Below are 144,179 nucleotides of genomic sequence, written 5' to 3' on the forward strand. Positions count from 1 at the left end.
GAAACATTTTACATCAATAATATACAATTTCATTAACATACTAACAATCAAAGCTGTTTGTCCGAACATATAAAACATAAAATATTAATTCTTATTTAAGTCAATGTCTGGCAACATTTCATACAACATTGTTAAAAATCGAATTAATGCAAGAAACAGAGAAATGTTCTCATTCACCATACCTCTAATACATAGGCATACGCCTGCATGTGAAAATGTGACATCGGAATCTTTCCCTTCTATTTGTCTCCCCACATCCTTTCAGCCTTACTCGGCACGCAGAAAATTGACGGATGGTAGCAAGCATGAATAATACATGTCAAATATAGCAACACAAACACCTAGAAAAAAAACAAGGACTATCTTCCACAAGAACAAGAAGGTAACCATGATGTTGTGACTATGTTATCCAATAAAAATCACCAGTAAAGAAATAGAGGTGGTTTTGTGATAGGTGTCCATTTCTAGCACTTGCAATTGATGTGTGCCTAGTAGATGTGGGAGGAGGCCCTCAATGAGTATTCTCTCATGCCAATATATGGAGCATTAGCTGCTTGAATTTGAACCAACATGTTCCCCTAGCTACTCGATCCAAAAAAGTCATTTTCAACTTTTTGACCCCTTGATCGAGCTGGGTGCTCTGCCATAATGACGGGGAATTGACTGACTGCTGCAATCAAAGAAATCGGTCCTGAGGAAGATGACAGAAGAAAAGAAGTCATTGAAACCGGTCGACCCGAACTTTGTTAAGATGGCTCTGAATTAAGAGAGACACATGAATATAACATTGATGACAACTGACCAGAGCCTAAACAAGATAGGACATTAGGTTCATTTGGTACTCATCATGTCTCTTTGAATTACGATTCGAATAACCCAACTATCAGAACATCATGAGCATTTATAATTAGTTAATTACAATGCCCTGTCTCCCTAGAGAGCACTACTGAAAACGGCTACAGAGCGACAAAAACATATTTTTATTGTTTTACACAGTTACCATAACGGAAAGGACAAGCACACCTCTCGGAGGGTGAATAAAACAATACAGGTACTTTACCAGTTATAAGCAATTCCCACGTGAACTGCCTGTCCTATCCATCACACACACACGGGAAGCATTCTCTCTATTGTATTTTTATGAAATCTTACGCAATCATCCCATTGTAGTATCAGGGTGAGATGCTTTCTATCCCCTTTAAGATAGGCCTAACACCAGCCCTATCTAGGGCAAGTACACCACGGAGAGACAGAGTGTTCTTCCTATCAGGTGTAGCAAAAGGGAACAGCTGATCGCATACATTGAAATAAGGGTCCCTAGCCAGGAGGCTTAGTGCCCTTCCCCTGTGCTCACCTCCTTCAATTTAGAGGATCCCCTGCAGATCTGAGGATCAAAACCTCTTTGATGGCAAAGCCCTCCCAGGACAAAAGGCTCTTGCAGGGCCTGGCCTGAATGCCTGAATCAGTCTGATATGGGACTCCTGGTGACAGCAGCTCAGTTCGAACGGGCAGAAACCGTATTGCTGTGGTGTGTTAGATGCACTCTCCATCCTTTGCAATGAGTGGCCGAGCCACAGGGGACTTGGATGCTCCAGCCATTATACAATGAGCCTCCCAGAGTGTGGATGGAGCAAAATTCCTGGGGTTGTAACCCCTACGAGATGCAGTAGCTACAATTTCTCTAGGTAGACAAGGCTGCCTCAACCATGGCAGGAGAGCTACAAGCCCCAGCAGTTTGGGGCTTTGATGAAGCCAGATCACAAACTAAGGATTTCCCCAAACCACAAGCATTCTGAGAGAAGGAAGAGTGCCATCCATATCCATCAAGTGCAAATGTCACACCAGCTTTCCCTGCATAAGGTGACAACCGCCGGACAGCACAGAACTGTGAAAAGGCAGCCTAGAAACTACCGACCAATAGCCATACTCGATGCCCACAGCAAGGTCTTTGAGGTCTTGCTGTTGGATCATCTTGAGAAATGTGTGAGGAACTCATGGTGGCAACAAGTAAGACAGACACAAGTGTTCACAGTTCAAGGGTGTTCATTGAACAATGCATGCTGTATGCAGGTCAGAAAAACATCAAATGTAAACCTATATCTAAGATGGGAGCAAGCGTCGACAATCAAATGAAAAATAAGGCAGTCATAGTGGGGTTGTGTCAAAATAAAAAAAGGTCCTATACGTAGAAACCTATTGCCAAACCTCACAACTAATACAATATGGGGTGTGGGATAGTTCTCAAGAAAAGAAAGGAGTGTTCTCAAATAATATGTCAGGATGCGGTAGCCTGGGTCTCCCTTCCCCACGTTTTGGACACTGGGGTAAGATGGGAGTTGGAGAGCAGTACAGTCTCAGGCTTCTCCAGCATGAGACAACGGTTCTAATGGCAGCTCTCAAGACACACTCTCGAGCTTTCAACTATCGGGGCCGTTGATTGTCAAGTGTTTCACTTGAAAGTCTCTTGCCTTCGAAGACCTGACATGTTCAAATAACAAATGAAAAAGTTCCTTTAACAAATGAAACGTTTGTTTCCAATGTTCGCTGAGTGAAGGGTTCACCCCTGGGTCCCCCTCTTCTAGACGCTGACCCTTCTTTTATCGTATTCAACAAATCTTAATGTCTTTTTAAACAGTTCAAAACACTGCTTCTGGGGACTTTAGACTTTGCCCCATGTGGGATTTGCTTCCCGTATTTCTTCTCACTGCGGGCTTCACTTCCCTTTTCTTTCACTTAGTTTGTAGATCAAAGTGTTTCGTTTGTATGGGGATTTTACCAGACCTCCTGTATGACCTCTTTCGACGACTCTGCTACGACCATCTGGTTTCGCTCAGATGGGGATCGACCAGAGTCTCTTGAATTAGCATCCACTTGGTGCTGGTTTTCCCTCTGCAGCTGGTCTCCTCTTAACACTTTTTACAGTTCTTTCATAGCTCATCGAACTTGGTTCAAAACTTGCTGCTTTGCGATTCTCCCTCAACACAGCCCGGTTCTTATCGGTTCCCATTCGACTCACCGGCTGTGATGAATCGCTTTGCTTTTCTTCTTCATCTGAGTCAAGGTTGATACCACAGTAGCGGGAGCTGCCCTCGCTCCTGATTATCAGTGTAGGCTTGCGCTGTGTACCGTTGACATCTGCTACAAGACACTAGTGCCATTTTTCACGGTCTTAGGCACTCTTCCTTGAAGGTTCTGTGGGTCTAGGATGAAAAGGGTAAGGTCACTTCTCTCCTCGCCACCCTCTCGATTCCTGCCGTGTTTATCCTTCGCTTGAACTGCTGCGCTTGCTTAGCCGTTCACTCGAACTGCAGCGCCTGCTTAACCATCGCGCCTTGCAGTCTGCTGTGCTCGCCTTGCTTGTACTGTGCTCTCTGGCTCTACCTTTTATCCCTGTGGGGAATTGGAATGTGTGTTATTCTGATCAATTGCCTGACCTTGTCTGGACTTTGTATTGGGAAATGTCAGATAAATGGCTCTGGTGTTAGTCGGTTGACCTTTGTGTTGTGTGAAAGTGTTTGTGTTAGAAAAGGCGGGGTCAGTGGTTTGGAATGTCCTACAAAAGAGGATGGGGAAAAGGTGTTAAAGGAAGGGGGATGCCGTGTCTCACCCATCAGTGTCCCATTTCCACTCCCTGAGGACCCCCCATCCAGGTGATCCTCCCTCACTGGCCCACCCCCAGGAACTGGATCCAATAGCGATGGCCATGTCGTGGCCACCTGGATGACATATCCCTGGGGTCTAGCTAAGGAGACACTTTCACGTTTCCCACATACCCTTCCTCCATGCGATGTAACCACATTTGTTTCACAGGGGAACCAGGAAAGAAAATCCACGTTTCACTAGACTTTTCCTTTCCGCTGCTCCACCATGAAACAATAGGGTTGAAGGGCTAGAAACCATTGCATGACCCATGGGTTGGACTCTTTGTATTGGCTTACTCAGACTAAGGGGGAATGGTCGGTAACCAGAGTGAACTTTCTTACTAATAGATAGTGCCTGTGACGGATAAAGGCCCACTTGATGGCTAGGGCCTCTAGTTCCACCATGTAGTAGTTTTTCTCACTTAGGAATAACTTGTGAGTGGTGTATAGTATGGGTTGTTCCAGGCCGTTGCAAATTTGGGACAGGACGGCTCCTAACCCTTTAAGGGAGGCTTCCATCTGCAACACAAACTCCTTCGAGAAGTCGACTACCTTTAGGATTGGGTTTTGGCATAGGGTTTGCGCTAAGATGTTATAGCATACCTTGTTGTCCTCGCTCCACTGAAGTTTCTGGGGGCTCAGCAGTTTTAAGTTTATCTGTCAACCATGCCATTTTATCCAAATAGTTGGTAATAAACCTATGGTAATAACCTATTAAGCCAAGGAAAGCTCTATGGTCTCTCTTGGTCTTAGGAGTTAAAGTATCCAAGACGGCTTTTACTTTTTCATATTGGGGCTGTACAGTTCCATTCCCTATGAAGAAGCCAAGATATTTCACGGTGGATTGGGCTAATCTGCATTTAGCTGGATCTGTAGTTAGACCAGCATTCCTAAGGACTTTCATGATGGTATAATGATGGAAGAGATGGTCTTCACAGATCTTACTATAAATGACGATATCCTCAATGTAAACTCTACAAAAGTCTGAATAGGGTTGTAAGATGTTATCCATAAGATGTTGGAACGTAGCTGGTGCACCATGTAGGCCGAAAGGTAGGACTTTAAACTGGAATAACCCTTGGGTTGTTGAAAATGCAGTTTTCCCTTATCTGACCCATATACACTGACTTGCCAGTACCACTTTGTTAAATCTAGGGTACATAGATAGGCAGCTGTTCCTTTTTAATCAATTAGGTCATCGATGCGTGGCATGGGATAGGCATCGAAATCCGATATGGTATTAACTTGACGGAAGTCAATGCAAAATCTCTAGGACTGGCTCGGTTTAGTAAACAACATGATACGAGAGGACCATGGATTTGATATTAGCCTTCAATATTTGGTGACTTCCTCGATCACTACCTTTTTACACGCCTCTGGCAGATAAGGTTTTAGGTGAACTACTTTGCCTTTAAGTGTTTGAATAAAATGATATGTACCTTTTACTCTAACCAGTTTTTCTGAGAATACATCAGGGAATAGACTATTAAGTCAAAGTTATCTATGTCTTTGGGAACCAGGCAGGCTATAACTTTGGCATGGAGGCTGATGGTTTTTTTCCCACTCTTTTAGGAGGTTAATGTGATGTAAGAGGAATTTCTTTTATCGGTTTGGCTGGGCTATTTGCACGTGCCCATTCCCCTTCTTTCTATAATCCCATGAGGTCTGTGCCACTTGAAGACAAGTTTGTTTTTGAAGGTGGGTAAGAGGACTAGTACTTTCTATCCAATATTAAAAGATATTAAATGTACTTTTTTGCCGTAACTGGCCTTTTGCTGGTTTTGGGCCTTTCCCATGTGAGTCCAAACTAAGTCCCGGACTAATTTCATGTGCTCTCGCATTCTAGTGGTGGTTTGGGATATTGGAATGGGGGCTACCTTGCATTCTTCCCAGATTTCCCAGGACATCTCTCTGTTCTCTTCCATAGAGTAGCTCAAAAGAAAAGAAACCTATGGAAGCTTGTGGTTTTTTTCTCACTGCAAATAGTGCCCATTGTATCATTCGGTCCCAGTCCTTCCCGTCCGTGTCTACCAATTTTGTTTAGAATTAGTTTCAAGGTCTTATTGAATCTTTCTACTTGACCATCCATGTGGGATGGTACACAAAGGTGTGCAAGGGGTTAATATGGAGTAGCTCTTTGACTTCGACCATAAGCTTACTCATAAAACAAACCCTGATCTGTTAGTATTTCTTTGGGAAAGCCAACGCTAGAGAAATACAGTAGAAGATGGTTCAAGATTTGCTGAGCGTTATTATTTCGCATTGGGAATGCCTCATGATCACCAGGACATATTTGTTGCCCAATTTAGATGTTTCCAGAGGTGCTATTATGTCCATGCCAATTTGTGAAAAGGGGACTTCTATAATTGGCAATGGGTTCAGAGGGGCAGGTAATGGAACATGAGGGTTGGTCTTTTGACATAACTCGCATGTTTGTATGAAAGTTTTAATGTCAACGTAGATGCCTGGCCAGTAAAACTTTCCACTAATATGCGCTGGGATTTGAGCTTGGCCCAAATGTCCTCCTGTGAGATGGGAATGTGCGATCTTTAACACAACCTTTTGGTGATTTTTTGGTATTACCAGTTGGTTTTATATTAACCCTTAATGGGAGGTTTCTTTTCTGTAAAGTAACCCTAGTTTTGTTGTTTGCCCAGCACCGAGAGAAGTGAGACTGTAGAGAACAGTTGCAAGTTCCTATTGCAGCTAAAGTCACCCTCACAGAGGAAATTGTGTTTCCAGGCATCCCTGTTCGATGATAAGCATACCCAAGACTGAACGAGGAAGCCACAAATGCTACGTGTATGATGGAGAAGCGTACAGGTACTCTGCTATCTTAGCCACACTTTGGAACCAGAGCTCAGGATAGCATCACCTTGGATTAAGTAGTGCATGTACTGCACACATGCTTCTGGATGGAAATCCTGTGGGAATAGTTCCTTCTCATCATAGTGGACAAAAGATCACCAGTGCAACATTTATTTGCTCTTTGAGAAGCTGAGTGCTTTGAGCAGTCCATTTGGGCAAGCAAATTCATGCATTTCCAAATATGAATCAGTGTTCTAGATCTGATTCCAGGATAATCCACTTCTTTATATTTATTTAATGTAGTTCTGTTTTTTGCATGGACAAGGTATGCATAATTGTGCCAATTGACATGCATAGGGTGCTACACGAGGTACGTATCATTTTCCATTAAGGACAGAGTGATAGAAGAAGCAATACACTTCACACTATCTGTGAGATAGTGTCAAATGCCAAAAGCTGGCACCAGGTCCAGAACCTATTTCTTTTTCAGGACATGCAGATAAACAGTTCCTTGAAAGGGAGTATTGATGTACATTGTGATAGGGGACACACTTGTGTACATATTTGTTGCATACAAACTAAGTTTTCAAAGGTCTGACATTTCCAATCATGCAGCCACAGCAGATGGAGTATGGCCAGAGAAAGCCACAGTGTATTGGGAAATTCATTACTGAATCGATTTCTGAAAATACACATGCTTTCCTAGCCACAGAAATTATTACCCATAAATCACCCATCTGACTCTGGGATAAGACCACTTGCTGAATATTTCAACAAGACGATATGAAGCTTGAGTAGCCTGACGAGGCGTGGCATGACTCAGTGCAAGGACAATCATATACCATAAACTACATTTTGGTCTCAGTAGAACTTGCTTAAGAGCATTAACTGCAAGTTATCCTCCCATTATTTCCAAGTTCATGATCATTTCATTCTTTAAATTCACCCTCTGAGGAACTACTGTGGGTTGGCCAGCCTGATTCTTCCTGCATGATAACTAGGAAGTAGAGGATCCCTGGAGTGACTTCTGTCGGGTGCAGATGTCTTGAAGATAGAGGCGAGACTCTTCAGACACCACCCTGCGTGATGGATGATACTCCCAGAAAGAGTAGCGTCTTCAGTAGAGTGGCAATAACGGGACAAAACCTTTCCACAGGAATGAAAAACCTGAGCACTTAAATAGCTCTTTGTAAAGTTGTTAGTATCCAGATGACAGTCAGTCAATAATGCAGATCCTGGAAATGAGATCCAACTCAAATACAAAACAATTATCGAAATAAAAAGCAATGGCTTATCAGAAAAATGAAGAGCAAGGCTGGACTACTGCTACAGCCTCTTCCTCAATCTTCCTTTACACTCCCTTTGCCCCTTCAACTAATCCAGAATAAGACTGCAAGACGTATCCTTGGCCTCAAGCCCAGAGACTGCATTTCTCCAGCCCTAAAATCTCCCCACTGGTTCCTGGTTACATCCAACTCTCTCTCCCTAAATACCTTCCTGCTAGAGCCCTTTGTTCCTCTAGCTCCAACTCTCTGCAGGTCAGATGCTTCACTAAGCAGAGTGGGGAGTAGATCTCTCTCCTCTGCAGGAGCCTCCCTCTGGAATGTTCCCCCTGCCCCTTTCATGCTGGAGCTGGATCTCCTTAAGTTCTGCAAGCTCTTCAAGACCCTCCTTTTCTCTTATTCCTTCCCTCTCTCACCGTACCCTGCTAAGACCTCTGTCTGCTGCAGTGACTGGCTGCCTAGTTTCTTCTGAGTTCTACAGGGCACCAGCCCCCCCTGCTCAGTCCACCCCCTTGCTCACACTTAGCATGTGAACCCTCACCCCATGCAATCTGTGGCATTTGCCCACATGGCCTCCCCTTCGCATTCATCTAGCTGCTGTGGCCTTCTTCTCCCCCTCCTCTACCCACACTTTCACTTGCCCTCTCTCCTCTTAGCCCTTCACTTCCCTTCCCACCCTAGCACTTCGCATTTCGCGCAGACTGGCACTTCCCCCCCAGCCCCTCTCCCTTGCACTTCTTGTCACTGCACTTGCACAATCCGAAATGTCACAAGGCCTACTAGGACACTTATTGTTATCTTTCTCCCTTGTCCCTCCTTTGTTTTGCCTTGTGTCACCTTGAAATACCATTTGTTGTATAGGCATCTTACAAATATCCAATAAATGAATAAACATACTGCAAAGCAAAGGCAAGAAAAAGCTTTGATGCACTGAGCGAGGCAGGGTAAAACCACATACCAAGCATTGAGAAGCAAGGATGTGCTCTCTGTGAATTGTGTATTTTCTGAAAGCTGAAACTGATCCTTTTTCCAACACGGGAACACTAGAGCGAAAGAATAGGTCTCTCACGGTCACGCAGTCTGCCATATTGGAAGAAAAAATGGCACCCGCGACCCGTGGGCGTAATCTCCAAGAAGACCAGAGAGATCATGGCCTGTAAGTCATGGTAGCTACAGGATTGCATCTTGTTGTATAGTCCTCCCTCTCTGGCCTAATGCATAGAGTTACCTTAGCCTAAATAGTTTACTTATGCCGTGATGAGAAAGATATATAGCCTTTGCTTTCTAAGGCATAGACAATAGCTGTACTCAATTTCAACAAAATTGGACACTGTATGATTAAAGATAAGAGAAAAGAGCCCTGTCTATTACACCTTTTCCATAGTGGCTAGAATGTATGATGCATTTCAGGTCTGCAGTCTGGTTGATTTGAAATGGATGGTTGCAGTGAATCGTCCATTTTGTGTCATACATTTTCCATTTTGCATTTTAAATGACTGATATGAATCACATATGTATTCATGAATCACATATATCTTCTAAATTGTAGAAGACATTGAGGCAGCCTAGTACACATCAGAGAGCATCAATTTGCCATATTTAAAAGTCTAGGACCCATCCTGTTGTATTATCATCTAACCGTACATGTAAATTCAGCAATGCTCATGTGGCTCAAGCGTCATGTTTTCATGATGTCACACATAAGGAACGTATCTCGGCGTGTTATTGTCCTGCTGTGTGCTTTGGTACTCAGAGCTGAATTGCTTTTTCTACTTATGTATTTGGACACTTCACTAACATTGAAAATGTATGATTCTGCTTGCTCTTTGCAATTCATTGCTTAACTCTGGAAGAATCCCTTTGACCAAGAGCAAGATGCAGTCAATCAACTAGACAGTAAAGGAGCCAGGCACATTCCAGCCTCTCAAACCATTAGCAGATCCTACTGAAAATGGTAGGTGTTCAGAAGGCCTTATCTCTGTGATTTACAGTTGCTCAGGCCAACCTATATGCTGATGGAACTCTACTGCAGCAGTTGACCAGTCACACGTCATCCATAGGCTAAATATGCATACCCAGATGATGTTGCACAGAGTAGAGTCTAAAGATGGAAGCCACAACCATTGAAATCCAACAATTCAAATCCACTATACTTGAGAGGAGTAGCACAACTGATTCCATGCAATGCTTTAATAATTGAAGTGCATTCTAAAGTGAGACTCAGTGGTACATGTTGGGTCTGGGCAAAATATTGACTTTGCAGGAAGAAAGCAGATGAAAAAGAAGCATGGCCATGAAAGAGGGAAGTAACATACATGGTGCTAGAATGGAACAATGCATTTATCCACAAAGGTGCATGACCAGAGAGAGAATTTCAGAGCAACATCTCATCAAGCCTAGGTATTGAAAGGGAATATTTCATCTGAGAAAAATGCCAATGATTTTGGATATTTGGTACTATGGAATATGAGTTGCCATGAACCCTGACCTGGTTGTCTTTCAAGTGAAGCAGAAGGCATGGTAGGATACAGGGCTGATATTAGCAGTGAAATGCAGTAACACCGTTAACTTCAAGCAGTGTAAGCTGTATGATACATCCTTGTAATCAATCACAATAAATATTTTCCGCAATGAGACCAAGGGCGTCATTATGAGTTGGGTGGCAAGGGATACCGGGCACTGGTAAGGAGACCGGTGCCGGTAATCCCTTGCCGCTAAATTCTGAGGTCCCTTAGCGGGAACCGCAAAGGACGTGTGGTCGGACCACACATTCTTTACTGGTCCCGCTAAGGGACCAGGGCGCTAATTACGGGCCTGCTATTCGCGGGCCCGTAATTAGCGCCTTCCCCATTCCCATTGAGCCCTGTGGGAGCTCAAATGGGAATAGGTAATGGTTGGTTGAATGGGGATTTACCGGGTCCGCACAGGTCGGAATGCTCCGGTAAATCCCCATTCAATCACACCGGACCTGGACCCGGTTTTGGAGGCAGCCATGGCGCTAATTGCGCCATGCCTACCTCCAAACTCGGAATGAGGGCCCAAATCCTTTGATTTGGGAATATCTAGTGGAATGGCTATAGAAGCTGGGTGCCTTCAGGGGGTAGGGATTGTCACATGTGCTAATAATGTGCTAAAGCCCTTTTTACCAGCATACGCGCTCGCAGAAACTTTCAAAAAGTATTCCCCAACAAACGTAAACCAAAGCCCAATGAACAACCATCACGATTGGAAAAGGATGCTTTTCACAGTCAGAATTGCAGCTTTTCTACCCAAACACTCATTGCAGAAAGTGAAGTACCCAGACCCCAAAAGCTGCAAGCATGTGTGAGGACAAGCGTCCTCCTAATCCAAGGTACCTGGCAGTGCTCTTTTAGCTGTGGCCTGCTTGCAGCTTCAGGAAAAAATTAAATCATCTGTGATAAACAATCCTATTTAAAAGCGAGCCAATCCGCTACCACTGTTAAAACCCAGATCCAGGTGGAAGCACTTGAGGGAACCCCCCAGCCTAGGTGAGGAACTTGCAGCACATAACAACCTGACAGAGTGTGGGTGGAATAAGGTGAACATGGAGCTTGGAGTGAGTTGATGATGTTCAAAAGAGCAGTGGAGAGGAGGGAGCAGAGGAGAATGGTGGAGGGAGGAGGGAAGGAGGTGGAAACAAGGTGGTGACAGGAGGATAGAAGAAAGGGGCGGTAGGAACAGTACACTAACAGGTGGCAAGAAGAGTGCAACAGTAGGAGGTGCTTCTGCATGAATGCTTGCCTGGTAGACTGCCTGATGTAATGTTATGTCTGTGGAATGTTGTCGTGTGAGTGCCCCTGTAAGCTCCATGCATGTCAGTTGGAATGAAACTGCCTGTGAGCGTGGAGGCTGGTGGATGTCCCTTGTGTACCTTCCTACTTACTTAACGTTGGACTTACCTGAGGTATATACCTTGTCACTGGAACTTAGTAAAGAAGTTACCTTACCTGAGTATCAGATCTTTCATTTCACCCCACTACACTGAACACGAGCTGGCTTGAGGGAAGGTCCAGGAACCCACAGCTGTCCAGAGTAAGCATCACCTCGAAGAATGGAAGGAAGTCCAGAGTAAGCAGTGCCTGAAGGAAGAAAGGAAGCAGTGAAACAGAGGAGGGGACATCCACGCCCCATCTCCAAAAGGGTGAGCTGAACCGCTGCGCATAGCGTAGCAACAAACAAGAGGCAGGCAAGGGGCAGCTGGGGGCAGGAGCGCAACTACAAGGGGCAGTCATAGGGCCTTGAGTACCCTGAGGCTTCTGGGACAACCTGCTTCTCAGCCTGGAAGTGACAATTCTGGCTGCCATTTGGGCATGTGTGAGCGCAGCAGCTGATATGAGATTTGCCGGCCTGTGTTGGCAGGATCTTGCAGTTTAAGACTGTAGGAAAAGACTGTGTCAGCCTCTTTTCCACAGCTGGAGTGCAAGGATATGGTGACTGTAAATAAAAGGAAAAGGAAAAAGGATCACAAGAGATTGGGCTGCTTGTCGGAGCCGTTGTCTTCCTATGGACGGGGAAGAACAGATTTCCCCATGAAGCCAGGTGTGTTGGTGGTGCTGGTTAGCAAGCACGTTTGCCGGGAATTACATCAAATAGGAATATAGACTTTGAACATCCCGGGAAACCCTGCACACACCTGTTGCATGGCTCGGAACTATTGACGCCGGAACTCCTGTCCCTGCGGCTCCTGGGTGGAAATGATGATGTCGCAGATGGATCCTGCGGACATGGCGATTGCTGGGAGAGTTTCCGAATCAGGAACGTTGACGTGCAAAATGCTCTTCAACGGTGGCGCTGCTTGGCGTGCGCTGCAGAAATTTGAGGAAAGGACCTGTTCTGGTCTTGTCAGCATGAGGATGTTGCTGACTTGCATTGCTTACAAAGCGGGAGTCAACTGGGTATTGTTTTCTGTTGCTGTAGAGAGTGTATAATAGTTGCACCGGGTTGAAGCACATGGCCTGCAAGGATGGGCAGCAAGCCAGGCGCTCTAATTGGAAGTAGTTTGGTATAATTTAAGTGATTCTTGCACTGCTGCGGTGAAGGCCTTACTAGGATGCTTGAGACAGTTTCCAACGCAGCATGGCATACAGCACTGATTTCGTTTTGGAGGCTAAGGTGATGGCCTGCATGCTCGGTATGTGAGGGACGTTCTGCTGTCAATAGCAGCGATTTGTTTCAACATTTTAGAGACGCTCTGCTGACCATTGGTTGTTTTATCAGATGAAGCGAATATATAAAGTTCAGCAGATGACACCCTGAATATGGTGTTATGCACAGTATTAGATGTTGTGTGAGGCCTGTTTTTGGAAAAGTAATGATTATTGAAGTGGGTGTGGTTGTGTTAAGGTGGATTTGTGGTATAATGAATGTGGTATGTGAACTATATGTGATTGACATGGCCTCTATTTCTAGTGAAATGATGTGTGACATGACAGGAATGCAATTTGTAACAGTGATATACCTGGCACTGATGTTTCTTCCACTGGACCAACTTGTACTTTAGGACTTTTATTCAAAATGTTTCGAGTTTCAGTATTTGCAATATATCACCTTGTTTGTGGTTGAGGGTGATGAGCGTTGGGAGAATTGAGGTTTTTGGCTTGGTAACAATTTATGAGGTTTGGATCCCCGGCACAAGTTTTATAGGCGTTCTATGCCACATATTTTGGGGGTTTGGAATTGGCACACATTTTATAGGGGTGTTCTGCCACCCATGCTACAGTTTCTGGGTGTTTGGAACCCTGCGCATGTTTCATAGGGGTGTTCTGCCACCTGTGCCACAGATTTTGGGGTTTGGAACCCAACACTACTTTTATAAGGGTGTTCTGCCACCCGTGACACAGATATTGGGGTTTGAAACCTGGCACAATTTTCATAGGGGTGTTCTGTCACCCGTGCCATAAATATTGGGGTGGTGGACACCGCACTTGAGGGGGTTTCCTGCCCGTGTCTTGGGGAATTGGACGCTGTTACCTTAAGGGGTGATCCTCTACGCCTGCCGTGCACAGAGTGGGTGCATTTTGAGCTTTGATTATTTGTTCTGGTAGTATACTAGAATATGAAGGGTGTGCTCTGTTTCAGTGCACCTTAGTTGTTGGCAGCAGGATGAATGGGGCTGTTGTTTTGGGATCATGTGGCAATGCTGGTGTGTTGAGAGTTAAGGCTAGCTCCTAGGTCTGAGTGTGTATGGTAGGCCGGTACAGACTCTGAGTGTATTGGCCACTTTGCAGGTTGTTGAAGGGACTATGTTGGTGGGAGCATGAGGCATGTCTCCTTGTTCTTCGGAATGGAGTGAGTGGGATTTGGATTGCAGTTTTGAAGTTTGGTGTGGAGGTGGCCAGAGTGTTGTTGTTTCATACTTTGGTTGCATTACCCCATGTATTTTCCCTCACACTTTTTTCCATACTCTTATCTTGGTTTCTTTTGAGGAGGGAGATGTGTTGTGTCTTGTGTGCCCTGCCTTGGTCCTGCATGAATGCTTGCCTGAGAGAATGCCTGAAGGAATGTTATGTCTGTGGAATGTTGTGGTGTGAGTTCCCCTGTAAGCTCCATGAATGTCAGTTGGAGTGAAGCTGCTTGTGAGAGTGGAGGCTGGTGGATTTCTCCCCTGTACCTTTCTACTTACTTACCCTCAGACGTACCTGATGTATATACCTTGTCATTGGAACTTAGTAAAGAAGTTCACTTCCCTTACCTAAGTATCGGATCTTTCATTTCACACCGCAACAAGGTGGCAGAAGAAGAAATGAAGGTGGTGGCAGGAGGATCGAAGAAAGTGATTGCAGGAGGACAGCAGTACCAGGTGGCAGGATGAGAAGTGAATTTAGTGGCGGGAGGAGTAAAAAAAGTGGTGGCAGGAGGAGAATAACATTGAGTGGAAGTAGGAGAAAAATAGTAAGTGGTTGCAGTGCGAACTGAGCTACTGGCAGGAGGGAGTGAGCAATGATCAGAGAGAAAGATCTAGGACTGATAAGATAAAATATGAAGGAACAACAGGGAAAGCAACACCTTAGGATGATTGCAGTGGTGAGGAACAGATCTCAAGGTGTAAGTTCATAGTTTAAGGAGGAACGAGCATGCAGCATAACGTTGAGAAGTGCCAGGCTCAGAGGACACCAAGGGATGAGCTGCAGTGGCTAGAGATAGGACCGTAGGAAGGGGGTGGTAGGTCATTTGGAAGCCCGTTAGTGCACACTAGGACTGTGCAGGCTAACTGACTCTCCCCAGCATTTGAAGAGGACATCCAGCTGTTGTTGCAACTGGTGATGCTGACAGAACCACATCTAGGGACATGGCGCAGTGAGCCAGAGTTCACCACATCAAAGAGAATCATCAACAAGAGATCCATGTAAGACAATGCCCTTCAGATCAGCAAAGAAGGGACTGTGAGCACTGAGAGGTGTCCCCAATGATTTTATAGAACAAAAGGAAATTACATGCCCATGTTGGGCCCCATAGGCGAGCGGTTGTGTGACCCGGTATTCTTACTTGGTCTTATGCTTGTGTTGTAATTATAAGTCTGGGTGTCTCCAGACTTGTCACAGCCAGCTCCTTTTGAATTGGATATATATATATTTTTCTAAAAATTGACTTTGACTTCATATTCATTCGAACATTTTGAATTTTTTTTAACCTTAGTGGTGCCCACTCTCATTTCCTTTTGCTCTTTTCTCCCCCCTTTGCGAGACACAAAGCATTGGAGGCACACCATTTTTATTTATTTTTCCATTTTTCACCCAAAGATTTACTACACTAATATGTCGTTTGAAGACATAGAAGGTCTCTCATCGAAATGTGCTGAAACCTTAGGGTTTGCTTCAGAGGAAGCAACCGCAATCCTTGATTTGATCAGTGAAACAACAATAGGTGCACATGGGACCACACCAAAAGATCCAGCCAAACGTATCAAACAATTGGAGTACTTGGTTCGCAAAGAGATAAATAGGAAGCTTCACGCAATCACTCTGGGACGTTACTTTAAAAACCAACACATCCCAAGAGGGCTCCGAATACAATTACGCCCAACCCTTTGTAAAGAAAGCAAGGAATTCGTCCGGAAGTGGGAGGCTATCTTAAACAAATGCTCGTTCGACCTGATCCTACTTACCATCCAGGAACTTGCAAAAAACCTAGTTACTTTGAGCACAGAAATCCAAGAGATTGAGAAGGAACTAGTGGAATCATTGGGTAAGGAGGAATACGATTCGATCCTTCTGGATATCAATACTAAACTTGAAGAATACAAAACTGAGCTTGAACAAAAGCAAGTTAAGAAATTCAAGCGCGACACATACGACTACATCAATGATGAAGTTTACACGTGGATGGAGAAGTATGGTCCAGTAGCACCAAAAAAGCTCTTCAAATACCCATCCAACAAACAATCATCCGATAATACCTCTAGTTCAGACTCAGAAATTACAAGGGATTCAGAAACAATAACTGAGCAAGCAACCGATAACCTCAACAACACAGTGAGCTCCCCAGCACAAAGATCCACTACCGCAGTTTTTTTAGGCGCACGGCCAAAAGAACCCACAGGGGGAGGAGGAAGCCTAAGACCCAAACCTCAAACGCGTCTACAATTAAGGAAAACTTAGTGATTAATATCTCGAACAGAACCCTCACTAAACAGGAAGAAGACACATTACAAAAAGGACTCCGTTTTGTTCCTACCTATGGTACAACACTGTTTAACAGTAAGATTGAACTTTACAAATTTGTGAGAAAGCTTAAATTGAAAGTGTTTTTTGAAGAATTGGAAACACATGATAAACCTCCCGACATGCCTGACTTCCAAGAATTTAGGGCCAAAAGTGGGTTTATACCACCTATCAATGTCCCCTCTATCGATATTTTTCAAAAACTGGTCACTCGAGATCTTGAACGGATCAATTACCGAACTCCGCCTCACAAGAACCTAAAACCTCATGAAATGGGACTCATTAGAGATCTTTACAGTGACACCAAAATCACAATTTGCCCTGCAGACAAAGGAGGTGCTCTCGTCATTCTTAACACCACAGACTATGATTCGGAATGCAATAGACAACTGCAGGATCAGACCACATATGCCACCTTAGATCATGATCCAACTATCTCCATCAAACATAATTTAACTATCCTGCTGGACAAAGCACTCGAACTCGATTGGATGAATGAACACACACCCAAGTTTCTGCTCAATGATCACCCCAGAATTCCTCATTTTTACACTCTGCCAAAAATCCACAAGGACTCCACCAAATCACCTGGCAGACCAATTGTCGCAGGGATGGACAGTATAAATCAGCCACTTGGCGTCTACATCGATTTTTTCCTGCAACCCCTGATTCAAAAAACCTCCACCTATACCCGAGACACAACTCATTTTTTACAGAAGCTTCACAATATCACTTTTGAACAGGATCATCTCATGTTTACTATAGACGTTAAAAGTCTATACACCTCAATAACACATGACCTTGGTACTGAAGCAGTCGAGTGGCTTTTACTTCAATCACCGGATATTCGAGCACAAAAGGAATTCATTCTCAACCCCCATGCAATTCATTGCCGAAAATTCCTATTTCCAATACCGTAACCAGTTTTTCCTTCAAATCTCTGGTACATCAATGGGCGCGACCATGGCGGCGTCATACGCCAACTGTTTTATGCATACATTCGAGTTAGACCACATTTTGAACAAAGCTGAATGGAAAAAAAACATTTATATGTGGACTCGTTACATAGACGACATTTTTGGTATCTGGACAGATACAGCATTTGATGATTTTTTTGAGGACTTGAAGAACATTGACCAACGAGTTCAATTCACCAGGGAATCATCTCGGGACAAGATCACTTTTCTCGATGTACAGATAATGAAGAAAGAGACTAGTCATAGTACCACCCTGTTACCGTAAGCCAACCGATCGCAACAATCTGTTACACTGCCTCAGCTTCCATCAGCCTAGCTTACTGAGGAATCTACCATTCAGGTAACTTCTACGAGTTAAAAAGATTGTGAGTGACCCTGAGGATTGTATTTTACAACAATTGGCTATGAAAGAGAAATTTCATGAAAGAGGATACCATCAAGAAGAACTTGATTCTGCAGTTGAAAGGGTTAACAGTCTGGACCGTGAAAGTTTACTATCTGCCCCTAAGAAACCAATAAGGGATCTAAAATCACCAGTGTATGTATCCAAGTTCTCCATTCAGAGCAACAAAATCAAAAAAACTATTAAGAAACATTGGAATATTCTCAAAAACGACACCAGAGTACAAAATTTGTTTAATGAATTACCGGTGTTTGCATATCAGAGGAGTAGGAATCTCAGGGATGAACTTGCGCATACAAGACCTCCATTGAAGAAAACTATCACACAGCGTACTGGTACATTTCCCTGCCTACATTGCATTAATTGCAATTCAGTCATTAAAGGCAACGTAATCTTCCATCCACGTACAGGTAAGAAAATCATCCTCAAGACATTTGGCACATGCGACAGCACCAACACCATATATGGCGTTAAATGTCCTTGCGGAAAATATTACGTCGGCCAGTCAACCAGAGCAGCCAAAATCAGATGGAATGAACATCGGTCATGCATCCGCAATTCCAACCCAAATTTGGCCGTGGCCCACCACTGGGCCTTGAACCATCACAATCTTTCACAAATTAAGTTTCTGATTTTGGAAGTTCTTACAAGAAACAACCCTCATGAAGATTTAGGTCTGCGCCTCAATCACAGAGAGACATTTTGGATTGCTAAACTCTGCAGTCTGGTCCCGGGTGGTCTGAACGAGGAAATTAATTATCACTGCTATGTTTGAAATATGTTATTATTGTTTTTCCCATGACAACGGTGTATGCTATAGCATGTTTTCAAACACAGGGGTCTCTTTGCCCTGGGATTTAATTGCAAATTTGTATTACTTTTTTTATTACATCTGTTACATCACATGATGCCCAGAGTTATCTGCGTATGATGTTCTGCACATCTAGATACCAATCTTGCTGCATGCCCTGAACGGTGTCTGTGATCCAAGGCACCGCCCCATGGTGACACCTATTTCCCCCAAGTCGAACTTCACCTTTGTTACGATGATTGAATCACCCCACCTCATGGGGTCTCCTCTTGTGCATCATTTAGGATTGTATTGCTGTTTGTTATTTGCCAGTTCACATTGTGTTTAACTATGTTTGAAGTACCCGAATAACAGCCCGAGTGCATGTCCCGGACAGTGTCTGGGACCCAAGGTGCCGCCCTATGGCGACACCTGTCGCACTGAGGCTGTACCTCACTGATTCAGTAACGTTTGAGTAGCTCTACCCCATTAGGTCCACAGGAGTTCTTCCCATACTGTCTCTTACTGTTTATTATGCCTTCAGAGCCTGCATAAAAATACCTTTGTTTAATTTTATCACGACATGCTGTCCTGTCATATGTAGGACTAGTGACAGTATTCTTTCTATTTTTATTTAATGTAATTTTATTTTTCATTTTGTCACTAAAATTATGGGCATCCAATGGTGATGTCCCTAAAATATCTTGTTTGTGGATTTGCACAATCCAAGGCCGCATTTACATCACGACATGCTGTCCTGTCAGTCATAGGACTAGTGACAGTATTTTTTCTATTTTCATTTAATGTAATTTTATTTTTCATTTTGTCACCACAATTACAGGCACCCATTGGCAATGTCCCAAAAATATCTTTTTGGTGTATTTATAAAGGCCTAGGCCGCATTTACATCACTTTTAGTGACCGCATGTATCTCACAGATACGAGGCAGTCACGTGCTTAACAAAAGAATCGTCTCCTAAGTAACGGCTTCACACGGCAGTCAGTGTCACTGCCCTGCAGCTGCACGGTGGAGGATCGGCCCGCTCCGTGTACTGCGAGGTAAGTGCCTGACTTCAACGTTTCTCATTTACAATACATGAATACATTTGAAGGCACGGTATGTAACTGGATCTTTTGTGATCCACAGATTGTTTACCTTTGAAACACGAGTGGATTTTCTCCATTCCTCCGTGCAACACGTTATCTGCAACCCACTTCTGAGTGGGTGCGAACGCTGGGCGTTCATTTTTCACCTTTGGCCACACAATAGAGGTAAAGTCATGCCTGATATAACTTAGTTTCACTTATTCATCTTTCAAATTACTCATTCTCTGTCTTTCTCTTTTCGTTTTTAATGTTTACCCATCTTGAAACAACTATTGATTGGTATGTTGTTTTCATTATTCTTGCCATTAATGTATTTTTTCTTTAATGTGTGTTTTGTTTTAATTTCTGCCATGATGTGAATTCATTTCGTTACAAATTTGCATTATTACTCATACAGTTAGACTTGCCCTGATGAAGGAAAAGTGTTCCAAAATGCATTGTATTATTTAGTCTACTACATATTAATTGTGGCAACTGCTTCCTCACTAAGGATTATTAGTGATAGCTTTACTTTTGAATCACTATGGATAAATCAATCTGATATGAATCAAACAGACTCATTTTTCTATTTCTATTTTTAAAGAAGTATGGTACATTATGGATACCTGAGCATATTGTCTTGAACCAGAAAGAATTACATGCCCATGTTGGGCCCCATAGGCGAGCGGTTGTGTGACCCGGTATTCTTACTTGGTCTTATGCTTGTGTAATGATTTTATAGAGACCTTGTTGAACTGAAATGGGAAGGTCTAGTGAAACTGATATTATATAGAGTTGTCCAAGCCTAGGGGAATTGATACTGCTGGAGAAGAGAGACTGCAATCAAACTTGATTTGGCTTAAATTCTCTGAGAACCTGGTGAGTTGAGAAGAAGCCTCTAATAACTGCTTCACGAAATGTTTGCTTTATTTGTGCAATTCTTCCCTTTTAAGTACCCCAGAATGAAGGTGAAAGACTTCCATGGTTCAGTCAAAAGCAAAGGAGGGAAATCCATGGATTGGGGCTCCCCCCTTAGTGACTTTTGTGAAGTGTTTAAGTTTGAGAACAGTGAAGCAGACAAATAAAAGCTCACAAAGTTGGCCCCTGCTGTGGTTCAGTCCATTGAGCATGTGCTTGGGAGGGCAGCATATAATTAGGCATACAAGAGGTAGTGAATTCATAACTTGAGCGCTTTCTACATCAATTTACATGACCAAAGGCGAGCATGTTCTGGGATATAGCTGCAGAATGATATGCTCACTTTCAACAGGACCTTAGCAAAGTTGATCTTTTCCATCTCCTGGGGGAAATGTTGAGTATATGTCATCACCTCTGAACTTTGCAGTGCACATAGGATGTACATAAGCATGCTGCATGTGAGAAATAGGTCTTGATGCAACAATATAACCACAAACGCTTAACATCTGTGGGTTACATTTTCAAAATACACTGACACTGAAAGTGTTAAATAACTGAGTGGCAGTAACATTTATAAAATAGATCTTTCCAGGGGACAGTGGGACATATTTAGCATTTGAAGGCTATCGCTTGTGGTCTTGTAGGTCAAACAAAATAATGCAATGTCCCTCATTACGGGGTTGCCGTAAAACCAGCCAGTTGGCAGCAGTTTCCGGCAACCCTGTAACAGCCGTACTGCCACCTGATAACCGGGTGCGACCAGGATATCACAAGTGGTGGTAGTAACGTTACTCCCCATATCTCTCATTTGACTCCATGAAAATGGGGACACGGAAGCACCAGCACTGTTGCTAATGTGACAACCATGCTGGTAGTGGCCTGAAAACCTACCAGGTCAGGCCTGTCAGGTGATCTGTGGCCCCTACCGTCATCGTTGTAGTATGGCATTCCAGAAAGAGTTCTGGTACGCTGCTACCGCCACCCTTATTTCCAATGCTTGTAATGAGGGCCAATGTTTTTGTACGTTTTTGTTTTGGTTGGGAACACACACCTTTGATCTTTTTGTGTGGAACATAACACACCCTCTGTAATAGAAAAAGCTATCCCTTAATTTTTCATTAAAATCAAATGACTTGGTTCTAAATATGCAAAAAATGCAGAATCATGTGCAGGCTGTGCTAAATAAGCTATCACATGCTCGGACTTATGGTCCCACTGGATTTACTGTAAGGAAGGTGGTGGTCATTTATGAAAATGATTGTCTTTTATAGCATTAGTATTTAGGAATCCGAGCTTTCTCTGGTACATTTGTGAAAAGGCACTGTCTAGTGAACAATATTTTGTGATACATAAACATTGCTCCAAGGGACTATGATGTCTGGGCACTTCCGGTGTGCGCTGCCTTATTGCCATCAGAACATGATTCATTTGAAAGTAAAACAAAGTAATGGCATGCTGCAAAGCTCTAAAGTGAAACCTTTTCTGAGGAATTAATGTTTTTTTGTGGGAATCCAGAGTTTACTAAACCTGCTTTTTAGACAGACATGTTTGGTAGCTAGGTTTCACAATATGATTTGTATTCATATAAAGCAAGGGATGTTTGGGAATTCATAAAGTATGGTAAAATGATCCCTTCAATATAGATAGGTGTATGACTCGTGTAAGTCCTTTTTAAAACAAACTCTTTGTTAAGGTAAAAAGCATTGCTTGAATGTAGAGAATGCATCTAAGAAAAAAGCAATGGGATTCATTGAAAGGACGTTATTGCGCATAAATACTCTAAAGTCAACTATACAACAGCCATATTTAAAAAGCCCCATTACTTTTCTGATGTCCTAATAAATGATATCACAGATGGAAGTTGTCTAGTATCTTAGGAATCTCAGCCTCTGGTGGCGTGACGTTTTTCGTGATACAATCTTCTTCCAGTTGTACATCGGTTCCACTTTCCAATGGTATATGTCCCATTAACCTTCCGGGAGGCTTTACATATATGTCATAAAATGAGGTGGGGTAGGGATATCTCTGCCACACGTTCTAGGGACATGAAGCAAACATTTTCTTTTTGGCCACAGTGCTCTGGCTTCCCAGGGAGGGAGGTCACTTACAGGGTTAAATTAAGCCTTTTACTGATCTCTGGGCCGATTAAGATAATTCCGTAAATAGGATAGTAATCTATACGTTTTTACTATTGCCATTTATTGATCTTAGTGCTATGTTCCACACACAGCAGGAAACTCCTGTAATGATGTTATTATTTTTTGAATCACACTAGAAATACATATTAGATGACCGATTCAAATCATTAATGTCAGGCAGCAATTGGATAACCACCCTCGCTTCCCACTGGCTCAACATCATCAACTGCTGTCTCTCACATGTTAACCTTTGCACTCAAAACTAGACAAATCGCACCCCTCCAAAAAAGACCATCTCTCGGCCCATTCTCCCCAATATTTACTGACCCATCAATATACTGCCATACCTATCCAGAATCACGGAATGCTTTGTCACTTCCCAACTACAACAACAACACATCACCACAAAAAATGTACTCAACCACTCAACACCTTCAAATCTGGTTTACGACCTGGACACCGCAATGAGACTGCTACACCTCACATCCTTGATGACCTCCACATCACAGACAGCACACACAGCACTACTCGTACTCCTTGACCTTTCTGCAATCTGTGACACCAACAACCATTCCCAACATCCTATCCCACGGGATGTTACTCTCAGGCACTTTCCTTAACTGGTTCACCTTCTTCCTTTCTAGCAGGACACACCTGGTCTTTATGCCCCCTTTTTGATCCGACACCACAAGTGTGGGTCGCACAATGCTCCTCACTGCCATCACTCCTCTTCAACCCATATGTTGAATCCCTTGGACAGGCCCTTAGCAAATACAACCCATCCATTTCAATCAATATGCAGATGACACACAAATATGCTTCCACACATCCCCCTCACAACTCCACACCCTCAAAAACTCTCTCTCCGTCATCAACACCTGGATGGCCACCCACTTTCTGAAGCTCAACCCTTCCAAAATGGACTATATCCTCATCTGTTCACAAATCAAACCTAAACTCACCCCCTGGATCAAAGAACTCACCACTGACAACCCACACATATCCCTCCCTATCCATGTCAAATCCCTTTGGAATTCCTGCAAAATTCAAGACCTAAAACCCCACATTTCTACTCACTCCCTAAAATACACAAAAATCTTGACAATCCGCCCGGAAGACCAATTGTCGCAGCAACAGGAGGGATTCTACAACCTTTGGGAACTTACATTGACTATTTCCTGCAACCCATCATACAGAAAACCTCCACATATGTTAAGGACAGTAACCACTTTTTGAACATTCTGGAACAGATTCACCTTGAAGAAGAAGACATCCTGTTCACTATTGACATGAACAGTCTCTACATGAGCATACCCCACGCTTTAGGACAGGCAGCAGTGGAATGGCTTTTGCTAAAGGAAGATAACATAGGAGCACACAAAGAATTCATTTTAACATGACTGACCTTCATTTCTATGAATTCTTACTTCACGTATGATAAAGAATACTACCTACAGACATCAGGAACTGCCATGGGAGCCACAATGGCACCAGCGTATGCCAACGCATTTATGCATCTGTTTGAAACCACGCATATTTTGGACATACACAAATGGAATGATCATCTAAAAGTGTGGGTGAGATAGATAGATGATATTTTCGAGATATGGAAGGGATCTATGGATACATTAAAAGAATTTTTGACATATCAGAATCAGATTGATCCGCGAATACAGTTCACAGAAGAAATAGGGGATCCTAAGATCCATTACCTTGACGTTGAAGTGAAAGTAAATCAACAACAGATAACGACTTCACTGTACACCAAGCCCACCGACAGGAACAACTTGCTACATCGAATGAGTTTTCATCCCCAGAATACGTTACGGAATCTACCCTATGGGCAGATGCTACGACTGAAAAGGATCATCAGTGACCCAGAGGAACTTCACCATGAGTTACAGAAATTAGACAATAAGTTATCATGTCGAGGATACCATCGAGAGGAGTTGGACGAAGCATCATCTAAAGTGACAGCCAGAACCAGAGCTAGCACATTGGAAGAGAAACCCAAAAGAGAAACCCCAACAATAGTATATGTGTCTAAATTTTCGACTCAGAGTGCACGCATAAAGAAATGTATCACTAAACACTGGGCAATACTCACCAGCGATGAACGGACAACAGCTTTATTCCCAACAAAACCAGTATTTGCATATCAACGCTCGAACAACTTATGAGATTTACTTGTCAACACAAGAGACACTGCAGATAATAAACAAAAACAGAAAAGACAAGGCACCTACCCATGCTTGAACTGCAATAATTGCAATAGCATCATAAAAGGAAGTACAGTATCACATCCTCATACAGGAGAAAAAATCCCTTTTAGAGATTTTGGGACATGCGACTCTGAGAACTGCATATACTGCATACGTTGTCCTTGTGGCTTATGTTACGTGGGAGAAACAGGAAGGAAGCTTAAAACTAGGATGAGCGAACACAAGTCATGCATACGTAACAAGAATCCAAACTCAGCCGTGGCAAGACACTTCAATCAAAAACAGCATACAGCGGCTCAGTTAAGGTTCCAAGTATTGGAAGTACTGAGTAACCAACTACCAGGCATAGACCCACGAAAGAGACGCCAACAAAGAGAGGCGTACTGGATAGATCGGCTGGACAGCTTATCACCCAGGGGAATGAACGAAGAGTTCGATTTGAATTGCTTTCTATGAACTGTTCCCTATGAGTTGATCGAAGTAACCAACGGTTCTCTATGTACTGTTTTTTATGAGTTTATTGGTTCAATACACAATTTAAAAGAAAGGGGTTTGGTTGACCTCACCAGCGCATGTTGTGCATTATGACTGTGTTGAAAGATATCCTGCGGTTGTTATTCCATTTTTTGATCACTATTACTATCTTTATTCTTATTCGAACAGTGCATTGCCACATTGCATAGCATTGCTCAAATGACCAAGTCAAAGTAGTGTATTATTATTTTCATTATTTTCTTTGAGATGTATTGTTTACGATTGTTATGATTTTGCATTTAGTTATGTAATGCATTTTTTATTGTCCTTGTTTTGACTGTCACAGTGAACTCTCTCTTTGTTTTCACTTGAAGTATATTTTTAGGGAAGACCGTTTCTAGAATCATACACGGTCAAATAAGTGAACGACTGAAGTATGCACAATACACAATCAATTTGTACCTAGCACAGTCATACTACACATAGCTGCATTAGCTAGACAGAATGATAGTAAAAAGAGTAGCAGCAGATGAGCTGAAAAAACTCAGTGGACAGGAAAAGGATGTCCCATTCCCCTGCATGTCAGTTATTCAATGTAATCATGTTTAGTGTTGACACAAAGATCCTGAAAAGATACTTTGATACACATATGTCTGCACTATTATTGTTAATAAACTTAAACGCTGATGATATCATTCTATATTATTCGAACTTCTGCAATATGACAAAAGAAGGTTACAGGATATTAAGATATTTCATTTTAATGCATAACTATCATATAAATGAGAGTACAACAAAAACCAGAGGATCGAGTAACAAACAACTGTGTAATGCAATCCCATGGCACTCTGAGAGAAATAACACTATTTCAAGATTGCTCTTTTCTGCAGCTGGAGGGTCTCACTCATCACTGCCTTTCCTTGACTTGCCCTGGCTTTAGACGCAGCCGTCTCTATAGTAGACAGCAAGGCCATTGATCCATAGTTCAAGTGACCGCTGGACAATCAGCCTCTGCATAGTGTCGTCTTTGCCTCCATTTGACCCTTGCCAGATCCCATTCCCCCCGAATCTATGCTGTGCACACATCGGCTGCAAGATTACTCTATTCCAGGCCTGGATAGCCTCTGTCTTTGTCTGCTTGACCCCATCCAAATATTCAGCCATTCTTACTACCAACAGCAAGGCCAATGGCCACATCAGCCACATGCCTCTGGGCCTATCAGCCTCTATGCACCTGTTCTCTTTTCCTTCATCTGACATTCACCAGACCCAGTCATCCAGGACCCTGCTGGACTACTGCACTATTTATACTTCCTGAGCTGAAGGGCCCTCCTTATCACTGCCTTGCCCTACCTGGCCCAGGCCTAATAAGCATACATGGTTAGGCTAGGCAACAAGGACATTTGTCACTCATCTTAGCAATTTATCGTACATAAGTGGCTGCCTGGTGTCACTGTAAAGCTTGGGAAATGTCAATTTAACACTGTTCAATGAATGGCTCCTCCCTGACACTTAGGTCCACTCACCCTCCACTTCCCACCCTACCTGAGACTGGGTGATCTGCTCCCCACTTTATCCTCCCCTGATTGCTTGTAGATCCCTTGTACCACACTGCCCACCCTCCCTCACCTTGTTAGCTCCTTGCTTCTTTGTTTCCCTGATTATCTCACCATGTTCTCCCCATCATTTTAAAGTGCTCTGTTGCTTCCCGAAGCTAGGTCTGCACTCAATAAATACCCTAATAATAATAATAATAATGTAAGCTACCAGGGCCCTTATCCCCTGTCCCTTTGTCTGAAATTCCCCATATTAAACTCTTACCACCTCCCTGCTGCTTCAAACCTACCCAGCCTCCTGCATCAACTCTGAATAAGAAACATACCTCATTGTGAGTGTGGCCTGTCACTACAATTCTTGCTGCACCCATTGCGTAATCATTGTTGGTCGCTACCACCCTTGCTGCATCTCATTTTAAGTATTGTTGGTTGCTACTGACATTGGTGCCTTTCAATTTGATGAATTGTTGGTCACTAGCAGCCTTGTTATTTTTGCTTAATGATGACCTTACTGCATCTAAATATTTTAAGTATTGCGTGCCACTACTGTTCCTGCTGTTCTAACCTTTTAATTATTTTTGGTCACTACCAGACTTGCTGCATCTGAATTTTAATTATTGTTGACCAACCAGCTGTTTAATCGAACCCCAGGGAAACCATCACCTTTGTCCACTCCATCACACCCCCTTCCCTAAGACACTGGTGCTGCTCTCACCTCACATTGCTCTTGGCTAGCTCACTTCCTTTCCCAAGTGTCCTCTCTCTTTACTGGGCCCATGTTCTTCCCCACCACACATCTCCATCTCCCTGTATTTTAACCCATCCCCATTAAACACTCTCCTTTAAACCATACCAGACTTCTCTCCTCCCTCACACACTAATCACTTAATCCTCATCTGCTCTGCCAGTTGTGTTCTATCTCCTTGAAGTGTCTGTTGTGCTAGATGGAGTTACAATAATAGATCTTAGGCCAAATAATCAGACAGACTCAAAAAGTATGGCAAAGTAATACTTTATTCTCAGTTTAATAAAACAGGGAGACCTGACAGACATCGGACTGATGCTTGCCCACTCACACAGCAGCTTGATTACATGGAGGTCTTATAGTCCAATATGCGTCATCTATGACGTCATTATATGTGGCAAAATACAAAACCTATTGAGGAAAGGGATTGGTGAAGGGAACATATCTATTTATAGAATATACAAGGATCAGTGCTTCATTGGCTACTCCTTGTCTGTAGGGCACACCTTGAACTACCTCTAAACACATAATAGTACTGCTTATAGAGAACAAAACATCAGTGGATTGGCTCCTGCAACTTTGTATGTTAGGTTGTCCCACAAATCCACTGATTGGTTGGCATGCTATCCCAAACCTGGAATGTTTGCTCCTTAGCAGCACGTGCGTGAAATGAAATCTAGGTTTTTTAATCCTGTCAGACTACTCTGCATTTTCCCAGTCCATCACCTGTCATCAGTTGGCCATCAGCCAAAGTCTTCCGCTTGTAGTTGACCTGGTTGCTGCTCACTGTTCTGGAACATTCAAAGGATTGTGAGCACACTATTATTTTAGCTTAAGGCTCTAATGAATAGCCTTTGTCTTTGACTTCTAAGTCACGTGTAAAAAGACCACCAATTTGTCAATTTCAGCCTTCCATTTACTGCTATTTGAATTAATTATGCTAGGTGCTGTTGCTCCTCTTGGCCTCTAGACACTTGCTCACTCTCTCATATGAACCGTATACACTTTTAATTAACCAGCAGATGTTTTCATCTTCTTCCATCTATAAAGAATGTGCCACATTCAGAGCTTATCCATGTACTCCCTTTGTGCTTTGCGCTTATCCCCCAAAATAGCATCTTTATTCTGGGCCACTTTTGATTAATCATCGGGTCTGCTCCCCGGGCTGTTTTCCTGCATCTTCTGATTCTTACAGCCCTGGCCTGTCTCTGAGGTAGCTTGGTTAAATTCGATGTGAGCTGTCGTCCATTTTCCTAATATGACCACCCTTGTCACATTATATATTCATCTATAGCAAGCTTCTATATGTTGTCTTTCTACCTTGCATTACTGTATATTTACAGTTATTGGTCAGTAAATTACTTCTTTCTCTTTAGATCCATGATTACTTCAGTTTTAAGTTCCTCTTAATGCTTCAGTTATGTTGTTACTTAATATTTTCATGTCGTTTCAACATAGGTTCATATATCTTCTTCATGACATAATTTTGTCCTTGTCAGATTTTATTTAACGTCCGTCCATGATGTTCACAGATGCTTTCTGACATTTTGGCAGGCGACATCCTTCCATGTAACTTTCTTTCATGCAACATCCTTCCACACTTTCATGCGACATCCTTCCACACTTTCAGTGTGAGGGTACATTCTGTATGGCTGTCTGAGTGCATAACGGCTGTCTTACACTAGATGAAGTATAGGAATGATACAGGGGGTCAAATCTATGGCTTTTCCTTGACTGTTCCAATATGATGGTGGTGAGAACTCGCAAGAAAACATTTACCTGCTCCTCTACCCTGCCTTTCCTCAACTACTCCCTCGCCTATTTCTTTGCCCCTGTCCCTTCTACCATCCGTACTCTGGGCCTCTGGAATACACAATCACTATGCAGTAAAACTTTGTTCCTCACTGAACACTTTGATTCCCATTACCAAATGCTCTGTGATGTTCATCAGAGACATCAGGATTTCCCCCATTACACAACAACTCATGCTGCCCTCTATAATGACCTTGCTACTTTTCCCTCACCCCAATTGACTTACTAAAAAAGGTTTTGATGTCCTTTTGATTAACAAGAACACATCATTAGTCCCTCTTCCACCATTTGACCCATTCCTCTTTTGAGCATACCCAACTCGTCCGACTCCTAGCTTCTGCCCTCTCATAATCCTCATCTACCAACCACCTGGCACATGTAATCTCTTCTTCTCACATCTAGACCTACTACTTGCATCTATCCAACAAAGGGTCACAAACAATAGCTTGACCCAAGTTCCTCTGACCAATACCTGGTCAACCCTTATAAAAACATCAGTAGAACTTACCTAGACCTCATATTCCTATCCTCATACTCAAATCCTCTGCTCTCGCTCTATCAACCCATCTCCCTCTTATCACTCACTTATTCACTTACACTTTTCGGTTCCACTTTTCTATCATCCCTCCTTCATTTATTGCCAAAAGGAAGTTTAAACCTGGCGCCATTGCCCTGTAAAAGGACCAGGTCAAGTGCTCCTTTCAAGCCCTCTTGCCTCTGCTTGCCCACTTCATTGACCTTGCCTTTGGCAATTTCAGTAATGAACTTGCTAGCTCCTTTGACTGCCACTATCCTGATGGCTCCTTCACAACCTCTGATTCCTGCTTTCAACAATGTGGCTCTCAAGGCATCTAGCAGCTAGCAGCTGAGGACTATCATGCTTCTTCAATTGATGGATGTATTGCTTTCTTTCACTTATCAGTGCCTCTTTGCCTTCACTTCTGCTCTTGACGCTGCCTAATTATTTTGCTATATGAACCCTATATCCTCATTCTGCTCACATGCTTGTATACCTTAAATGACCAGGCTATACTTTCCACCCAAAAGATCTCTTTGGTTTACTTCTCTCTCCACTGACACATTTGCCTCCAATTTGTCCAAGATCACAAAAATATGCAACACCCTGTACCCTTACAATAGTTTGTTTCATGCACCTCTTCACAGGGCTGTGGAAAGCTCTCCCTAACAGAAACAATGCCAAATAACAATGGCCCATTTTGTCTCCAGAAGTAATGTCCACAACAAATACACCTATTGCTTCTTGGGTTACCCCTGAAGTCCCTCCCTTTCCCTTCATTCTTTGCACCTCCTTATGTTACCCAACCCTCTCCACTTTGTCTCACTTTGTTGCCACCTTCCCCCCTAAGATCCTGCCCATTCTCTGCTCAGCTATGCCATCCTGTGCTCCCATGGACCCCATTTGCATTGCAAATCATTAAAGCTTATCCACCTCTAATCTCTCCTCCCTCTTCAATCTCTCCTCCCTCTTCAATCTCTCCTCCCTCATACTTAACAGCCTGGCTTTCTATACAGTAGTCACTGTCATCGCCATACTTAATAAACCTACCTCTCGCTGATCTGATATCGCTCTCAAACTCTTTGATCCTCCCTTCTCAACGTCTCCATCCCCCAGCCCTCATATGCCTCCTATGGTTTCGGCTTCTCTCTACTCCACCTCCACTGGGATGCATCCCCTCAGACATTAAACCCAACCCATCAGTAGAAATGTTTAAGAAAAGACGTGTCATTCCCCTCACTGGCTCTCTCAAGCTGACTCTAGCATAATCCTGCTGAATATGTCCTAGATGCATATAAGACATGTAATAGGTGTATCGATTACATCTAAAAGCATGTTGCCACCATTGTTTTTTTTCTATATATTTCTGCTTCCACTTTCTGTCTCTGGTTGTCTGTCTATCATACCCTGAAATCCATGGGTTTACACGCATTCCCTATTGTACAGGCACTGCACCAGGGGGTTGCCACTGTTCACTGTATTGCTTTCCATATACATTATTTCTGTTTGAAATCATATCCATATTGCTCAATTAGTATAAACAGAATATATGTCAACATGAATTACAAAGCAGCCCAAGAAATATGTTCAGGAATGCATCCGAACACTGCTGAATAAAACAGGACAGTTACTTATGTCATGCCAAGATCATTCTTATCTAACCATTAAAGGTAGAAGGTGTGTAATCAAAATGACAATGGTATCCAAGTTTAGCTTTCTATTTGATTCCCACATGTTGTAGATATGTGCAATGCTAAGGTTAATTTAGGCAGCAAATATACATTGCTTGAGTGGTAAAAAAACCGACATGATCATTGAGGAAAGTAGTATGAACCATGTCTGATACATGGATATACTGGGATGCTCTGTTCACAAAAAAATAACACAGCATTCCTGCCTGTTTAGTATTATGTGGCTGTAAATCTGCATGGCTCCATTGCTCTTGTCGTTGAGAAAAGAACAAAGAGCTTGAAGCAATTCATCAAAAAGCCCAATGAACAATAGAACACATAAAAGGTGCACCTCGCTTTCAAATAACATGCATCCAACCATGTCAATGGCCACAAGGACAAGTGGGAAAACATGACTAGTCACAACTGGTAATGGTTTACAATTATCAGTTTTTTTGCCATTTCACAACCATGGTCAGCATCGACGTAGGTGCTCATGGCCTAGACACGTCTTTTCTCAAATTAGCAAACCCCAGGCATACCACTCTCTCCCAAACCTCTGATTCAGGATCTCCATCAAGCCCTGGTTGATGTATGCTAGATATGTAACACAGAAAAAGGTCGCTCTCAGCTTCCCTTCAGAGAGATGAATGAGTGTGGGCTTCAAGAATATGTCTGAGCCCAGTTCCTAGCACGCTGGAGCTATTTTCCATAACTGCAAGAGAAACCTTTAAGTGCTGCATATTGAAATAAGAACAGTTATAAATTAATCATTTCATTGCAAAAGGCTAGGGAATGACAATTACCCTTAGAAACACACCAGCTCGGAAAATGGAGTTGATTTGTCATGGCAGACACTGAGGCTATGATGTGGTGTGGAAGGGTAGTGTGGTGAGTCAGAAGGAAGACACAGACTCTAAGGTGAAATTGTCAGGATCATTTAATAAAGTAAGAATTTTTAATGCGTAACTTTCCCTATCAATATGGGCATTCCCTACCTAACTTACTAACTAATGTGCTCCTTAGTCATTCGTGGAAGTCCAAATAAAGAGGTCTGCTCTCCAAAAATACCCTAACTGAGCCACCAATATGTTAACTGCATTCGTCTTTTCCCAAGGTATTATTGTCACTGGATTTTCTCTATCTTCCTTCAGCTTTTTAATATCTTGTACCTTCGAGTGGTCACACTTTGTATTCACTTTGGATTCTGTACCCTTTTCCCAGGGTATGGTTTGTGCTTTCAAGCTATCAGACTTTCCATTCACTTTAGATTCTTTACCCTTTTCCTAGGGTATGGCTTGTGCTTTCAGTTTACATAGACAGATGTAGTAGTGACTGTGACTGATGACTGAAAGGCCCTGACCAGTTGCTATCTTAAACTTACAGTTAACTGTAAAGCAAGTTACATGTTTGCTTCCTGATCACACTTGTCAAAGGTTCTCATGTGCTCCTCAGTGCTAAGATACCCATTAAGGTTCAGGGCCTTTTACAGTACACTGCCACCCCCTAAGGTCATTGGGCACCTTTAAAGTGCACAGCCACCCCTAAAGATCTCAGGCTCCTTTGCAGGCACAGCCACCCACAAAGATTCTTGGACTCCTTCACAGGCCGCAACCACACACAAATGTTCTTGGCTCTTTCATAAGGTGCCGCCACCCACTAGAGTTCTCCAGATCTTTCTAGAATGCAGTCAACAAATAGGTTTCTCAAGCACTCACACTGGGCATTTCGTAAAATTATCCAGCTCTCCCACAGACCAGTGCCACTGTTGCATAGTCTCCCTTCAGACCCAGTCCCTCCCCCATGACTGTCTCATTCCTCTGTTCCTGGACAACCCTCTACAGGAGGCAAGGGGGTGGAGTTCCATATTCCTCCACGGGTTGCCTGCATGATCCCATACCCCCAGCTAATGGACTGTCTATAATACATGGAGTAGGTCCCTCAATGTATCATTATGTAGTTCAGAGGTCCTGCTCAAAGGTCGGTGATGACGGTGGTGCACTGGACCCAGCTACGTCTTGGGGCCATGCTGGCAACAGAGGGTTGATTCTGTCCACATTTGCCTGTGACACTGGCACTGTTTGGGCAGACTGGACGGATGCAGGTGTTTGGGCACAGCATGCCCAAAGTCACGACATGCTTCTTGCTGGAAGTAGAATGTGCTATAACCCTCTCCCTTCTCCTCACTGTGAATGGAGCGAGTGGTGGGGGATGAATCTTCACTTAGCAGCCTCTGGTAAGACAGAGGACTTGTGCACCTTGCACATGTACCTGTGCCACCAGCGCACAAGGTTCCTAGTGGCTTTTATTCCTAGGTCAGAGATCTTGCCTCTTCCCTTCAATCCCTTCTCAACAGCCCCCCATTGTGCATAAGACCTCAGGATCCAACCTTGATGGTCTTCCTTGGCAGCAGGGCAAAATAGTCCTACACCTGGGATCCCTGTAGTGGGGATTTCAGTCTCCACTGCCTGGGTCTCCACCTTTGTATGGCTGTCCCCATTTGCCATGGTACAACCAGAAATAGGCTCCTCCCTCTTCCTCGCCCTAAGGTAGGTCCATCACCTGCTGTGCAACTCCTGCAGGTTTGTCCTCCCACTGATCCTCCTCCTGATTGACCTTCCCCTTGTCCTCAGCAGCACCTTCACCATGCTGTAAGGCGACCAATTCCTCCTCTTCCCCCCCCCCATCATGCAGGAGCTGTCCGAAACCCTTCCTCCAGGGTACTTTCGGTGGCCGCCCCCTCCTCCCACATGAAGAAACAGCACGCCTGTTCCTCTATTGTTTCTGTAGGGGTGCCCACATGAGGCCATGTGTCACCCTTCCTCTGCGAAGGCATTCAAATAAGGTGCTGCCTCCCCTGCTTCTGTGCTTTTTATGGTTGGTAGGACCCGTTCTAATAGTCCTCCCTCATCTCCCAATCCTGAGGCTACTCCCAACAATGCAGCATCGCTGATCCTTCACGTTGATGGGTGGTCCAGGCCAGCTTACCAGATGCCCACAGAGAACATGAGGTTCCTCTCTCCTCATCCATCGTGGGGGAATCGTCCTCCTCCTACGAGTAAAAATGTTTCTCTTCCTCCTCCTGCCCTCTTCTGTCAGCGTCAGAGGTGCACAAATGGCAATGCTGAGAACCATATGCACACATGAGCTCAAAGCTGTGTATGAATGGAACCAGAGAGAAAACAAGCCCAACTCCAAGTGAAGAAATAATCCTACTGCTGAACCCACTACTAAAACTAAAACAGTACTCAACTACAATGCTAGTCTAATCAAAATAGTACACGAAACAAGTGAGAGGAAAAGTGTAAACATTACTCTTTGGAATTTTTGGGGGATAATAATAAGTGTAGGAATTGTTTTTTGACTTCTTTAAATGTGTATATGAGGACACAAAAAGGGAAAGACCCAGAAGGAAAAGACAACGTTTTCTTTTTCTTTATAACGGAAACTAACAAAGCACACGATCACACTTTGAAGAAACATTGACGCAAATGGGCTCAAAAACCTTCTAATAAACACACTAAATGCAGAGAAACTACACAAAAGAGCAACACCAGATACAACTCCTTCAAAATCCTTAAACACTGTCCAAAAGATGCAAAATCCCTCCAAACATGTTCAATGTGTGAGCCTGCCGTGCCAAAGATTTACTCGGACAGCCTAGCAAAACCCACAAAGGAACAGGAATTAAGCATGCCATTGTGGAAGCATATGACTTCTTTTATAAGAATCATGGGACCTGATTGGTATAACAAACTCAACTGAGCTCAACACACTATCAGAGAGGGCTCCAACTGAATAGATGAACCCAAAAAATAAATCCATTTTTCATTACGAGAAACACAGCTTCTGATTGGACGATGAATCCCAGACGCTTGTCTCAAGTTCTTAAGGAATTTGTCTGCACAAAAACGTTTGCATTCTTGTGATAGGGACAAATCTTCACAAAACATTTGTCCGTTGTACTGTGTCCATCTTTGGGGAGTTCACCCAGGCCTCTTTGTCTATATGTCCTGAAATAAGGGTGGAACCATGACTGCCTGAAGAGATTCCTGTTTCTATGTTTGTATTATTGGACAGAAAATTTGAGAGCAAATGATATGTCCAAGAAATTGCCACCACAGTCTAACATCATGATATCTTCTCTCTCATGAATCGTAATTTAAGCATGAAGGACTATGTACTCTGTATGTACTACTGCATTATCAAGTGATTGTGAACCGGTAGAAGCCATACCAAATACAAGTTTGGGAATATAGGCACAAGCCTTGTTATTTCCAACAAACTTTTCTTACTTTCATACACTTTCCCACACATAATGATGTTGCTCACATTAGTAAGTAATTGCTTTTACATCTTTCTTCATGTTGTCACATTTCAACTTTACACCCTGATAAACATTGCTCAACTTGCGAAATTAGAATCAGGAACGGTAGTGGGTTCATGAAGTACTGGAGGTGGAGCGTCTTTCAAATAATCTTGTACTCCCTTTTAGAATAAGGATGCATTTTTTTTGCAAGTCACCTTGTCTCGGTGGCAAAATCTTTCAAAAAGCAATACATAGAACTTTTATTATTTAATAGGGCAAGGTCACTAGCATAACTCTTGCATCAACATTCTGTGGCAAGTTGTCTTTTATAGCCTCAACATCATAAAGCAGATGGTCATTGCTTTCCAACAGAAGATTTGCCCATGATACTGTTAACCCACCTAAATGGGTTAAGAAAACAATGATTGAGTGGATGCATTTGGAAATACGGTTATATGTGATCTTACTGACGGAAAATTCAGAGTGGTACATTTCATTGCAACCAAAATACTAAAAATACTTTTCAATTTCTTTTTAAAATGTGGGCCCCCCCCCAATCCCCACGATTTTCCATCCTTATAACATCACCCCAAACCCATCCTGACCCATTTTAACAACTTACCCCACTACCCTGGTTATATTTATTTAATATTTTCGGTATTTTTCGATATTATGGTTTTCGGTAAATTGACTGGGTACCTGGAAATACCTGTGGTCTACATAGAAAATGCAGGGTGCAATTGTTAACTAAGGCCCGTGTTAATCCTCAATCACCATAAAAAAACTCTGATGCTGCAATAACAATCCTGCTGAAAAAGCAGATAGATTTGTTGCGAAGACTACATCCGCAGACAAAGATGGTCCAGTGTGATTAGACATAGATTCTGTTAGGGAGACTACTTCACAGCTCTCTGGCGAGGTGTGCAAAACGATCTGTTTTAAGGGTACACAGGGTTCCAACCAAAAGACAGAACCAACTCTTTTATCAGTAGCTATGGCAGTGCAGTCAGGCTTCACTGATGGGACGTCTGAAGGCAATTGGATGGGTAGAGTTAATGTCAACTAGACACCCCAAAAGTAAACACTACACAGGTTACTGAATAAATGTTCTTAAAGTACAATCAATAGTTCACATACATATTTTGAGTTCAATAGAACTCGTAGTAAAACACAGTGCATGTAATGAAAACGGAAAGGCGAAAGGCAGAGCCCTTTCCCTTCCAAACTGAAGGCATGACTATTACCTTGTGGTAATCTCAGTACCTGAAAGAATATAGGTTGGGAAGAAATAAATGGACCCCTAGACATTGATAAAATACTATTGCAGTCATATTCATGTCTCAAAATGCCAATGAATGGACAGCCACTGTACTGCCCACCACCTGTAGTGCATAGTAACATTTTAATACACTTGGACCATATAAACCATACAGTACATAGTGGGGGTAACAGAGGCTTAACAAGTAGCCGACAATACCCTAAAGGTCAAACAGAATTTACAATAGGCTTACATTTACACTACCAAACTAGTACAGTCTCATTCTCCTCCTATTCAGGGATGGATATAATGTAAAGCCAGTTAGATACAGTATCCCAATACAGTTCTATAGCGGGAGAACAGTGCAGCAATCTAATACAATTAACTTGGCAGTAATGGTTAAAGTTCCAATCTTTGACAGAAAACTCCAGGGACCCGTGGGAACCCAGAAAATATGTCAGTGTTCAGGTGAGTACCTTCAAGAGTCCGTGTTTTAGTGGAATGTCAAAGTTGTAGAAAATTTCTCCATAGGAATACATGGGAAAAGTGTTTGTATGCATAGCCACATTTAGTAAGTACTTGTTCTACCCCCGGGCATGGGCAAAGGGGCAATCAAGCCCAGCGGACACCAGAGTAGACCCCCTTGTAGAGCTCCAGTCCCAAATGTAAGACCCAGATAAGCAGAAAAGGAAGGAAGCAGAGCTGAATTGGGCCAACTGAAATCAATCACGAGCTGCAGTCGGGGGACGGGGGGGTGCAACACCCCACCACTCTAGGACACTGGGGGGGGGGCTGATGGGGAATGCGACAAATAACACAGGACCCCAAGACATGGAGGCAAGTACTCACAGCACCAGATACAGAGAGTTTGGCTCAGAAATGGTGAAATGACCTGTAGCATACCAGGTTTCTTTCAGAGTAAAATATTCTGGTTCTGTTATCCAGGGGCTTCCACCACAGATCAGCGAGGACTGAAGTGACAACAAAGAAGACGAATATGCCTTTAAAATGCTCAACCAGCTAGAAGCAGCAGCAATGATGAGAAAGGTGCCTGTAAGATGGAGGAAAATGACCATCCAGATATAGATGCATAAGCGGCAAAACAGGGCAGCCAGCCAGAAGAAAATGGTCCCATGATGGAGGAGAGTGGAGACACCCCACAAAGGCCCAGAGGAAGAGCAGAGATGCAGTAGCGGTGACCCACCACTATTTTAAATGATAGAGACTACCTACATCCAGGCGATAGGCCCACAAGGGTATGACAGGGAGGCACCACAAGATCAGCCTAGAAACACTCCCAACACAGGAAATGCAGTCCAGCTCACAAGCAGGACCAGGAGGAAGAGGAGGAGCAGCCCCTGAAGTGTGCCTAGCAGCCAAAAGCACAACTCAGATTTAAGGTGCAGGACACAGAGCCCAGCCACTATTACCAAACATGGTCTTAGAAATTCAGCAGCACTGCTTCATGGAAAATCAGTCTGCAATTCAGGTAAGAATTCACTGATCCATCTGAGGAATGCCCAGAGTCTCATCTACATAAGCACATTCGCTCGTGCTGGCACTAGGCCAGCACTCCAATCACAAACAAGGCAGACACAGAAAAGGGTTGCTGGTCAAACAATCAGGGTGACCTGGAAAACTAGTAAACACTCAGGTACACCCTCAAAGAATGTATAATGGGCTGTTTGAGGCAGCTGCCCAGTCCAACTCAGCCAAACTACTCTAGGTGGTGCATGGCTGGATTTAGAGTGAACCCATGTTTGCACAATGGCCATATTAGGCCTGCCTAATGGCTCCAACAAAGAGATGGCCCAAAACAAAAAGGGTAATAGTAGGACTTAATAAATACATTAGTACCCCAATCACTACTTGGTATATTGTGATACTAATGCAGTAACATCTGCTACACCCTTGATGAAGCCAAAAATAAATGTTAGCTGCCACCATCCTACTTCACAGCATCGGTGTAGGGGAAAAACATCACCCTTGGGCCAAAATTACCAGGTTACTCACCGTAGTGACCACCTTACTCCTAGTCCATAGTCCCCTTTCCTCCATAATTGTGGGACATCTCTCCGTCCTGTGGGACGGGACCGGAGCACTTTGTAAAAAGCATCACAGTTTTTTTTCAAAAATGTGTCCCTCCTCTCTTTCCTGTGCGGGGCCCGGCACGCGGCCGTAACCCCGCCCACATTGGCTCCGCCCCGCGCAACGCCCATCAGTCCTTTTCTATCGCCAGGTCGAAGACCCATTAGCAATAACAGAGGAACCTTATTAGAGGGGACGGCGGGTGGGCGTATGGAGGAAAGGAGACTATGGACTAGGAGTAAGGTGGTCACTACGGTGAGTAACCTGGTAATACTCCTACATCCTTTGTGGGAGATTCCCAAGCACTCCTTACAGGAACTACGGGTGGATGGAAATACCCCTTACTGAAACAGGTTCTTCAGCACAGCCTGACCAAACTGAGCGTCAGATCTTGAGCTCATGTCGAGACAGTAATGTTTACAGAAAGCAGATGGGGAAGCCCAAGTAGCTGCCCTAGCGATGGACTCCCAGGGGACATATTTCTGAAAAGCAACCGGGGCTGCCTTGCTCCGCACCAGGTGTGCATGGATACCCTTAGGAGGTTTCAGCCCTTTGACGGTGAAAGACTCCTTGATGCAGTCAGCGATCCACCTAGAAATAGTTGCCTTAGACGCCGGCTTGCCCTGAGGGTTACCGAAGGTCACAAAAAGTTGTGAAGAACTCCTAAGCTCAGAAGTCCTGTCCAGGTAGAACTTAAGAGCTCTTCGGACATCAAGACAGTGTAGAACCCTTTCAGCCTCTGAGGCAGGGTTCGGAAAAAAGACTGGAAAGGAGATTGACTGATTCAGATGGAATTCGGTCACCACCTTCGGTAGAAAAGCCGGGTTTGTCCGAAGGACTACCTTGTCCTTGTGAAAGACCAAGAAAGGATGCACCACCGACAATGCATGGAGCTCACTCACTCTCCTTGCTGACGTAACGGCGACCAGAAAGGACACTTTCCAAGACAAGTACTTGAGGTCCACCGTAGCCATTGGTTCAAAGGGTTTATGGCACAGCGCCGTCAGGACTACATTTAGGTCCCATGGCGGGTGCGGATTATGAACCGGAGGGTAGAGGCGCGTCAAGCCAGCAAAATGCCTCTTCACCACTGGGTTAGTTAGAGAATAAGAACACAGGTCTGTAGAAAGGTAAGCGGAAACCGCTAAGAGATAAGTCCTGCATGACAGGACATGAACCCCTGACTCTGCTAGGGAGGACACGAAGGACAGCACTGTGTCAATGGTGGCCACCCTCGGATCCAACTTCTTCTCCAAACACCAATGACAGAACCTGAGCCATTTACTCTTGTATTGAGATCTGGTTGAGGGTTTCCCTGGATAATGCGCATGTTATCCGCAGACAAACTCAGATGCTCTAAAGACTTGAACTCAGGCACCATGCCACCAAGCTGAGCGATTGTGGGGAGGGGTGCCACATCTGTTATTCCCCTTGGTGAAGAAGATTGGGAGTTACTGGTAACCTGATCGGCGGATACACCGACAGGTGTTGAAGTTCTGAGAAGCAAAACCTGGCCAGCCACCACGAGGCTATGAGTAGAAGGGAACAGTTTGCCGAGTTCTTCAACTTCCAAATTGCACAGTGAACTAGAGGCAGAGGCGGGTAGGCGTAAGCTCTCATGTTGTGCCATGGAATCTCGAGAGCATCCCCCAGAGAGGAGGCTCCCAGCCCCCCTCTGGAGACATACTGAGAAAGCTTCTTGTTCGCCGCCGTAGCGAAGAGGTCCACCTCCGGTGTGCTCCGGCGTGAGAAAATCCATGAGAGGACCTCCGCCTTCAATTCCCACTCGTAGTTGACCACTGTCCGCCGGCTGAGGGCATCCGCTGTGACATTCAGCTGGCCCGGGATGTGCACTGCAAGCAGCCAGACACCATGAAGCACGGCCCACTCCCAAATCTGGATGGACAGGTCCACGAGGGGGGGAGACTTTGTTCCCCCTTTTTGTTTATGTAATACATTGACACCACATTGTCCGTTCTTATGCGGACAACCACCTTGTTGACAATGAGCGGTCTGAACGCCCTGAGCACTAGGAAGATCGCCAGAAGCTCCAAATGATTTATGTGCAGGAGCTTGTCCTGAGGCGACCAGAGGTCCGAAACCTGAAGAAGATCTATTGTCGCACCCCACCTGGAAAGGGAGGAGTCCGTCGTGATCGTCACCATGAAGGCCGGGTCCTGAAACCCCGCGCCCCCAGACAGATTGCTGAGAGATGACTACCAATCCAGGTCCACTCTCATGGAATCCGGAATCATTATCCGCATGGAATCCGGATCCACTGCCTGACTCCATGAACTCCGAAGAGCCATCTGGGTCAGTCTCATTTTGAGACGAGCAAGAGGAAGAGCCAGTTCACACGAGGCCATGAGACCCAGAAGCCTCGGAACCACCAGGCCGACATGCTCTCCGACTGCACAAACATCTGACACGTGGCTAAAAGATCTGCCATTCTGTCCTCAGTCAGATACACTCTGCAGTCAATCGTGTTCCAACGAAAACCCAGGAAGATCAGGTCCTTGTCAGACCATCATAGAGGATTTCCGCCAGTTCACAGACAGCCCAAGATAGAACAGGAGCTGAAGGAGAGACTGGAGGTTGCCCGCTGCTGCCAGCGGACAAGGGCTGCGTAAGAGCCAGTCGTCTAAATAAAGATACACATGGATACCCTGGAGACGAAGATAGGCCGCAATCACCGACATCATCTTCGTGAAGACACGCAGCGCCGAGCTGAGGCCAAAAGGAAGCACCCGAAACTGGAAGTGCTCCTCTCCCAAAGAGAAGCGGAGATATCTCCTGTGTGGATTCCAAATCAGGATATGCATATACGCATCCTGAAGATCCACAACACTGAGCCAATCGCCCATCTGTAAGGAGGAGCGTATCTGGCTGGGCGTGATCATCTTGAATTTCTCTTGGGGTAGGAAAAGATTGAACTGGGAAAGGTCTAGAATCGTGCGCAGGCCAGCCTGGTTGGGTTTGGGCACCGTAAACAGCCGGGAGTAGAAGCCCTCCCCTCACTCCCCAAGGGGAACGGGTTCCGCAGCTCTGAGGTCCAGAAGTTTCTGAACTTCGGCCTTGAGGAAGGGTGAGCCCGACAGCTGAAAAGGAGGGTTGAGGGGTGGGGTAAGGGGTAAAGGTAAGCGGAAGCCCGCTCGAGCGACTGACAAGACCCATCTGTCTTCTGTGATGGTCTGCCACGCCTCCCAATGAGACGCAATGCATCCTCCCACCGGGGTCTCGTGCGAGCGTGGAAAACCCTCATTTGGCAGGTTTATCGGTGGCGGTGCCACCTGAACCTGATGAGGAGGCTGAGGAGCGGGAGAAAAACCGCGTGCGTTGTTGTCTACGGCGGATATTCCCCGCAGGAGTATCCATTCTGCGAGATTTGCAGTTGAGGAAGCCCCTAAAACCAGAGGAAGGTTGACTTTGCGACAACGGTCTCTGGGATTTGAAAGGAGCTTTGACCAAAACAGACAATGATTTAGCCGTCTGAGTGCTATCCTTCGTCTTGGTGAGCTCTACATCAGTAGTAGAATGAAAAAGCTCCTTACCATCGAATGGGAGGTCCAACACCTTGTCCTGCACTTCCTTAGAAAATTTAGTGGCATGCAGCCACGCCTGCCATGAGGTATCAACCCCAAGCATCAGGCCCCGAGCCGAGGTGTCTACGTGGTGAGCCGTAGCCTCCAGGAGATCCTGGGCCAAGACCCTGGCATCGGAAAGGCCTCCTTTGAAGTCTTCCAACTTCTCGACCGGGATGTGCTCCTCAAACTCTGACAGACCTTTCCACATCCGCATGTTAGCTCCCGCCAATATCAGCTCAGCGTTGGCCTGCCTGAGCTGCAAGGCTGAGTTGGCAAAGATTTTCCTCCCTAGGGAGTCCAGGAGCTTGTCCTCCTTTCCCAACACCTGAGTAGCCGTCGTGGAAAAGGATGCTGCAGGTCTGGATTGCAACATAGCCGCAGCCACCACTGTGGAGGAGGGAGGCGGACAAGACGACAGGGCCACCTCTTCCGAAGAATGCAGCCTGTACCTCGCGTCAATCTTCTTATTGACAAAAAGTCCAGAGTGTGGCTTTTCCCAGACTCTTCGGACCTCGGCCAGAATGTCCTTCTGCAGGAACAGGCCGGTACGCTCCAAGGGAGACAGGGTGAACGCCCCAGAAAGCACGCCCTCCTCAAAGAAACTCATCATGTCCAGTACCCGGTCATGAAAGGCTCTAATAGAGCGGGGAAGGTCCTCGTTGTCCTGATCACCTTGAGGGTCATCTGACAGGTCAGGATCCTGCTGAGCCGTGTCAGGCACTGCCTTGTCCACTGGGGACAATGGAGGCACAGGCGGAAGAGCCGGGGGAGGCATCACGGGGAAGGGAGGCGCCGGCCGAACCACCGGAGGAACGGGTGGAGCCAGAGGCGCAGGTGGACATATCTCCTTGAAAAGCCCTTTGAAATGTTCCCTCATGGGGTCGGTGCTCATAAGCGCTTGAAAAGTACCGGAAAAAAGCATCCGCAGGAGATTGCTTCGGAACCTGAGGAGGCCTCTCATGAGGTGGACAAATCCAGGGATGTAACGGGGAAGGGTGCCACGCTGGCCCCTCCACTGACGTATCCACATAAATCAAAAGAGCCGCCCCCGCGGGCAACAAAACATTGTGCGGAAGAGGCATCTGGGCGTTCCAATCATAAACCGGCCGGTATGAATGCGCACAAGGGACCTTAGGTTCACCCAAGGGACTGCGCCCTACACCAGAGGCCGATGGCGTAGTTGTAGGGGTAGCACCTAAAATGGCCGCCGTGGCGGGAACGGGCGCCATTTTGTCCTCATCTGAGGGGAACTGCGGCATGTGAGGAAGTGAGGCAGGGGTCCCTGTCGATGGATCAGGGGTCTTAATCTTAGCCTTAACATAAGGAACCTCGGCCGAGCCGGTACTATGAGACCTGGAATGTTTTTGTGACATACCAACCGCCAAATTAGCCTTCGAAGGAAGGACCTCGGCACTGCCGGTAAAAGAAGAACTTTGCTTCTTTGCCCCCTCAACAGATGTGGTATCACCACAAGAGCGGGAACGGTGAGCAACCGCTTTCACCGACAAAGCCTCGTCCGGCCTCTCAGAACTGTTGGGAGCTTTAGCCTCTGAATGAGGGACCTCGGACCCAGGCCCGGTAACAGCCTTATCTGCACGGGCCTCGAACATCCGTCCTGTAACAACCAGCCCAGCCAAGGCCTCGGGGCGCACCCCGGTCTTGTTTTCGAGGGAAGCCGACAGCGAGCTCCGGTACCCCACGATTCAGTAGAACTGGGTCTACAAACAACCCCCACAGGAGGGGCCTCGGAGCGTACTCCGGTGTTCACAGGCCCCTTACGGAGACCCTCGGAGAAAACTCTGGTAGACTTATTAGGCCCAATGGGCACCTCAAGGCGAACCCCGGTGACAGAGCGATCAACGCCCCTCCTGGACCGAGAGGAACCCGGAAAGGTATCCCCCGGCCGGGGTGCTCTGAAAAGTAAAGAATTTACCGGGCGTTTCTTCTTCTCGTCGATGTACGCCTGAAAATGCAAAGGAGGAGTTCGTCGGAACACCTCCTCCCACCGCTCCAACCGACGTTGAAGTGCCTGGACCAAAAGGGAGTCACCGTAAAAACAAGAGTCCCAACGGTGTTCCGGACCCAAACACTCTAAACAAAGAGGATGGGGATCCGCCCTCGTGAAGCGACGGTGACACGATGAACAATCTGGAAAGTCTAATTTGAAAGACATAGACAGACTAGTAAACGAACGCCAGCGAGAGCCAGAGAGGAAAAAAGGGAAGAAAATCTTCAGAGGATGCAAGTGCGTCTGGCCCCGATCGAGCGGAGAAAAGGACTAATGGGTGATGCGCAGGGCGGAGCCAAGGTGGGCGGGGTTACGGCCGCGTGCCGGGCCCCGTGCAGGAAAGAGAGGAGGGACACATTTTTTGAAAAAAATGTGGATGCTTTTTACAAAGTGCTCCGGTCCCGTTCCACAGGACGGAGAGATGTCCCACAAGTATGGAGGAAAGGGGACGGGACGTAGGAGTATGGTCTTGTACACTAGGTCCCCAACCGGCCCATAGAGCTGGGGGTTTCCCAATAGCACTTTAAGATGAGGCAGCAGCACACTAGGTCCCCAACCGGCCCATAGAGGTGGGGGTTTCGCAATAGCACTTTAAGATGAGGCAGCAGCACCCGTGAGATGGATGGGGATGCAGATTAATACTCTAGCATCAAATCAATAATGACAACTCAACGGTTTGGCAATGGGAGTCTGTTTAATGGCAAGTACTAAAAACGGGGAGGTCATGAATATTAGCAATCGCTCGATCTTTCCTTCTCGCTTCAACAACTCCAACGAACTTCATAAAAAACACATTATTTATACTAAAAACTCATCATCACTGACGTGTAACGCTTAAAATGTTGCATGCAATTCTACTGGTTCTAGGAAGGTAACTTTAATATAGGTACTATATGTGTATATGGTAACGGAGTGAGGGGATTGTCCAAACACTGTCAGGCGTGGCATCTAACCCTACCTTCAAAATGGCTACTGTAAACATCACTAAAAGTACGAGGTCTCATTGGTTGTAATAACTATAGGACCCTTGATTACTTAGTCTGCTATGATTGGGTTGGCAACAACCCCACTCATACTTTTCCACTTGCTTAGCAGCATGCAGAATAGCCAGGCAGGGAGCTTGTCTGCAACCCCAGATTTCCCTCCAATTACTATTATAATGAATCATCACCTCAGTGGTCATGTGTCTATTATTTCTTTGTGGTTGGCTTCGAGACTGCTTCTTGGTCTGGAAAAATTAAGATATCTGTGCATGGAACGAGGCCATGCGTGGGTGTGAAAGTTTCATCCCTTCTCGCTTGGCTGGTCACGTGAGTCTAATTCAGCCGATACGACCTTGGCTTCTTTGCCTGATTTGCCCTCGTCCGAGTTTCTTTCTGTCTTTAATTCTCGGTTTGGGTTGCTGCAGAGCTCTCCTCTTGAGACCTTCAGTAACCTTTGGTTGATTCTGCACTTGTTCATAGTGGAAGTATACTTATATACAGTGCTCCTTTAGAGGTAGATATGTATAGGTGGCGCTTGCCGCAATCTATTTTACTACTAAGCATAAGCAAGCTTCACGATTCTTTGCTTCTTGCGGTTCCATGCATATTTACACGTGTAAACTTAACTGGATATCTTCATCATGCTCATGGCATTCTTTCTGATATCTTTGACATTCATTGTTTCACATTAGGCTCAGGATGTCACTTATCCATGGTGTTTCATCTATTTTCATCATTCGCAGGTCGTCATATCTTCTATATGTGAAGCCTGCCCCAAGCTCCGCTACCCTGCACTGGTGTGCATCCACAGTGCTTGGGCAGAGGACTCCATTGCCTAACACGAGGCAGGAAGCATTTTAAAGATGGCCGCCCACCGCACCACATTGCCTTTTTCCACCTAACCTAGTCCCAGGCTCCCCCACACTGCATCGATTGGCTCTGGAAGCCGGCCCACGTCAGCAAGCCCCGGGGAGACAAGGCTAGCACCTGTCATCAGCCTGTTACCAGCCGTCATGCCATCTGCCAGAACCCCTGCATGAGCTGGATCAACCTGTGCTGCATAACACTAAGGTAACTTTCCTCTGACCTGTGCTCAGCCGCTGACTTTGCCTTCATTGGTTTTCAAACTTGACTATCCGGACTGTGCTCCCGCTCCCTAGTGGATTCTTTCGTGAGTCTACTACCACGCCCCGCGCTCGTCCATGCGCTGCATACTGGCAGTGTTAACTGTGAACATGTTTGATAAACAGTGTAGCTTGTGTAGCCCATACTTAACATGTGTAGCCCTGCATCGTCTACACCTAGCCATTGTGTTGCCCATAATTAGCCACTTTGTTGCCCATACTTAGCCATTGTGTTGCTTATACCTAGCCACTGCGTAGCCTTTACTTAGCCATTGTGTTGCCCATACTTAGCCATTGTGTTGCCCATACTTAGCCATTGTGTTGTTTATACCTAGCCACTGAGTAGCCTTTACTTAGCCTTGGTGTTGCCCATACTTAGCCATGGTGTTGCCCATACTTAGCCATTGTGTTGCTTATACCTAGCCACTGTGTTGCCCATACTTAGCATGTATAGCCCTGAGTCACCTACACCTAACCATTGTGTTGCCCATACTTAGCCATTGTGTTGCCCATACTTAGCCACTGTGTTACCTACACCTAGCCACTGTGTTGCCTACACCTAGCCATTGTTGCCCATACTTAGCCATTGTGTTGCCCATACTTAGCCATTGTGTCACCCATACTTAGCCACAGTGTTGCCTACACCTAGCCACTGTGTTGCCTATACCTGGCCATTGTGTTGCCTACACCTAGCCATTGTGTTGCTTACACCTAGCCACTGCAGAGCCTATACTTAGCCGATGTGTTGCATACACCTAGCCACTGTGTTGCCTACTTTTAGCATTTGCAGCTACTGTCTCTAACTCGAACCTAGCAACTGCTATCCACGTGCACCCTGCGAATACTTAGGAATACAACCAAAACCCAGCCTGCCATTCATTATGTGCCGGTCCCTCCTACCATATAACACCACCTGGCTTCTTCCTCTACTCACCACCATAGCCATCACCAGCGTATGCAGCCCCGCACCCAACACATACCTGGAAAGACACCCTTGCTCGTCATGGCACACCCTGCCATCACGCCGACTCATCCCCCACATAATCACTATTTGAACTCACCTGCGCTATAGCTGGAACACTTCACCACTAGGCCAACGCCCAACCAACCCTGCTCAACGACCCTCAGGAATGCAAGACTAGGTTCAAGATTACCGCGCCACACCTGTGCTCCCCAGAGGCTCTCTCGTCCCCCTCAGAGCCCTCCATCTACACAATCTCCCCGCAGCAACACCACTTCACATTCACCAACACCGAACAACCCACCCAAAGCACCTCCAATCAAAGGTGCCTTGATCAATGCCAGGTCACTCCCTGTGCACGCCCTAGACATTGCTGATCTCATCACAACCCATGACCTTGATTTCGTGGCCATAACCGAAACCTGGCTACATAGCACCTCAGAACCTCTACTTGCACTCGCCATTCCCACCGGTTACACTATTATCAGATGCGACCGCAATACCAACCAAACTAAAGGCGGTGGTGTCGCATTCATCCATAAAATCCCCATCGGTATCAGAAGCATTAACAGTGAACAAATCCCGTCCGCAGAACTCCTCACGGTCAAACTCCCCATCTCCCCCAATCAAACGGCCACACTCCACCTCATATATCGACCTCCTGAACCCATATCCACCTTCTCAGATGACATCATGTCCATCATAGCAGATAAAGCCTACTCTCCCTCACCCTCCCACTCTTAAAAAAAAAATTGCCCTCACATGCATGGATCCCACAGTACTAGTTCACACATACAACCAGTCCATGCTTAAAGCCCTGAACGCCATTGCCCCCATCAAATTGAGGAGACCCAAACCCTGAGCCCACCTTAACTCATGGTTCCCCCCTCACCTAAGAGAACTCCGCAAAGCCAAACACTCTGCTGAATCTCGATGGGAAATTCATCCGCTGACACCAGCAAAGACCACCTAACCATTGCCTCACTTAACTACAAAGAAGCCATCTTCCAGGCAAAGAAAGACACATGCAACAGCCGCATCATGGAAGCCAAATCCAACACTAAAGAGCTCTTCAAGATCCTCAAGGAACTTGAATCTCCCGCAACCCCCCCAGATACATATATCAAAAATAGTTTGTGGTGTATAAACATTCAAGATGCCCTACTGGGTAAAATCATTGCGCTCCAAGCCAAAATTAACGCCAAACAATTGTGCCTCAAAACCGACACCCAACACCATCCCACTCTCATCACCTCCCCCGGCTCTACTAACAAACCTTTCAGCTTCACAGCTCTCAGTACACCTGAAGTTGAAAACATCATCAACAAGCTTAAGCCAACCAACTGCCAAGGTGACCTTTGTCCCGCCTCAACCATCAAGGATGCGGCACACGAACTAGCCCAATTCATCACCACCTTCATCAACACATCATTTAAAACTGGCATCGTCCCTAACAATCTAAAAGATGCATGGGTCATACCCGTACTTAAAAAACCCACTCTCGACCCCTTCTTGCTTAAAATCCTTGATCGGGCCGCTTACCTTCAGATCCAGGAATACCTCAAATCCAATAAACTCCTCAGCCTCAGGCAATCAGGTTTCAGACCCAGGCACGGGACTGAAATGGCCCTCATTGATCTGAAAACAAAAATTGAGGACCTCAAAGACTAAGTGAAACTCACAGTGCTGCTACTATAAGACCTATCCGCAGCCTTCGACCTTGTTAACCACCGCATCCTATTTCAGCACCTCTCATCAACCGCCAACTTGTCAGATGCTGCCACCTCCTGGATCAGATCATTCCTTGACAATAGATCCATGCGAGTCTTCTCCACGTCAGCGGCCGCTGAACCGTCACCTGTCGCCTGCGGCGTGCCTCAGGGCTCCTGCGTATCCCCTACACTATACAACGTGTTCACCAAACCTCTTTTTGATATTCTTGACTATCTGGGCGTCACCTACACAAATTATGCCGATGACACCCAGATACTCATGCCTATCACTGGAGACTACTTGGTTGACACCAAATCACTGAATGACATCTACCTGGTCATACAAGCCTGGATGGCTCAACATGAGCTATGTCTTAATGATGATAATACAGAGCTCCTCATCCTCGGCTCACACCACCATCTCAGTAAACTGGATCCTGCTTTCAAGTCTTTCACCATTGACAGCAACATCATTAAGGTCTCCAAAGACACAAAAGCCCTTGGGATCTACCTTGACTCCACCCTGTCCCTTTCCAGACAAGCCAACTCATTAACATCTGCCTCCGCCTACATGTGCAAACTGATCACCGCATGCCGCCCCTTTCTCTCCATGGCTAACTGCATCATCTTAGCCAGAACCCTTGCCATGTCCAAGATCGATTACTGTAACGCGCTCTACCTGGGTACCAGCCAAAGGAACCTGAATAAGCTGCAAGTCACCCAGAACAACGTCATCAGAGCAGCTCTCAACATTCCTAGAAACAGCCACATCTCAGCCACCAGACGCAACATGGGTTAGCTCTCAGTAACCCAAAGAATCTTCCTCAAAACCCTGACACTCACCCACAAGTGCCTCTCCAACCAGGCTCCAACATATCTCTCCAATCGATTTGCACATCGCACCTCCATTCGACCGCAGAGATCTGCACAAACCAATTGTCTGACCCTCCCCAAATTCAAGCGTCAGAAAGCGGGCAGCTGCAGCTTCCCGGTTCTAGCAACCAAACTATGGAACACACTGCCTCCCATGCTCAGGTCTGAACCCTCCCCTTATGCCTTCAAACGCAATACCAAGTTGTGGCTCCAGAACAGCGACAACTAGCACCGTGCCCTGTTCCATCTCTGCACCGATGAGTTAGCCACCCTACATATAATGTGTATATACTGACCTCTTTAAATATTGTAAATAGAGACTATACTTTACTCTATATGATGTAATTAAAGCCGCCATTATATGTCTGCTGTAACCACAAAATATGCGCCCAGATGCCCAAGGGCAAGGCACGCTTTACAAATAAAGAAACTAAACTCAGTCCGGGTTCTTGTGACGTCACCATTCGTCTTCCTTCAGCATCTTTTAAGCTTCTTCAGGGACTGCATTCTGACAATCTTCATTCTGTTTCATTTGTCGACATGGTTTTCCCAATGGGTACCTTACTGTCCAGGTTTTCTTAGCTGGCGGTACTTCACCAGGTGCTCTTCATCTGATAGGAACATGGACAGAGCCCAATTGCGGCTCTCTGCTGGTTTTTTTGCTCATCATACGTCACATATTTCGGCGTGAACGTTCCTGGTACTTCCAAAATGGATGGTTGGAATGTGGGTCGTGTTTGGGACGTCCTCTACAGTCTCCTTAAAACTCTTGTGTAAAGACTGGAGGGGGTATCTGTACTACTACCCACTACATGGTTTGGGTAGAGGCCCAGAGGAACCCCAGCCAAGGCTCTCAATTGGTAGCAATGGATGAGCAGCCATGGCTGTGACTCAAGGGAGGTGATACAGGATGGTTCTTAGGTACAGTGAATCCCCAAGCACCCCACAATGGATTGCCTACACCGTATGTTATTTGCTAAAACAGTTCTTTTATTAAAAGATAAACAGTCAGGTGGATATATGCAAATGAATAAGACTCACTTTGTTCTTAGACATGTAATCAAATGGTTAACTCAATGTATACAGCTCTATGTGGTACCACAGTTACCCTTAGATTAATTTACAAATGCACCAACTGCTGACAATTACTAAAAAGCATTAGAATTATTAGGCACTGTTTAACTCCATAGACATTAAAGTAGAATGCAGGTAATACTTAGAACATTGTCAGAATGCTTTCTTTGGTACTAAAAATGCAATATTGTGTGATGATCCCCCCACTTGGCAACCTGTAAGAAAAGGGTCAGTTGCTTTTAAAACAATGCACAGTCCTTGTATGTCAGTAATGATCTGTTTTTGTTTCTACAAATCCCACCACCCCCAAAGTACTTGGGAAGCCACAGGAAAACAGGATCCAAGATGAATCTGGGAATCTTGGATGAACGCTGTCGACGGAAGGTGCTATTCCTCCTCACAGTACCTTGGCTGCCTTGGGCAGTGAAGTGGTGAAATAACTTGGTTTTACTCAATGATGCCCCTTGAGGATGGACCTCCTCTGGAAGAAGGAGTCACTGAGACATCAGTGACAAGCAGGAGAAGGGAACCAGTCAGTGTCAGAAAGGCAGTAGTTAAGGTCTGTCTCAGTGGTCTCGTTGGTCGGGTTGCTATGCCGGCTGTAGTTATCCCACGTAGCTGAGACTCACTGTGGACCTTGACATGGCTCTTGAGATTAGGATGAGTCCTTTGGTTTTCATCAGTGACCTTCAGTGGCAACGGGCGCAGTGACAGAAGTAGGCGTTGGGTTTCAGTATTTCACGGGTGGCCGTGGTTCAGTTCTTTGGTGCTGCAGCCCCAGCACGGATGACAGGATGACTTCTGGTGAATTGAACTAGAGCACTTGACTGCTCTGCGGGCCACCAGCAAGTTTGGACCCTCAGGACTCAATATTAAGTTTGGAATGGCGGGAAACCCAGCGACAGGCACTTCTCTGCAGGTGGCGACACTGGACTTCCTTACACATGGAAAAGTGGACAGATGTTGTGTTTGCAGTACCCCTTGAAAATGTCTTCAGTTAGTTTGAACTTGGCAACCTCTGAGCATCAGGCAGCACTATGCCAGGATACCCACCTCTTCTGCGTGATACACAGCAATCTGGCTTTCTTTTGATCAAAGACAGACTGCAGCCATGGATGATGCTGGTGTACTCCTTTGGTTCAAGATATCCAGTTGATCTTCCTCTGGACCTGAAAAGATACCTCTGCAGGATGACAGGCACACAGGACTGACTTCCAGGACACTTCAGGTGAATAATAGCAGTTGCACATTGTCACCTCATAGCTACGGGAAAAGGTTGCCTGTGAGGTCCACTCTTGATCAGTCCTTGAATCAGCACAGCAGCCTTTGCATCGTCTGAAGAGTTTCAGCAGCAGACCTTACTCCAGCTGGATTCAGGACATGCCTCCAGGAAACATCAGGCTTCTAACACAAGAGGATTCCAAGATTCTGGCTTCAGCTTCTGAAACAGAAGTAAGTGAGGGGTCTCTTAATATACAAGAAACTCCCCATTCACTCTGGCTGAGCTAGGCTCAGTCAGCCAATCACACACTAGTGCATTCATCAGGCAGCATCCAATCAGACTCACAGGCATTCAGGCCATTCACCCAAAACCAGACACCCAAAACAGTGAATGTGTATTGGAGGCATATCACAGCCTTTCAGAGCACACACTGCATTCATTCCAGTTTCAGTCAGGACTGGCTCAGACACTCCGCAGGCATTGTGACACAGAACCAAACCCACGCACCCACAACACAGGATGTGATTTGACTCTTCTTTCCATTCATTCAGGTCCCACCTCTTGGGTGTACCAAAAACAAGCAGTTCCTGGGAAGAATCCTACCATTCTAGCAGCGGTAGCCCCAGAGCCATGTATAGTCCTCCCTCCCAAGATACAATCAGGGAAAGGGAGACAAAGCCACAGCTTCTGAGGCCTTTCAGAAATATGAAGGGAAGGCACTGGCCATCTTACCTTTGTTTAGGAATCCACTGATTCCTATATCAGGGCGTGGGTGTCCCAAACGGGGGAAGATACAGAGCACCTGTGAAATCAGCAAGTAGTTGCCCCAAGCCCATACCCTGCTCTGTGGGGCAACACACAGGTGCCCACAAACACACACTAGGGGTACCAAGGTGTACCCTCTATCAATGGCCGCCATATGGGTATCCCATGGATCTTGTTCCCCAACACAAACACATGAAGAGCTGCATTGCCAGGAGTCCAAACTGGACTCCTGTGCAGAAAAGAGACAGAAAATGCAGACTAGGGGAGTAGCGGGAGAAGGACGCGGGAGCCATGAACCTCCAAAGCATTTACAGCATCACACCTTGTCCTTGGAGACATATGTGATAATAATAGGAAAGCACATCAAAAAAGAGTCACAGTGGAAGAGGAATGTCAGTAGAGGTCCCTCTCACCACAAAAATACAATCAAACGGTACTGCAAAACATCATGAATTCAGACAGCAGAAGCCTCAAAAATGGACTTCTGCCCTAACAGCTTCATTAACATGTAATAGATTCTCCTGAGTGTCAATCAGCCCACTTAACTCAGCAATAGATGTCACCACTTCCGTACCAACTCAGCTATGGGCTGTATCCAGATTGATGCAAGTTCAGTTCTGATGCTCGTATTGGTGATGTACAGGGGGGCGAGGACCCTTTGGATACCACAAACTGTCAGATAGTCCCATGCCTACACCTCTTCGGACATTAACAATGCAGAATTAAACCCACCAAGATTTGGGTAAAAGGTGGGAGGATAGCAGGTGTGACGATTCATCAGATGTGGTCACTTTTCTCTGAGGGAGAGAACCTTTGCATAATGTCAGGGAGGTGAGGCCACTACCCGATAGTCCACCTGTGGGTGCTACTATGTTATGTTATGTGAATTTATATAGCGCAGTTTCACTCGAGGGCATCATGGCGCTCACCAGACAAAAAGATATAGTAGGATACAGCAGGGAAGATTCAGAACAGAAAATTCTTCAAAGCCCTGCGAAAAGGAAGATGGTCAGGTGTGGCACGCAAGGACGGGGGAGTGAATTCCAAGCATTGGCCGCTGCTACCGAAAAGGCATGGCCACCCATATGCAAGAGTCTAACCAGAGGATCCCGTTGGGAGGGACTCCCCCCTGAGAAGGATGAACACCTCGGTAGAATTAGGCACGACATCCCCAACCTAACCTTCCCAAACCTTTATTCAACCTCCACTTGCCAGCCATTCCATTTGCTATTGTGGCATTAGACCATTTACTGACTCCAATACTAAGACAAAGAAGAATACCTGGGAGGCAGGTACTGACATGAAGAGGATACACGGATCCAGGAAGAACATTTCCGTGAACTCAGAGAAGCATTGTAGCTTTCCAAAAAGAAGCATACCTCTATGGACTTTAAAAACAGAAGAAGGACTTGACACGATGTCAAGCCGTCCCCGGAGCAACAGCATTCGTGGAAGTTTCTTGGTGCAGAAATTTGAAAGGGCTGTAGACTAGGACGCCATCGGAGGAGACACGTCCCTAAGAGGTTTGACATGAGACCCTGCAAGAAGCTGGGGAGGCAGCAGCACAACCTCCAGGAGGAGGTGGACCACGCAGTCCATAGCATGTGCTAATACTACAAGGAGCCAAAGGCTACAGAGCCGGCGCAGCATCGCAGAAGCCATCAGAAGCTGCGGAAGACTGAGACAAAGCCCATGCAGACCTCAAGGGAGTCTGGAGTCCAGTGGGATAATCCCAGAAGGTATGGGACAGAAGGGGCTGACCAGTGGTGGCACAAGAGGGTCCTGGCAACCGAGTAATGGCACATGGGGAAACAGGGGTAGGCACCAGTTCCCTATTTTGAAAGGAAGTTTGAGGGAACTTTTCATTAGAGGAAATCTTCCTTGTTTCAATGATAGTATCAAAACCACTGACCACCAGAGAAGGGTCGCAGACCCCAATGTGAGAGAGTGTGACATTTGTATCAGAGGATGTCTTCCTCGGTTTGGTGGTAGCCCAAGGCCGCTAGCTGTCAGTAAAGGGTTGAGGACCCCAAAGATAAAGAGCAAGATACAGATATGATTCATCTTCCTTGGGGCAGTACTTGGCAGGGTAGAGAACCAAGCAAGCTAATTCAAAGAAGAGGCAGATGAGAAACCAGGGATTGGGACCAATACCAGAAAGAGATACAATTTATCTTTCTTGTGGCAGTACTTGGCAGGGAAGTGAACCAAGTAGGCCACATCAAACAAGAGGTGAAACCAGAATTGGGAGTTATAGGTGTGAAGCCTGATGAAAAGAAGACCAGGGGATTGGATTCATTCTCCCTGGTTGGGATGAACTGAGAGCAAGATACGAGGAGAAGGGGATCATTCTCCTGGTAGCGAGGAGTGGCAGTAAAGTTCAAGAAAGCTTGTTGAAGGAAGTCATTCCTCTAGGCTGTCTGAAAGTGTACGTCAGGAAAAGGGAGACATTTTCCTGACGCCTCCAAGAAGGAGTACCTGAGTGTTTGGGACTCTAGTATCAGGGGAAGGGAGCCATTCCCCTGATAACACGTGAGAAGTATTGTTGGGAACATTACTATCAGGGAGTGGGAGCTATTCCCCCTGACAACATGTGAGACATAAGACTGTTTTGAACTGAATAGAACTGTTGCAACAAACTAGGAAATTGAACCCAGGAGAAGAGAGACATTGGGCCTCATTACAACAGTGGCAGTAAGGCAACAACAGCGCCGGTTGTGCTACCGGCGCCGTTGTTGTCATGCCACCACATTACGGGTTCTGATCGTGGGGACCGCTCTGCACACCTGGTCAGACCAGGCATGCAGAGCGGGACCCACGAGCAGAACAGGATGGTAGCAACGGTACCGTTATGAAAGGTACCGCTGCTACCATCCTCCCCATTCCCATTGAGCCCTATGGGGGCTCAAATGGGAATGAGGACGTACCGGCTCCGGGTCCTGTGAAAGGGAAATTACCGGGCCCGCAGAGGTCAGAATGGCCCGGTAATTCCCCTTTAGTGGGACCCGGAGCCGGACCCGAGTTTGGGGGTAGCTCCAAACTTGTAATGAGGCCCATTCTTTTGGGATTGGCAAGAATGACACTACTTTAGGTATTGTTTCTAGTGTGAGGGACAGAAGCAAGGCTATCATAGCACAGAACGGTGGGCATTTTGAGTTGACAGACATCCTGACAGTCATCTTAGATCTTTCAGTTGAGGCAGGGAAACCCCAACCCCCTCACTGAGACAGGGAAAGGTGTGTTTTCCTTTTTCGCTGAATAAAAGTCTTTGCCCACAAATATGCCACCTTTGTGTCAGTGTCCTTCTTCTGCACCCTTACACAGGGCAGATAACTGGATGCAGTTCCGAGATAAAGGAAAGCATACTGGAAAACTAGCTTATGGAATGCAGTCAGGCACTGCAATGTTACTTTGTCATAAATGAGCACATATACACCTAACACCTAGATTATTGTAGGAAGAAGCCAGAAGACCTGATAAGGGAGATAAAGATTCAAAAGGGTAATTTGAGAACCCGCCGGCATGGAAACAATGAGTCCCATTAAGACACATCAGCAGAGAGACAGCCCCCGTAAAATCCGGCCAGTACACAGGCTCCAACAAAACTGAATGATATTAAGTTCAGTTCAGAATCCTGAGGAAATCCAGGTGAAGAATTCCACTACAAAAATTGGGTGATTAGAAGTATGGGAAGAACTCCACAACCAAGAATCCAGGGAGAGACAGAAGTTGAAATTCAGAGGAAATTTAGTCGAAGGGCCTGATCACGAGTTGGGCGATATCTCAGATGGGATACTGCCCATCTTTATTAGTGTTAGCGCCCACCCGTCCGGTGGTATTAGCGCCAGGTCACGGGTTGGACGCTAACTGTAAGTCCCCATTCCCCATTGGGTCTTGCTGGACCCAATGGGGAATTTTCGTCCCAATTACTGTGCGATAATACTGCTGGCTGTAATTGCGCTGAGAAATTTGCATTTTCTCTGCGTGTTTAACCCCAGCTCTGAGCTTGGGTAAACACACCAGACTCGTGATAGGGTCAGCCCTTAAATGCAGCGCTAACACTATTACCGCCGCATTTAAGGGCTAACGCCCAACTCGTGACCGGGCCCAAAATCAGGAATCGGCAACAAGAAAATAACGCTGCATGGAGAGGTGAACACTGCTGAGTAGAATCTGGTTCCATGCTAATTCATTCTAGAAAACCTATGAAATAAAGATGCCCCCTGCCATACAGAGAAAGGAAAAGAAATGTGTTTAAGGGTATTTCTGAATTGCAAGCAAAACATGGCCGATGAGCATGCCCAATAGCATGGAGCATGCCATAATAGTAGGTCAACTTCCTGTATTTCTCGGGCTATGCCTCCAGAGGCCAATGGGGTCAAAACAACATTTGGAGTGAGATAGGATGACTGGCCCCATTGTGCTGAGTAAGAGGTACAAACACAACTCTTCGCCCATGCACAGGGCCCACACGCGAGCGCAGCAGCAGCAGCCTCCCAAGAAGAGTCCCTCTCGGGGTGCATGCAAGGGCAATGAGAATAATCTGGCACGCTTTAAAGCGCTCATCCTGGCGGTTTCAACCTACCCTTTCTAAAACGCTATGCTGACCATGGAAAGACCTTTTTAATCAATTACGCCTTAACATTTATTTATCTTTTTAAGCAAAGGCCTTAGTATAAAAAGGGCAAATGCTCAAAATGGGCCCTATTATCATGTATGATGCTCAGATTCAAATCTCATACCTTTTGCACATTTGCGCAAACCCGGAGAATACTGCACATGATGTTCTTCAAAACGACCACCAAACAAAGACATTCCTCTGCGTCCGTTTGGAAGAGGGGCCTGATTATGGAACAGCAGCGGCATGAACTTCTGCAGTTGCACTTAAATTTCTTCAACAAGGATAGAAATGCTATTTTCCATTATGACACATTTCACAATGAGAGGCCCAAGTGGGTGTGGGAGCCTTTCATGCATTAGTGTTGGGACCGTGTCCCTGATACAAATCTTTGCAAGGGGGCTGGTGACCTCCTCTTTTGCTTGGCTGCACAGAACCCCTGAAATGTACCAAAACTACTGCAGATAAAAAAACGCATCTTCTGCACATTTTTTACTCACAGTAGTTTGTGAGAATCTGGTCATAAGAGGGAATACGGCTTTCTTATTTTTGCAATGCAAACTAGTTCCACACAAATCAGTTTTCCCATATTTCTGGGGTATTTGATTTCGGCCCCCTCACCAAACCAGTTGATGAATCATGCCAAAAAAGTGTAATCATGTGGGACCTACAGGCTATTTCATGCCCCCATCTCCTGTATTAACAGGAAGTTTCATTGTGATACATATGACTTCTTGAACGACAAAGTATACACGTAGATGGACAGATACCAACTACAACTTCCGAGACCTAACAGCTCATCCTCAGACAATAGTAGTTCTGACAATGACTCAAACAGAGGAAAAGCCAACCCTGCGACATCAGCTCAGGACGCAGAAACATCAATCCTAGGGACAGGACCATCAACACCGATGCAGCAGGAAGCACGAAGCAATATTTTTTAGGGGGAGGCCAAAAGGGCAAAGAGCCAGGATGGGAAAAGGAAAAAAGTCAAGGAATGGCGATGAGGTTCCAGTCACATCGGACCTAGTTGTCAACTAGGTCCTGAATCTCACAGGGCAAGAAAATAAAACATTGCAGAAAGGACTGAAATTTGTGTTGACACATCGCACCAGTATGTTCAATACCAAAGTAGAGCTGCATAAGCTGGTACGCAAACTCAAATTCAAGGTCTTTTTTGCGGAAACTTCCACCACAAGACAGCAGAAGCAGCACACTGTCCGAATTCATCAAATTCAGACCTAAAAGTACGATTTTTGCTCCAATTAATGTACCTGCGAGTGATATATTTGAGAAAATGGTACTGGCTGACCTTAACAAAATACACTTTGCCAAACCCAAGAACAGTAACTTAAGTAGAGGTGAATGTCCATTATCAGAACACTATGCACAGATGAAGAGTATCATTATCAGACCTGCCAACAGTGGAGGTGCCCTTGTCCTGCTCAACTCAGAAGACTATAGAAGAGAATGCAAAAGACAACTAGATGACAACACAGTATACACTAAGATCGATCATGATCCTACCTACGGTCTCGGGAGGATATCTCAGAGGCAACGTGCTCGCCTTGGAAGCAAGACGACACAGAGCAACACAGGTTCGATCCCGGGGTCCGCACTTAGAAACCTCTGGGTATTAAGCGCGTTATAAATAACCTGTCATATCATATCATATCATACCAGTGAAATTGTAAAAAATTTGGAGGAGGTGCTAACAAGAGCATAAGAAATGGAATTCATCACGCAGAAGACAAAAGCGTATCTACAAACTAAACAAACGCAAGTCCCACACTTGTATCTTCTTCCGAAAAATCCACAAGAGCATAATAAAACCACAAGGAAGACCAATTGTAGCGGCAACAGGAAGCATTCTGCAGCCGCTACGGACATGTATCGATTATTTCTTACAACCTATCATTCAGAGAACAACCACTTATGTCAAGGAGAGCGCCCACTTCCGAAACATGCTTGAACACATCACTCTGACCAATGATGACATCTTATTCACTACTGACGTAAGCAATCTCTACACCAGTATACTGCATGATTTAGCACAGGAAGCTGTTGAATGGTTATTACTCCAAGAAGGAGACATCGGAGCTGCAAAGGAGTTCATTCTTAAACTACTAGCATTCATCTCAGTCAACTCCTACTTCCAATATAACAGGTTTTATTTACAAATCTCAGGAACAGCTATGGGAGCCACCACAGCTCCATTGTATGCAAACTGCTTTATGCATCAATTTGAGAAGAGACATATTCTTGAGAACCCTCTATGGAAAAACAATATCAGAACCTGGGTCAGATACATCGATGATATTTTTGGAAATTTGGCATGGAGACAAAGAACCATTAACACCATTTCTCACATGCATCAACACTATAGATCAAAGGATTCAGTTTACCACAGAGATAGGTGACCCAGGGATCCACTATCTCAATGTCACAGTCAATGTTAATAATTCACATATTACAACATCGTTATTCACCAAACCCACAGATAGAAATAACTTATTGCACAGAATGAGTTTTCACCCTCAGACCACCTTGCACAATTTGCCTTATGGACAAATGTTGAGACTGAAAATTATTATCAGCGACCCAGAAAAGTGTACTACTGAATTAGAGAAATTGCACTAAAAACTTCAGGGGAGAAGATATCTGGAGGAGGACCTACAGAAAGCAGCTGAGAAAGTGACCACGCGGTCACGAGAAAACCTTCTAAAGACCACAACAAATCCTGCAGCACCTACAGTAGTTTATGTCTCTCGCTTCTCAACTCAAAGTGCTCAACTCAAAAAATGTATCACTAAACACTGGAGGATTTTGAAAAGCGACAATTGTACAAAAGAACTATTTGCAACACAACCAGTCTTTGCTTATCAAAGAAGCAGCAACTTTCAGTGTCTCAACTGTGGCAACTGCCACAATATAATCAAAGGAACCGGAGTTTCACATCCTCGGACAGGGGAGAAAATAAAACTTAGACATTTCGCTACATGCAATACAGAGACCACAGCATACTGCATAAAATGCCCATACTGTATTTATTACGTTGGAGAAACTTGAAGGAAAATCAGAATCTGTATGAACAAGCATAAATCATGCATTAAAAATAAAAATATGGCATTGTCAGTAGCAAGACATTTCACTGAGAAAAACCACAATGTGGCACAAGTAAAATTTCAGGTGCTAGCAGAAGATATGTGGGATGTTTTAACCCACTTCTGCTCTGCTATGCTGCAGCACTGTGTTATGAGGGTGCCAGAAATAGCAAAACGGCAGCGAAACCCTTGTGCGCGCCAAAACCTCTGAAAATCGCTCTTTGCAAAGCACAAAAAGATGGCTGCCCAATCTGCCACGCATGTTGTCAGTGGTGGAACAGAGATCTCACTCCTGGATTATGTCACTGGGCTCCACAACCAGTGAAAAAGGAGTACAGAAGGAAAAAGAAGTGCTCTGCTAATGAAACCCCAAAATCTTGCTTTAAATCCCCTTTTTTTGGATGCTGAAACTGCAGAATGCTGGTACAAAACACCCTCAAACATCCAAAATTATTTCTGGGTGCTACAATTCACTTAGTTAAGAAATAATTGTGAATTTACGAAGTCCTGAAAAGCTGAAAGCATAAAGGGATTTCCACAGCAAAAGTGGCCTGTCTGTGGATGAAAAGAAATCTCTGTGCAGAAGAGGACTGCAGGGATGACAGCTATCAGGAGCCTGCCTGATTAAACTTTAAACATGTATAAACTGAAATCAAATGTTTGCAATCTAAGAGGCCTGTTACTGAGAGTAACCATCTTGTAATTGTTTTGATTCCATGGTTTAAAATCTTGAATCAGAATTCTAGCTGCTATTTGAAATCACAAGTTTGTATTAAGCTAAGGAAAACTGCAACAGAATTAACAATTAAATCAAGCCTGACTAAAAGCTACCAAGCTGGAAAATCAGGTTTCCTCACAGAAGGAAGGCCTTTCCTTCCAGCAGGAAATCTCACCAAAGCGATAATTATAGGGTTTGGAAAGAACTTGATCTACAGATGCAAAAGGGAACAATGAACAGCTGCTACTAAGGAAATGCGAGGTGTGAGGACAGTCGTAAATGGCCTCTGTAAGGAGCAAACTTGGGGGATGGCTCCTGGGCTACCAGGGAGAGACCAAGGGGTGGAGCTAAAGCAATCATTTGTTGCTTAACAAGGACAAAGAACACATTTTAAAAAGACGGATAACTTAATGTTTAAAATTGTGAAAAATATGAAAATAACAGATTTGTGAATCTAAATGTTGGCTGCACGTTTCAAGAGGCGGCAAAATCATGTGACATGATCTGGAAAGAAATTACAAGAAATGTGGTTTTACACAAATGTATTTCTGCTAGAAGTATGAAACGGTATACACTTATGCCCATGTTAAATGCGCACACTTGTAGAAATTTGCTTAAGAATTGGACATTGTGTTTCTGATAAAAAGGACAAAATTCTGTGAAATGCCGAGACAAGGTCCCACAGCTACGGGGGTTTGAGGGATAGCTGCCATATAAAATATTTAATTTGTATATGTGATTGCCATGGAGGTTGCACATGTGTAAATATGGATGGTGCCAAAAGTCGATTTTTTGTTGAAGGGGCTAGGTGTGGATTCTCTGCCTCATAAAATCACACCATAAAGGTGACACACTGTTTCTCTCCTCCTATCCAGGCAGAGAGGATACTCTGACCCAATCACCTGTCAAAGGGGTGACCTCAGTCTAAACCAGCCCACACCCCCCTTTATCATAGCATAAATAGAGACAGCTCACCACTCAGAAAAACAGACAGATTCACTCACTATCCTGATACTGGCGGAGCACCGTACTGCTAAATTCTACATCTTCATTGCTCCAGACTCCAGAAACTTGGCAAAGCAGAAACCCATTGCATAACCTGAACCATTTTCAACTAGGCCTCAAATTCCAGAACCAGAACCCCACAAACCTAAGGGGAAGCATCAAAATACAGCCGGGCTGCGCTGTACTGCTTGCACCTAAAAGAATTATGATCAGAACCAAGAAGGGCAGGTCCAATACAGTCCTGTGCTGTGCTGTGACCAGAGTGCATTGCAGATCCAGTCCAGTCCTGTGCTGTGCTGTGACCAGAGTGCCTTGCTGATTGCAGATCCAATGCGATGTGTCCAGCTGTCTGTCCTAGAACCAGATCCAATTCGCTGACCAGAATCCTGACGGTTCTGTTTAAAAACATATCTAGTGAGTATCTATAGAAATGTGCCACTAGCATATGTACTGTCCATAGTCAATCCCTATCTTAAACCCATCTTTCTTGTATCCAGAACCTGCATTGTTAGGAATATTTTAGAATTGTCTGAACTCTCTATCCAAACCGTCCTATCTTCCTCTCTACTAGTATTGCTAAAACTATCTTTGTGCTGATCTTTTCTCATCTGAAGAAGGCGAGTTTCCTCCGCAGGCAGTCATTCTGATCAAGTGGCTATGTTCCTGTGTGGCATTCATTTTGTTCATAGTCATCCTCTTGTGTAAGAAACCCATTTGTCATTTTAAAATTGCATTTCTGTTTTCCATTCTTGTGCCTATCCCGAAAAAACGACCTCCACTAAAACGCCCATAATGCCTTCTGCTTGTAGCTAACATCCACAGCTTTAAATCGCATCTAAAACCGCATTCCAAATCCATACGGTTCTCCAGTTATCACGATTATCGTGCAGTGAAAAGTCTGCCCTGAATTTTCATTTAGGGAAATTCTGACACGTGTAAAACAGCTTTTGATTGCTTCTGACTTGAATTTTAAGATTGTAAATTGTTTCTTGGTATTAAATCATTAATTGTGTTTGTGTGCAACTATCCAAAGTGGCTCCCATAAGAATTTATAACAATTTCAGCAATTTAGATCATATTTAGTGGTTTGCCCAATCCATTCTCAAGATAACTTTAAAAGCCATTCAGACAGCTTAACAGTCAATTCCGTTTTCTCTTGTGTTTACTGGGGGAAAGTGGGATTTATATACTGTTGAATTCTGCCATTCCTGAATACCTGCCCTCTCCTCCTATCTCTTTACATTGCTTCTTGGGGGTTGAGGGGTGTTCAGGGGTAACCTTTAACCACAGTTCTATTTGATCTGAACATACACACAAAAGTATTATTTCTGTATTAAAACTTAATTGTTTTGCTCACTATTACTCCTTGTGTATTAAAGAGATTATTCTGTGTTACATCACCCCATTGGTGATTATTGTGTACCCATAAAAACATAGTGTGATTAGATTGTAAAAACATAAATAAATATTTTAACTTTGCAAACCAGCCTGATTCCTGGTTCAGTGTGACCGGGAGGTGTGGGGGGTTCCAGGAGAGGGGCGTGATATGAGTGGTATATCGTTCAGAATAAAGAACTTTTAGACAAAAATAAAAAGGATTTCAGTTGTGCACTACACGCTAGGCGTTGACTTGGGTGTGTGCCAGATTAAAAACACTTACAGATGAGAAACATGCGCATTTTGAAAACATGAAGAAAAGGAGAAAACAACGCAAGGGCTTTTGGACACACCAACTAAACACAATGGTACCAAATGGCATGAACAAGGAATGGGACCTCAACTGTTTTCTGTAATCTTCCTGCAAAGAACAATAGCTCAACCAGCTGTTTCTACAAACATTTCCGCCTGGCACTGGTAACATTAGGGCACACATACCGGAGTGGCCACATAACTGGACAGCTTAGATACTCACCTTGAATACCCCTTGAAATCTGCCCCTTGTAATCTGCACTTTGGTAAAAAGTGACCAGACCAATGAGGGTTTACATTGTCTTTTGAGGTGCTAAATGTAACTTGACCATTCACTGAATGTGCACATCATCAGTGACCACAATTTCATTGGATACCCCTTGTGTTATGCACTGGGGTGCAAAGTGACCAGACGTATGATATTTATATTGTCTTTTGAGGTGCAATGGGTAACTAGAGCATTTTCAGAGCGCACACATCATTAGCGACAACATCTCTCATTGCTGGGCCGACAACACACTGCAACTTTATTCGCCGATTAGCAGGACTACATTCTGCCATACCTAGTCAGAGCTAGGACATTATACATAATTTACTTTATGGCGTATTCACCCTGGGTATATTTTCACCAAGTAGATTTAGTTTGGAATTAGAATAGTGCATTAGATAGACAGAGCCAGGATGTGACATTAGAATCAATAATAATAGCCAGAATCAACTTTAGTTTAAATCCATCCGGATGCAGATAAGAATGTGTCTATAATGCACATACACGTGTATGCAATAAGCTTAGAGTGCACACCATCTTAAGATGTCCCCCGTTGTCCCATTGGCACGGCCATCTTGTCGGGCAGTTTGTTAAACAATTTCCATGACAACGAAGTCGCACAAATCGGACAGGCACGACAGAATCGGTTTCTGCTGTTGCCGTGCCCGCTCGCTACTCTGATCGTACACAGAGGTAAGGAACTGTTTCTGTGCACCTACTAGCAATACAAATTAGACCATTGATACACCATGCTTAGTAACTATGTTACTTTTTATATTGAGATGCATGGAGCAGTGCACAGCCAGTAGTTTGTACTACTCGACGGCAGGTCAGTCATGTTTATGCTGGATTGTAAACGGACTTATTTTGACCGGCGGCACATATGGTCATGGAGAAGGGACAGCACAATTTATACACTTTATAGACCTTAATAATACCTTGCACATTTAAGCACAGCAGGATATACTCCATGCCATGTAGTCTCACCGAGCCATGGGAGATTATTTTTCTACGTCGAACGTACTCACAATTAGCAACAAATTCACAGTAACAAGTTGTTATGGTCACACATTAATAAGAGTGTCATCTGCCCAACCAGTAAGTTTTCCCAACACCTGTTCACACGGCAATCAATACACGTGTTGTATGCACTGAAATTGTTAATAATGTGGTTTAGCACCTCAGAACATGATTATCTTTTTATGTAAGCAATCATTAATACTGAGTATTTGAAATGTTTTTCTCTTTATTTCTCTTTATATCTCTTTTCATACACACTCTGTTAATGTTTATCCTGTGTTGTCTTGTGGGCGCCCTGCAATTGTACATTGTTTAAACGCTCACACAAATGTGACAAGAACATGTTACTGTGAACAAAATGGATTCTCGTTCGTCACGTGGCAACATGATCTAATTTTTTGGTTAACCTAGATATTTTAGTCTTTGATTGTTTTCAATGGTTACTGTGGTTGTTCTCACTATGTGGACAATTCAAGGATAATTTGCATCAAGCAAGGGTATAGGTCCCTGACAAAGGATGTATGGTCTGAAATGCATAGGCCTAATCTCGTGGTTAACACTATTTTTACTCTTTACCTTATTGAATTAAGCTTTTGTTTTACATACTACTGAATGGATAAGTCAATTGAAGTTTTGATAAAATTGTGGATAATATGAACAATAAACTACTGCTGAAGTGAACACACCCTTCGTGGGTCATAGAGTGTGCGGCCCACACCGATGGCTAACTAGCCTTGGTCTCTCTTTTTCTGCAGGTGAATATGTCATTCATAGCTACTGCCCCTCTGCCACCCCAGTATCGCACAGGTGAGAAGCGTTACTCACTAAGGCAAACATATTGTCCTTATCCAGGTAAAGCAGGAAATGGACCTGATGTAACTAAAGATGGCAAGATCAAGCAAACGCACAGTGAAATAACACATGTGCATACAATAGACATGCCCTCAGCATGAAGAAACATGAACACTAGGTCAAATATGCATTTATACATGAAGAATATCGATTGCATCCATTTAGACATGAAGAATATTAACATAAGCAATGTATACGCTAAATGCAACAAGAAGTACACACATACATAGCTTCCTAGCCTAGAAAGGCGACAGTGATGGGCAGCCATCTTTTCCAAAATTGAAGCCTCAGCACGCATTTAAGTGGAAGAACGGACATGAGACTCCACAAAGATTCAAACTGCTGAATTCACTGAAATACAGATTGTACAGTGCACATACAGTAGCAATGCAGCCCATGCCAAGGTTAATGAGAAATTAAGGAGTATCTGGGCGTCTTAGAGAGAACATGAGATAATAATTCCCAAGGCATAAACCATATTTGTCTAAGATTAATTAGAGAACAACCAGTCTTTGAAGGCCAGGTGCAGGATAATTATAAGCTAAAAACGTCATAAACAACAGATCATGCAAGACGCCTAATGTTCGAGAAAGTAATAACGTGCACTTTTATATTAGCTAAATTCCCAATAAATGCAGGGTGAAATTATTTCAAAACGCTATCTCATCACATATGACCCAACTTGAAGAGCAACATCCATTCATTAGTACCGAACAGAGATAGGACACGTGCCTTACCCCCATGCATATTTCCAGACATGAGGCACCTTGCAAGGTTAACTACATAGAAGTTGCTTTGTCATGGCCTAGTAATAAGTGATAGTATATTTTTTTATTAAAAGGAAAGCAGTTTGCGGACCTCTCTCCTCCTACTCCCATTCTGGCTCATGTGTTGACGACCTGTCAGTTGCTCAAGGTTGGTCAGTAGAATGTATTTATTTATTTATTTGTTTTGACATTTATAGAGCGTACCAGACCCAAGGGCAACTGGGTGCTGGTTACAACAGAGCAAGAACATTTTTTATACAGAGCTTGCATATAAACACGAATGAGGCACAGTTACGATACATAGGTTGACATTATTACATGATTACGTGCCGAAACAATTAATTTGGTCATAGCAGAGTGAGGTTGGGTTACATCAGAGGCTAAGAGATCTTGCTTGAATAGTCAGGTTTTAATGCCTTTGTGGAAGGACCAGAAGGTTGGTTCAGATCTTAGTGAGACAGAGTTTTCAGTGTTTCGCAGCCACCACTGAGAAGCTGCAGCCCCTTGCCTTTTGCAGTTTGACTTTTGGGATGGAGAGCAGGTTTGAGTAGGCGTACCAGGTAGGCGTATTGGATTGTAATTTGGTGAATGTTCTAGATAGGTATTTGGAGACAGAGTTTGACAGGAATTTGTGTGTTCATGAAAAAGCTTTGAATGCAATGCGATCGCTTACAGGTAGACAGTGGACTTTCCATCTAGCGGAAGAGATATGCACTGTTTAGGGTTGCTCTAAGTATGTTATTTTGTATAATCTGACATTTTTTTAATGTTGCGAGATGGTGAGCCTGTGAAGAGGGAGTTGCAATAGTATATTCTGGAGACAATTAGGGCTCTGGCGATAGTGATGCCATTTTCGGGGATAGGAAGGGTCTGCAGATGTTGATGAGTTTAGATGGGTAAGCTGCTGCAGAGGCAAAGGCGTTCATCTGTCTAGTTAGTGTAAGCGAGCAGTCCAGGTAGACCCACAGAGATTTTACTTCTTTTGATACTGGGTTAGAGTTTCCATCGATGATGAAAGATTTGTAATCATTGTTAAGTTTATTAAGTGTGTTTGTTTCCTGACAAGGAGCAGCTCAGTTTTCTCATCATGTAAGCATTGGGCATGTTGAGCTATCCAGGCCTGGATGATCTGATCATTTTTGTTCTGAGCGTTGGAGTTGGTGATGTAATTGCCGGAGATGGAAAGGAGGATCTGGGTATAGTCTACATAATTGGTGTGAGTGATACCCCAGTCATCAAGGAGGTTGAATAGTTGTTTAGTAAATATATTATAAAGCATCAGGGAGACGCAGGAGCTTTGGGGAACTCCGCAAGTGATGGGGGCTGGAGGGGCAGCTGCTGAGGTGGAGAAGACTCTCATTGTACAGTTGGATAGGAAGGACTCAATCCAGGCTATGGCTTTGATAGAAAAGTGCTCTGCTGTTGGCATAGGAATTTGTGGTCCACTAGATCAAAGGCTGCTGAGAGATCTAATTTGAGGAGGGCCAGATTAGCATTGTCTATGATTTCATCCATTTGGATTTTTAGATCCAGGAGAGCTGATTCTGTTCCGTGGCTGTGTCAGAATCCAGATTGACGCAGACCTAAGAGGTTGTTTGTTTCGAGATATTTTTGGATTTGCAGCTAAGATGCTCTGTGCAGTATTTTGACTAGGAAGGGAACTGTGGTGATATTGCAGTAGTTGGTAGGGGTATTTGGGTCTAACGTGAGCTTTTTCAGGAGTGGAGGACACAAGCATCTTTTAGATTGGAAGGTATATTGCCAGAGGAGAAGGGGTTATTGATTTGAGCGAGTTCTGCAGCACAGTCTTTTATAAATGGCACTGGACAGATGTCCCCTTGGCATCTGGAGGGCTTCAGACCTTTGATGATTTTTGTGACTTCTATGATGGAGACTGGTGTAAAGTCAAATGGGAATATAGATTGGGAAGGCGGGCCGGGGAAGCGGCGGGTCCCTTTGTTAGTGGACCTTTTCTCCCCATCAATTTTCATCTGGATCATCGCAATTTTGTCCAGTAGGGCTTTTTGAATGTTGGTGCACCAGGTGATGTCTTTTAGGCCACTGTCTGCAGGGGAGATAGGAGACTCAAGTTCTCGCAAGATAGCGAAGAGCTCTTTCGAGCTAGTATTGGCCTTCTCTATTCGCTGGTTATAAGTTGAGCTTTTTGTCTAGAGTATGGCTTGTTTGTAGGATTTGGCAAGAGAAGTACAGTGATTTTTGTGTTCTGCTGACCGAACCATTTTCCACAGACTCTCGGACACTCGCTTGATGGAGCGTAATGCTTTGAGACAGGAGTGTACAATGAGTTCAGGTGAGCTATTGGTTTAGGTTTGCATTTACTCATGGGGGCTACCTTATTGATAGCTAGTTAGAGTGTTTGGATGTAGAGTTCTGTCATGGAACTAGGATCATTAGTCAAGTGTTGGTAATTCATCGAGATTGCAGTAATGGGAGCATGTTAGCTTGGGTGATGTTATGCGCATTTCCTCGAGTGCAAGGCTGTTGCTGCTTGGAGTATGGCACATGTTTTATTGTTCTTGGGGATAGTGAAAGAGATGTTATTGTGGTCAGACCAGGGGAAAGGAGTATTGGATGTGATATTAGTGTTGCAGTTGGCATCTGCCAGCTAATCTAGTGTGCAACCTTTGGCGTGAGTGGGGGATGTGATGCGATGGGTGAGTTCCAAGGCTTCGATGGAGTTGGCTATGGTGAGAGCATTGAAATCGGTAGGAATGTTCACACCTATATTTACATCTCCCAAGAGGATGATTCTGGAAGATAGCTTAGTGTTTCTAGATATAAGAAGTGCAATGACTTTCTCGAAAGATAGTAAGAGGCCAGGAGGTCTTTAGATGAGGTGGAGGGTTAGTGGGGTTGTGTCATAAAGGGATAGTTTGATTGAGAGCAGTTCCCTTGACATGAATGCTTGGTTGGATATTTCTCTGATGGCAAGGTGATCCTTAGCTATGAAAGCCACCCCCCTCCTTTGGAGAGTGCACGGTCATTTCTGACATTGGAATAGTTATCCAGGATGGCCAGGGACAAAGATGGTCCAGTGGCTGCTTGTAGTCAAGTTTCTGTGATCGCTCTTAGACCGAGGTTATTAAGGGTGATGAGATTGATACCTTGAGGGTGTCAGCAAGGAGGGATCTAGTATTGATAAGGGCTCCCTTGAGATGTGTGGTTGTGGCGTTTGTATAGGCATCAGTGCCCTTAGCAGTGGGAAGAGTAGGCATACTAGATGGGTGATTTTCCGGCTGGCTTAGGTCCTTGGTAGGGGCAGTTGAGGAGTAGATAGCAGTTTTAACGGTGGGTACAGGGGTTACAGAGGTTGCAGGCTTGTGAATGCCCGGTGCGTTAACAGTTTTGAGGTAGGAAATGTGGTATCAGCAATTACTGGGGCAATAGACTCCACAATACCTGTGTCAGCAGTAGTTGCAGGGGCAACAGGCTCCAAGATACATGCGGCAACAGCAGTTACAGGTGCAATAGGCCTAAAGATAAAAGTGGCAACAGCAGTTACAGGGGCAACAGTCTTCAGGATATAGTTGCAGGGGCAACAGGCTCCAGAATGCGTGTGGTAACAGCAGTTTCAGGGGCAACATGCTTAAGGATAAAGGTGGCAGCAGCAGTTACAGAGGCAACATGCTCCATGAAACATGTGGCAACACTAGTTATAGGGGCAACAGGCTCCAGGATACATGTGGCAGCAGATGTTGCAGGGGCAACATGATTATAGGTACATGTGGCAACAGCAATCACAGGGACAATGGGCTCCAGGTGACATGTGGCAACAGTAGTTACAGGGGGAGCAAACTCCAGGATACATGTGGCAGAAGATGTTACAACAGGATTAAAGGTACATGTGGCAACAGCAATCACAGGGACAACAGGCTCCAGGAAACACATGGCAACAGTAGTAACAGGGACAACAGGCTTAAAGGTGCATGTGACACCAGTACTTTCAAAGGCAGCAGGCTTCAAGGTACATGTGGTAACAGTAGCTTCTGGGGCAACAGGCTCTGGGATATATATGGCAACATTTATTGCAGAGGCTTCAGAATGTATAGACCATCAGAAAATGAGAAAGCAGCAGGCTTGGATGTGCTAGTCGCAGTAGTGGTGGTCGGAGCAGTATACTTCGAAGTATGTGAGGTAGTGACAATGTCAGGGGCAGTAGGCTCCTGAAAGTCTGTGGCATCAATTAGAATAGGGGAGGTAACAATGCTCAGGGCAACCTTAACACTAGAGGTGGTGTGCGGGCAACTGAGTATGGCAGAGGCTTCCCCCTGTAAGCAAGGAGCTAAGACGATTAGGACCGGGCAACCAGTGCAAACAGGGAGTGCTTGAAGTTCATTATGGCGATGTCACCGAGGGAGGCTGAGGCAGTACTTGGATGATGGATCTTGCACCTAGGTGCTTGATTGTTGTGTGAGGGGTATGGAGAGTAGCCGGAGGGTGAGGAAGTTTAGTGGATATGTGCTTCGTGAGACGCAGGTCCCTGTATTTTCTGGAGCAGGGAATGGAAGCCTAGGGGGCACTTTTAGGCAGTGGGGCTACAATCTTTCTAGGAGTAGGTCGGTGGGGCAAGGCATTTGACAGAAAGTAGGTGGGAGATACATTAGCAGAATTTTGCCAGATGAGCAACATTATTAGCATGAATGGACGTTTAGTTCCACATACCTGGTGCGGTACGTGCTGTGTGAGGTGGTATGGCGTATGACTTCCAATGGCCTGACAGGGCCAGGAAGGACTCAGAATTGTCCTTATAGTGGGTCCTTTGAGGTGGGACAACAACGCCTGCCGGCTCCTTAAGCCAATGTTAAATGAGGCCGGAAGCAGACAATCAGGTCGTGCATAGGGCGGAAAAAGGGGCTGCAGGGTCCTGTTTCCTTCGTTGCCGCAGCGGTGGCCATCTTATCGCAGAGCCAATGCTCCGTTTCACAGCATCTGTCTCTGGCTTCAGCATCTTGTTGGAGGCTGGAAGGGCACTCTTCTGACAGCAGAATGCCAACCAATCAGGACCCTCAGTGCTAGACCGCCACGTACATGTTGTATTAACCAAACATATATTTTAGAGATGACATGTATTCACTATTATCAATTTAGAGGTGGTCTCAGGTGGAGCCATCCGATATGTAATATCCAATTAGAAGACCAACCCATATTTGTTGTGTATCTGGTCAATTCCCCTAACCTATCCCCTCGTCCCATAGGTTTTTTAGTTCATGTCACCATCATGACGTGTTTTTGGTTTATAATCTGTTGTTTTGTATGAGAACTTCAGATTTTTGCTTGTATTCTGTCCCTACTTTATGTTGGCTAATAAAGCAGGTTTTGCTTTTTACTTTGACTATTTCCGTCTTTGAGTCTAAGTTTTACTGGCTCCACACATTTTACATAATCGCAGATTTTACAGGCCATTTTTACACCTGCAAGGCACTAACTAATAAGTAAAAAGCTCTACTTATTTCTTTTATTATTAAAAATAAAAAGTACCCTTCTTCCCTGCAAGCGAGTGTGCAGTTCTTCATAGTCCCGTTTCAGAAATAGAAAAATACCATGTCTGCCCTAGCATATGTGGCCGAGTTTAAAAGAAAAACAATGCGTTGGACGAATACATGAGTGGAGTCAAGTGCTTTGTGAAATCTACAACCATTTACAGGGTTCCCATACTGAGCAGTTTCTGGGTGGCAGTGGAGAAGTGGACTGCGAAATTAGAAAGTTCACTTGGGTATAAGGGCAGAAATGTTGGTATTGATTTAGCAAGAAGTTTTTTTTTAAAGTGTAGCAGAAGTATCAGGCAAAAATGACTCACATGCAAGATGAGTTAGCAGAAATACATTGAACCCAGTGGCGTACCAAGCAGAGGAGCGCAGAGAGCAGCTGCCCCCCCCCCCAGTGGCTCTTTCTGAGCACATCCAGGACATTTGGCAGTGGGACACCTTTCCCGTAGGAGGGTGCTGAGTGAGGAAGGTAGTATCCCTCTAGCAGGACAAGGAGGGTCCTGACCATGATGTTCCTGCTCAGCACCCTCCTTGTCAAGTGGGACATGACTGAGGCTAACCTTCAAAATGCTGTCACGGTCTGGTGCAGGCTAATATTCACAATTCTAACTGAGTGCAGCATTTCCGATATTCATAATCTTGTCTGGGTCCGGCGCATGCTAATGTTCGCAATTCTAACTAAGTGCGGTATTGCTATCATTCACAATCTAGTAGGGGTATGGGCAGGCTAATGTACACATTTCTCTCTAAAAGACGGACAGCTTAACCATCACAGTCCTGTTTGGGTCTGGCAAAGGCTAATGTTCACAATTCTCTCTAAATGATGGACAGCTTAACATTCGCATTGCTGACTTGGTCTGGCGCAGGCTAATGTTCACACTGTGACCAAGTGTGGCATTGATAACATTCATAATCCTGTCTGGGTCTGGTGCAGGCTAATGTTCACAAATCATGCTAAGTGAGGCATTGCTAATATTCAGAATCCTGTCTGTGTCTGGCGCAGGCTAATGTTCACAATTCTCTCTAGGTGCGGCATTGCTAACATTCACAATCCTGTCTGGGTGTGCCGCAGGCTAATGTTCACAATTCTCGCTAGGTGCGGCATTGCTAACATTCACAATCCTATCTAGATGCAACGCAGGCTGATGTTCACAATTCTCTCGAGGTGCAGCATTGCTAACATTCACAATCCTGTCTGGGTCTGGCGCAGGCTAATGTTCACAACTCTAACTAAGTGCAGCATTGTTGACGTTCACAATCCTGTCTGGTGCAGGCTAATGTTCACAATTCTCTCTAGGTGCGGCATTGCTAATATTCATAATCCTGTCCGGGTCCGGAACAGGCTAAAATTCACATTTAGGAGGTAAGGTAATGTTGAGTGGCAGGGATTTCCGGAGTAGAGTAATTGCTCTATTCCCCACCCGTGCCACACTTACTTTGGGAGCTGCTGCTGGTTGACGGCTGGCCACTGGCTTACCCTGCTGACACCTGCAGACACAATCTGGAGCCGCCTCTGTGGGAGCCGCCATTTGCCTTGGGGCCCTTAGCCACAGGGGCTGCCGGGCAGAGGGCTGCCCTGGGAAGGTCAGTTATGACCTGTTGGAAGTACCAATCGGGGGGATGGGGGTGAGCAGGCGGGTGGGAGGGTGGGACTGGGGAAAGGCCAGACACAAACAAAGGACTACAACCCACGGACGGCACACTCTGGATGCAGGCCAGCACAGAAAAACAGGGTCAAAGCCCACAAAAACTCTAGACAAACCCACCAGATTAGCACACAGTGTTCACCAAAAACGATTGAAAAGTACATAAAGCAGGCCCACTCACCACTCCAATAGAGTACATAAAGCAGTCCAAAACGGATTACAATCATTGTGAAACTACTCACTCAGCATCAACCAGCCCCTAAAGCTGCTTCCAAACTGGTTCCCTGCCACATCCTTCCTCATGGCAGTCCACAAAGCAAGTGGAAAATGGTTGCTGGAGCCAAAGCACAAACACACCTGACTTTTCCAACCAATTTCAAAAGGGGAGGGTGGGACTGGGAAAAGGCCAGACACAAACAAAGGACTACAACCAACGGACTTCACCCTTTGGATGCAGGCAAGCACAGAAAAACAGGGTTAAAGGCCCCAAAAACACTAGACAAACTCACCAGATTAGCACACAGTGTTCACCAAAAGCGATTGAAAAAACACTCACGCCACTCCAATAGAGTACATAAAGCAGGCCAAAAACGGATTACAATCATTGTGAAACTACTCAAACAGCATCAACCAGCCCCTACATCTGCTTCCAAACTGGTTCCCCTGCCACATCCTTCCTCATGGCAGTCCAGAAAGGAAGTGGGAAATGGCTGCTGGAGCCAAAGCACAAACACACCTGACTTTTCCAACCAATTGCAAGAGGGAGGGTGGGACTGGGAAAAGGCCAGACACAAACAAAGGACTACAACCTACGTACTGCACCCTCTGGAGGCAGGACAGCACAGACAAACAGGGTCAAAAGGCCACAAAAACCCTAGACACACCAACCAGATTAGCACACAGTGCTCACCAAAAACGATTGAAAAAACACTCACACCACTCAATAAAGTACATAAAGCAGGCCAAAAATGGATTGCAATCATTGCGACACTACTCACTCAGCATCAACCAGCCCCTAAAGCTGCTTCCAAACTGGTTCCCCTGCCACATCCTTCCTCATGGCAGTCCGCAGAGCAAGTGGAAAATGGCTGCTGGAGCCAAAGCACAAACACACCTGACTTTTCCAACCAATTGCAAGAGGGAAGGGTGGGACTGGGAAAAGGACAGACACAAATAAAAGGACTACAACCCACGGACTGCACCCTCAGAATGCAGGTCAGCACAGAGAAACAGGGTGAAAGGCCACAAACACACTAGACAAACCCACCAGATTAGCACACAGTGCTCACCAAACGGGTTCCCCTGCCACATCCTTCCTCATGGCAGTCCACAATGCAAGTAGAACATGGCTGCTGGAGCCAAAGCACAAACACACCTGACTAAGGGGAGTGTGGGACTGGGAAAAGGCCAGACACAAACAAAGGACTACAACCCATAGACTGCATCTTCTGGATGCAGACCAGCACAGAGAAACAGGGTCAAAGGGCCACAAAAACCCTAGACAAACCAACCAGATTAGCACACAGTGCTCACCAAAAACGATTGAAAAAATACTCACACCACTCCAATAGAGTACATAAAGCAGGCCAAAATCATTGTGAAACTTCTCACTCAGCATCAACCAGCCGCTCAAGCTGCTTACAAACTGGTTCCGATGTCACATCCTTCCTCATGGCAGTCCACAAAGCAAGCAGAGAGTGGGGGGCAGGTCTCTCTCTTTGGCTGGTGCCTCTCTGGAACAGCCTCCCTACCTCTTTCCCCTTCACTGCTAATCACCCCACTGCCGCTGAGACTGGGGGCCTGCTCCTTCATGAATCCCACCCGTTACCAGGCCCTCTAACCAGTCAACACTAGCACTCTCCCCTCCCTCAACACTCCCCTTGCGGGCCCCCTCCTTGTTGGCTGTGCACCCCACCCTCTGTGGGCCATTTGTTTATTGTTTTGGTAGGATTTTGATATGGCATCAAGCCAAAGTCCCATCCAAGATTGTTAGCCAGTTGCAAGAGGATGCTAATGGTGGAGGAATATGCAGGATTTTGCATCACAATGGATGCTACCTGTCCAACGGCTCCTATGCTTCTTCACTTGGTCATGCGGGCAAGGTTTCCTGGTGTACTAGAACCCTGCCATTGTATCTTTTGCTCAGTTCTGCAGTTCTGGATTGATTTTCTAGAAATGCAGTGGCCTAAGAAGGATGTTGGTGTTCAACTCCTCCTATTAAGAGATGCAGTCAGTGGGCAAATTCTGGAAGCAGCTTGTTGGTTCGTGTGGGGTGGCAAAGCTGTTTCAACCAGCATCTGTTGGACAGGCCAGAGGCATTGCACAGAACATATCTCCTTTGTAAATTGCCCCTTTAGTAAAAACGCTCAGGCACTTTGGAAAAAAGGTCCTGCAAGCATTTGCACTTAGAGGATAATCCTTGACAATCAGAATCCCAAACAAAGCCTCTGGTCTGTGATTAGGTGAAAGGTCAACTTTCGCTTGTAGGCCAATCTGTATTCCCTGCTGACAATGCAGTGGTAAACATTCATTGCAACTTTATCTATGTGAGGTCATGGGAGCAGACACTGGCACCAATCTTTTGCAAACATTTACAACAGGAAGATTCACTGACTGTTTTATTAGAACCTCTGTTCTTGTTATTGCAAGTGGAAATGGAGTCACAGAATTGGAGGCTCTCTCTCCTAATCAACCTTTTTTTCTTTTTTTAAATCACCTATTTCACGTTCCCAGAAGTCTTCCAAAAAAAGGCTGTGCTGTGTGGTTAGAAATGTCACACCCAAGAGTTTGTTTTTCAGAAGGTAAAGGTAGACTTGTGCTGTGCTCACAACTAAGTAATACATCATGCAAAATGTTATTGTTAATCTTCCTCAATATTTATTACGTAGACTAGGTAATTCATCTATTTCATCAACGGGCGCCCAGGACCACACTAGGTTCTAATCATGAGGCCACCTCTCATTCCCTGGTTACCTGGGCAGCTCAGATACCACACATTCTCCTTCCCCAAAACCTTAAAACATGACATTAAAAACAAAAAAAACAAGATGAAAGCTTGAACGTTTGAAAAGAGCAAGTGGATGAAACAAATATCCATCCATGCATCTAAGAATCCTCCAGTTTAGCTGCGAACCTCTGTGACCTTGCAGTGCACTTTCCTGGCTGACCTCCAGCCCTACCTCCAATGCTGGAGCCCAGAGGTGGTCCCAGGTCAAGAGACTTGGGGTCGGCCCCAAGTCTCGGGCACCTTCGTAAACCAATTTCCCCACATCACCCCTAGAATCAGCTCTCACATGTTCCCCAGTTTGCAGGGCAGGTTGCCCTCCCTTGCTTGATCGTGCCGATCTGGCATCCTGACTCCATCCCCACACTGCTCATCAACTTCGCCTGGCTGTTTCTCTTTGCCCGATTTGTCAACCTCTGTCCAAACCACACAGTTGAGGTTCTGCACAGTACCCCTGTCAACAGGTTTGGAGAACGTAAACTGTCCCTTTGCTACACTTTGCCTGACTTGATTTTGACCCAGTCCCCCAGGCTAAGTTCTTATCTCGTAAGCGTTCCCCCTTTGTCACCCTAATCTAGTGCAGGTCCTGGTCTTTCACCTTCCTTCTATTCGCCCAAATCATACTGAGTTCATTCTTTACCTACCTGCCTCTCCCTCATTAGCCTGATGGATTTCACAGATGTGGTGCTTTTGTGGTGGTCTGAATGTTCAATATTACCTTCTTAAGCAAAGGCCTGTTGTTCAACACATTGGCAGTAGTGTGCTGCATGATCCCTCCTAAGTCTGGTTTGCAGGTGGTACAGGAACGAGTTTTCCCATGCAATCCCTTATTTCGATAAATATTCCTTTACCTCCTTACAGCAAAACCTTAAAGTACAACATCTGGGTAACCTCCTCTTCTGAACACATCCTCCAAAACCTCAACTACAACCTCCCCTGTGGCCTGTTTCACTATCTTTGATTTGGCTGAGATAGCCAAAATGAAAATAAGTAGAAAGAACCCTTTTTTGAAAACTTCTACATAACGAAAATCACTGAGAAAGTGCCTTGCACATCAAAATAAGCTTTGAAAGCTGCCTATAAGAACTCACTAAAAACCGCATGCTCAACCACCCTAACTCACCACAGGCTCACCTACCAAGCCAACACAAACATCTAGATAAAACGATCTCCCCACACCAAACAAGTAAGAAGGCTACACAGTCTCGAAACAACTAGCAGACCAGTACCCAAGGGCCAAAACATCCTAAAAATTCAGACACTTCAGATCTTCCAATCTGGAAATAAATGCATTGAGTGCACAAATCACTATCTACCTACAAAATACACTCACCAGATACCTGTTGCTCCTGGTTTTACATGCACCAATAGTAAAGCACAACACCCTGTCCTTCATTATGAGCTTGGCAGTAAGTGGTAAAACTGGCGGTAAATCTGTTACCAACTCTTTTACCACTGTGCTGAATTACAGGACACCGAAAATGGATTCCCCAGTGGAATTACCACCATCAGAAATTCTGCCAATAATTGGCAGAATTACCTCAGGTAGAATTACCCCCAGTGGAATTACCGCAAGAAACACAAATGCTAATTCTGCCATATTACAAGTGATATTACTGCCGAAATTCTGCCAAACATTGGTGGTAATTCTGCCAAAAATGCAGTGCAGTTACCTCCACACAAAAGGTGGAGGTAAAAGCATCCAGGTGATGGGAATCAAGCATAGGTGCCAAAAATAGCCTTTTAAAGAGTATTTAAATCCCACACCCTCCCCAAACACACTTCCAAGGAACATTCAGCAACAACTGGAAGTGAATTACAACATCCACAGCCTGCTGCTGTTCCGTCATCTCCAGCAGCATGCAGGGCAACCGCATGGAAGGGTACATTCTGCACAAAGACAGGGGAGATGTGTGTTCAGGAAGCGCCCGTAGCACATGTCCATCCATCCCCCTGGACTCTGACTGATGGCCAATTGATCTCACAAGATCACTTCGATGGAAGCACCATAGGAGAGCTGCTGAGCCTCATAGAGGCAGAACTGTGCACTCCCACCACTGCACAGGCTGGTGCCTGTCCTCCACTTCTGTGCTACAGGTACATTCCCCCTCGCCACATCTTGCTGCCCACCACCCAGGCCCAGGTGCATGCAGCAAAGGGAAGATTCTATGCCATTGCCCGTTTCCCTAATGTTATGGCAGCACTTGACCGCACACATGTGGCATTGGTGCCCCCTCACCCCCAGGCAGTGGAGCTTGCATACAGGAATTACAAACAGTACCATTCCATGAACATCCATATGACGGACCATCAGCCACTGCTGCTCACGATTGCCAGGTTCCCTAAATGAGTCCATGGTCCTAAGGAGCAGCACCCTCCCTGCTTGTATGGACACACACTGAGAGCAGCACACCTGGCTCTTTGATAAATATGGCATCTGATGATGAGGCCAAGCAGAGGCACACAAGTAAACAGGCATGATATCAAATGTGAGGAAACTACAAATCCCATGAACCATATACCATATGGCACTCAGTAGCCATGGCCCATATTCCAACTAACACTGGGCAAAGGGACACCTGAGAACATACTGCATACTACTGCATGTGCCCACACAAAGCCACTACAACCCCTCCATACCACCCATGGAGTACAGGGAGTCAGTCCTGCATGCTTTTGAGAACACAAAGGCCACCAGGACAATAGTGAATGCAGCATGCAGAAGTAAAATGTTAATATTTACCACTCTTCCAATCTGCTGTACTGTGATTTTTTACACCAGTGAGGAACCCTGGTACACCGCAGGAGACAGCCTACAATGAGGCATACATTAGGACCAGGACATGCATGGACCGCTCATTTGGACTACTCAAGGGAAGGTTCAGGTGCATCCACTAAACAGGTGGGCCACTGATGTACACTCCTGAAAAAGTGGGTAATATTATTGTCACTTGCGCTATGTTTCACAACATGTGCGTATGCCGGAGTATACCTATGCCTCCAGATGAGGATCTTGCTTGCCTAAACTCATATGGTGAAGAAGATGTGGGTGATGACAGGGCACCTCACAATAGATTTGTGGAATTAAGGGAAAGGCGTATTGTGTGGCAGGACATCATTGACAACTATTTCTGAAAACATATATAGACACCTGTCACTGTACATTTAACTGCTACTGTATTCACATGTATTACTCTAATGAAATGAGCACTGGATCCAATGGCTATAGTACCAAGTGATTTATTGTACAACTGTGCACCTTATCCTCACCAATATGACCCTCCCTGTGCCCTCATCCCCAGCACCATGATCCTCTCCACAGCCTCATCCCCAACACGATGACCCTCCCCAACACCATGATCCGCCCCACACCCTCATCCCCAACACCATGATTCTCCCTGCACCCTAATCCCCAACACCATGATCCTCCCCACACCCTCATTCCCCACACCCTCATCCCCAACACCATCACCCTTCCCACATCCTCATCCCAACCAACACCATGACCCTCTATCACCTTCAAGCCCTACACCATGACCCTCACCAGACCCTCAACCACAGCACCATGACCCTCCCTAAATCCTCAACCGCACCAATATGACCCTTCCCACACCCTCCTCCCCAACACCATGAACGTCCCCAACACCATGACCCTCCCTACAATCTCATCCCAACAACATCACCCTCCCTACAGCCTCATCCCCAACACCATCACCCTCCCCACAAGGTCATCCACAACACCATTACCCTCCCCAAACCGCTGTGGTCTCCAGTCTGTCTCTTTAAAGTGTTCACTACCTCCTCCTCTGGTCCCCTTTTTTGTTGCCGTGGTCACACAACTGGTGCTGCGGTGGGAGCACCTTCATGGTGTGCTTGCCACTGATCCCACAGTGGAGGTTTCTGACATAGAACTTTCAGGTTCACTGCCCTGCAGGTGCTACATCATGAGGGTGATGGCCCTGGATATTGTCACATGTGTGGCAGACATGTGCTCAGCCAACTCCGGTACCCTTTGACTCATTAGGGTGTTGCTGGCAGTGGTGTCTGCCGCACTCCAACATAGACAGTCCAGGTAAGTCGCTAGCCACCTGGAGTCACCCAGCACAGCATCTTGCATTGCCTGGAGTGTCCCAGTTGCCCCTGGGTTATCGGCTGCATTGTCTTCAGGCGCTGCTCGATCTGGGTGTGCCTCTCATAGATGGCACTGAGGGGGACCTGCACTGAGCTGGAAGATGGATGGGGGTGCCTTGCCTCAATGCCAGATGCCTGGTCTGTTGGTTCCTCATCATCCTGAGTTTGAGAATCTGTATACTTGGGACAGTGATAATAAGGGGCATGGTGAGGTGACATGTGGGAGGGTGTGGACTGCACGGGTGACATGCTGCAGAGGTTGAGGCAGTTGTGGCAGACACAGCTGCCTGTGTGTCAGTGGGTGCAGTGGGTTGGTCCATGCCTTCATGTCATTAGCACTTGGGTGGGTGGGTTTTTTATCAGACTTCCCAGCAGTGGTGGGAGGTCCTGCAGTCTCTGTAATGGTCAGAGTTGGTGGCATGACTGTGCCAGGTTGTCCTGTGCCCCCAGAGCTGGCAGCAGCAGTGCCTTTGGGCAGAGGCATTTTGGAGGTCTTGTGGACACTCCCCTTCCTTAGTACAGCATTTCATGTACCCGTGTTGCCACTTCCTGGGGTAGTTGTTTGAGAGGTGTTGCTGTCTTCAGTGGGATCCTGGGCGTCTTGTGTTCCTGTTGGGAGATAGGAAATAATGCATAAATACCTTGATGGAATTACATAGGGTGTGCTCTCATGTAGTGTTCTACATACTATGGGGTCACAGGGTGCTATAGCCCCATGTGGGCCTTCTTCATGTCGTAGACAGTATGATTGGTCGGGACTGTGTGCCTTGCTTGGACTGTGGTGTCATATGCTTCACATATGTTCAAGATTATGTGTGTCCATGTTGGCCTGCCACAATGTTGCTTGCGCATCCTGTTGTACTCTAAACTGAGGGATGCCCTGATAGCTATATAGTGGAGTGAGTACAAAATTAGGTGGCAGACAATCTTCATGGAAGCCTTCCAGCTACTGGTCCATTTCACTAGTAAGTTTGAACCACACGTCTAGAGGTGTTGGTTAAGTGCCATATGTTGTGTGTCTGCCAGTCGTTTGGCTGATGTGTCTGTACATGGGTGCTTGGCATGCTGGCAAGGGGTGGTGGCAATGTGACATGTTATTGGGTGACTTTCCATTATACTTGTTTCATGGTAGTTGTATGTGTCCTACATCATGGTCTTTTCCCTCTACATGGTGAGTATTTATGGGGGTTCACACGTTCCATGCTTCCTAATGTACTGTCCTGTGGTGCCACATTGCTTGCGTATTGTCTGAGTTGGCAGTATGTGTATGTCATCATGCTATTGGTGTTGTTCACTTTGGTCTTCCTGGCTGTGAGCTCCGACCTCTGGCAATCCACAACCTCCAGGACTGCTATGTGGAGGATGCTTTTCACAGTCTTCTCCCAGTTCCTCCACCAGTGGCAGCTGTCTCCCGATGGTGGTTGGAGATGAGGGTGGGGACTCAGTCTTTGAGGTCATTCCACCTCTTGCACATGTCCTCACTGTACTGTGGGACATGTCCTGCGGCCACCACCTCGTCCCTGATTTCAGCCCAGATGGCGTTTGTAACAAAGTGGTATTGTCATCAACACACCTGAGCCAGCAGGTAAGTTATATGGGTTTATTAGTTATGTAGTAAAGCAGAAACACCGGCATGTCCTTGCCAGCCAGCTCTCTTTCTCCAACTGCTCCCCATGGAACACATATTCAGATCACAACACTCCAAGCACAGTGACATCACTGCATTCCCACTGACATCACCACACCAGGGGAGGTAAATGGAATGGAGGGGAGACACACATTATAACACTTCTCCCTCCCTTCATTTCCGATAATAGGAAAACTCCAACCATTGGTACAATTTTAGTACATCCCAACACACAGTACCATCATACACTATACAGATACAAATGCACATGGCCACCACATACCTGCCCCATCAACACCCAAGCTAAGATGAACACGAGACCCACCCCAGGAAATGGTTCAAATGAAGCCCATACACACACCAAGGCCAACAATAGAGCATAAACACTCTACACTACCATAAAGGCACAAAAGTGCACTGAAAACACACTGAGACCTCGCTACACACTAATAAAACCCTGAAGCACTAAGTAGATGGAAACAAAACCGTGCTCAACAAAGACATCACATTAGGAACACAGATTATGCAACAACTCATAAACTCCACTCTGTTCACTAATACACTCTCACAAAAGAGGAACCCATCTAAATGTAGAAAGGGCTGCAACTCCCTTCAATTGAACTGGAAATACAACTCGAGGAACAAAAACAATAAAACAAGCACTCCACCAGTTTCAAGCTGCCCCTTGAAACCTAGGGCCTGCCACACCCCAGCATCCCCAAAACGGATTTACTACCTAACAATCACAATCCTTCAGTGCACCTACGTCCTTTCACCCTGGTCTGCACCCCAGGGCACCAGGGCTGGCACCCCCGGGCACTAACCCAACTCAAAAGAGTAACAACAAGCACAACTAACTACCTCAGTTCCCAAAACACTCTAAATAAGGAAACACATTAACTATGACCTCTTCCAAACCTTCATGTTGTAAGCGATATTCAATCAACACTACAGCCAAGTCAATGCCTAGTCTGGGATGCTGAGGAAAACCCCTATTAATGTATTTTTATGTCTGGTTCAGTACTCTGGATGAACACCCTTGTATAACACCCCCCTCTTAGAATCCCCCTGACCCCACTGAGCCAAGAAGTAGATTTGTTTTGCAAATTAAAAGGTTTATTTGAGAATTTAAACAATATATATATATCACACTTTATAATAAATTAATATCTGATAGTACACTTAGACATATGATGTTGATCAACCATGGGTAATCTGGCACTAGCACACTTCTTTACAATCAATGAGGAGTTAGTATAGGATGGATAAAGTAGCAAAAATACTTTTATGGTTTCAAGGGAAAAGCAATGAGGAATAAAATGCAGTACAGAAATACTTGATATGATTTTAGCAAAAGATAAGATAATCACTTTTTCTCTGGCAATTCACCCACCTCCCCCATGCAATGTAAGAAATGGAAGGAGATGGAAAGAGGAGCACACAGTTCTCAGGAATGCAATCAAATACAATACGAAATTCAGTTCCCCCCCAGCAAGCTTAGAGGAAACAGGTAGGAGTTTGAAACACAGGCCCAAAATGCTTTTAAATGTGATGGCAATGGATGGGAAAATGTGCCAATGATTTTAATTCCCTATAGAGATTCAGGGTGAGTGGGAGATGCGTGTTGGTATTAGTTCAGGCTCACTTTAGCAATGCTCTATGAGTTATTACCAAGTTGCAAACAGATTTTAACAAAGGAAAGAATGGAGCTGCTATTTTGACAAGTGGAGAAATTGAGCCAAAATCGCAAATCGCTGTAAATTCGCGAGTGCGTGAATCGTGATTGCGGCAAAAGTATAAGGAGTAGCAAGTCAGTTATAGGCTTGTTGTAAAGCTTAAATCCTAAGCTTTCAGAAGAAAGTTAAATCTCGTTCCTAGCCCAAACGGTTCCAGAGATACGTACGATTAAATAAAGGATTTAAAGTAAAACTCAAAATGACAGGTGACAGCTTGCAGCTTCAGAATTGACAGGTGACAGTTGTGCAGCTTTCCAAATGACAGATGACACGATTTCTAGGAGGCTGTTCTACTTAGGTTAAAATAGTTTGGATTAGATTATTTTAACTAAGAGATTGGTTCTGCACAGTTCTGCTAGATACTCACAATATAAATTTGAACTAGGCCTCGTCACGGATCTGGTGAACACGTCCGGCTGCGGTTCTGTCTGCTCGGCGGGTCAATCAGGCACCGGTTCTGCTCACAGCGATCCGGGTCAGCTCCGCTCTGCTGGTCTAGCCTCTCTGGATTCAGCGGCCTCTGGTTCTGGATACTGCTCTGCTGTCATGCCCCGCGTTCCTGCACACGGACGACTGGGGTCATCCGTTTCCATGTGGAAGTTGCCTTGGCGACTATTTCCAAGCCGCGGGACACGCCGCACTACATTTCCCAGCATTCCCCCTTTTTGCGGTCACATGACACGCCGACAACGCGTCTCACGTCCTGGGAAAGAAACTCGTATTTAACTCAGATTGTCCATGCAACGGGTGCTCCTAAAACTAAGCAGTTAGTTGAAGTGCCCGATTCTCGTTATCCTGTTTTCTAAATCTCCTGGACCCGGCTCTTGCTTTAAGGACTATTCCATACGTCTCCTCCCTTACCATTTCTGGCGCTAAAACCCTCGACTGTTTTCCCTTTGGTAACCGAACCCCTGGCTTTGTATAAGGATTGCTCTCTCCTGCTCCTGTTTGTTGTGACGCTTTCGGATTTGCTTCCTCATCACTGAACTTCCAATTAAGCTTTGTTTATCTCTGGCTGCTATCTCCACGGACTTCCTAATTCCCCTCCAATATTCAACGCATTCTGGATTGTTTAATGGTACTTTTCATTTTGTCACAAGACACAACACTCTACGCATCAACGTGACTATATGGACGCTTTCCTGATTCTACTGGTCACTACCTGGATTGCTTACCATCACTTCAGGGACGCTTTGCTGAATTGAACAAGGGATTTCGTTTTGGACATTAGCGGCGTGCCGTTTGGGTTAGGTGAATCTCTGCACTAACTTCGACCAACTGGGACCTTCTTCCTGCATCACCCGGTTTCCGTGGTGTGTTTGAACTCACATAAGGTTGTGGGATATCTTTCTGGCTAAGCAGGTAAGAGAGGGATATTGTGGGTGGCTGGTCGCTGCATTTTGGGTAACCTTAGTTATCCTATTGAATCATTGTTTTGTTTGCTCCCTTAGCTCTGTTGTCGCTGCTCCTGCCTTTTCACTCAAGCCCCTGGCCTGTTAGTTATTATTAAATTCCTACAGGCTATGCTCTTGGGGGGGAAGTCTTGTTTAGCATCACGCGCAAGGTGTCCCGGAAGAATCTGGTTCACTGCACGTTCAAGCTACCCCAGAGCGGAAGGGCTTCCCGAGAGTGGATGCTGACTGTATCCTTTACACGACTGTATCCTTTTATAAAGTTTGTCTAAACTGTGACAGATTTAGGAGCCTATTCTATTATTGCCTGTCGGTCATGGACACCGGAGCTGATCAAATGGCTACTTTGATGCAAGCCTTTGCGGCTTTGCGTACCGACATGGCATCAGCACATGCGACCCTCCATCAGCGCATGGATGTACTACAGAGTTTCGTGCAGCCACTACCACCCGATGAGGAGTTTGATGATGCTGTTGCAGCGGCAGCTCCTCCTACACCCCAAGTTCAACCTCCTGCTTCAGCCCCCATTGTACTTCCTGGACCTTTTCCCTTGGCCCCTCCGGAACGCTTTTTTGGAGATCCAAAAACATATCGGACCTTCATAAATCAGTGCCGTCTGCATTTTCTGTGTCGGCCACTGGCATTTCCTGATGCTGTTACTAAAGCAGCGTTCCTTCTTTCCCATTTGGGAGGAACAGCAGCGGCTTGGGCTAACCCGTTACTCGAAGCCAACGACCCAGCCTTGTATGATTTTGATACCCTTATTCAATCCATAAATAGAGTATTCGACATGCGTTACAAGGCACAAACTTCCGACCTCGAGTTCCTTGCCATCAGCCAGGGCAAAACGGACCTTTTATCTTACCTTGCCCGCTTTAATCAGTTAGCAGTGGAAACTACATGGCCCGAACAGAAGAAAGCAGCCGTCTTCTATAAAGGACTTTCAGAAGAGTTAAAAGACGCTCTATCAGTGGTACCGGCTCTACCGCCCAGTTTTCCGGAACTGGTAGACTTGGTTTTACAGGTCGATGCTAGGCTACGACAGAGACGTGGCGAACGACGTATCCCTGATCTTCGTCTTCCAGCCAAGTCAGAAACCTCCTCTTCTGCCTCTCCAGGAGAGGTCGAACCGATGCAAATAGGAGCTGTCAGAGGCCCATTAACCAAAGCCGAACGGGAACGGCGTATGGTTAACAATCTATGTTTCTATTGCGGCCAGTCAGGCCACTATATCCGTGTATGCCCTAGGCGACCTGTCAAGATGGCGGGAAACGCCAAGACTCGTCCTTAAGCCGAGCCCTAAGGATGAGTCACCAAACGGATGGCTCGGAACAACGTTCCCCCTCCTCACACATCTACCTGGCTATGTATTTTGTGATCCCTGGTGTGGAGCCTTTCACCAATCCAGTCATGATTGATTCGGGGGCTAACGGTAACTTTATGGATATACAGTTGGCTCGGTGCCATGGTTTAATGGTAGTTCCTAAGGTTAGACCTGAGGAGGTGCATGCTGTCGACGGTTCTCGTCTGGTATCCGGATGGGTAACGGAACAGACAACCCCGCTTTGCATGTCCACCACAGAAGGCCACACTGAATATATGAATATATAGTATTTGACCTTATTTCGGCCCCTCAGTTTGGGATCATTCTCGGTCTCCCCTGGCTTCGGACTCACAACCCTGAAATCGACTGGATCCAACAGACGGTGCGTTTTTCTTCTGTGTTTTGTACCCAACATTGTCTTCAAAACCCAGATACGACGTCTGTTTCTCCTTGTTTGGCTTTGGTGGCTAATGTCCCCTCCATTAATGCCACGCGGAGTGATCCAACGTCCGAACTGCCGACGGTATACAAGGACTTTTCTGATGTCTTTGACAAGGGACTATCAGAGAAACTCCCTCCACACCGTTGTTACGACTGCCCCATCGACTTAGTGCCTGGGGCAGTGGTGCCCCACGGTCGTGTCTACTCCTTAACTGTCCAAGAAGAGGTTCACCTAAAGGAGTATGTGGATAAAGCATTGCGTCTGGGACATATTCGACCTTCCCGGTCCCCTGCTGCCTCTCCCATATTTTTTGTGCCAAAAAAGGAGGGGGACCTACGCCCTTGCGTAGATTATAGGGCCTTGAACAAGATAACAATAAAAAACCAGTACCCACTACCCCTCATAACGGAACTACTTGACAAGATGACATCTTCCACCATTTATACCAAATTAGATCTCAGAGGGGCATATAATTTGGTTAGAATGCGAAGTGGTGATGAATGGAAAACCGCATTTAAGACGAAGTTTGGGCTCTACGAATACTGTGTCATGCCCTTTGGGCTTTGTAACGCCCCCGCCACTTTTCAGCACTTCGTTAACGACATCTTTGGAGACATGCTGGATTGTTATGTAGTGATCTACTTAGACGACATCCTGATATTCTCGGATTCACTCACTCAACACATCCAGCATGTCCGCTCCGTGCTGCGGCGTTTACGTACTCACTCCCTCTATGCTAAGCTAGAGAAATGTGTGTTCCACGCCGCCTCAGTTGAGTTCTTAGGGTTCCAAATATCAGCAGAAGGGGGTGCTCATGTGCACTTCCAAAGTCAAAGCTGTGATGGACTGGCCGGTTCCGGACTCTGTAAAAGCGCTCCAGTCTTTTCTGGGTTTTTCAAATTTCTACAGACGCTTTATTGCCTCCTTCTCTGAAATAGTGGCACCTCTTACTCGTCTCACTAGTCCCAAAGTCCCCTTTGTTTGGGACAATGAAGCCCAGTCGGCCTTTGAGGCATTAAAAAAGGCCTTCACCACAGCTCCTGTTCTACAACACCCAAACTCCTCTCTCCCTTTTATAGTGGAGGCTGATGCCTCCGCAATAGCGGTGGGGGCCATCCTGTCTCAGACCTGCCCTGCTACGCAGCGGTTGCACCCGGTGGCCTATTTCTCCCGAAAACTGTCCCCGGCTGAACGCAACTATACCGTTATGGAGAGAGAGTTTCTGGCAATTCGAGCGGCTTTCAAGGAGTGGAGGCACCATCTCCTGGGTGCTCGACACACCATAACGGTGTACTCTGACCATCGGAACCTCCAAGCTCTTTCACATGCAAAATGTACTAATGCCCGCCAAATACGTTGGCATTTGTTCTTCACACTGTTCGATTTCACCGTTACATATCGCCCTGGCCTTCTACATGGGAAGGCGGATGCCCTATCCCGTGTTGGTACCGATTTTATTACCCAGGACTCGGTGTCGCCTATATTGCCCTCGGGTTCTGTAGTATGTGTCTGTTCGGTCTCCGCCTCACTCCTTGACCGAGTACGACAGTGGACCAAAGATCATGCTTCTTTTCTCAATACTTTGGATGCCCGAATCGTTACGGGTCTTCCTTATGTTCATGGGCTTTTGTATTTACCTGATGACCAAACCAGACGGAAGGCCTTGGAATGGGCACATGATACCCCGTTGGCTGCGCACCCGGGTCAGCTTAAAACCTATGACCTGTTACATCGATGGTGCTGGTGGCCGGGCATGAGGAAAGATTCTGATTCATACGTATCCAAATGTGCGGTGTGTATTCAATGCAAGAGACAACCTGGGAAACCTTTCGGTCTATTGATGAAGATGCCTCTCCCACCACATCCGTGGCATACGGTTACTCTAGATTTCGTGGTGGAACTCCCCTTGGTCAGGGGGATGTCAACTGTGCTTGTAGTAGTGGATGTTTTCACAAAGATGGCACGGTTTATACCATGTTCTGGTCTACCTACTGCTCCATTGCTGGCTAAACTATTCTTCGATCATGTGGTACGTTTTTTCGGTCTTCCTACAATCATGATTTCCGATCGGGGCACCCAGTTTACCTCACGGTTCTGGAGAGCCCTTACCCATTCCTTGGGCATAGATGCACGGCTTTCATCATCCTACCACCCTCAAACGGACGGACAAACCGAACGCACCAATGGCACCATGGAGCAGTACCTTCGCTGTCTGTGCTTGCAACATCAGACCGACTGGTTGTCTGTTCTGGGAACCGCAGAATTTGCTTATAATAACTCTCGGCACTCTTCAACAGGTTGTTCCCCGTTTTACGCTTTGTATGGTCTACACCCAAGGATTCTTCCGCATGTCCTACCTTCATTGGACCAGATCCCTGCTGCAAAATCTACAAGAGACACATTGGTTGCTATCCGCGATTCGATTATGTCTCATCTACTGGCTGCGCAGTCTCGGACAAAAGAACAAGCGGATAGGCATCGTTCACCTGCCCCCTCTTATGCACCGGGTGATCGTGCCTGGCTCTCGACCAAGCATCTCAACATTCGGGGTAAACGAAAGCTTTTGCCTCGCTATGTAGGTCCTTATAAGGTACTGCATTGTCTCAATCCTGTGGCAATCCGTTTGGACATTCCATCTCATTGGCGGATACACCCTGTTTTCCATGTTTCCCTCCTCCGCCCCTTTGTACCTGGTACCCGTCTTTCTGTTGCTCCCGCTCCCATCGATGTGCAGGGGGAAGACGAATACGAAGTGCATGCTATACTGGACACTCGTCTGCGTCACGGAGTGCGATCTTACCTGATTGATTGGAAAGGTTACGGCCCCGAAGAGAGAACTTGGGAACCGGCCTCAAATGTGCATGCACCCCGGCTTTTGCGTGCCTTCTTTTTGGAAAGATTGCGTGCCCGCAGGGGTAGTCGCTCTTTGCGGAGGGGTACTGTCATGCCCCGCGTTCCTGCACACGGACGACTGGGGTCATCCGTTTCCATGTGGAAGTTGCCTTGGCGACTATTTCCAAGCCGCGGGACACGCCGCACTACATTTCCCAGCATTCCCCCTTTTTGCGGTCACATGACACGCCGACAACGCGTCTCACGTCCTGGGAAAGAAACTCGTATTTAACTCAGATTGTCCATGCAACGGGTGCTCCTAAAACTAAGCAGTTAGTTGAAGTGCCCGATTCTCGTTATCCTGTTTTCTAAATCTCCTGGACCCGGCTCTTGCTTTAAGGACTATTCCATACGTCTCCTCCCTTACCATTTCTGGCGCTAAAACCCTCGACTGTTTTCCCTTTGGTAACCGAACCCCTGGCTTTGTATAAGGATTGCTCTCTCCTGCTCCTGTTTGTTGTGACGCTTTTGGATTTGCTTCCTCATCACTGAACTTCCAATTAAGCTTTGTTTATCTCTGGCTGCTATCTCCACGGACTTCCTAATTCCCCTCCAATATTCAACGCATTCTGGATTGTTTAATGGTACTTTTCATTTTGTCACAAGACACAACACTCTACGCATCAACGTGACTATATGGACGCTTTCCTGATTCTACTGGTCACTACCTGGATTGCTTACCATCACTTCAGGGACGCTTTGCTGAATTGAACAAGGGATTTCGTTTTGGACATTAGCGGCGTGCCGTTTGGGTTAGGTGAATCTCTGCACTAACTTCGACCAACTGGGACCTTCTTCCTGCATCACCCGGTTTCCGTGGTGTGTTTGAACTCACATAAGGTTGTGGGATATCTTTCTGGCTAAGCAGGTAAGAGAGGGATATTGTGGGTGGCTGGTCGCTGCATTTTGGGTAACCTTAGTTATCCTATTGAATCATTGTTTTGTTTGCTCCCTTAGCTCTGTTGTCGCTGCTCCTGCCTTTTCACTCAAGCCCCTGGCCTGTTAGTTATTATTAAATTCCTACAGGCTATGCTCTTGGGGGGGAAGTCTTGTTTAGCATCACGTGCAAGGTGTCCCGGAAGAATCTGGTTCACTGCACGTTCAAGCTACCCCAGAGCGGAAGGGCATCCTGAGAGTGGATGCTGACTGTATCCTTTACACGACTGTATCCTTTTATAAAGTTTGTCTAAACTGTGACATCTGCTTTCCGGTCCGGATCAAGTGGATTCTGGATGTAACACTGCTTTCTGGGTACTGGCAAGAGTTCTTGGCAAAAGAATTCAGACAGCTCGCCCGGCTGTGGAATAGTTTGCAAATGATTTTGAGGCCTGCTGACAAATACTTTTGCTTGCAGTGGGCCTTCTTGGTTCAAAGTTCTGTAGTCTCTGTTTAGCTTGGAAGTCTAAGTGTTGGATCTCTGGATGTGAAGTCGTCGGTCAGCATGCTCCGCAGCAAATGGAATTGAATGTCTCTACCTGTCCCAGCAGTCTCTTTTTATGTGTTTTGGAAATTAGTGTGTGCCTGGGCCTAGCTAAACCTGCCCCTCTCTACTTGTCATTGGCCCAATTCTCCCCTCTCCCATTATTGGGGGAAGGAAATGGATTGTCATCATGAGGATCCTCCCCTGGTCAGTTTGCCCACAAATCTATATTTGATTCAAATACATCTTTCCCAGATATACAATTTGTTGAAATTACATAAACACATTATATATTCCTTATGGTCCATGCTTGTCCGCCTCTGATCTTCCTGTGGGCTTGCATTCAAAAATGACAACATTTTGCGCTTTTTAACTGGTTTTGCAATATCGGACATTTACCCAAAATTACACACATGTGCGCAAGGAGTATGGACATTAATTGATGAAGTGTCAGATTTTTAACATGCAGACATTTGAAGTAAGACCCTATTTTCCGCTAGCAACCCCCCAGAATACACCACAGGGTCCTAACGCCTCTTAAAATGTTCACAGAAAAATCACAAAAATAATGATATTACTTATATAATTCTGACAAGTCCGCACTATGAGTTATCTATCTTTTTAAAATTATGCCCTGGTCAAATAGGGGTGTTGCTTCCCACATCACAGGGTGGAATAACATTTTGCGCTTTTTAACTGGTTTTGCAATATCGGACATTTACCCAAAATTACACACATGTGCGCAAGGAGTATGGACATTAATTGATGAAGTGTCAGATTTTTAACATGCAGACATTTGAAGTAAGACCCTATTTTCCGCTAGCAACCCCCCAGAATACACCACAGGGTCCTAACGCCTCTTAAAATGTTCGCAGAAAAATCACAAAAATAATGATATTATTTAAATAATTCGGACAAGTCCGCACTATGAGTTATCTATCTTTTTAAAATTATGCCCTGGTCAAAAGGGGTGTGGCTTCCCACATCACAGGGTGGAATAACTGGTTTATCCACTTCCCCCAAGCTCAGCTGCTAGCAGAGGCACTGCCCCTCCCAGTTTCCCCTAAGAGGAAGCCACTTTACGACGCCCCCAATATAACATTTGCCTGAGTCAAGGGAGTTGCATTGTTCTGTTCCTTCCAGTTCCCAGGTGCTCCACCCCTAATCTAATCAGAGAGGTGACAACTCCATTTGGCAAGGGGCAGCAGGATGCAGCTACGCTTGGGAAGAGTGGCTGAACAGGTTTCTCCTGTCGGGGGTAGTTGTCAAGCAGAATCCAGTTTCACTAAGCCAGGTTTCAGCTAAATGTCACTTTTTGTTCCCAGTTTTCTACATTCAAATCAAACTGACAATTTGTACCTATACATTAAATAATTACTTCCTTCAAGTCATTTCAGAATATGGTTTTACATTGTATCCATCTCTTAGCAAGTCTTTCCTTGGCCTGGTTTTGTTTCATTTGTTCAGTTTTACACAAAAGTCTGGTGGTTTTAAAACGCTGGCTTTCTGATAGTGGTGAGTACTGGTAATGCAACCATTTTTGGGATTAAGAAAATGAATTCCCCACAGTTCTGAGTTGCTTTTTTGGCAATCAGCATTGCCATTCCCAATGGTTTCAGGCTACTGTGTGTGTAGCCCAATGGTGGTTTTAGGCAGTGCCCTCCTGTGCTCACAACATAGGCAAAAATGGGTGGCAGCCTATTCTTCATGTTTTCCCTGTGCACTCTCTGGGGAGATCTGGCCATCATGATATTTTCCATGCCAGTACTGCACAGTTTTATTGTAGGGCTTGGATGCATGGGTAAAAGCATCCCACAAGCCCCCCCTCTTGTGTTGGCCATTCTGTCCTTTCTCAGATGGAACTCGCAAGATCTGGGATGTTCTCCTCATCTTCCGGTAGATGGCACAGTTCAGCATCTTTTCCCCCATCCAGTTGGATCGATCGGTTCTCCTCGCCGGTCCTGATGGGAATATTGCGCGGTACCCCGGGCCCCTCGGGTCTCTGCTCCCGGTCCCCGGTCGTCCTCCTTGGTCAGTCGCCATGGTTTCATCTCTCCTAGGATGATAAAGCAAAGCGGCAATACACATTCCTAGACATTTTTCCACCACTATTAATGGTGTGGCGAACATATACATTTTATGAATCAGAAGATATGAACATATACATTTTCTTTTTTTAACTTAGGAGACAAGAACATATATATATATACAAGGATCACAGAATTTTATATGCTATATGTGGAATATTTTAGGGTTGGAACTGAATTACTCTGGAGCGGCCCCCTCTGGGATTCCAGTGGGTTCCTCCAGTTGTTGCAGAGTGTGCCTGGGATGGCAACACTTTAGCTGATTTATATGTACCCACTTGTCTTCCCCCTCTGCCAAACCACCTTTGGGGATGCAGATCTTGTAGGCCACAGGGGAGATTTTGTCTATAATTTCAAACGGTCCCTTCCATGTAGGCAAACATTTTCGCTGTTTGGCCTGGTTCCTTTGGAAATTGTATAGATAGACCCGATCACCCACCTTATATTCCTTTCGGGTAGTTTTTAAATCATAGTGGGTCTTCATGCTCTCGGCTGATCTTCCTAGATTCCGCTGAGCATAGGCAAAAGCATGTTGAAGGTGTTTCCTCAAATTCTCCACATACTCATGAGTTGTGGAGGCATTTATCAGTGTCTGCTCTTGAGTCCTGTAGAGCAAATGCTGGGGAAGCACCATCTTGCGTCCAGACATCAACTCAATTGGTGACATTTTGGTTGCAGATGAAGGGGTAGATCTGATGGCCATTAGGACCAGAGGTAATCGGATATCCCAACTTGGCCCAGAATCTGCCACAAACTTTTTTAAGATGCTCACAATGGTTCGGTTATATCTCTCTACTGCTCCAGAAGAAGCTGGCCTGTAAGCAATGTGTAGCTTCCTTTTAACCCCCAGTATCTCCCACATCTTTGTCATTATTTCACTGGTGAAGTGGCTACCTCTGTCTGACTCAATCCTTTGAGGTAGACCAAAACGGGAAAAGGTGTGGTTAATCATCAGGGCAGCTGCTGTTTCTGCCTTGCAGTTTGGGGCTGGGAGACATTCCACCCACTTGGTAAACAAGCATGTAACGGTCAACATGTACTTGTTTCCTCTAGACGAGCGAATCACATGGCCTACAAAGTCGATTTGCAAATCTGACCATGGCAGTGTCATCCCCCTCTTTTGGAGAGGCGCACGGTGTGTGAGGGATGATGGCTGAAATTGTGCACACACAAGACACCCCTTCAAGTATTGGTCGAGGTCCTGCCCCATGTGTGGCCAGTATGCAACCTCTCTTAAGATTTCCAGTGTTATGTGAAACCCCCTATGACCGGCGGTGGCCGCATCATGGGCGTGACTTAACATCAGGCTTCGGAATGAGGTAGGAACCACCCACTGATCATGGCCAGCTTGGGATTTCCTTACCAACAAACCGTCTTGGATTTGGAACATTTTTGGACATTTCATCAAAACTCTTAGGTCCTCTTTCCCTATGTAATCGGTATCCGTCAGGGGAAAGTTCTCAGGGTCCTCAAGGTGTTGTTAAAACTTACCAATAATTGGATCGCCCTTCTGAGCTGTAATTAAATCAGCATCAGGGGTCTCCTTACTCCATTGTGCAGTTAAAAGATCGTTGTGAGCATTTATCTGGGACCTAGTGATAGCAGTGACCTGTATTTCCCCCAACAGGGACTCTTTTTCTATTAGATCCCCTTCGATGGCCCCGGTTTTGGCCAGCTGATCAGCTAAGTCATTTCCAGTTTTGTCTGGTCCCTCTACTTTGGAATGACCCTTGATCTTTTTCCAGTAGATGGTCATCCCATTCGATGTGACCAGATCATCAATGTTTTGGATTAACTTCCCATGTTTCAAGGGTTAGTTATTAGCACATAACATGCCTCTGGTTTTCCAATTAACCAGGTGCTCCACGAACCCGTTCCGTACATAATCCGAATCTGTGATTATGACCAGTTCGTGGAGTTGATGTTGGACAGCAGTGAGGATGGCCTGATGCACAGCCATCAATTCTGCCACCTGACTACTTCGGGGACCAATTTTTTATCCAGCGGAGGGTTCTGGGAACTCCTTCACCCATGCATTCCCTACGCCAGCCACCAGTTCTTTCTCCCCGTCGTTGTCAACATGGTAAGAGCATCCATCCACATAGACAATGGGCATTCCCCCACACTTGTCTTCTTCAAAGACTTTGTGTGGGGAATTAAGGTATGCCTCCATGTTGTCCTTGATTTTTAGACTTTCGTCCACGAGACAGTTTGCTCTGGCACAATCATGCAAGTCAGCCAGACCTTGCGCGAGGGGACTCTTCTTGTTTTGGCCATATCTGACCTCCACAGGGAAGCCTTGCATTGACAGCATCCAGGAAGTAATTCGGGAATTACTCACATTTCCGGCCCGGATTCTGTCACTTTGGAGATATTGCAGAGGCTGGTGTGGAGTCTCCACTATGATGTGTTCCCCCTGGATAAACTGGCGGTAATTCTTCAATGCCCACACCGTTGCCAGGAGTGCCTTCTCACAATCGGTGAATTTTTCCTCCACAGAGGATAAAGTTTTGCTCGCATAGGAGATTACTTTATTGACCTTGTCATGCTTTTGGTATAATACTGCCATCAAGCACGTATTAGAGAACCCTGTCTCCAAGAAGAACTCCTTGTCTCTGACGGGGTAAGCTAGGCAAGGCGCTTGTGAGAGGCTTCTCTTGAGTTGTCTTACTGCCTCGGATTGTTCTGGACCCCATTACCACTTGACCCCCCCTTCAAGAGATGAATCAGGGGTCTAGTGATCTCTGCGTAGCCTTCAATGAACTTCCTGCTGTAATTAGTCAGTCCAAGGAGGCTCCTTAGTTCCCGCAGAGTTGTGGGGTCTTTCAGTTTCTGGAGTGCTTCCACTTTCTTTTCTTGGGGACGGAGACCCTGAGGAGTAATCTCATGCCCCAAGAAATTAACACGGGTTCTACACCACTGTGCTTTCTGAAAGGAAAGTTTTGCTCCGGCGGCCCTCAACTGTGTCAGAACATAACGGATCTCCGCTATGTGTTCTTCCACAGATGAACTTTTGATGAGGACATCATCTACATAAGCCAGGTTACCCCTCGCACCCAGGTCGGGCATGGCCTTATGTAGGAAAATGTTGAATTCATTGCCGGAGTTGAGGTATCCGAAGGGAGTCCGGGTCCATGTGTACTGCTGGCCCCCAAAGGTAAAAGCCAGTTTGTATTGGTCCTCCCTACTGACAGGCACAGTCCAGTATCCATTGGTCAAGTCTATTGCTGTGAATACCTGTGACCCCTGAATCTGGGCCAGCCCTTGGTCAATGTAGGGCAGAGGCCATCGGGAAGTATGGACCTGTTTGTTGAGCTCCCTAAGATCGCCGCAGAGTCTCCACTGGCCGTTTGGCTTCAATATTCCCAGCACCGGATTATTGAAAGTGCTGTGGACTGGACGGATTATTCCGCGGGACTCAAGGTTCTTAATTATTTCAGTAAGGGACTCCATGGATGCGAGAGGCAAGCGATATTGCTTCACAAACACTGGAGTCATTCCAGGGTCCGTGGGAATTGTTGTGGTGTGGATGTCGGTGCGACCACAGTCATATGAGTCTACCGCAAAGAGATCTTGGAAATCCAAGAAAACTTGTTTCAACTTTTGCTTCTGTTCCAGAGTCACACAGGCATCAGCTAGGTTGACTCTCTCTTCCACCATCTGCCTGAAGCCTGGAAAGACTTCTGGTTTGGCTATCTCAGCGGCCTCCTCCAGCTGGGTGGAGAAGTCCCTGGTCAGAGTGCTGATTTGGACTGGAGGCTTCAGTTGGGAAAGGCAGCCCTCATGGACCTGGAAAATCACCTCATCCCTCCTGAAGTCACAAGTCACATCTTCCTTACCATAAGGGCAAGAAGTGTACACCAGGAAGTTCCCCCCCTGCCGGGTGAAAATCCTGTCTGGTGTTGTATTGTCCTCACTGTCACTGTCAAAACAGTCCTTGGGGATCGGTCCTAACAGTTCATTTCCTAAATCAATGGAGAAATGTCGGTCATCAACCGCCATTCCAATAATGGTGCCTGCGGCTAGAGTAATACTCTTTAAGTCGCTGTTATCCACCTCTATTAGAATGGTGTCATGTTCTATGTTGACTAATGGTGTTGGGTTTACCCCTAACCCTTGCTGTTGGAGAGAAGCATTTAGATGGATATAAGCATCAGGGTTTTTCAATTTGTGTCCTCTTTTAACTTTCACTTCCAGGGAGAATTGTCGGGTCCTTTCTGGGATGGTGACTTCCTCTTTGATCAGAATTTCAACTGCATAAGGTAGCAATTGAGCTGACCTAAATGCTTTTTCTGGATCATCAAAACCCATGGGATTATCCGCTAATCAGGACCAAGCTTTGAAGTTTATTAGGTCCAAACTAATGGCAAAGTGATTGAGAATGTCACTGCCTAAGTAAAAGGTGGCAGTGACGTCTCGCACGACCCAACAATTATGGACTATGCTCTTGTTGCCAATGGAGATTTTGAGCATACACCTGCTTGGCAGGAGATGTTTGAAATTAGGTGCTTCCAGGTCCATTTCCCATTTGTCTATCAGTTTAAATGTGGGAAAGGCTGGATCTTTTGGGAGTTGGCGGATGTCAGAGAGCACCAAAGTATTAACTGAAAAGGATACGGTACTCAAAAGGATACAGGTGGTAGGGTCTTCCGGATCCCTGTTCACGCGTTTTGATAGTTGTGAAGTCAAGTTAAGACCTTCCAAATGATACAACTCTCTGACTGGTAAAACAGGCAGAGTGATGGATCACTGGAAAGGGCGTGGATAAGGTATAGGAAGTCAGCCTAGAACAAAATAAAGTATCATGAATAACTGCCCCAACCTGGGTATGATGGAATAGAAAATGTCATGAATGCACACACTGACCTTGAGTCTAGGGCAGATGAATCCAGCAGAGTCTCTTGAGGAATCCAAGGTAGAACAAACGACAAGGAAGGGAAGATTAGTAAGGGAGACTTATCCCGAACGGAACGAGGCTCACGCTAGATACCGGGTTGATGCACCACAGGATAGCGTCCAAAGTACTGTTCACTGTCACCTTCCAATTATCCTTGAAAAGCTTCCTTCCCACGTAGAGTAAAGTATAGAAATGAATCAATCCCCCTGTTAATATCACAGGTGCAGGAGTTGGAAATAGCGCTCCTTTTAAGGTAGAAACAAGTACACGCGGTTCTGTACAGCCGCGAAGAAAAGAGCGTGTGCGTGTGGATTTACACGCGATTAGGATTCACGCAGTCCAGGCCAGCAGCGTTTGAAGACAATATATATGCGTGTGGAATTTACACGCGAGCAGGATTCACGCAGTCCAGGCCAGCCGTACTTGAAGATAGCGTGCGCGTGTGGATTTACATGCGAGCAGGATTCACGCAGTCCAGGCCAGCAGCGCTTGAAGATAGCGTGCGCGTGTGGATTTACACGCGAACAGGATTCACGCAGCCCAGACCAGCAGCGCTTGAAGATAGCGTGCGCGTGTGGATTTACACGCGAGCAGGATTCACGCAGTCCAGGCCAGCAGCGCTTGAAGATAGCGTGCGCGTGTGGATTTACACGCGAGCAGGATTCACGCAGTCCAGGCCAGCAGCGCTTGAAGATAGCGTGCGCGTGTGGATTTACACGCGAACAGGATTCACGCAGCCCAGACCAGCAGCGCTTGAAGATAGCGTGCGCGTGTGGATTTACACGCGAGCAGGATTCACGCAGTCCAGGCCAGCAGCGCTTGAAGATAGCGTGCGCGTGTGGATTTACACGCGAGCAGGATTCACGCAGTCCAGGCCAGCAGCGCTTGAAGATAGTGTGCGCGTGTGGATTTACACGCGAGCAGGATTCACGCAGCCCAGGCCAGCCGCGTTTGAAGACAACGTGCGCGTGTGGATTTACACGCGAACAGGATTCACGCAGCCCAGGCCAGCAGCGCTTGAAGATAGCGTGCGTGTGTGGATTTACACGCGAACAGGATTCACGCAGCCCAGGCCAGCCGCGTTTGAAGACAACGTGCGCGTGTGGATTTACACGCAACCAAACAGCTCCAGGAATCAGCGTGTGGCGGAAAACACGCTATAGAAGGCCCAAAAAGTAGCTGTAGTAACCTGCAAGGATGCAGACCGGAGGTTCAGCTACACAACGCCAAATGATTCGATCAGAAGCAGCGAGTGATGTTTCCACGCTGCTTAAATACATAATGCCGTAGTTCACGTAACGAAGCAGAATACACGTGAAGTTAGCGACGTGAAAAGTGCAAACGTCGTTTTCCCGGCAACGTATCGAACAACCTCCATTTGGAATAGAACGGTCTAGCTGTTCTACGAGCGTAGGAGGTAGGACCACGTCCAGCATGCATGACAGTGCCATCCCCCAAAGGGGCAACCTCTCCCCTTCTCGTGTGAAAACGCTTCAATAAAGCAGGAGCATGAATATTAGAAAGAGGTTCCCAGGACCTATCTTCGGGCCCATAGCCCTTCCAGTCCACCAGATAAAACGGCCTACCAGAACGTAGTCTCATATCCAGTATGTCCTGTACCTCGTATTCATCTGAACCCCGCACAGAAATAGCAACAGGCCGTACAGGCAATCTAGTAGCTTCAGAACATGGCTTAATGAGTGACACGTGGAATACGGGATGCACTCGCCATCGTTGTGGCAAAGCCAGACGGACAGCAGCCAGATTAATTACTTGGAGCACTACATACGGACCAATGTATTTAGGCAATCATTTCTTTTTGCCTGGAATTCTCAAGTTCTTAGTGGACAGCCATACTTTCATACCAGCCTTGTAGACGGGTGCGGGTATTCTATGAGCATCGGCATAGAACTTGTCGCGTCTTTTAGCCTGCTCTAATTGCTGCTTCACTTTCCTCTGTAATTTCTTCAGATCACGAAAGGTACGGCCTGCGGCAGGAGTATCCAAAGACAAGCTGGAATCTAAAGGTATTGATCGGGGGTGCTGTCCATAAAGCGCATAGAACGGTGAAGTGCCTATGGCACTATGATAGGAGTTGTTATAGGCGAATTCAGCTGCCGGCAGGACCGTGAGCCAATCCGATTGGTACTGCAGACACAGACACCGCAGATATTGTTCCATAGTGCAGTTGACTCTTTCGGTCTGTCCATCAGTTTGAGGGTGGTAAGCACTGGACATTCTATCATCAATCAGTAATGCAGAGGTTAGTGCTCTCCAAAAGCGTGACGCAAACTGTGAGCCCCTGTCCGTAATGATTACTGACGGTAGACCAAAGAAACGAAATACATGGTGGATGAATAGGTCAGCCAGAACAGCAACGGTTGGTAAACCGATACAGGGAATATAAAGAGCCAATTTAGTGAAATAATCCACTACAACCCATATGGTATCGTACTCCTGGTTTGGTGGGAGTTCTACCACAAAGTCCATAGATATCATGTCCCATGGTTTGTTAGGGACAGGTAGGGACTGGAGTAAGCCCACTGGTTTACCAGGAGTGTTTTTACATTGGATGCATACAGAACAAGTTGATACATGATCTATGACATCTTTTGACATGTACGGCCACCAGCACCATCTTTTGAGTAGTTCTAGTGTTTTCTTCCGTCCAGGATGGGCTGCGATCAAGGAATCATGATTCCACTTGAGGGCTTTATTCCGCGTTGAAGACGTCGGTAGATAGAGCACTCCTTGTGTGAATGGTAAACCGTTATGTACGTCCAGATTCATATCCTGGATAACTTGTGGATGATTTTTCACCCACTCTTGTACTTCGGTTTTTAAGGATGGTTGAACAGAACAACTACATATTACATGATCTGCCAACAACTGATTCTGTACTTGTGCTTCTTCCTTCGCCTCTTCACTCATACGGGACAACGCGTCCAAATTAACGTGTTCTCGGGCAGGACGGTATGTGACCCGGAAATCGTATTGGGCAAAAAAGACATGCCATCTGGCCTGTCGGGCCGTAAGGCATTTCATGGATTTGAATGCTTGTAGATTTCTATGGTCAGAGTACACTAACACCTGATGTTTGGCCCCAATAAGATGATGACGCCATTCTCGGAAAGCATCCTTGATAGCCAGCAGTTCCCGCTCAGTGACGGTGTAGTTTCGTTCATATGGGGTAAGTTTGCGAGAGAAGAAAGCCACTGGGTGCTCCTCCTTGGTTTCTGTGCAAACTTGTGAGAGTACCGCTCCAGTAGCGACACTGGATGCATCCGCTTCAACGATAAACTGGCGATCTGGATCTGGATGTTGAAGCACGGGTGCAGTGGTAAATGCTTCTTTCAACTTTTCGAATGATGCTTGGGCATTTGGGTTCCAACAGAAAGGAACTTTAGAACTAGTTAAGGCCGTCAAAGGAGCTACTGTTTTGGAGAAGGAATGAATAAATCTGCGATAAAAATTCGCAAAGCCTAAGAAAGACTGTAATGATTTGACATTGTGCGGAATCGGCCAATTCAATATGGCCTTCACCTTGGAACGGCTCATTCGAGCACCTAGATTGGTAATGTCATAGCCCAGGAATTCCACTTCCTGTGAATGAAAGACGCATTTCTCGGCTTTCACATAAAGAAGGTTCTCCCTGAGTCTTTGTAGGACTGTACAAACATGTTTTACGTGTTCTGAAAAAGATGATGAATAGATCAGAATGTCATCCAGATAAATCACCACAAACTGGTCCATTATGTCCCTGAATATATCATTCATGAAGAATTGAAAAGTGGCGGGAGCGTTGCACAGACCAAAAGGCATCACCAAATACTCGTAAAGACCATACCGTGTCTTGAAAGCGGTCTTCCATTTATCGCCTTCACGAATGCGAACTAAATTGTATGCTCCTCGCAAGTCCAATTTGGTGAAGTAACTGGAAGTGCCTAATTGATCCAATAGAACGTTTATCAGTGGTAAAGGATATTGGTTTTTTATGGTGATGTCGTTAAGTGCCCTGTAATCAATACAAGGCCTTAGATCTCCCTCTTTCTTCGGAACAAAGAATAGAGGAGACGCAGCAGGTGATTGTGATGGCCGTATGAAACCCATCGCTAAAGCTTTGTCGATGTATTCTTTCAACACAACGTCTTCTTTTGGGGTTAGTGAATATAAACGACCTGTAGGGATTTTGGCACCAGGAATCAATTCAATAGGACAGTCGTACTGTCGATGGGGAGGCAATTGTTCTGCCTGGCCCTTGTCAAAGACATCAGCATACTCAGCGTATTCGCATGGTATGGTAGTGTCGCTTTGATGTACCACGCTGATAGTTGAAGCTCCCACCATAGAGGCCAATATGTGTTGCTTGTTTGACACCTCCTGACTGGTAAAGCAATGTTCATTGCAGTGAATCGAAGGATACTGGAGCAATCCCGAAACCCAGTCAACGGCGGGATTATGAAGGGTTAACCATGCAAGACCAAGTATGATCTCATACTGCGGAGCAGCTATGACATCGAAGATGATTTCTTCCGAATGATTATTCGATAATGTCATCTGAACAGATACCGTCTCCTGGGTTACCATACCAGAAGTCAAAACAGATCCGTCCACTGTATTAACAGTTTCAGGTTTGTTTTTGTTTACAAGGGGTATGGAACATTCCTTGGCATATGTGAGGTCTATGTAATTGTTGGTGGCTCCGGAATCAACCATGGCCTTGGAAACCAATTCTCGTTCACCACAATGTAACGTCACCTCAACAATTACGGGTGCGTGTTTAGGAATGGTACTGGAGTCCGATGAAACACTCGACATAGGGACTCCTGCTATTGTCGAGTTTTGGCGTTTCCCGAACGCTTGATGGGTTTTTTAGGACATGTCGCCAACAAATGCTCGGATGAACCGCAATACATACATAAATGGTTCTTTCTTCGGTTCTCTCGTTCTGCATTGGACAACCGGCCTCTCACGGCGCCAATCTGCATGGGTTCGGGGTCGTTCGAGAGGACTGCCGGTGTCTCTGAACGCCCCGAGGCTTGCATGAAAGGCTTTTTCTCTCCTTTCCGAGCATTCCTTCGGGCATCGATTTGTAAAACCAAATCGAGCAACTCTGTGAATCCCGTAGGAACCACCGGAACTGTAGATAAGGCATCTTTCAGTTCTTCTGAAAGACCCTTGTAGAAAACAGCCGTTTTCTTGCCGTCAGGCCATTGAGTTTCGGCTGTTAGTTGATTGAACCGGGCAATGTAAGGCAAAAGAGGCTGATTGCCTTGTTGTAGATTAAGTAACTCCAGATCCATGGCTTGAGTAGCATAACGCATGTCAAAGACTTTACTCATAGCAGCCAAGAGATCATCACAGTCGTACAACAAAGGGCTATTTGTTTCCAACAAAGGGTTAGCCCAAGCAGCAGCTGTGCCCCCTAAATGGGAAAGCACGAATGCTGCTTTTGTGGTTAGGTCAGGAAAAGATGTAGGACGGCAAAGAAAATGGAGTCGGCACTGATTAACGAAGGTTCTCTAGGTTTTGGGATCACCAGTGAACCGTTCCGGAGGGGCCAAGGGAAACTGAGTGGGCATAACCACATTAATAGTTTCCTGTGGGGGTGTCATAGTCCCAGATCCAGATGCAGTGGCCATTGGAACCTGTGCTCCCTGAGGACTACCGTGCATGGCGTCTTGCATAACGTCCATACGATGCCGTAACATGTCCTGTGCCGTAACCATTTCATTTCTCAAATCGCTGATCAACTGAGTCAAAACAGCTAAAGGATCCGTACCCTCCATGGCTTCTGATTCTGTCAGAGAGCACCAAAGTATTAACTGAAAAGGATATGGTACTCAAAAGGATACAGGTGGTAGGGTCTTCCGGATCCCTGTTCAGGCGTTTTGATAGTTGTGAAGTCAAGTTAAGACCTTCCAAATGATACAACTCTCTGACTGGTAAAACAGGCAGAGTGATGGATCACTGGAAAGGGCGTGGGTAAGGTATAGGAAGTCAGCCTAGAACAAAATAAAGTATCATGAATAACTGCCCCAACCTGGGTATGATGGAATAGAAAATGTCATGAATGCACACACTGACCTTGAGTCTAGGGCAGATGAATCCAGCAGAGTCTCTTGAGGAATCAAAGGTAGAACAAACGACAAGGAAGGGAAGATTAGTAAGGGAGACTTATCCCGAACGGAACGAGGCTCACGCTAGATACCGGGTTGATGCACCACAGGATAGCGTCCAAAGTACTGTTCACTGTCACCTTCCAATTATCCTTGAAAAGCTTCCTTCCCACGTAGAGTAAAGTATAGAAATGAATCAATCCCCCTGTTAATATCACAGGTGCAGGAGTTGGAAATAGCGCTCCTTTTAAGGTAGAAACAAGTACACGCGGTTCTGTACAGCCGCGAAGAAAAGAGCGTGTGCGTGTGGATTTACACGCGATTAGGATTCACGCAGTCCAGGCCAGCAGCGTTTGAAGACAATATATATGCGTGTGGAATTTACACGCGAGCAGGATTCACGCAGTCCAGGCCAGCCGTACTTGAAGATAGCGTGCGCGTGTGGATTTACATGCGAGCAGGATTCACGCAGTCCAGGCCAGCAGCGCTTGAAGATAGCGTGCGCGTGTGGATTTACACGCGAACAGGATTCACGCAGCCCAGACCAGCAGCGCTTGAAGATAGCGTGCGCGTGTGGATTTACACGCGAGCAGGATTCATGCAGTCCAGGCCAGCAGCGCTTGAAGATAGCGTGCGCGTGTGGATTTACACGCGAGCAGGATTCACGCAGTCCAGGCCGCAGCGCTTGAAGATAGTGTGCGCGTGTGGATTTACACGTGAGCAGGATTCACGCAGCCCAGGCCAGCCGCGTTTGAAGACAACGTGCGCGTGTGGATTTACACGCGAACAGGATTCACGCAGCCCAGGCCAGCAGCGCTTGAAGATAGCGTGCGCGTGTGGATTTACACGCAAACAGGATTCACGCAGCCCAGGCCAGCCGCGTTTGAAGACAATGTGCGCGTGTGGATTTACACGCAACCAAACAGCTCCAGGAATCAGCGTGTGGCGGAAAACACGCTATAGAAGACCCAAAAAGTAGCTGTAGTAACCTGCAAGGATGCAGACCGGAGGTTCAGCTACACAACGCCAAATGATTCGATCAGAAATGTGCACAGAAAAATGTTTCAAGATGGCCGCCCTGTATGTTGACCACCTTGAATGGTTTTGATCCTACAGCCCCGCAAAGAAACTGGAGTATTCTGGTGAGAAGGTCCACTTTACATATTGAATACAGCTTTGGCTGTCCTTCAAATGGAAAGTCTCCATCATTTGCTCATAGAGCTCCAAGTGTTCCCAAACAGAATACTTGGCGTTCTTATGATAAGGCATGATGACACTCCTTATTGCCTTTATTTGTTTCAATGGGTCCTTTTTGCCTTATTGGCCTTTTTGGTTCGGGTAACCCTGGTCCATTCATCCTCTGACTCATAAGCGCTGCTCCCAGAGGTGCCCGTCTGATCTTCCAGGTTTTCCCGGATTCTGCGAGCCTGGGAATGGCTGGCAGAATGTGGGGACCTGGTCTCCTGTGTCCTGTGACACTCAGAGGAGTATTCAGATCCCTCCTTGCTACCAGGATTTGCTGGGTATCCCCCCACTGACCTAACTGGGCAGAGGTTTTCAGGATGCCCTTAATGGGCCTACTCTCCTGGGGTTCCCCACTAAATTGCACTGTGCTTGGGTGCCCATACCCGGATACCCGCCCATCCATTCCTGGGAGGTACTGGCCTATGAGCCCCATACTTCTAGCTGGATAGTAATCTGCCATCCCTGTGGCCCTGGGCTCATGTGCGCGAGGGGACATGGGGGTGGCAGAGTCCAGGGACTGGGAGAGATGAAGGCCTCTGGTACTAGGGCTCCTGAGGTTATGCTCAGGAGTTTCTCTTTCCCAGTGAACCTCATCTCTATCCGCCCCTGCTTCCTGTTGCAATGCAAGAGCCTGCGCTTTCAGTTCCTCAGTTAAGGCCTTACTAGACTCTATCAGTCTCTCCTGCATCGCTACCTGTTGCTGGAGCATATCATTGTGCTGACAGAGCGCCTCATTTTCTCTCTGTGCCTCCTGATTGGTCCTGGAGTACTGGGCCAGTCTCTGCTGCAGGAGGGTTACCTCCTGAGCTGTGTCCCTATTGGCCTGCTCCTTTCTTGCCAGAGCATCTTCCACCCTCCTGGTGTGCTCTAACAAGTTCTGGTGTTCTTTTTGGAGGTCACCCAGTCCCTGGAGGGCCAGGTGATTTTCTTCCATTTTCCTTTTTAAGTGGCAGACTTCCTGGCCTAAGGTATCCCTTTCCTGACTAAGAGCCTGCATCTGTGCCGCCAGGTCGTCCCTTTCCCTTTGGAAGGCACCAGCTTTCTGGCGCTCCTGATAAAACTCTGCCTGGGTATCCAGGTCTTTCAGAATCAATGTATTGCTTTCCTCTTTCTCTCTGTCTAATCGAATTTGCAGGGTGGCTACCTGCTCTGTGCATGCCCTGTTGAAGTCCAGTTGTTGCTCCAGCTTTTTCTGGCTCTGCAGAAGGGAGTCCAAACCTTCTTGGTACTCCTTCTGCAAGGCTAGAAATCTGGTATCCTGGTCTGTCTTTTCCTGTTGCAGTATATCCATGTCCTCTTTTATTTTAATGATATACTGCCTACTATCATTTTCTGACTCCTGGCTCCTCTGCAGCCTCTGCTCAGAAGAGACCAGGTCAGATTGGGCCTTTTCTAACGCCATCTGTTGCCTATTTGCCAGGTCTTGGCCTTCAGCACATTTGTCCTGCATGGCTCCCATATATAGATACAAATATGCCGCTATCCTAACCATCTTGTCGTGTTCATCTTTAACTTTAGGAGCCATGTATAATTCACTCAGGGCCACATGTAATGGACCCTGATCTCTCCATTATCTGACCCTGTTTCAGTGACCTGTTGAGCGATTGCCTGCAGCCAGACCGTTTGGTCCTGATGAGTCCACTCACCTCTCACGAATAGCTTATGTAAGAAGTGCTCTCTGGCTATTTTCATATCTACCAAGGTCGTCATTCTGGAATTTGAGTTCCTTCCTGACTTACAGAAGTTTGTATTTTATTTTGCAAAACAGACCGTTTCATTAGAGCGTTCCTTTGAGGGGTGCTTTCACAGTGTAAAACAGCGTGGTGATCTAACTGGATATGTGTATCTGGTCAGTTGGCACACTGTATTAATCTGCACAAATGGTAAATCTAACCCAGAATATCCCAGCTCCGAGCCCCCACTTTTGTAAGCGATATTCAATCAACACTACAGCCAAGTCAATGCGTAGTCTGGGATGCTGAGGAAAACCCTTATTAATGTATTTTTATGTCTAGTTCAGTACTCTGGATGACCACCCTTGTATAACACCCCCTCTTAGAATCCCCCTGACCCCACTGAGCCAAGAAGTAGGTTTGTTTTGCAAATTGAAAGATTTATTTGAGAATTTAAACAATATATATATATCACACTTAATAATAAATTAATATCTGGTAGTACACTTAGACATATGATGTTGATCAACCATGGGTAATCTGGCACTAGCACACTTCTTTACAATCAATGAGGAGTTAGTATAGGATGGATAAAGTAGCAAAAACACTTTTATGGTTTCAAGGGAAAAGCAATGAGGAATAAAATGCAGTACAGAAATACTTGATATGATTTTAGCAAAAGATAAGATAATCACCTTTTCTCTGGCAATTCACCCCCCTCCCCCATGCAATGTAAGAAATGGAAGGAGATAGAAAGAGGAGCACACAGTTCTCAGGAATGCAATCAAATACAATACGAAATTCAGTTCCCCCCCAGCAGGCTTAGAGGAAACAGGTAGGAGTTTGAAACACAGGCCCAAAATGCTTTTAAATGTGATGTCAATGGATGGGAAAATGTGCCAATGATTTTAATTCCCTCTAGAGATTCAGGGTGAGTGGGAGATGCGTGTTGGTATTAGTTCAGGCTCACTTTAGCAATGCTCTATGAGTTATTACCAAGTTGAAAACGGATTTTAACAAAGGAAAGAATGGAGCTGCTATTTTGACAAGTGGAGAAATTGAGCCAAAATCGCAAATCGCGGTAAATTCGCGAGTGCGTGAATCGTGATTGCGGCAAAAGTATAAGGAGTAGCAAGTGACAGATGACACGATTTCTAGGAGGCTGTTCTACTTAAGTTAAAATAGTTTGGATTAGATTATTTTAACTAAGAGATTGGTTCTGCACAGTTCTGCTAGGTACTCACAATATAAATTTGAACTAGGCCTCATCACGGATCTGGTGAACACGTCCGGCTGCGGTTCTGTCTGCTCGGCGGGTCAATCAGGCACCGGTTCTGCTCACAGCGATCTGGGTCAGCTCTGCTCTGCTGGTCTAGCCTCTCTGGATTCAGCGGCCTCTGGTTTTGGATACTGCTCTGCTTTCCGGTCCGGATCAAGTGGATTCTGGATGTAACACTGCTTTCTGGGTACTGGCAAGAGTTCTTGGCAAAAAAATTCAGACAGCTCGCCCGGCTGTGGAATAGTTTGCAAATGATTTTGAGGCCTGCTGACAAATACTTTTGCTTGCAGTGGGCCTTCTTGGTTCAAAGTTCTGTAGTCTCTGTTTAGCTTGGAAGTCTAAGTGTTGGATCTCTGGATGTGAAGTCGTCGGTCAGCATGCTCCGCAGCAAATGGAATTGAATGTCTCTATCTGTCCCAGCAGTCTCTTTTTATGTGTTTTGGAAATGGGTGTGTGCCTGGGCCTAGCTAAGCCTGCCCCTCTCTACTTGTCATTGGCCCAATTCTCCCCTCTCCCATGATTGGGGGAAGGAAATGGATTGTCATCATGATGAGGTCTGTTTATGGGTCAGAGGATCCTCCCCTGGTCAGTTTGCCCACAAATCTATATTTGATTCAAATGCATCTTTCCCAGATATACAATTTGTTGAAATTACATGTACACATTATATATTCCTTATGGTCCATGCTTGTCCGCCTCTGATCTTCCTGGGGGCTTGCATTAAAAAATGACAACATTTTGCGCTTTTTAACTGGTTTTGCAATATCGGACATTTACCCAAAATTACACACATGTGCGCAAGGAGTATGGACATTAATTGATGAAGTGTCAGATTTTTAACATGCAGACATTTGAAGTAAGACCCTATTTTCCGCTAGCAACCCCCCAGAATACACCACAGGGTCCTAACACCTCTTAAAATGTTCACAGAAAAATCACAAAAATAATGATATTACTTATATAATTCTGACAAGTCTGCACTATGAGTTATCTATCTTTTTAAAATTATGCCCTGGTCAAAAAGGAGTGTGGCTTCCCACATCACAGGGTGGAATAACTGGTTCATCCACTTCCCCCAAGCTCAGCTGCTAGCAGAGGCACTGCCCCTCCCAGTTTCCCCTAAGAGGAAGCCACTTTACAACGCCCCCAATATAACATTTGCCTGAGTCAAGGGAGTTGCATTGTTCTGTTCCTTCCAGTTCCCAGGTGCTCCACCCCTAATCTAATCAGAGAGGTGACAACTCCTTTTGGCAAGGGGCAGCAGGATGCAGCTAGGCCTGGGAAGAGTGGCTGAACAGGTTTCTCCTGTCGGGGGTAGTTGTCAGGCAGAAGCCAGTTTCACTAAGCCAGGTTTCAGCTAAATGTCACTTTTTGTTCCCAGTTTTCTACATTCAAATCAAACTGACAATGTGTACCTATACATTAAATAATTACTTCCTTCAAGTCATTTCAGAATATGGTTTTACATTGTATCCACCTCTTAGCAAGTCTTTCCTTGGCCTGGTTTTGTTTCATTTGTTCAGTTTTACACAAAAGTCTGGTGGTTTTAAAATGCCGGCTTTCTGATAGTGGTGAGTACTGGTAATGCAACCATTTTTGGGATTAAGAAAATGAATTCCCCACAGTTCTGAGTTGCTTTTTTGGCAATCAGCATTGCCATTCCCAATGGTTTCAGGCTACTCTGTGTGTAGCCCAATGGTGGTTTTAGGCAGTGCCCTCCTGTGCTCACAACATAGGCAAAAATGGGTGGCAGCCTATTCTTCATGTTTTCCCTGTGCACTCTCTGGGGAGTTCTGACCATCATGATATTTTCCATGCCATTACTGCACAGTTTTATTGTAGGGCTTGGATGCATGGGTAAAAACATCCCACAATGTACTCTACAAACCTAGTCCCTGTGGAACAACGTACAAGCTCACCAAAAGGATCCCCAAAAGAACCCTTTTCCACAGTGCAACCCAGACATCACACCTAACACCACGGGACCACAAGTCCCTGCCCTGCATAATTGTCCTCTATGCACACATGAGACCCCAAGTCCCTGCCAATTACAACAGACTTCCACGCACCACAGGACCCCTAGTCCATGCCACACAGAACACCACTGCACACCACGGGGCATTAATCCCTGGCAAACCAGTAAATATCTACACACCCCGGGACCCTTAGTCCCTGCCAAACACAGTACACCACCTCCTAATGTGGGACCCCCAGCACAGGCCAGGCTACCACGGTGGTCACACCCACCAAAAACGTCCAAAATGGCAAACACTACCTAAAAGTGGGACCCCTAGTGCCAACTAGGCTACCACAGTTGTTTACCCCACACACGCACCATACACTTGTTTACCCCACGCACGCACCATAAACATGCGCACAACTAACATGCGCACTCACACCCACACTCTCACCTCAACAAAAGACACCAACACATGAAAAATATCACTGGAGCTCTTAAATCAATGGCAAATGTTCAAAAGACACAAAAACACCATAATTATGGCTAGAGTCTTCACACACTGGCGTGTGCTATATTGCAGAACATTTCTATACTTGAAAAAACAAAATGTCGGTAATATTGTCAACAATGTGTGACTGGCAAAATAAAAATAAAAAGCCAAGTCCAAACGCAAACCAAGGATCCAATGTAGATGAGTCAGTATCTCCCACAAGCCCCTGAGCAGAAACGCCCCCCCCCCATTCACATATTAATAATATGACATGGTGGAGAGCACTCCTCCAATGCTCTAACCCAAATCTGGAAGAAAACACGTTCACAATACAACAATGCACCAAATTATACTTTGCATTTAAATGTTCACATCCTCGAACAAAAGCGGGCCACTACATAAAAACACACACACTCCCATACTGGCCCAACACCTATAAGTAGTCCGAACACAAAGAGGCCACAACACACCCACAAGACACCGCTCATACTGGCCTCAACACTATGGCACAGACCCGGCGAATATTAAAATGTTCTCCACGCAACAGTCTGCCATGGGCCACTCCTCCTGGGCTCCGACCACCCATTAGTTCTACTCACGAAGCGGGCAAATTCAAAATACTGCTCGTGAAAGATAAATGTTGTCCACACTGTCCTCTGAACCCTCTCCTCGAACAGCTCCGGATGATGGCTGACACGTATTCCAGTAATCCTCAGGCCTCCTGCATTCCATCGGCATTCTGGATGACAGTTCATGCCAATCACAGCAGTCTGCAGGCCCTCCACAATCCATGGGCTTCCCGATACGACTGTCCTCCACATGTTAGCCCTAGGCAACACAGGACCTGACTTGCCTTCCATTACGGCCCAACAACATCCAACAGGAATCACGTGATCAGGCTCGCTGCTCTGTTGACGCGCAGTGCATTTCACTGTTATTGTGCGTTCCAACTCTCGCACTGGAATGCCTGTTGATGACTCGAAGACGTCATCGTTCAACAACACACTCCACAGCGTACACATCTCGGATGCCCTCCGTATGGCGGATCCACTGGAGACCCAGGCGCTGGCAAACTTCACTCGAGCTGTCCTCCTGCAACGGCGCTCCTCCAACAACGCTGCGCTACTTCTAGACTTGGGCACCCAGCAAATTGTGCACCACAATCACGGCACACCAGCTCGCCCAGAATGGACCCTACAGCGACCAGCCACTCCATTGTTGCGGCCGCCCGTGCACATTGTGCACCGCAATCCCAGCGAACTCCTCGCCCAGTTGACTGGCCCGCCCGGCCACCAGCCTCACAACTGTACAAGGGAAAGTCCTCTCCTGCTCTCAAACACCTCTCAGCAGAGTCGTTCTTTCCGCGGAACAGGGAAATTTGCAGGCAGTCTGACAATCTGCTACGCTGTTGGTCGCTCTTCCCAACAGCTATTTCCAACATGGTATCAAGGACCCTACTCTTCCAGGGCCTCGGCTCAAACCATAAAAAGGAGCCTCTTTCCTCAGCACCACCCGGCCTGCTGGGCTGCAACTCCGTTCCAGATCTCCAGAGCTGCACAGCTGGCTGCTTCCCAGGACGTGGACACTTGGAGGGCGGTGTCCTGATCAACTGCTGTTCCCTCCACGACAGTATCCCATTCTCGTCGTCAGTGTAATAAAGTGGTATTGTCATCATCACACCTGAGCCAGCAGGTAAGTTATATGGGCTTATTAGTTATGTAGTACAGCAGAAACACCGGCATGTCCTTGCCAGCCAGCTCTCTTTCTCCAACTGCTCCCCATGGAACACATATTCAGATCACAACACTCCAAGCACAGTGACATCACTGCATTCCCACTGACATCACCACACCAGGGGAGGTAAATGGAATGGAGGGGAGACACATTATAACATCATTCTTCCGCTGCTGGAACGATTTGCAGTTTTGTGACCCATACAACTCCTCTGCATGGGCGACCACCTGCTCCGAAAGCACACTGAGCTCCTGTTCAGTTAATTTCTGCTTGCGTTGCCGCATTTCAGGCACTTCTCCCTTTCCTTTGCCTCCTGACATGATTTTCTTTTCTTCTGGGGGTGGATGGCACTTCCTTAATAGTGCTTTGGGGTGGATTAAGTTTTTGAAGATAACCTACGGAGAACATCCCATTCGCACCATGACAACTTCCCGTTTGGTGGTGATTACGCCGGCGGAATTACCATAGAGTAATTCTGTCAATATACCATTGGTATCCTGTTTTTTGGCACTAATTCCAGTGGCTGAAATACTGTTACCGCTGATGGGTGGTGTGCGCAACCCACTTACTCATGATTCAGCGGACATTCTTACTTCTCAATGCAGGCCGTGCATCCCATGCAGGTCACCTCTCGGCAGGTGTTCTGAAAGAGGGCGGTTCATTTGTATTCGTTTCTGGAACAGACACTACATGACGCTCGCAAGTGAACAGAAAGGTCGTCCATGGAGAGGCTGGCAGGAGTGAAAGGGCTCCTTCTGGCATCGTAATTCCAAGAATTCCGCATCATCAAATGCATACGGAGCCTCTCACTTTCACGCAACTCTAAGCAATCTGTCCTCGCTATAAAAGGAGAGTTAATGATAGTAATGTTAGCTGGGAGTGGCGCTTGTTAGACAACAGATCGTCACCCGAAGTAATGCAACAGAAGAGTTAAGTATAGCTTTTCATCGGCTGAAATTAGCCTTGGTAGGGAGCCCATGAACGTTTAAATGGTAGTTTATTTTTAAGCGATTGGAAGTAGGCCAGGAGTAGAGCGATATTCAGTGCCGGTGCTACAGAATGTGTGTTTCATAGAAACATTTCTGAAAGTGTTGCAATGAAAGCCCTACTCTGACTGGATGTTCATAATGCCATTGTTTAAACCCAAAGGCTTGAAGATGTGCTTCAGTTTAAATTGAAGATGCAAGGAAAGAAAGAAAGAAAGAAAGAAAGAAAGAAAGAAAGAAAGAAAGAAAGAAAGAAAGAAAGAAAGAAAGAAAGAAAGAAAGAAAGAGAGGGGGGGAGGAAGGAAGGAAGGAAGGAAGGAAGGAAGAAAGAAAGAAAGAAAGAAAGAAAGAAAGAAAGAAAGAAAGAAAGAAAGAAAGAAAGAAAGAAAGAAAGAGGATGTCAGTGCACTTAACATTATGTGTGAGGAGTTTTAAGTTATTTTGTATATATGGCAAGACAAGGCCATGTGTTTCACACAGGGGCACTTGAATATTCAACTTGAGATCTTTAAATGTATCACTACTCGTGGCTAGTGCTTAGGATAAAATCAATTGCACATGCATTCACCTCTAGTTCATTTCCAAGCCTTTTGTCAATGTTTGAAAACGTTTTTTGAGGTGTTGCTGTTCCTTGAGGAAAACAATGATGCATGGTAGTGATCCATTCAGTCTTCATTGTGAACGTAAAATGACAGTGAATAAGTGAAATCCAGGTTCCTGGCAGCTGATTTCCAAGTACATTGTTACAGACATGAGAAGATAGTTGGCTGTCCATTTTGCAGCAGGAGGAAGACCAACAACAGAGAAAAACCTTTTATTTATGTGCTCAAATACTTTTTCTGTGACTGCCTCCCTGCATTGTGTTTTTCTTTGTGTTTTGAGAACGAATTCCCTTTAAAGAAATGGCTGCCACGGTTGCGGGTCCAAGTGCATCCAGGTGCTGGTGCCCTGACACACCTCCTGTGGCCTAATCTGATTGGCCGCCTTGAAGGAACATAGATGCCTCCAATGGGAGCCGGCAGGAGAAGATGGCCCTACACTAAGAGTCACTGCGGTCTGGCCCTGTCTGGCTTCACCATCCCATAACTTGCAACACGCATCCTGTTCACTTTCCCAAGGACCCCCATCTGGGACAAAACCAATATACAGGTCCACCAGAGGCTGCTATCTGATGGCACACCTCTCGAGCCTGGCATGTCCTGCCTCGATGCCAAGCCTGGAAGAATCACAGAAAACAACCCACTACCCGGACCTATCATGGCCCGCTACCCAGACCCATCATGACCGCCTCTACCGTCCTCATCCACCAGCCACAACACAAAGGTAAGAGATGCCTCTGCACCTCGTCTGATCGTTGTAGCATATCCTACAATGCCATCTCTGATGTGCAGCCTGCCCATCTGCCGCCTTTCCTTCCTGCTCCCCACCAAACTAGGCCCCCTGTCCCTGGCTCTGATCAGCTGTGGTGAATGGCTGAACCTCGCCTCTCCCGTGTTGACACCCATCCACTACCACCACCATCACTGCCATAATTTACCAATAATTGCGCGGATGTGTTGCTCACTGAGCCAAATATGGCCTCAGTCTCGGACCATGCCTACTTGGGTGACATGTTCCCGCCGCCTACCACTTTCCTATCTTCACTGGTTCCCAACTTCACCCAGGCGCAATGGCCTGCACCATCTGTACGTAAGGACTTGCTGATTGCTCCACTGGATGTGCCCCAGCCACCACCACTGACTTTACTGCCTGCTTCCAATTATATCACCACAACGCACTTTGCTCCACCATCTGTATTTAAAGACGTTCTGTTGGCACTGTTGGATGTGCCGCAGCTGTCACCACCAACTTTATTGCCTGCTTTCTATTGTATCCATGCTGTGTCATCATGTGCTGCTCAATTTGTGTGTACTGACACCTTACTTACACACCTCAATGTACCACCAATCCTGTTGCCTGCTCCCAATTGCAGCATTGCTTGTGCTGCCTCATCTGTGAATAACTGGACTTTAGTAGCCCCTTCTGCTAGCCCTCTAACTCTGCTGCCTGCTTTTAACTGCATTGCCAGCTCAGTGTTCAGCACCACACATGCGTTGTCCCACAATGGCACCCCAAGGTACCTCACCGCCCCACCTGAGACCTCTGCCTTGCTCCATTTTCCCCCGGATGGAACCGTCCCGCCCCTACCCCATGCTCGCAAGCACTGGATGCCTGGGACACTGTGCTGCATAGTGCTGCACCAGCTGCCCCATCTGGCTCATCCCTGCCCGCAGCTGATCTCACCTTCCCAGCACCAACACTATTTCTTCCTCCACTGAACTGGCATAGCACCATAGGGCCGAATGCAGCTCATACCCAGCATCGACTAGTCACTGCTTCCCCCCCTCTCCGCTCACCCTCCACACCATTACTACCTACATTATACATCACTGCTGCTGCGGTACATAGTGAAACACCGACCCTGCTGTCTGAGCCCTCTCTTGATGCCACAAGCATTTCTTCATGGACTGCTGCGAGAACAAGCCCCTGTATTATCTTCTCTCGATACTCAAACGCACTAGACATGCACACCCAGAGCCTGACACACCCTTGTGCCCTACTCATTGGCAGTACATTAGCCTGTCTGAGTACATTCCCACTCCCCTCTCCCTTCCATACGCACTTTTCCCTTTCCCCCTTCCCATGCACTTGGGCAATCTGAATGACACCTGGCCTAGTAGGATCGTTGTCTGTCTTCCCTTTGTTCCCCCTCTCTTGCCTCGTCGCGCCTTGAAACACTTGTCTACAGGCGCGTTATAAATGCCATATCATATCATATCAATACAGACTGCAGTCCAGGACGCTCCCCACATCTTCCAGCATTTGCTGCCCTCTCCTAGGAGCGACCGGACTGGCAGGATTGAGCCCATGAACTTGCCCTCCCATACCACCTACCCAGTCATGACACATCAGATCTCCCTGGTACCAGTCCCACGACCTACACTAAGCAAATAGACCCCCTAAAATGCACGCTTATCAATGTAAGATCCCTAGGTGCTCACGCAATTGAAATACACAATCTAATCCGTGAATCTCATCTAGACATCCTAGCCACCACAGAACTATGGTTACATGAGGCCTCCGGCCCTTTACTCTCTTGAGCGATACCTCCTAAATACACCATCTTCAGGTCTGACTGCATCAGTGCACTAGGAGGTGGGGAAGCCCTCATAGCCAAATCCTCCCTATAAATCAGCCCTTGCAGCTTACCCACCACCCCTGGTTACAAGATGCTGCTCCTGAAATCATTAGCCAACCCCATCCCACACCCTGGGCGTCCCACAAGGATCATGCCTCTCCCCAACACTGTATAACACATACACTAAACTCCTCTTTGACTTGCTTGACTCAAGGGAAATCATTTACACCAACTTCACGGACGACACCCAAATTCTCATTCCACAGGTGACCATACCATTGACACAGTCACAATCAACTCAGTGTACTGCACTATACAGAACTGGATGGCCACCCACAACCTATGTCTTAATGATGAATAAACAGAGCTACTCATCATTGGCTCACCACACCGAGTCAAAAACCAGGATTCCTCCTTCTCCATCTCTATATATGGGTCCATCATCCCCATCCTCGAACATATTAAGTCCCTAGGGGTCTACCGCGAAGCTGACCTAGCCATGTATAGGCAGATACTTTCCCTTGCGTCTTCTACTGCCTACACTGCAAGACTCTTCTTGCTAAGCATACAGTTCCTCTCTCCAACCAACTGCCTCACACTGGCAGGTGCTCTGGTCCTTTCAAAGCTCGATTATTGCAATGTCCTTCTTATGGGCACCTCAAACACGAACATGTCCAAACTCCAACTCCTCCAAAATAAAGCTCTCTGTGCAGCCCTTGGCCTAAAATGTTCTGACCACATTACAGCCATTAGTCATCAAACCCACTTGCTCCCCATCAAATCGCAGGTAGAATTCAGAACACTGACCTTTGCTCACCGTTGCATCCACCAGGAGACCCCCACCTACCTCAAAAGCTGCATCTCCAAAGATGTCCCTGTGCATTCGCTCAGGTCTAGCGCTGGCACCCTGCTTGCCAACCCCTGCTTTAAGAGAAAATGAGCCGGCAGTGTCAGTTCATGCGTCAACTTCTGTGTCACAGCCCCTGCCCTCTGGAATTCTCTCCCTGCACACATCAAAAACGAACACTCTCTCAACACCTTCAAAAAGCTGGTTAAAACCTGGTTGTTCGATAAATATGAGTAATATCTGTCTCGTTTCTGCCATTGATTTCGTGTGTGCTGTATCTTTCATGGCTATGTACAAAACGCTGTGATACCCTTGGGTCTGGGTGTTACCAAAAGGCCAAAAATAAATAGATACAATTCAGATAATGAAACATGCCATGAACAATAAAAACATGGTTAGAGAAAACCAAATAATCTATCACACTATGCAAAAAGATTGACTTTCTGGACAGATAATACGTAAAGCACACTACATGTCAGGGGGTAGCATGCAAGTGCTGCGAACAAACCGGCAACTGGCGATAGATTTGTATGGTGTGGAATAGATGCTTATATAGCACATAAAATCACTTCAAAAAGACATCTTGGTGCTATTGCTGTGCCCCAAAAACCTGAAACCAGGGTATGAAAAGCTAAGGAGCTTACTATGGAAATAGAAGAGTCTTCAATCTATGTCTAAATACTGTATGATGTGTAGTAAGGCAAAGGTGGGTAGGTAAAGCATTCCACAGGTTAGCCACCTGAACGAAAAAAGAGTGGCCATGACAACTAGCATATTTAAACTTAGGCACAGAGAAGACCCTCTGATGCTGAGTGTAGTAGATGTGAAGGAGTGCAGTGTGCAAACCGATTACTGAAAAGTTGAGGTGCTTGATTCTAATAGGACTTGTGCGCCAGACATAAGGCCTTGAATTGAACTAGTTGCTCATCAGGAAACAAATGAAACATCTGCAGCAGTGGTGAAACATGGGATCTACGTATCAGATACAGAGCAAGTCTGGCGGTGGCATTCTAAATAACTTGTAATTTCTGAAGGGCTGATTTCGGTTCCCCCAAATAGACTGCATGCAAAGGTCGAGCCAACTTGAAACAAAAGCTTTCAACAGTTGGATTTTGTGGAAAAGTAAATTCATGCAGGAATCTTTTTAAAGATTGTTAATGGAAAACACTATTCTTAGAGTCCATGCTGATGTGGGAACCCAGGGAGAGCAGGGGGGTCAAGCTAAAGTTCCATATTCTTAACCTACTGCTACGGAACAGGGCAGGGGCCAAGAGGAGATGGTCAGTGCCGGACAGAGCTGGACTCACAAGCCACTGGCTCAGCAGTGGGGCCAGGGATAGAATTGACTGGTGGACCAGTGGATAGAATGGAGCATAACAGAATGTCTGTCTTCTGAATCTTAGACGAACTTGTTCCAAGCAGTTATTTAGACACCCTCCCTGCTTCTTCTCTGGATAGTCTAAGTGAACAATCAGCGGGGTATCATCCGCATAAATAAAGCACATGGGCCTAAACGTCCGAATTAAATAGACCACTGACCTCATATAGAAATTAAACAGAAGGGTGCTAAGAAGGAAGCCTCTGGGACCCCACATGAAACATTTCTTTTTGCTGATTCAAACTGGAGCAAATAGAATGTGCTTTACCTGTCAGGTAAGAAGTGCACCAGGCCAGCGCTTTGTCTCTGATGCCCAGACTACAAAGGTGAGAGAGTGGTTAATAGTGTGAACGGCAGCAGTAAGGTCCAAAACATATCATCAACAATGCATCTAATATCGTCCATTGCAGCTACCACCACGTATTCCGTACTGCAACCAGGACAGAAGCCAGCCTGGGCATCATCCAGTAGCACATGTTCTTTGACAAAAGATTGTAGTTTGTTTGTTTGTTTGTTTATTTTATTTGTATGGCGCTCCAAACCCAGAGGTAGAAGGGCGCTTAAGAATATGGTTACAGAGTTGAGAAGTATCTGTGTGTTGCATACTTCGTACAGGTTTATAATATATACATATATATACAGTGGTTAATAAACAGAACATTTGCAGTGCGTACAATATACAATTTTCAGAATAAATACAGTGTCTAAACCAGTATCCGCACGGGTCTAGAGTTAGTGGTGTTATTCTTTGTTTAGCAGCCATCTGATGACCTGCTTCCTAAAGATCTGGAAGGATTCGACAGTTTTGATGTTAAGCGGTAGGGAGTTCCAGAGTTGGGGGGCCAGCACTGTGAAGCTTACCCCTCCCGCTCTTTTTAGGTGGAACCTGGGCACTAGTAGGCAAAGAGTGTTGGAGGATCTGGTGAGTCTGGTGGCAGGTTTCAGGGAGAGTTTATTAGCTAGATAAGGTGGTGCTAGGTGATTGAGGGCTTTGTACGTGAGGCAGATGATTTTTAGATCAATTTTTTGGCGTATGGAAAGCCATTTGCAGGCTTTCCTAGTGGCAGAGATATGCTCTTGTCTGGGAATGTTGAGGGCTGCGCGTAAGGCGTTATTTTGTATTACCTGCAATTTATTGAGTACGGATTGATTAGCGCCTAGGTACAGGCTGTTACAGTAATCCAGTTTGGATTGTATTAGGGCCCTGGCAAGGGTGAGGCAGCTGTTGGGTGATAGGAAGGGTCTGCTGGCCCTAATGAGCTTGCCGGTATAGGCAGCGGCTGAGGCGATCATATTGGTGTGTTTGCTGAGGTTGGAGTTGGCATCTAGATAGAAACCCAGGGTTTTTACGCTTTTGGCTATGGGAATGGGATGACCATCGATGGTGATGTTATTATAGCAAGGGTCAAGTTTAGTTAGAGTGTTGGGGGAGCCGACAATTAGGAGCTCTGTTTTCTCATCATTCAGGCAGAGACCATGGGAGGCCATCCATGCCTGAATGATGGAGAATATTTTGTTGATCTGGGTGGAGTCTTCTTGGTAATTACCAGAGATAGTGAGGAGTATCTGGGTGTCATCTGCGTAGTTTGTGTAGGTGACACCCAGATGATCCAGTTGGTCAAATAGAGGCTTTGTAAATATGTTATACAAAGTGGGGGATACACAGGAACCTTGTGGGACCCCGCATGTGATGGGGGTGGGGTCTGCTGCAGCTGTGGTGGAAAAGACTCGTATGGTTCTGTTAGCCAGGAAGGATTGTATCCATGTGATGGCAGGGGAGGAGAAGTGGGCTGCGGTGGCAAGGTGATTACAGAGGACCTCATGGCTGACCAGGTCAAAGGCCGCTGAGAGGTCTAGGAGGAGTAGGATAGCGGCATTGCCTTTGTCTTTAATTTCATCAATCTGGCTTTTGAGATCAACAAGGGCGGTTTCAGTTCCGTGTTGAGGTCTGAAGCCAGATTGACGTATTCCTAGCAGTTGGTTGGATTCTAGGTATTCCTGAATTTGGATGTAGGCGACTCTGTCCAGGATTTTCAGTAGGAAGGGGACTGTGGTGATGGGCCTGTAGTTTGTGGGTGTGGCCGGGTCGAGGGATTGTTTTTTCAGGAGGGGGAGAACCCATGACTGTTTTAAGTTGCTGGGGATGGAGCTACTGGTGAAGGATAGGTTGATGAGTTTGGTGATGAAGGGGGAGAGCTCTCTGGCTGCATCTTTTATGATTTGAGCCGGGCAGCTGTCTCCTTTACAGTTAGAGGGTTTCAGGGATGTGATGATTTTTTGAACTTCCGGTATGGTGACTTTTTTGAATGAGAAGCCTGCGCTAGTGTAGTTAGGTGTGGCTAGGCTAAGGTTGGTGACATTGTTGTTGAGTTGTTGCCGTTTGTTTTCGATTTTAGTTTGGAGTCCTAAAATTTTATTGATGAGGGCGTTCTGGATGTTGGTGCACCAGGGTTTGTCTTTCGGGCAGGTTTCCGGGGGCGAAATAGGGTTTTCTAGTTCCTTCAGAATTTTGAATAATTCTTTAGTGGAGGATCCTGCCTGAGTGATCCTGGTGTTGTAATTATCTTTTTTGGTCCGGATTATCTCGCTTTTGTAAAGTGAGGATAAGTTAGTGAGGTTGGATTTGTTTACTGCAGTGGGGTTAGTCTTCCAGGTGAGGTGAGCCTTAGCTTTCTTTTTTCTAAGTAGTTTGAGCTCAGGGGTGTACCATGAGTTCAGATGAGCTTTGGGTTTAGCTTTGCGTATTTTCAAGGGGGCAACGGTGTCCATTGCTTTGGCCATGGAATCATTGAAGGTGTCAATCAGCAGGTTTAAGTCAGCGTTAGCTGGGAGGGCATTGAGGGTAGGTAAGACCAGTGGTAGTAGGGCTTCAGCAGTGATGTTGCATTTATTCCTGGTGGGGTATGCTGGTGCCATGGGGTGCTTATTGGGCAGTACCTGATTGGTGTTAACCTCAAGGGGGATCATGTGGTGATCGGTCCATGCCAGAGGTTGGGGGTCTTTGCAGGTTGTGTTGCAATTGTGGGTTGCTACCCAATCAAGGGTTCTGCCTTTTTGGTGGGTAGGGAGTACAATGAGTTGAGTGAGACCGTGATCGGTTAGGGCATTGGCCAGGGATGCAGCAGGTGCGTCGTTTGGGTCTTGGTAGCCGAGGTTGAAGTCTCCGAGGATCATGAATTGTGCTGTTGGTTTGGAAATTTTGGTGATGAGGGATGTGATGTCTTCTTCGAAGGTTCCAGGGGGACCTGGGGGTCTGTATATGAGGTGGATAGTTATCGTGGCTGTGGGGGAGGTTTGAGACATTGCGACCACCTACATCAGTTTACTCAGGTAAGGGAGCAAGTATATCGGGAAATTTTTACCAGGTTTCTCAGATCCAACAAAGGTTTATTAAGTAAAGGAGTGATTGCTGCTGTCTTCACACAATCAGGAACCAAGCCTGTTAGGGAACTATTTATCACTTGATAGAGGTTGGGATCCACCAGAACTTAGGCCTCTTTTAAGATTCTGGGAATACAGGGTTCATGTGGGGAACAGGTTGGGTGGTGGACAACCATAATCTACCACAATGTAGATTCTGATATGTGCATGAAAGAGGAAAAATTGTCCTTCGGGTAAACGACCAATTGGAGATTTACTGAAGAACACCTCCTGTTGATACCCTGATCATTGGATACCAACTCTTCTGAATATTCAATATGTTATTTGAGATGTTTTGGACCAAGTAATTGCAAAATGTTTGAGATGGAATAAAGGTAATAGTAAGAATAGATTTATACTGGTATCCAACTGTGAGGAACCTGAGCATATCCTCACTTCTTTTCCCCCTGGATCCTCCTCTCAGGTGGCCAGAGAAAGGCCATTGCTTTTGGATACTGATCCTGGGGGTGGATATTCGAGGGAGGACATCTTTAGGTGAGACATGATATCACCCTTTCCCTTTTCAGAATGAACCCTCCATCCCTCTAGCCTTTGTAGGCTACTGTCAGCCCTTTCCCTTTTCTCCCCTCCAAAATGTCCTTCAGAAACGCCACCTCAATACTGGGATGAGGACGTGACCATATCAGTCAAGTACCAAGACCAGGAATAGATAACACATATTAATGCTCATTCCCTTTTATTCAAACCTCCCCAAACAACACTATGGTACTGAGACAAAGAAGATTGCTATGGAGGATTTCAAATGGAACAGCCAGGCATGTCCCATTAATGAGTATTAACATGGTCAGGCAATTGGACTGAATGACCCACACCTGTGGTCATTTAACAATCCTAATGGATGTACAAATTGAGGCTACACAGCACAAGAGGGGAAAGACAGCAGGTTGGAACTTGGAGGCGGCAGGAGCAAAGCAAGCTGGAGAGAGGTGGACTAGAGAGACAGAAGCGGGAGACACAGGTGCTGGAAGTTGTGTCAAGCAGAGGAAAGGGACGCCGGGGCCAAGGCTGGCTGTCAGAGGGTCTGGAAGTCCTGCAAACCCTTTGTGTTGGGCGTAAGCAGCAGGAACAATGTGGCACCAAAGCACTCCAGTCGCCGCAGGATTCCAGGAGATTGAGCAGTGCTCTCTCTGACCTCCATGAGGAAAGAGCAGAGCTATTCGAAGCTGAACGCAGAATTGAAAGAAGCTGACGGGAGCTGTCGTGTGAAGCCGTTGAGTGGAAACAGGGAACACCAATAGCGGGGTACGCTGAGTACTTGAAAGAAACGCTTGTTGAATATGGAACAAACTGAAAGTAGGTACGAGCACTTTTGAATGCTAAATCAGGTGTTTTAGAATACCAAACACATTGGAAGACATTATGAACACTTTTGAATGCCGCACAGAATAAGGTATGAGTACTTGTGAATGGAATTAAAGCAAGTTGCTGAAAACAGCAGATTCCACCGAATTAATTGTTTGAGACACAAGTATTGGCAAAACCAAGAGAATACCAAGAAGGATATGAAATGAGAAACTAAGTATTGTTCAAAGTTAAAGGAGTTCAAAGAACTGCAGGTTAAGAAGAAATCTGCATTGGCAAGAGCCAGAACAATACAGAAAGTTTAACAAAGTGTATAGGGTTATCGGTTGTGTGACATGTAATGGGTAGACCGTGTGGTCTAACAACTGTGCCTAGACAGAGTGCCACCTTTATGGAAAAATCCAATGAAAGGGTCCATAAGGAAGCTCATGTTTTGCAACAGCCGCTTAAGTGATTTTGAAGTGAAGAAACAGAACAATCTATGTTAACTAGTGAAAAGTACTGCTGCTATAAGAGATGGGAAGTATCCCAAGTTTTGAAAATCTCGAAGATTTGGACTTGTGTTGATTTGAAAAGCTGGAAGATTTGAACTCTTGGCAAAGGGAACCCTGATACATTGTGAACTGGTTTGAACTTGGGGAAGGAAAATCTGATTACAAGCTAAGAGCTAGAAGAAGCTCAGAACTGTATTTTGACCACTGTTCATTTTGACGCTGACATCCCTACACATTGTATACAGTTAGTTGTGAGGGCAAGTATAGGTATTGGACACAGACAGACTTTTGATTCAGACATCTTGATGCAGACTATCCTTAGTTTTCTTTAGGTAAGGAAATATCACTTTAGCATAGGGCAAGATAGGCCTTACTCCAACCTGACTTTTAAGTTAATAAAGTCTTTTGAGGACCAATCTTGAACAGTTGTCTGTGTCTTACTTCATGATGCCTTCATGCCAAGACCACAAAATCCACATGTTAACGCACAATTCATCACGTTAAAACAGATACAAAATCAATAACACACCTACTAGCGGTTCATAAAACCACAACTGAAATAAAAAATGTAAGAACCCACCTTCATACAGAATTCGACAACAAAATGTCAAATGCCCAAATATTTCCTTATCTTTTTTTGTTGAAAATGTTATTTATTTTCCAAGTTACACCAACAATAGATAAAACAAATCATGTGCTATTATTTGCAGAAACTGCATACATACATTTTGTTAAACTCTTCCAAGCTCCCTGATTTTTATACATTAGATTATACAAAAAGAAGAAAAGGAGAAATGTAACTAACCCAACCGAGGTGGCATGGCAATAGTTCACAGCCTACAACCTATTCCTTCTCCAAAGTAAGGAATATTCATAATGATTCCTTCTATCCTACCCCCCTTAGCTTTGTTTTCACACCCAGGAGACCAAAAACCAAGGCATATCATAGTACTGAAAAATGTCTCAGTAGCGATGGCCTGGAAAAATTATGCTCTCTATTCTCATAGAGTGGAAATCAGACTCAAAGGAACGTTTAGTAGCTGGTATTCGTTAAGGCACATACTTTCTCCATCACAATGACGCCACATATCCTGACTCACCACAGAGCCACAATGGGACCATCTGTGGTTTTCCATCCCTGGGCCACGACCAGTCTTGCTGCAGTTAGTAAGTGTGTGAGTAAGGTCGCTTGGGCACCAGTAGCTTTGTATATCCCCTCCGCTACAATTCCTGGAACTACTACTTTCAGAGACATGGGTAACTGAATTCATGTCATTTCTTTGATGAGACTCAAAATCTCCTTCCAAAATATGTGTGCCTTAGGACAAAACCACCACATATGATCCAGATCTCCCACCCCACCGCAATTCCTCCAACACAGGGGAGAAGCGTGGTTCGAAATTTTACTTATATGTTGCAGGGTTAGGTACCATCTGAAAGATATTTTTAAAAGTGAATTCCTTGATTGCGGCACATTTGGATGCTTGGTGAGCCCTGCCCCAAATTTCTCCCCATATTTCCTCCAAAAGTGTGACCCCCAAGTCTTTTTCCCATCGTTCTATATATGGGAGCCTATTCACTGGGGTTGCATTAGCCAGGATACAGTAAATTCTCGAGATCCCTTTGCGTGCATAACCTTCCTTCTTTCATTGTAATTTCTAACTCTACCCGCTCTCTGGCCCTGCTGACTTCACTTCCCTGTGTGTGATCCAATGCCTGATTTGGATATAACGAAATCGTCTTGTCCCTCCCACATAACATTTTGCTTTACAATCTTCAAATGAGAAGGGTATTCCTCTGTTATAGAAATCTGCCAGAGAGATTGAGTTTTGTCCACCCCAAACGTTCCAGAACCTATCCCTCAACCCCAGTGTAAACTCATACTCATGATGCATTGATGAGAATGGACCCAGCCCTTAAACTTCACCTCTTGATTCCAATATCTTAACGAGTTTTCAGTAGCTTCCTGTAGCATGCCATCCATTTCACACAACAGACCTCTTAAAAACAGTAGATACACAAAGGAATGGACATTGCCCCCTGTTCCACATCACACCATCCTTTGGATCCCTCTAGCAACTACTAGTCCAACATAGGTTCTGACTTGCCCACCAATAAATACCTCTTAACGTCTGGAATACCCAACCATCCCAACAAGGGGCACCGTGTAAGCACCACCCTTGAGATGGTTGGCCAGTTTTTATTCCATATAAAGGAAAACATTTCCTTTTCCAAACTCTTAACCATTAAAGCGGGGATCCTTATTGGAAGAGCCTGAACTATATATAGGAGTCTGGGAAGGAGCGTCATTTGACCTCTGCAATTCAAGCAAACCAGGATAGCTCCTGTGGGTCCTACCGCTTTAGATCCTTCCGGAGTATAGGTATGTTTGCCCTATACAACTCACTGAACTCTGCCATCAATGTTACCCTGAGATACTCCACTCCTCCTTTTTCCAAATTCAGGAGATAGTCCCTGATCCATTCCCGCACCCCCTCAAGTTCTTCAGAGATGTTCAGTGCTTTAGATTTTGAAAAATGTACTCAGAAACCCTGAAACCTCTCCAAAACCGTGCAGGATTGTAATTTTTGGATTGTTGGGTTTGTGCAGTGCACCAGGCACTCAGAATCCCCAGGCCACTCAACTTCCATGCTTGGGATAGAGCGTTCCACCCGACCGCTCATCTCTCAGGCTAGGAGAAACAGGATTGAGGATCGAGCACTAACAGACGGGCAAGGCGCCTGTCCCTTTTCCATGAGAGGAGGTTTCAGGCCCTGTCACCATCTCCCAGCCCGCAGTCCACAGCTTCCCTCAACTGTTCCAGCACTCCAGTGCCCCTGCACTCGTATGCTGCCCGATAAGGAAGCCAGTTTCCACCACCACACTCAGTCAGGGTGGCCAAATGTTCACCAACGGAGTGGACTTGCCTATTATAGGAGGCTCACTGCCCAAGCTCCAACCTCTCCCACTAGGCCGAGGAAGCCTAGTGTTTGTTCTGGGTCCATCCGTGCCCATCCCCGATCACCATCTTGTTTTTGCAGCAGTACCCTTCGAACTTCCAAAAGCATATTCCGGGGCTTTAGTTGGAGTCGTACATCACTCCGTGGGCTGGCATAAGTTTTATCTCATGTCTGAAGGGAGAAAAGGAACATTTCTGCCACTTTTACAGGGTCCAGGCATATGAAGCTCACTGAGGAAGCATCTCCACTCTGCCCTGGTACCCACGCCGCCATATATTTCCTTCTTAATCACCATGCCTTCTCAGATATTGGGACTGAGCCTATAATCTGGAGTCATTCTGAGTACTCATAAGATTTTTAATGGCCTGAGTTGTCACAATATTTTGTTTCTTATACATTTAAAGAAGCCATCTTCATTTCAGATTATTGTATAGAGGACAACATTATGAAAACATGCAGTAAATCCTCTCTCTCAGTTTGGTATAATTGGCATCCATCTGTATCACCCCCGCTTCAATTTCCTGTAACAGGCACCAATGGTAGAACATCCAATCTGGCTTTTAAGGAAAGGGTTTTTTGCTTCCCTATCTTCCAGAAAATGTAGATATCTTTCTGGATCAAAAAGGGATTTAAACAATAAATAATTTGCTGTTATATGAGTACAAGCTACCTTAAAAAACTCATTCAATAGTAGCAATCTCTTTATTTCTGTACAATATAAGCTTTGGAGACTAAGTTCCTTAAACTTGAGTCTGTGGCAATTAGGCCTAAATCCAATTTTGCTTTGAGCTCATAAGCATACTTGACCCAGGGCACATTTCTGGCACTACTTTGTGCAAGAACATCCTCTGAGGTGAGTCTGTGAGATTATAAAGAATACAATGTCATGTTTTAAATCTGTCTCATATACTACCCTGTTGACCCCTAGTTCTAGTCAAAAAGATATTGATGGAGTACTATTCGGTAGTATAAACATCCTTTAGAAGATGCCCATCGCTCTTTGTTCCAGATGAGGGAGATCTGAGTACCAGCAAATTTCGGTGTCATATAGTGCCGAGGAATTGGCACATGCACTCAGTATGCCCAAGCATTGGGAAGTTGCCTTACCTCCATATTGTTTCAAAAAGCATTGAGCAGCTCCCCCTTGTCTCCTGCAATTCAGTATAGACTTGTTAATCTATTTCCCCTATTGTCCTCTTTCAGCTATTCAAACTCCCAAGTAATCGTAGCAGTCTACCCTCCCGACTTCAACGTTTCCAGGGGAGATAGCGGTGATAGATTTTCCAATGGATTTAGACCAGATCAATGATTTGGTGTGAGTAAGATTGATTACCAAAACCCATTCTCGTTGATAGAGCTACAAATGAGTTCAACGCCTTTTGGATACCCATCCTTGTCTTGCTTATCAATACCGTATTGTCGCCGTATAACAAAACTCCCATTTCCCCTCTCCCTCCCGAAGAGTGGGGCGTCCATATCCAGATGTTCAATTTCTGTGGCAATTGGTTGGCAAAAACTGGCTTTTGTTCATTGCAATTGTATTCATATGCAGACTGAAGAGAGTATGAGCTATAACACATCCTTGCCTTACTCCTCTAATCACAGGGCAGGGATGTGTTAGTCCCCTTACCCTTACCCAAGTGTATCTAGACATAAGTGGCTGTGTATAAACTTCATATTGCTGCTAAAAGATTGATTGGGACACCCAGCTCGTATAGATACTGCCATAGATGTTCTCTTGGTGTTGAGTCAAATGCAGTGCGCAAATCTATAAAAACCAGAAGCAACTTTTGGTTCCTGAGTTTCATATAATGGCAAAGAAGCATTAGCCTAAAGACCTGATGCAATGGGCTAATACCTATTCTAAACTTTGCTGTATGCCATTCTTCTTCCAGGACAATTATGGCTTTGTCAGTAATGTTGAAACTGCATCAGTGACTTGTTCCCAAAGTATTTTAGGCGAGAACTCATTGCACTGTGCTACTATGTTTTCAAATACAGGAATTAGTGATTCATACATTAAACCTATTTCGTTCTTGTTTATTGATTCTTTCCAAGGGACTCTTACCTGATTAAAGACCCCCTCTGCTTTATCAAGTTAGATAGTATTAATTCCGATGTGTGGGAGTGAACGTGATAAATGTGAAGGATCATGATCACTGTCCACATGCTGTATGACCTGAAAATCACATATCATTTCCCAGCCCCCCACTTTAAGCAGTATATAATCTATACAAGAACTGCGATTCCCTGGATGAAATGTTGGTTTGGGCGGTATGTCATACTAATTCTAATTGTATATTAAAATCACCCAATAAAAGTATTTGATAATCCTTACCAACTTGTTGATTTACGTAATGTTTCAATTCATCAATATGGGCCAATGGAGCATCATTTGCCTTGTCTTTGAGCCTTAAGTATGTATTAACAATGAACAACACATTGGTAACATAAGTATCCCATATGACCGGTAAGGGGACTAGAGATAGAGAATGGACTAGAGATTTGGGGCCAGACAAATCATATTTAAAACAGGTATCTAGTACGCCGCTTGGGTTTTCACTGTGAGATTTCTTCGCAAACGAGGAAAAAGCAGCATATCACTGCCTTTCTTCCGGCCTTAGGAGCCAGGTCTTCTGTAGGCCAATAATGTCAAAATCATCTAAAAAGTCTTGCGAAACGGTACTGTCTCTTTTTCCATTATCTCCTGCTATGTTCCATGATACATGATCCAGTTTAAATGTGCTTAAATGTGTCCACACATGAGTGCATGGCTTATTGATCACCCCTTCCACATTCCCACTCTTCAGGTCTGCACTGTGTTTGAGCCCTACCACCCCACAGTACGGCACATGGATGTTTGCCCCCTATTACAGTAATCAGGGAGGAACATGCATTATGCAGCTATATACTACCGGCTTGACAGACCTCCTTGTCCCAGTGTAGGTGATTTTTTGAAGAGTGGAATCCATTCGGCCTTAGATAAAGCCATAATATGTGAATAGTGGGCACCTTGAATCTCGGGGGCATCCTTTTGAGCAGAGTCGTTTTCAGCTGACTCTAGAGCAGAGAAACCCTGTAATGGTTCATACCACATATCGTGTTGGTGGTAGATATTAGGTTTAGAGTCCTTATATACCCCTATGCCCCTGTATGCCAACGCACTAAAACAATTCATTATGCATGAGCGAAAACATAAATTAGACAGCCCAAACCTCACGCAGTCTGATAAAGTCACTGTAAAAGTTATAAATATATGTCAGAAACTCCTAACATTTCTGCAAGAGCCTCATTTAGAGTTCTTTTGCAAGAGTTCGTGTTCCCGCTGGTAAGGTCTTTAAAGCAGCAGATAAGGTTATGGTTCCTCCATCCTGCTAGTACATCCACCTTTTCAGAATTTACATCAGTATATTTATTGGGTTCCAAAATCTGTTTAGTCTGCAATGTAATCAGGCGAGTTAAAGCCCCATTAGGCTAGCTAATAATAGCTATGGAAGTAGCTGATGTTGCTTTCTCCCCTTGCTGTTTCTTGTTAAGCCATTTCTTAGTCTGGATTATCTTTCTTCCTTCTGCTTGCTTAGACAACGCAGCACACATAGCGGTATTTCCTGGAATTAAGGATTTAATTAGGGCATTAGGAGAATCTAATTCTAGCAACACTTTACACAGTCGCTAGGACATATTATTGTCCAACGAAATGTGCCCTGCATAATAAGAATGTGAATATGAAGTTGCTGCGTGTGGTTCATTCTGGCTTCCAAATCCACATTTTTTCTCCACATCCGTTCTTTTGTCTTCATTTGTTTTTTTTTCTCTCCAATTTAAGAGCCCGATAGAAACAGGGGTTCTTCTCCTGCCCACCATTGTTAACATTTTTGGGCAGACCAGATTGGATGATTCACCTCCTTAGATATTTTATGATAACCTTTAGTGAGGATCCTTGATGGATAGGAGTAGTAAACTTTCTATTTCACAGTATCTGTAAAAAAAGGTGCTCATTTTTCTGGGTGTAAATTATCCCAGTTAGGGAGATTATAGGAGCAAACCTTGGAAAGGTAGGTGGAACTGTCCTCAAAAAATGAGTTTTACAAGGAATGCCAACATGATGGTCCATGGGAAGAAGAACAACATTAACTAGCCGGGACTATCAAAAATACATCCAATACATTATGTCTTCCTACATAAGCAGGAGATGATACAAGTTGGACAAGGCCGGCATTAGTTAGCGTGTCAAGAAATGTATTGGCTTTGATGTTATATTTGTCTTATACCCAAAAATGAATATCACTTAAGAGCAAAAGACGAAAACAAAAAGAAAGATCTGTGCAATTGCATCTTCGAAGTCAGCTTGAAAATGAGCAATCAACAAGGCAGGGCGGTAAACTATCAAAAGATCAACTGATTTAAAAGGGTTCAATAGACATTTGACATGGAGCATTTCAGCTGCCTGAACCTATATCAAGAAAGTCTTTATTAACAATTTCGAATGAGCCTTTAAAAATTATAGCAACTCTGCCTCCTTGGACAGAAAGCTGATTATGAATAATAACAGAGAGGCCTAAAGGGGCAAGATCATTTAAGGCAGACACAGAATGGTCCACCAACCAGGTTTCTGTAATACAAATGAATTCCAGTTCCAGAATAAGGTCATGGATGGAAAATGATTTTTGTACCTCTGAATGAGCGTTTAAGAGCATAGAACAAATTTTGGACTGACTACTAGGCATCTCAAGAATTGGGGGGGATACGACATTGCTATCTGAGCATGCAGGGACAGCTAAAATCTCATCTGCTTTCGTCTAATATAGGTCTTTCCCCTTTACGGGGATCTTGCTGCAAGAGTTTAAATGGTTGTACATAATCCAGCAGTTTACCGGGTCAGGGATCTGCAAGACAATTCCACCAGAGATCTAATTGGCTGAGGCCCTATCACTGGTAAAATAATGAGAGGAACTGAAGGAGGAAGAGCTTTGAAAGGAAAAGAGGTGTGTGCACCCTCTGTAAGTAATATAGGTGTTAAATCAATGATATCTGGCACTTTTGATGTGAGGGCGACAGATGTAATGTCTGTCGATAAAACAGAGAGATTATTAAGGGCAAGAACAATATATATTTAGTAGGACCTGTCAGACTTGTGGTTGTTTTTTTTTTTTAAATGTTTGTATAGGTCTGCAGCCCGCAGGCATTATAGCGTGTTCCATGTAGACAAGGACAGTAGTGACGGAACAAAATTTAGGCATGAGAAGTTATGGCTGGATGATCTTCTTGAAAACGGGCTCACACTAGCGGATGAATCTTTGAGAGACTATTCGGCCCTGCCACAAGAACGAAATGGGATTTTGGACACTGACCAATGATTAATTGCCCAATCCGGAGCAAGGGATTAGAATAAAGGGTTTATTCATTGGGTTTATCTAGCCAATTAGATTCTCTAGAGTAATTTTTCACAATCTTCTGAGTTTGTGCAGCCAACCGGAGGCCCCAAAACGAAGGCCAATCCCCCTACTTAAGACCCTGCTCGCTTCCTGTTCTTTTTAGGTTTTGCTAGGCAGTGAGAAAAGGTGTTACACAGGGCAGAATAACACTTGGAGGATGGCTGGTACTTTTGGAGAGTTTTGAGACGTCTTTGGAGGATTTTGGAGGAGTGTGTTCTGTTCATTGTTTGTTCTTTGTGTGGTATGTTAATATTTGAGGTGTTTTTGGAGTTATTTTCCTGTGCCCCTTGCCTAAATGTTTGTTCGTTGTGTGTTAGTATCTTGAGTTACTTTCCCCTTATAAAAAAAAGAAAATAGGCTTGCCTTTTCATCTTGTAACTTTCTTCTGCTGTGTACATAATCAAAACATAAAAAGCAAGACACGTTCCACACACCTATTTGTTTCCCAGAAACACAAACAAAAAACTTAACTTTCCTCTCTCTTTTTTTGTCATGTACTGTTTCATTGTATTATTTTGTATAGTAGTAGCTGTAGATGTCAATTGTAGTTGTAGATTGCAGTTGTAGGTTCTAGAGTGTGGCTGTTTTTGGAGGTTGTTTTATTTGTTCCCTTGTTTGTCTAATTATTTGTCTACTTGGGGTTCTTTGGTTCTCACACATGTTTGGGTTCTCAGATTCATGGAGGCATGGTTCTGAGCCTTTATGACAGAATGCTGTGCCGGGTGCAACGCTGGTGTAGGGGAAGGAGGATGGATGTGAGAGACGAGCTGCTTTTCTCACAGGAGGAGGAGGATTGTCCAATGACTGATGAGGAGGTGGGCACCAGTTCATGTGTCTGGGCTGCACAGCACCATTGATCCTCAAATTCGATGGGAGAGGAAGAGGCTTATGGAGAGGGCTCAGGAGTGTAAGAGGAGGCTCTGGAGAAGATAAGGACAGAAGCAGGGTAAGGAGGACATCTTGTGGATGCCTCCACTGAGGCATTGGAGGAGCAGGCAGGCATGCCTGTCATGTGGGAGGAGGGTGCGGCCACAGTAAGCACCCTAAAGGGAATGTTTGGTTTGGGCATAGAGGAGGATGATATCTACCAAGCAGGGCAAGGGTGCAGCTGTGGACGATGGGAGGACTGTGAGGTCGGGGCTGAGGGGAGAGGCCAGCCTGTGGAAAGGACATAGCATGAGCTGGACCTGCCAGGGGGGCATATAGGCAGGCGAGGTACAGGTACATTGGGTGATGGTGGGTCGTCTTGCAGCTGTTGGCGATAGGGAGAGCCAAGGGGAGTCCTAGGGAGAAGTGGCCTGTACCATCACCACAGATACTCGAGCTTCCTGAGTGTAGGACTGTTTTACCCTGCTACTACTGAAGACCATCAGGGGAAAAGTATCCTGAAGTCTTCTGCACAGCAGAAGGAAACGGGCGAGGTTCCCTCTATGGAGAACAACAATGAAGAACCACGTGCATTAGTGGGACAGGAGGGTGTACTATGCACATGTATCCTCAGAGGCTTGCAACCATGCAGCCACCCTCACCGCCCCCTACAGCGATTTTGAGGAGGCTGGTCGTAGCATGCCCCAGGGCTGGGTTGCAGCACAGCTGCAACATTGGTATTCTGCGGCCACATCCATGATGCCTGCCCAATGAGCATCAGTAGCACTGGCAACTGTGGCTAGTAGAAGGGCACCATCACAGACAACATGCATCTTGCAAGAAGACTCTCTGGCTGATGTCATGTGACATGGGATGAGGTGTGCTGCATTTCTTGCAGGGATTCCATCAGAAATGGGATGCTTTGGTGGCAGGCAGCCTGAGCAGTCATTTGGAGCACCATCACCCTTCTGTTCTGTACAAGGGGCTGGAATGAAGCAGTCATGTGAGAGAGATTAGCCTTACAAGGGGATGATTCTCCTACCCTGTGAAAAAAACAAGGTCCTTTCGGGTGCTGCACCCTGTGAAAATACTGAGAACTTTAGTAGGTGGCTGCACCTTGTGAAGAAATAACATGACAACTTTAGGGGGTGACTGTGCCCTGTGAATATCCCAGAGAACCTTATTGTGTGGGGGTATCCGGAGAAGATACTTAAGAAACATAAGGGGTGACTATGCCCTGGAAAATATCAGAGAACATTAAAGGGTCGCTGTGCCCTGTGAAAATACAAGATAAACTTAGTGTGTGGCTGCATTTAGTGAAAACAAAACCTGATAACTTTAGGTGGTGTCTGTGTCCTGTGAAAGTACCAGAGAACCTTAGTGGGTGGGTGTGCCCTGTGAAAATACCAGAGAACTTTACACGCTGGGAGGAAATCTGAGAACCGTAAGGGGTGGCTGCAGCCTGTGAAAGAACCTGGGAACTATATGGGGTGGCTGGCCCATAAGAACATACCCGAGAACCTCATTGAGTGTGTCTGCCCTTTGGGTGGGTGCACCCTGTAAAGAAACCTGAGAACATTAAGGAGTGGCTGTGTCCTTTTAGAAAACTGAGAACCACAGGGGTGACTGCATTCTCTGAAAATGCTCAGCAATGTTTGTGGGTGGTGGTGCCCTGTGAAAATACACATAAACCTTCAGGGATGGCTGCACACTGCAGAACATGATAACATTGAACAAGTGTGTGATCAGGATTCAAATATATTACTTACAGTATAGTCAGTGCAATGGCATGTTTAAGGCATAATCTGGTCAGAGCTACATGGTCACAGTCACTACTGCAGCTATGCATCTTTTTTTGGCGCCTGGAAACACCTGTGTATAGGCGCCATACAAATGTCCAATAAATAAATAAATAAATCTCCAAACCTCACATACCACGAAATATACCTTGTTCCGCTATTCACTATCTGGCATGTACTGGGTCACAAATCCTCGTCATCTTCTTCCCAGGTGGTGTTTTGGCTGTGAGGTCAGGTTGTTCCATAGTCTTCCAGAATAAAGTGACTATTCCTTTTTTTATAAATGTCAGTAGTTCAACAGGATGCTTCTCCCAGGCGTTAGCGGGAACAGCTCGGCGCACTAGCATATTGTCTTTCAGAATGAAGAAAATATCATTGAAATAGAATATTTTAATATACACAAGCCAGCATATAAGAATGGTTGATAAAAGTATGGTAACAGATAATGTGCATGCTATGGACACCAGTGTTTAGAAAATGTAATGGAACTACCAAGATCCATCCAAGTTTCCTGAACAGCAAAACGAAAATAATAAACTCCAACTATTTCAAAAAGACTGCATCCTTGAAAGTAGAGCCTCCAAAGCCTTATCTCCTACAACACGAGGAGAAAAGCTTATTGTCCGTGACCTTTATCGGCGATCTCAGTGCAGCACACCAATTTACAACCAATGCCGTCTGGAAAAGGTTAAAGCGCCTGTGTATTGAATAGGTGCGATTTTCCATTTGCACGCCATCATGCCTCTTTCTGAAGTTCACCGAGCAAACCTGCTGAAAATTGATCCTGGAAGAAAAATAATTGAACGCAAACTGGAGCTGCTTCATCAGTTCATGGATTGCACTTTAAAAAAAAGGGTTCCACGCAAAATAAAGGGAATTTGCACTGCATTTCCTAATTGCACTTTTGTTGTTGTTACATGTTTCACTGAAGAAGGCACAGTTTATATCAACCGTGATTAGTGCTAAAGGTTTAATGTCAGCTCTCTGAAGAGCAGCGGTTTTCATATTGTCTCGGATTACTTGCAAAAGGGCTCACTTAATTTGCGGCAGTTTGTAACGGAATAAGAGTAAACTTGGGCAGACTTTTTAAAAAACGCCTGTGCGCAATTCAAATCTTTTTGCCACATTTCTTCTGATGAATCACGCGTCGAACTCGCTGTGGACCTCTGCGTCACGTGATAATTCGTCACACAGTCAGGAGCCTCGGATCTTGTGCTCGACCTCGGTTTATTTGTCAGGTTTAATGCAGACAGTCGGAGCCCTCTCTGCCGGAATTGTCAAGTTCGTTAAGCCAATAAGAGCCCTTCAATCTCTATAAATGCGCATGCCACATAGCTTTCTTATGTGGGGTTTCCTAGTCTCTTAGGGAAGGGGTAAACAGAGCAGGTTCATTCTTAGAGGGTGTTTGCCCTTATCACTGTATTCAGTTTTGAGGATTTGTTTTGGTTCTATCTTCATTCATCCCCAGTTTTTTTTTCGCGGCTTTTTTCCCGAACATTTTATGCCGAAAAAATGCATTGCATTTTTTTATTAGTTGGGGGGACTCCCCCCGAACCCTACTCCCGTATTATTTTTTCCCTATGCCCCAACCCATCCTACCCCGTATATGCCCTTACCCCAAACCCCAACCCCTCCATTTTTTTTTTTAATGGTTATTTTCGTCAAAAAATGTTGAGCAAAAAGTACTGCGAAAAGAAAACGGGCGATGGATGAACGTCGTACCTTTTTTTGCCCTTTGCTTTAATCTTTGTTCAGTGTTATTTGTGTGTTGCTAGTTTCCTCCATATAAAAAGGAATACAAAACCACCAGTTACGGCTGAGCCTTTTCTGTTTCATTTCGCTCCCCCAAATAAAACTTTTTAAAAAAAGTTCCTGTCCCCTAATTCAATACCAAAAAAACACAAAACTACTCAAAAATAGAAATATTCTTTCATAGTTTCTGTTTGTTGTTGTCATCTCATCTCCTCACTTGCTGTTCTGTTACTTTTGTTTGTCATTTAGTGTGTTTTGTCTTAGAAGGAACTGTCTTGTTGACCTGTATCCTGGCTGTTCTTCTTGGTTCTCTGTGGTGTTTTCACACTTTTGGGTCCTCTGGGTGTGTTTGAATTCTATGAAATTTCCCATGGCATAGGTGTGATGCTGGGAGGTGAAGGGGAAGAAGATGGCAGGAGAAGAAGAGGATTACCCGATGATAGATGAGGGGGTGGGGAACCTCAGGCTGTTTGTTGATTTTCTGTTCATGGGCACAGGCCAGCAGCATAGCTGGTACCTCAAGGTGTTGGAGGGGGGGGGGGCTGCTCAGGAATTTGAGGAGGCCTCAGGAAAACTGCATGTTAGGAGGCATTGCCATATGATAAGAATCCCATGGAGGAAGGGGAGGTAAGGCCTCTTGTGGATACTACCTTGGAGGCAAAACTATGAGATGGGCATGTTCCTGAGATGTGAAGAGGGGAATGCAGCAACAAGCACACTGGAGGAACAATATAGGACAGCCTGGGTAAGTGGTTACTGAGGAGGTAGTGGTCTTAGTCTAGCAGGGAGAGGATGCAGAGGATGGGGGCTGTCAGAGGGATCCTCAGAGGTCGGATCAGTCGGCAAAGGTTCCGCAGCCAGAGGTGGACCTACCTGAGGGCGAGGTGGAGGGCATGGAAAAAAGATAGGAGTTGTTGGAGGAGGAGCCTCACCCTGTGCCTGCAATTGGGCAAGGGGCAAGTCAGGCACAGGAGTCATCCCAGGGAACTGCAACCTCTAGCCCACCACACAGACCACATCATCATGGGAGTAGGGGTATTGTGCCCTTCCCCCAGCGAAAACTGTTAGGGGGAGGTGTTTGGGGCATTATTAATGGTGGGTAGAGAGTGAAGTGGGTGGTCATGACCGTATTCACCAGTGACACAAAAAATGTACAGATTGAACATGTTGCCTGACTCTGTTTAGCCCACAAGCAACCAAGCCAGGGTCGGATGGGACAAGAAATAGGCACGGACACCCAATAAAAAGTGTCCCACTGCTCATCTCAACAATGTGGCCCACCCCTTGCCTCACGACCCTTGACCTCTGATGACATCACAGGAAGTGATGTCATTGTGATATCATTTGACCCCACCCCAAAGTGACATCCCCGGAAGCGATGAAACATGACCTTTCACCCCTTAACAAAACAGGAATTGGCATCAAATAGCATTGTTCCTAAGTACACTACGAAAAATATGGTTATGATTTCACAAATGTGATATACATTTCATACAAGAATGGATACACCATATGTATCATTAATAGCTGTGTGTATAGATCCATATTGTCAAATTAATGTGAATGCAAGGAGACGTTCAAGGTCAAATGATAATATGTTATTGTATAGCAATTACGCTTAAGTTCTTTTTTATAGAACAAACCCCGCCTGCATCTGCAAGACTTCACATTTTTGCTTTCTCAGCTCTGAAAAATGAAACGTGAAAGGTACATCAGGAGCATTATTTGTTGTATCTTAGCAACGCCTTGTTGCACTATGCGTGTGCCACGTCTGCCATATTGTGACGTGACGTACATCGCTGAAGAAAGGAAAGACTGCCGGTGTTCGGCGTAACAAGCTAATGCCTCGTATTGGAACTCATCCACCGCGGCGTGTGTGTCCAGGGCCCAATTGGAGAGGCGTGCACGTCCTGGATGACATTTTGGCTTTGTATGTTGGTTAGTGCGGTGGACGTGCGGAAGCCCTTGAAGTGCATCGAGAGATTTCTTTGGTTGGTATTGTAATGCTCTGACATTTCATTTCTGATATACTTGATACTGCAGTGAGAAAAGGAATTCTCAAGTAGTATTTCTGCAGCTGGTGGGGGTAGAAGTATGTCTATGGCAGGAGTGCCGGGCCCGCCCATGTTCATGCCCAGTCCAGGCTCAACTAAGATTAAGTGTATGGCTTGGAAAAAAGGTTTTCTGCATTACATCAAATCAGCTTGCAGGAACAGTATATCAGCTGCTCACAATATCTCCATGTTATTGCATTTTATTGGGTATGAAGGACAAAGGATTTTTGACACTTTGCCTGACTTTGTGGAATTAGAGCTTGAAATTAACATTCATGAATTTGTTGTTGCCTTATGGAAGTTGGATCAACATTTTGAGAGACGTGTTAGTGCAGTATTGGAAAGATATAATTTTGGTATGAGAGAGCAACATGAAGGGGAAAGTGTTGAGGAATATATTATGGCATTATGCCACCTGTCCTTTAACCTTACATTTGGGGACAAGTGGGGTCAGAACATCCGGGACCAATTTATGTTGCACTGTTCCAATAATAAGATTCGTTAGGAGATTTGGTTAAAAGATGAGCCAGGGCTCAAGGAGGTGGTTATGATGGCTAAAAGGGTGGAGCATACGTTACAGTGTGTGGCAAGTTTGTCTCATAAAGAGGTAAAAACACCTACAAATGCGGTATTAAGGGTGGGAGAACAAAGGAAGGATTTTCACAAAAATGTTAACAAGATAGCAAACTATAGGGACCCGAGATAGGAAGCGACAAAATCATGGGCACAAAGGGAAATAAAATAGAGGAAAGGTTGTGTTTCTGGTGCGCGAGTGCTATACAATTTGCAAACTCACCAGTATGCCCAGGGAGGAAAGCATTGTGCAGCAGGTGTAAAAGGTGGGGACATTTTGATAATTGCTGCAAAAACTACTCCATAGGTGATGGTAAGAAGATGTTGTAGATAGGGGAGGAAACGCAACAGTCCTCGGGTGAGGATGAGAGAGTGGAAGTAATGACAGTAAATATGGTAAAGTGTGATGATGAGGAAGAGTGTGAACATCCATTTGTTGACATCACTGTGAACAGAAAATAGGTGAGCATGATGGTTGATTCAGGTGCTAAAATAACACTTATGTCACGAGAGGTGTATGAAAATGATGTGGGTGGGAAGGTTGATGAGCTGCTGCTGACCGATAAAAAGCCAGGTGGGTTCAACTGTGAGAGGATTGATGTAATTGGATATTGTGTTGATTTAAGGGAAGAAAAACGCAAGGGAAAATATACGTGACCAAAAGTGGGGTGACTCTCCTAGGTTGGAGGTAACAGAAAGGGTTGTGGATAAGGTTATATCCCAACACTGAGGAACAGGTTCTTAATTTAGGAGAGAAAGGGGACATAATTGGAACATTTCCTGAAGTATTCTCCAAGGAGGTGGGGTGTGTTAAAGGGATGGTACACAAAATTGTGATGAGGGAAGGAAGTTAGCCTGTTAGTGCGAAACCTCGCCCCATTCCCTTGCCCTTTGGAAAAGGAGCGCATGAGGAACTTGAGTGATTGAAGAGTGCAGGTATCATAGAACCAGCAAAGGGTGTAGAGTGGATTTCACCATTGGTTGTGGTTAAGAAGGCCAACAGTGAGTTGAGAATATACATGGATTTGAGAGAGGTAAACAAGTGTGTGGTTGCAGAAAGACATCCCCTGCCTAATATGTCAGAGATGCTGAGTAGGATTGGAAGGGCTAAGGGCCTCATTACACAGTAGGCGGTGAACCATGGCGCAATTAGCGCCATGGTTCATGCCGGTAAAATACCGGCATCGCCTTGGTGGAAATGGGAATTACCGCCCCATTCCAAGGTTGGAGGGGTGGTAATTCCCCCTTCCACCATTGCCCTTCCCCATTCCCATTTTGGCCCCATAGGGCATAATGGGAATGGGGAAGGCGCTAATTCCGGCACCGCAAATTGTGGTACCGTAATTAGCTCCCTGGGTCCCTTTGCGGGTTGGTTTTTAACGCCTGCAAAAAGCAGGCGTTAAAATCCCCAACCCGCAAAGGGACCTCGTAGTAAGGCGGTAAGGATTTACCGGTACCGGTAAAATACCAGTACCGGTAAACCCTTACCACCTACTGTGTAATGAGGCCCTAAGTACTTTACCAAACTCGATATGGCCAGTGCATACCACCAAATTCAACTTGATCAGGAATCTAGGAAACTCACAGCGTTTATAACGCACAATGTTGTGTATCAATTTTGCAGGCTGCCATTTGGGTTGATTTCGTTGTCATCTGTATTCCAGGAAGTGATGGACAAGCTTTTGAGAGGAATGGATGACGTATGGTGTTTCCAGGATGATATATTAGTGTGTGGGGTAAGCAAGGACTTGCTTGAGAGGAATGTATGGAAATTAGTGAACGTCTTAAGTAAGAAAGGGATAACACTCAGGCCAGAGAAATGTATCTTTGGAAGTAGAGTTGTGGAGTATCTTGGACACAAAATTTCTGAGGAAGGTCTTTAACCAAAGAAGGATTTAGTAGAAGGAATTAAGAAGATAAGGTCACCTAGCGATAAGGCTGAACTGAGATCATTTTTGGGCATGATAGAATTTTATCACAGGTTTGTGGATAACTTTGCGAATGGAGTTAACAAAATGAGAAGTTTATTGAAGAAAGGTGTTGAATTCAGATGGGACAATAAGTGAGAGGTGAAATTTCGTGAGATAAAGAGAAAGATTAATATGACCAAGGCATTAGCTATGCTCGATACTAAAAGAAGATGCATTATTTCGGTCAATGCTAGTGAGGCAGGGAAAGGCGTTGTATTATCCCAGATTGGGGTAAATGGCAGTGAAGAAGTGGTAACCCATGCATCAAGGATCCTGAAAGGTGCTGAGAGAAATTACTCAGTTTTGGAAAAAGAGGCTTTGGCGTGCCATTGGGGAATTGAAAAATGTATGAATTTTGTTTGGGGATCAAGAGTTCATGTTACAGACGGATCACAAACCTCTCAAGGCCCTATTAAAAAAAAAAGGTTCAGATAAGTCGTCCAGCTGAGTTGCATGCTGGGTGGCAAGGCTGCAGTGCAACAAATGTGTTATTGAGGTGATTACAGGGAAGGAAAATGTACAAGCTGATCACGTATCTCGACTGTGGAATGAGAATTTTGAAGGGAGTGAAGATATATCAGAAGATATTATTCCGGATATGGTATATGTTACCCATGATGGGGTCATCACTCGCGGGGGGAGTGGGAGAGTGAGTTGCATTCGGATTAAATGTGGAGACTCATTTTGGAATTTGTTCAACAAGGATGGCCAGAAAAAAGACTCTTGAGTGGGGAGGGGAAAGCACTGTGGGACATAAGATCAGAATTGAGTGTAAGTAATGGTTTATTATATCGT

This window comes from Ambystoma mexicanum, chromosome 2q (genome assembly GCF_040938575.1).
Source record: "Ambystoma mexicanum isolate Mex_15411 chromosome 2q, UKY_AmexF1_1, whole genome shotgun sequence".
Lineage (NCBI taxonomy): Eukaryota > Metazoa > Chordata > Amphibia > Caudata > Ambystomatidae > Ambystoma > Ambystoma mexicanum.